The following is a 132,160-nucleotide window of genomic DNA, read 5'->3' on the forward strand; positions in this document are numbered from 1 at the left end:
GACTCTGGGACATGGAGACCTGCCCTGGCTCACTGGTGTGCGGGCATCTTGTGGCTTGTGGAGCCCCAATTTGCTGTGGGGTCAGTGTGAGGGGCTGTGCCTGGCCAGGACCTGGGGATCCCAGGCTCTTGGCCTGGGGCTGGTTTGCTCCATCGTGTCCTGCTCCATGGCTCTGCTCCCTCTCACGGTCGAAGGAGCTGCAGAGCTCACACCAAGCTCTGATTTCTTCCCCGGCTGCTCCCTGGAGACACGGAGCACTGACGTGTGCCAGCAGGTTTCTAGTTTTTCTTCCTGAAAGCTCTCCCTCTCCTGCCTGGCCTGGACAACCCCCCCTGTGCCACATAGGGAGACTTTTTAAGGTCATAAAGACCTCTCTGATGGCAGCGCAGAGGAGAGACGTTTGTGTTGGAGGAGGTCTTGCTGGATGCGATTTTCTGGCTTGCAACGTACTTGGAAAAACACCGAGGTGCTTTTTTTTTTTCCCTTGAGTCTATTTTTGAATGACCGAGAGGAGGAAACTGCTGCGAGTGGGATCCTCTCCAGCCGCTGCGCTGGGCAGGGCGCAGGCAGGGGGCCAGGCACATGCTTGCTCTGCTGCACGGTGCCCACGCCGTGGTCAGGATCCCCCCTGGAGTGGGATGGGGCTCTCTGTGCCTCTGCATTAAACCCTGCCCTGTTTCCCAGGGTTCTCCTCCTTTCTTTCAGCTCTTTCTTCCTCCACCTGCATTTTCCTACTCTCCCTGTTCCCCGTCCCCTGCACGCTGTGCAGCAGGAGGCTCTGGGGCTGCTGGTGCTGTCCTGGGAAGGGCTCAGTGCTGCTTCTCATCTTTCATCACAGTTTCTGAAAAGACCCTCTTGTTCCTTTCCTTGGACAAGTGCTGTGCTGAGCCTGGGGTCCCGGGAAGTGGCTCGAACTCCTCCTGAGCAAATTCCAGATTCTCCCTTTCAGAGATCCTTATTTCCCAAAACTCTCCGTACAAAAGCATCACCTTTGTGCTGGGTGTTGGTGAGGCTCTCACCAGCTCTTGTCCCCCCTCTGGATGTAGCACAGATGGGTGGTTTGGAGCTGCTTTACTACCACCTGTTTGAGGTGGTATCAGCTGATCATATAATCATAGAACGGTTTGGGTGGGAAAGGACCTTCAAAGCTCATCCAGTCCAACCTCTGCTATGAGCAGGGACATCTCAGCCAGCTCAGGTTGCTCAGAGCCCCATCCAGCCTGGCCTTCTATGTTGTTCCCATTGTGAAATGCTGTAGCCGAGGCCCTGGCAGGCTGGTGGGTCTCCTACTGTGGTGCCTGGTGAGGTGTTGCGGGCACTGCTGCTGGGATCCCGCTCTCCCAGCCCTGTGGCTGAGCCACCGCGTCTCCCCGCAGGCGTTCCTGAAACCCGAGCTGCTGGGGAAGGAGTTCACCCACCTCGAGTTCCCCCGCAGGATCCAGCCCAAGGAGCTGGGGAAGAAGATGCTGTACAGAGACCAAAACATGAATGGCTGGTAACAGTCCCTCATCCCCCAGCAGGCTCTGTGCCCAGGGTCCCAGCTCCAGCCTCCTGTGGGACAGGGGCTGTGTCACGCTGGGTGCCCCTGGGATGCTGTGTCCTGAGTGGGCAGGTGCTGGAAGCCTTCACCTGCTGATACCTTGTCTCTGGCTTATTTTTAACCAGGGCTTACAAAAAGATAGAAGAGGATGACCTGAAGTTTCCACTTATCTATGGGGAAGGCAAAAAGGTGAAGTGCTGTGGTGGGAGCTGTGTGGGGGTCGCTTCTCGCCTGTGCTTGCCGAGCTGAGGGTTTCCAGCTTGTTTTTGCTATTTGCTGTTGCTGTTCCAATGCTACAGCTTCTCAACTGGGAATGGAGGTGGAGATGAAGCAGCTTAAAAGCTTTCTTTTGATTTTTGCTGTTCTCCAGGCTCGGGTGATGGCCACGATTGGGGTCACACGGGGCTTGGGAGACCATGACCTCAAGGTGTTCAGCTCCAACATCCACATCAAGCCTTTCCTGTCCTGTTTCCCCGAGGTGAGCCTGGCTGCTCTGTGCCCAGGGGTTCCTGTGACAGCTGGAGCCCGGTCGGGGTGACCAGATCCATGGTGGCATGGACCTCCTCTGCCCCTCACTGTCACATCTTGCCCTATTGCTTGCCAGGTGAGGGTTTACGACCTCACGCAGTACGAGCACTGCCCTGATGATGTTCTGGTCTTGGGGACTGATGGGCTCTGGGATGTCACCAATGACAAGGAGGTGGCTGGTGTGGTGATGGAGGTGCTGACAAGCTACGAGCCCAATGACCCATGCAGGTGAGCTGAAAGCAGGTGGGGGATGAGTGTGTCCTGCTCTATAACATCGTCCTTGCTCCTTGGAGCAGTGTTGTGGCCACATGTCCCTTAAGGCTGGTGCTGGTGTGATGCTCCCCTGGATGTGTCTGAGCTCAGATCTCTCTAAGAGACCCTTCCCTGCACTTCTAGCTCCTCCAGGGACCGCAGCATGCATCAGGGGATCTGGGTGCTCTGGGATCACTGCTGAGCTGCTGCATCTGTCCCCAGGTACACCATGGTGGCCCAGGAGCTGGTGGTGCGGTCCAGGGGGGTGCTGAAGGAGCGGGGCTGGCGACTGGCCAATGACAAGCTGGGCTCTGGCGACGACATTTCCGTCTTTGTGATCCCTCTGGGTGGCCCAGGCAACTACACGTGATGCCCAAAGACCCCAGGGCAGAGGGGCTCACCTTGCCTGGCTGGAGAGGAGCAGGATGCCGCTGCTGCCTTGGGGCCACCTCTCCTGTGAGCACTTGCTTCCTGAACTGACTGTGAGAAGACTAAGAAACCTGGAGCATCCATCTCTACCTGCTGCATCCCAGCCCTGGGTGGAGATGGAAAGGCATCAACCAGAGAGCAGGGACTGGGTTTGAAGGGTGGTTTTTTTTTAATGCTGCCACATTTTTCCTTGCTGTGAAAAGCCCCAAATCTTTCCTGGCTTCTTGGTGTGTCCTTTGCACCTCATCCCAGGCTTGAGTGTGCTGGTTCTAAGGATGTGTGATGGTCGTTGTGCTGGCGGGACACTGGTACCTGGAGAAATGTGACCTTGCTGCTGCAGTCATCTCCCCCTGCTCTGTGACACTTGCACCAGTGACACTGGCCCCTCACACCTTGGTCCCAGCTGTGTACCTTGTTCTAGTCTGTGGTTTGGGGCAGCGCTTGGTCACTGTGCACACTGAGAGCCCCTGGGCAGGAATGAGCTATTACACTGGCTGTGCTACGGGTTCTTCCCCCACCCCTCTTCATGCCTTGGATCACTGCTGTGTTTCTGGAGCCAATTATTTATTATTAAGTGGAGAGCTGAGCTGGAAAAATGTCTAAATCCTTCCTTGGTGTGGGGAGTCTGTATGAATATGTGTCTATATTTTTGAGTGGTTCTAAGTTGGCCACTGCTGAGCAGCAGTTGCACACAGAGCAGCCCTATTCAGCCCAGCTTAACAGCTTAAACGTGCTGCATGGATCTGCTTAGCTGAGGGCTGGAAACTCAGAATAAAAGCAGCTTGGTTGTGACTGGGAGGGGTGGACAACTCTGTCCTTTTTCTTAATACAGCTGGTGCTGAGCAGAGCTGTAGCAGCAGTTGATGTCTGCACAGGATCTTATTTTGCATCACACATACCTCTGACCTGGAGGATGCATTTCCTGGACCTCTGCAGTGTGTTGAACACTCCAAAAACATGTAGGATGGTCCCATCCTGGCAGTGGGGTGATGGGGATTGCTGGGCTGTGGTCACTTGTTTTGGAAAAGCTCAGTGGCACCTGCAGTTTGTGTCCTGTTGTCACTGGGTGCCGCCAGCTCTTGTCAAGTGTCACCTCTGGTGAATGTTGTTTGTCTCTTGTAATCAGTGAGATGTAAATAAACTGGGTATGTTTAATGAGAAGTGAAAGTTATCCAGCAAGATTTTAACCTGTTGACATCTGTGCTGAAGAGAACAGGGAGTGACACTGGGGCCGGGAGCCTGTCCTTGCGTAGCACAGTGTGTTTGAATAAAGGTTTTGCCACTCGCGGTCCTGCTTCAAAGTCTTTCTTGCAGAGCTCCTGCAAAGAAGACTTACCGAAAAGCCAATTAGTTCTGATTAATTGATGTAGGCAGGCTTGGTAGCAAACAGGCCCAGGCAGAGCCATGTGAGCTACTGTCCCTCTGCCCTTGGTGCTGGCTGGACCCCATGGAGCATCCATCCCTCTGGTGTCAATGGTGGATGGGAACCTCAGGTTCTTCACGGTGCTGCCTGGGTTTGCTGGTGGCCAGCACCAGCTGCCTGCTAGAAGCATCTCTGCTGTCCCCTATGCCCCTGACTGCTACCTGGTGCTCCTGATGCTCACATGTGTTTTCCCCCACACTTGTTTGCACAGCCCTGTTCCCCTGGCATGAAGCTCTTTGTGCCAGTGGCTGAGAATTGGCTCTGCTTTTCCAGGTCACTGCCTGGGAGCTGCTGGATAAAGCAAGGAGGCAGAGACTGCATTTAAAGCTTCCTCTGTGGTTCCCTTTTTTTATTAAGGAAACATTTCCTTTGGACCCAGCTCCTGGCTTGGGGCTTGATAAATGAAGAAAAATTGTCTCCGAGCCCTTAAAATAGCAGCAGTTTATGAGCCTGGGTCTGGGCCAGGGCCCTGGGGCTGCCTCTCCCTGGCAGGGACCCAGCCCTGCAGCTGGGGTGTCATGGGGAGGAGCAGCCGGGTCCTCCCTCTCTGACAGCCCAGAGTGGGAAAGGAGACCCCAGGGAGTCACCTCGGTGTGGGGCCCGATGTGTCACAGTCCCACTCTATCAGTGCCCATGCAGAGGGGACTTGAGATCCTGGGACAAGGCACGTCCCTCACACCCCCACTGTTTCTGATGGTCTCCCCTAAGGAGCGAGCAGCCGGCTGGGCGGCACATGGGGGATACAGGAGGGGTGCGATGGGGTTCAGCTGCTTCTGATTTGCTTCTGCTGGTGGTGGCTTTTGGCACTGCCATAAATAAAGCTTATGGGGGGGGAGAGGTGTCTCCTCGAAAAGGGCTCCCATGGTTGTGGTGGTGGAGGATTCCTGGTTAGGGGGCAAAGCACGGGGTGGTCTTTGCTATTGGTCCTACGCGGGAGGGGCTTTTGGGAGCAGCAGCTCAGCCTTTCCTGGCAGCTTTGGATGCTCTGGGAGCTGAGCGCCGGGATCGCCCCTCATCCTGCCTGGCATCAGGAACCTAAAATAAGGACAAAAAACCCCTTTCCGGGAGCCCAGGCTGGCTGCGGCCCCACGGGGGCTGCGCGGGGAAGGGGCACGGCCCCGGCCCCGCCCTTCTGCTCGGCTCGGCTCAGCAAGGCTCGGCTCAGCTGAGCGCGGCTTGAAGCGCTCCCGCCCCGCCTTCCGCGGGCGGCCCCCGGACGGGGCGGCACCGCCCGAGCCGCTGCGGAGCCGGGGCCGGAGCTGGGACCGGGACCGCGACCGCGACCGGGGCAGCGGCGGAGAGAGGTGCGGGCTGGGCTGGGCAGCGCTCGGGGAGCGGGGGCCTGGGGGGCTGAGCGGTGTGGGGGACCCGGGGGTCAGTGCTGGGGTGGGGGGAGGCGGGGTGCGGGGTTACTGATGGGGTCTGGTGGATCTGGTGTGGTCTGGGGTTACTAGTGGGGTTTGGGGAAACTGGGATTTGGGATTACTGGCACTGGTGGGGTGGGGGGTCAGCGCTGGGGTGCCGTGGGGGAGCTGGGCATGGGAGGTGGGTGCTCTGGCTGGGATGGGTGGGGCAGGATGGGTGGGTGGGGTCCCTGGGCGTGGGGTTAGGATGGGTCAGTGGCGGTTTGGCCACCGTGGTTTGTCCCACAAGGGTGGCCTTGGACTGTGGGTCCTGCCCTGTGGGTGCTGCCCAGATGGGGGTCCCTGCTGTTCCCCAGCTAGTGACCGACCTGGGCTGGGCTGAGAGCCTGGGGGCTGCCTCCCTGTCCCACCGTCCCCCCTCACATCCCCTGCTCCAGCAGCGTCCTTGCGTGTGGCCTCGGTCACGGAGTGGCCATTCTGTGTTTTCTTCAGAAAAAGGAAAAAAGTTCCCTTTGCTTACTGCTGAGCTCATTTTTAAACATTTATATTAGGGGGGCTTGCGGGGGGGAGGAGAAATAATTGTGTATGTAATGTCTTAGCAGCAAGGGAGCATTCCAAAACCATGACTGCGCGGCCCTTTCCAGCACTAACAATCAGGCAGCCAAGTCTTCCCAGAAGCAACCAAACCCCCTAAATCCACTCTCAGTCTCTTGGTACCCCCTGGCAAAGCAGCAGTTTGATTTCTGGGGCTGCTTTGCAGGGTTCGTTTGCACGGGGGGTGGGCTGGGGACGGGGACCCAGCTGAGCTGAGCTGTGCTGCATCCCCAGCAAAGTGATCAGGTTGTGAAACCAGAGATGAGGAGGCAGCGGCTTTGGCTGTCTGTATTTCACCGAGACCAGTTGCATTTTATTTTCATTTTTTCAAGTGCTTTTTGGTGTCTGCACAGTTTTAATTTATGTTCAGCTCCTCCTTCTCAGCCACAAGTAGTATAGCTAAAGGCTGTGTGGGATTTTATGGACTTTAAATTGAATCCATGTTCCTGACAGCTACAGCTTCTCTAGGGAAACGTTTTTAAGTGGAAAATAAGCCAAGTCACTGTCTTCCAACAGGTTATCGGGAGCATTTAACCAGGCTCACCTCCTAACTTGCTGTTTACACTGGAGAGGCGTATTGACATGAAAAGTAAGGAATGCATTAGCAAATATTGATTGGCTCTGGGGCAGCGGCAGTCAGGCTTTGCACAAGGACAGGCATCCGCGGAGGTTGTGGCACGTTACTTGGAGCTTTCAGCAAGACACTGGTGTGGCCACGAGTGCGGGAAAGCTGTTGCTTCTGTGGGAGGTAAAATAAGAACGTGGCAAGATGTCTTTTGGAAAAGGAGGTGAAGGGCAGGCGGCGTTTTCCCACAAAGCACAAGCACTTGTGGTTCAAGCCTTGTTTGGGCTTTAAAACTCTGCTGTTCGAAGTCCCTTTCCCTGTGTTTGCTTGTGGATGTTTTTGTGGGATTTAGCAATGAAAACAAGCCGCTCTGCTTTGGTCTGGATCAGGGTAGCTGCCCTTCACTGCTGTGCTGGAGCATGCTATAAATCCAGACTGCCTGAAAAATAGCTCACATCTTTAGAAAAAAAAAAATAAGATCTAAAATCACTGAGTTTGAGCTCCTTTTTTCATTATATTTTGGGTATGGCAGGTCTAGGTCTTAAGCAAAAGCTTCAGGATGCTTTCTCGGGGGTAAATAGCTCCTGTCCTGGGTGTTCGGTGCTGAGTGGTTTTGGCAATGGGGCAGGTGGGATGGGAAGGCTCCAAGCAGTGGGTGCTGGTGTTGCGGGTGGGTGTGGGTCGTGCTGTGGGTGTCAGCGATGGTTGGTGGTGTGAGCTGGATGCTGGTCTCAGCTGAAAGGCGCAGCTTGGCCTGCCCGGGGGGTGCGTGAGCCTGAAATCACAGCTGCTGCTCTGCCAAAACCAGCGGCACTTTGATGGGCTCCGAGCTGCCATCAACCCAGGAGCTTGGAGCCCAGGTTCTACCCTGGCCGGCGCGTTTCCCTTTGGCATCGCTCTTCGCTTCAAGCCCTTTTTGGAACTTGCTTCTATATAAGAGTCCCTCCAATACTAGAGACGCTTGCCAGGACACTTGTCCTGTGCTGCTGTGGCTGTGATTTAGACGTCTCAGCAAATTAAGTTCCCCTCGATGCACATACCTGTCAGATTTTCATCTGGAAGATCGCTTTCATTTTGATTGCACCAGCTATGCCAGCAAGTCCGACCACCTTAAAACTGTTTTTATTGTGAAACAGCACTGCAGGGCTTTCTGCTGGTTAATTCACAAAAATGACCTGTGTGCCTCTGTCATTCTGTCCCCAAACACTTTCAATCTCTTTCCAATTAATTTGGGGGCAGCTGCTGCCTTGACACACACTTTTGGGGGGGTCCCTGCTTGTGCTGATTGCCCTGGTGGTGGAGCAAGAGGGGAGGTCCCCCCCATGCCCTTGCAGCTCGGTTGGTGGCCCAAGTGGCTCTTGTTTGCCCGGTGGATGCTCTGCAGGGTCCTGTCCTGAGGTGCCCTCGCAATGGCAGCAACCCTGTGCACACAGAGCCATGTTTAGAAGCAGAGACAGCTCGTCCCTGGCTGCACTGGTTAGAAAACATCTTCTGTGCTCCCTGCTGGTGTTGTGTGCTCTCTGGATGCTGCGAGCTCCCTTGGGTCTTGTCTGTGATCCATGTTGCACAGCCTGAGGTTTGTGTTTGGAGGGTTTAAAACCCAGTTACATGCCTCGTGACAGTTCTAACCTTGAGCCTGGTCTGTTTTGCGTTAGCCCAGCCCCTTCCCAAAGAGGAGTTAAATCAAAACAGTCCGACCAAAGCACTTGGATGCTTTTGTTTGTTAAACCATTGCAAAGTTTAGCTGAGCTGAAGACACAGCAATGCCAGGAAGGTCTGTCTGTTCAAGGAGGTGTTTTTTCCTACTGTGGTTGTGTTTTGGTGCGGGGGGTTCTGGATGGCTGCCTGGGCTGGGGGGTGATGGGGCTGCACATACTGGTCTGGCCGTTCCCTGAGCTCCAGTCTCGGGGCAGCAACCAGAGAGCTGCTGGGGCAGAGAAATATTTTCTCATCATCTGACAGGCAGCCTGTGAGGAGATGCTTGGTGACAGCTCTGCAAGGCAGGAATCATAGAATCGTGGAACAGTTTGGGTTGGCAGAGACCTTGCCAGTGCCCCCCCTGCCATGAGCAGGGCCATCTGCACCAGCTCAGGTTGCTCAGAGCCCCGTCCAGCCTCAGGTTGCTCAGAGCCCCGTCCAGCCTGGCCTGGGATGTCTCCAGGGATGGTTCATCCACCACCTCTCTGGCCAACCTGGGCCAGGCTCTCAGCACCCTCAGGGCAAACAATTCCTTCCTCATGTCCAGCCTGAATCCCCTTCCTTTAGTTTAAAACCGTCACCCCTTGTCCTGTCAACACCAGCCCCAGCTCTGTTCTCCTATCTCTGGCCAAGATCACCAGGGCAATGCTATCTCTGCGTGAGTGCTGCTGGAGGCTTGACCCTCCTTGCTCTGCTCTTTGCTTTTTGGGGATGAGGAGGTTTTGTTCATAGTGGGACTATGAACCCCTGGGGGCTGTGGGGAGCTGGGGGTGTCCCTGTGACAGGGCTGCTCCCAGCACGGCTCTGTCCTCGCCAGCACTGGCTTCAGGGCTGTGCCTGCGGCCAGGGCTGTGGGCAGGACAGAAATTCATCTGGTGTTGCTGATAGGCAGTGTGACAGGTCCAGCCGGGGTGCGGCCGCCAGCAGCAGCACTTGGGAATTTCTGCTTTAGAACAAAACCCCTCTGTTGGCTCAGGGAGCTCAAGTCTCGTCAAAGAGCTCCGCTGAAAGATTTCTATCCCTTGTTTGAGCCTTTCTTCAAAGTGTTACCGTCCTTCCCTGCTGTTTCCTGAGATCCCGCAGCAGACACTGGCTGACGGCCGCATCCTGCTGCCAGAGGAATTCCCCGTTTCCTGCCCAGCAGGAACTTCACATTTGGAGGCACAAAGCAATAATGCAAGGGCTGTCCTGGAAGCCTGGCTGGTTTTATGATGATGGCTTTAGAATAGCTGCTTGGAAAGCAGAGCAATTTGGCCTCGTTTTACCATTTCTTGGCATGCTGGAGGAGCTCCCTGCTCAGGATTAAGCCGGTGTGGTCACCACAGGCACTGCCGGGACTGAGGCACAGACCAAACCCAGCGCTGCTCTGCAGGAGGTGCCAGCACAGAGTCGCTGCTCCCCTGTGTTATCTCTGGGAACGAGCATCTCCAGTGAAGCACCTAAAGTGCTGCTCATGCCCCCAGTCTGCAGGTGCTGTCTGGGCCAGGTTGAATTGCCATCCTGGCTGGGCAGCCTTTGCTGTAACTTGGATGGTTAATGCTCAGCAGAGTTTAAAATCTGAATTTCCACGTCTGATGTGAGCGACTGTGTCCTTTTAATCATTTGGCCTGCTAGCAGTTGTAGCAAAGCTATCCTCCTCAAATTGTCTCCATGTTTTCCACTCTCTTATCTGCTCACGATCTGGGGACAGTGCAGGGTCCCAGGGACTTGCCTTGTCCTGCTGAGTGACAGAGCATCCCTGGCAGAGGAGCTGATGTCCCCCAAGCAGAGTGCCACCGGCACCAAGTGCTCATGTCACTCTGGCTGGCTCAGGGGACGAGGACACAGCCGGGGCAGCCCACTGCTGAATGCAATGCTCACAGCCTCCTCGTCCTGCTTGCTTTGCATGCCGGCTCTGCATTAGTAATGGGCTATTTCTGGGCCGCTCTCGTGAGTAATGGAATGAATCGTGCTGTGATTTTGGGTGGGGACGGTGCCTCTGCCCTCTGAGTCACTGCTCAGCAAGACGCCGGGCTCAGGAGCCGTCCCGGGGCAGGGTGGACACCGGAGGCCGTGGGAAGGAGCTCTGGGTGCGGGGACTCTGCTCGGTTTGGAGCCGGGACAGCGTGCAGGTGGGGGGGACGGCTGCATCACCGCCCTGGGACACTCCGGTTGTTGTTGTTTAGGTCCGATGTCTGGCAGACTGGGCACAGGCAGATCTCACTGTCTGTCTGGAGCGGGTGTTTATCTCCTCGGGTATCCTCTGTTCTTGGAGCTGCAGATGTGTCTCCTTCTGTGTTCTGGGGATTAGATAGCACTGCAGCCCATACCACCTTTCTTCCTCTGTTTGTCTTTGAGATACGGAGCCACAAAGCAGCAAATCACATTTTGCTGTGGGCAAAGGAACTTTCTGTCTAAGTAAACAGATATTTTTGCCCATGAGCTCTCCTTTTTCTGTGCTGTGGAGGTGATGGCTGGAGAGAGGCCTTTGGTCAGACGAGGAGGATGGTTTGCAAGGGGGATGATGCATTTCTTATGTCCCCAGGGCTATGCTGTCCTCAAGAGTTGAAGGAACCTCTCTTCAGGTGGGCAGGAGGCAACAAACTCCTCCAGCCCTTTTATCTGGCTCCGTCACACATATGTCATGTCTCCTCAGGATGAGTTTACTATTTTTATTAATGACTCCACAGCACTCAGCAGCCACAGACTATTCCTGCTCTGGCTTGTGAGCCAAAGTGCTTGTCACCTGCAAAGATCTGGCCCAAATTTGGGTTAAACGTTGTCTCTCCTGCCGCAGCCACGTGGTGGGTTGGGCATTTGGAATTGTGAGAGCTGTGGTGGTCCCTGAGACTTCCCAGACATTTGTGTGACAGCCCTGGGGACAGGGTTTGTGTGACAGCCCTGGGGACAGGGTTTCCTCCAGGCAGGAGCTTAGCACTGACCTGCTAAGTATGCAGATGAGAGGAGCTCTCCTCAGGCCGCTTTTGAAATGCAAGTCAGCTGTTGAGTCTAATTTCTTAATCCTTCTCTTGCAGCTAATTATGATGCAACCTTGCTTGGGTTTTTCTCTTTTCCTTCTTTTTATTCCAGAGGAGAGTGTGGGTGTGATCACTCTAGGAGAGGATAGGTGCTGGGCTTTTGTTAAGGCTCTGTGTGATGTCCTGGTGAAATGCAAAGTTTGCCATGTCCAAGCCTTCCCAGCATGATCCCAGTGCAAACTGGTCCCAGCACGGTGCATTTGCGTAGGTGTGAGCATCCTTCCCGCACGGTTCTTTCCTCTGCACATCCCTGATGCTTCAAGCACAAACTGTCCCTTCCAACCCTGCTGCCCTGGGTACCGCGGTTTGGAACAGGGCTGGGCTGGCTGGAGGACATGGAGCATCCCTGCCTTTCTGAGCGGTTTTCTGGTCACTTGTTGTTTCCCCCAGCCCTCAGAGCAGCCTGTGCCCTTCCAGGGATTAAACCCTGAGCTGTCAGTGTGCGTCTCACCCAGGGTTTCTACAGGGACAATGAGTGGGTGATGTGCTGTGGGTGCACAGGGAGCGGTTTGGGCTCTTTGGGGTGAAGCATCTAAGGAGCTGGGGATGGGAAAGAGATTCTGAGCCAGGGGTTGGGGAGGGATGTGATCCCACCACCGCCGATTTTCTTGTGCCTTGTTCAGATGCTACGGCAGGCATTTCATGGCATCGTCCCACACAATTCCCAGGCTTGGCTGTCATCTTCTTTTGAAACTCTAGGATGCAAAGGCATAGTTTAACTTGCAGGACTGTATCCCTTTGACTTGGGGCAGAAAGCAGCATGCTTTACTGTGAGGTTTCAGCTCTGTTTGCTGAGTGATGGCTGGCAGCTTCTCCTGTTGCCGGTGCCAGCGTCAGCTCTCGGTCATTATGTGGCAAAGGCTTCTTTGTCAAGTGGGCTGGGACGGGGCCAGCCGGGTGCCAGGCGTGCAGGTTGTGCTTGCCCAGACCTTTGAGAGCTTGGCTTGGTGTGTTCCTGCTGCTGTTTGGATTATTTGGGAGCTGGTGAGTGTGCCCGGGTGAAATCTGGAGTACAGTGTCTGCCCTGAGGAATTTGTAATCAGAAATTTGGGAACAATTTCTTCCCCAAAGGGCTGTTGGGCATTGGAACAGGCTGCCCAGGGCAGTGGTGGAGTCACCATCCCTGGAGGGGTTGAACAGACACAGAGATGAGGTTCTCAGGGACACGGGTCAGTGCCAGGGGTGGGTTGATGGTTGGACTCAATGATCTTGAAGGTCTGTTTCAATCAAAATGTTTCCATGGTTCTCTGCTCTGTCCCACTCCCCCACTCTTGTCCCCACAGCGATGGCGGCCATCAGGAAGAAGCTGGTGATTGTGGGAGATGGTGCCTGTGGAAAGACATGTCTGCTGATTGTGTTTAGCAAGGACCAGTTCCCTGAGGTCTATGTACCAACTGTGTTTGAGAACTACATTGCTGACATAGAGGTAGATGGGAAGCAGGTAAGAACCATCATGGGGTGCTGGAGCTGTTCCTGTCCCCTCAGTCCCGCGCTGGCGGTGCCACCACCTGGTGCTGCCACTTGGGTTGATGTGCACGGCTCAGACGCATCCGTGGTTCCGACCTTTCTGGGTCATCCTGAACTTGCCCCAGTTTGAGGAAAACTGTATCACAAAATCCCAGCCTAGTTGGGGTTGGAAGGGACCTCTGTAGATCCCCAGCCCAGTCCTGCTAACACAGGGTCGCCAGAGCAGATCACACAGGTGGGTCCAGGGGGTTTGAATGTCTCAGAGCAGGAGACTCCACACCCGCTCTGGGCAGCCTGGGCCAGGCTCTGGCACCTCCCAGCAAAGAAGTTTCTGCTCATGTTCAGATGGAGCCTCCTGTGTTTCAGTCTGTGCCCGTTGCCCCTCACCCTGGCGTTGGGCACCACTGAACAGAGTCTGGTCCATCCTCTGACACCCACCCTGAGATATTGATCCTATTGATCAGATCCCTCTCAGCTTCTCTTCTCCAGCTGAGCAGTCCCAGCTCTCTCAGCCTTTTCTCATCAGAAAGATGCTCCAGACCCTTTCTATAGCTATAACTGAGGAAGATAAACCTGCTTGCTGCTGGCCTGTTGAGCTGCATCCCTCTCCCCACCCAGGTGGAGCTGGCCCTGTGGGACACGGCGGGACAGGAGGACTACGACAGACTGCGTCCCCTCTCGTACCCGGACACAGACGTTATCCTCATGTGCTTTTCTATTGACAGCCCAGATAGCCTCGGTAGGGCCCAGGGTGCAAGGAGGGCGGTCTGGGTCTCCTGCAGGTCTGGGTGCTGTTGCTAATCCCCCACCTCGATGTTGGGAATCCCCCATGTGAGCTCCCCCCTTCCCGTGGGAAAAGCCCGGAGCTGATTCCTGCAGATTTGAGGAATCTGGTGGGGGAGCAGCCTCTCAGCTCAGGAGGCTCCACGTGTGCTCATTGCAGAGAACATCCCTGAGAAGTGGACACCAGAGGTGAAGCATTTCTGCCCCAACGTGCCCATCATCCTGGTGGGGAACAAAAAGGACCTGCGGAACGATGAGCACACGCGGAGGGAGCTGGCCAAGATGAAGCAGGTGGGGACAGCCCTGGGGACAGTCCTGGGTCCTGCTGCCTTGGCCAGCATCCACCTCTTCCTATGCCACCTCGCTGGGGCTCCCCTTTCATAGAATCACAGAATACTTTGGGTTGGAAGGGACCTTCCCAGCTCCCCCAGTGCCCCCCCTGCCATGAGCAGGGACATCTGCACCAGCTCAGGTTGCTCAGAGCCCCGTCCAGCCTGGCCTGGGATGTCTCCAGGGATGGTTCATCCACCACCTCTCTGGCCAACCTGGGCCAGGCTCTCACCACCCTCAGGGCCAACAATTTCTTCCTCGTGTCCAGCCTGAATCTCCCTCCTTTAGTCTAAAACCATCACTCCTTGTCCTGTTGCAACACGCCCTGCTCAAAAGTCTGTCCCCATCTTTCTTTTCCATGTGAATCCTGGGCTGGATGCCCCAAGGGCAGTCACTGTGCTTTTCCCAACCATCTTTTTAACACTTTCCAGGAGCCGGTGAAGCCCGAGGAGGGCAGGGACATGGCCAACAGGATCAATGCCTTTGGCTACCTTGAGTGCTCAGCCAAGACGAAGGAGGGTGTGCGGGAGGTCTTTGAGATGGCCACCCGTGCGGGTCTGCAGGTCCGGAAGAACAAGAAGCGCCGGGGCTGCCCGCTGCTGTGAGCAGCCCAACGGGCCAGCAGGCAGCTGCCTGCACCCGCTGCCTGCACCCGCTGCCTGCGCCAGCAGGGAGGGAGCGCTGGCAGACAGCCGACGTGGGACCTTGTGGTGCCAGTATCTGCCCCCAACCCTCCACACGAGAGCTGCCACCTGAGCCCGTGGGTGTCCCTGTGTCACCCCAGGGCTGTGAGAGGCCGGTGCCTTCAGTTCCCGCTGCTCGCTGTGGGCCGGGTGTTTGTGTAGCTCTCCGTGTCGCCCCATTTTGTACCCATCTCCCTGGTTTCACCTCTCCCATGGGGACTGCCATGGTGTTCGCTCTCCCTCTCCAGCTCCGGGCAGGTGCTGCAGAAGCAGGAGGTGCCACTGGCTGCTGCCCACAGCTCATGTGCAGGATCTGCTGCACCCTCGGGTGCTCTGCCCGCTCCCCTTGGCCGTGTGGGCACACACCAGCTTTTTATACAGACTTGCCCAGGGCCGTTTCCAGCCCTGTCTGTGTGCAGAACTGCTCTGCTCCCGGGACCCGCGCTGGGGCAGCACCTCTGCCCAGCTCCGCCAGTAACGCCTTCTTCCAGTCTGTGTTGGTCATGGACTTTGCACCAGTAAACCGAACTGCCTAACTGGGAGAATAAATGCAAACTGAGATTTCAGTAATTGTAACTCTGCTTGCGTGGCATCCTTCTGGCTGTCCTTCGTGCCCCTGCGCTGCTCCAGGCTGCTGCCTGGGGGCTGGATGCATGTGTTGCAAGGTGGGGGGTTTGTTTGGCCTCTCAGCCCCTCTTGCATCAGCTGCTGCTGCAGGATCAGGGCTCATCACCACATGCTCGGGTAAGACCCTGTGAGCAGCTTATGTGAACAGGGCTGGGTGGGAGCTCCCTGGCCATGCCCCATCCGAGTTGGCACAGGAGCAGGCACTGCAGTCACTGCTAGAGCCGTCCCTCCTCTGTCACCATCCTGGAGCAGGACACGGCAGGGCTGCAGCAAGCCTGTCCCTGCTCCAGCAACTCCAGCTGTGCTAGCAGGGCCCAGGAGTTGACTTCAATACATTGTTTTTTCTCTAAACATTTATTTCAGGGGAACAAAGGGTGCCTGCACAACCATGCCAGCTCTCAGCCAGGCAGCTGCCTGCAGGGAACCCCAGCACCCTGCACCTGGTAGGGTCCCTGCCTGCACCCCAGTACCCACTGTGGCAGCACTGAGCTCCTTTGGGCACCCAGCAATATTCTTCAGAGGCCACATGCTCGTGTAAGACATTTATTGAGTGGTAAAACCAGTCACAAAGAATTGGCTCTCCACCGCTGTGCCAAAAACTGATTAAAATGGAGACTGGCCCCAGTCCAACGCTGGCACGGTCCCCTCTGCACAGGAAGGTGTCAGCCACAGGCTGCAGTGAATGCCAGCGGGACCGCCTTGCCTGGGGGGCTCAGCCCCATCTCTGCAGGGTGTTCTGAGCACCGTGGGACCAAGGCGGGGAAAACAGGCAGCTGCTGCAGGTCAGGGCCAGGCCAAGTGATGCTGGAGCTCCGGGGGGCTTCTCCTCCTTTCCCAGATGGGTTTCCTGCAGAGAAACCCCATGGCAGAGTCAGCCCTTAAGTGAGGTCGTGTGCTGAGCCCTGTCGCACTCACTGCATGGGGCAATTGCTACTTGGCTTCCAGGAGACATGTCACTGCGCCCCTCGCACACATGAATCGCAGAATCATTTTGGTTGGAAGAGACCCTCAAGACCATCGAGTCCAACTGCTAACCCAACACTGACACTAAACCATGTTCCCCAAACGAGCCCGTGCCCTGGCTTGACACCAGCACAGCGTGGCCATGGTGCTGCTGCTCCCCCAGGCTCCACCAGCAGCTCCCAGCTCTGCTCACCTGGCTGCTAATTGCCGAGGTGCAGGGCGTGGAGGTTGGCGGCGAGGCCATCCTCATCCTCCGCTGGGCTCTCCTCCTCGTAGGGGTACCCCGTGTAGCCACCCTCCTCCCTGCAGTACCTGAGGAACCTGTGGGTGCAGAACCAGCAGTGAGGGCAGGAGGTGGCATGGCCATGCTGTCTCCATGGGCATGTCCGTGGGCAGCAGGGAAGGACAGGCAGGAGCTCATGAGCACTGTCTGCAGCGGGCAGGGCTCACCTCTGCCAGTGGTGGTCCTTGCTGAGCACGGCCGGGTTCCCCACCACAATCAGCAAAGCCTTGGCCCTGGTGATGGCCACACTGAGCCTCTGCAAAGGGAACAGGAGCGAGGATTTGACTCTGCAGCAGCGCCTTGTCCCCCGCCCCAGCCTCACCCAGGGGGTGCAGGGGATGCCAGGGGAGATGGGGCTGCTCGGAGTGGCAAGGTACCTTGGGGTTCTTGAGGAAGCCCAGCTTGAAGGTCTGGTCAAACTGGAGGTATTCGCTGCAGCTGCGCACAGTGGAGATGAGGATGACGCGGCGCTCCTGGCCCTGGAACTCCTCCACAGAGCCCACCTGCGGGGGACAGCAGGTGAGGCGCTGGCGAGCACCCTCAGGGCTGGCGGGGCTCCCTCTGCCCATGGTGGGGTGGGCTCCTGTCCCCTCTGCACCCAGGACCGTACCTTCAGCAGCTTGATGTCAGGCAGCTTCCGCAGGACGGGGTCCAGGGAGGTGATGGCTTTCCGGATCTTCTCCACCTGAGTGGGGGCACATAGCATGGTCCAGCCACCACCCAGCTGTCCTCGTGTGCCAGCCCCATGGCTGCCCATCCATCCCAGTGCCCCCTGTGCCCTGGGGAGGTCTCTGTCTGTCCCCTGCCTGCAGAGCCCTGTCCCTCACCTGCTTTCTGTAGGGAGAGATGATGCCGATCTCCTTGGGCGAGATGGTGGGGCAGCCCCGCTTGCCCCGGCTCTGCAGCAGCTTCTGGAGGTAGTGGACCAGCACCTCGATCTCAGCCGTGTTGAAGAACGAGGGGCTCTTGTCCTCTCTTCGATCTTCCCCGCAAACCCCATGGAAGATGATGGGGAAGCCCTGGGGATTGGAGAGCATTGGGCTTTGCTCTGCCTGTGGCTTGGTGGTTCCCCGCAAGGTCCCCTCCTTGCTGCCCCCCTCACTTTTTTGGGAAGCTCCTCCCAGGCACAATAGAGATTCCGGACATCGAGCTCGTCGGTCTGGCAGGGCTTCAGCTCGCTGTCGTAGAAGAGCTCGTTGGGGATCCTGAGGATGGCCTCGTGGGACCTGGCAGAGGGAGGACAGTGCCCAGGGTGCGTGTCATGTGCACCCAAGACAGCGGGCGCATTCCCATCTCCTGCACCAGCTGGGATGCTGAGGGCTGCTGGAGCCTGGGGTGCAGGCACAGATCCCGCATCCCTGCCTGTCCCCGTCCCCACCTGTAGTTCCAGAGCAGTTTGGTGACGAACTGTGGGTTGTATCCTCCACTCGACTTCTTGTACAGGGGGTTGTGCAGCATCAGTCTCTCCAGCAGCGAGGTGCCTGTGCCCAGAGAGACCCCATGGCTCCCTGTGAGGCTGCTCAGCCCCTGGGTACCGGCAGTGCTCCCATCCCTCTCCCTGCTCACCCAAGCCATGCTCGATGGCCAGCGGCGACCTCAGGACAGGGCCCAGCTGCTGGGGGTCTCCTGCCAGCACCAGCTGCCCTCCGTTGGGGTTGGTCTCCTGGTCCATGGCAGTCAGGAGCCCTGGGCAGAGGAAGAGCTCAGCAGGGGACAGGAGGGTTGCCAAGTCACAGAGAGATCATAGAATCACAAAATAGTTTGGCTTGGAAACTTCAAAACTCATCCAGTGCCATGAGCAGGGACATCTTCACCAGCTCAGGTTGCTCAGAGCCCCGTCCAACCTGGCCTGGGATGTCTCCAGGGATGGGGCATCCACCACCGCTCCGGGCAACCTGCTGGTCCTCACGACAGCAGCCGGGCACCACTCACCTGCGATGGCGATCACGCTCTCTGGCTCTATCGCCTGGCCACACTCATCGATGAAAACGTGGGAGAAATAGCCTGGGGGAAAGTTGGCTGACACCAGCCTGGGGGAGAAAAGCAGTGAGGCTGCCTCAGCATCCCTGCCCTGGCTGGCCATCCTTCCTCCCCTTGCCTTCATCCTCATCCTCCCACAGAGGAGGGGTCCCCCCTGCTGCCCACCCTCCTCCACAACCCCCAATGCACCCCAGCGGGGCTGCCCACCCAGCTTTATTGCAATCCAACCCCTGGGTCCACCCGCCGTGGGTGGTGGAGACAGTCCCAGGTCCTCCAACCTTCCCGCTGTCACCAGCGTGGTGATGAGGATCCGGTAGCGCCCCAGGTGCTCCTTGCTTGGATAGACATAGCAGCTCTGCTGATCATCCCAGTTGCAGCAGGGCTGAAAGACGGGCGTTCGGTGGGACCCTGCTCTTCCCAGGGGCTGCCAGCCCAGATGTGTTGTGGGATGCAGGCACAGAGGGGCAAGGACCTACCCTGATGTCAGCAGGCACCTCCTGGTAGCTCCTGGAGCTGGCGATGAGCCTGTACATGTACCGGGGGGCGATGTCCTTGATGAGGCGCTGGCACAGCAGGTCTGCGGCACTGTTGGAAGGGGCACAGGCCAAGATCCGGGCGTCCTTGAAGCATGTCCAGACCTGGGTGGGAGGAGAGGATGTTGGCACTGAGCCCCATGGGCCGGGGTGGGCAGTGATGCCCGTGCTGGACCTGGGTACCAGCCACTCACCTGTTTGATGGCCTCCACCATGGTGACCGTCTTGCCAGTCCCAGGGGGGCCAAAGATGAGGTATGGGGCTGGCCTGGACATTCCCGTCACGATGTGCGTAACAGCTCTGCACTGCTCCTCATTCGCCTGCAGCTTGCGGTCGAACCACCTGCGGGAGCAGAGGCTGAGCCTGCCAGGTCCCCATCCCCTCCGGTCCCCCTGTGCCCTCCCATCCTGCAGGCACGGGGACTCACCGGGGCTGGAAGGTGCCTGGGAACAGGGACTTGTGGCAGGAGGCGGTGGGGAAGAGGAGGCTGGACAAGCCGCGCTGCATGGCCAGGACTGCAGCCCGGTGCTGGAGCTGCAGCGGCAGCCGGCTGAAGGTGAACGTCACGTCGAACTTCAGATTGTTCACAAACTTCTTCTGCAGCCTGGAAAGGAGTGGTGTGAGCAGGACATGGGAATGCTCCCCCATTCCGAGCGGTGCTGCTGCGGCTCTGGCAGCCCGGCCGGGGCTGGACACCACTCACTTGGAGGAGAAGCCCAGGCTGACCTTCTCCAGCTCCACGCCGTGCACGTAGCCCTTGTACTGGATGAGTGGGGAGTGGTCCCGCTCGCTGCTCAGGTTGACGAAGAGGTGGTCACCCTTCAGCACGGACGGGCGGTTCTCGGCCACACCGGGCACCTGTGCCGAACAGCCAGCGTGATGGAGGCACCCGGGGAGCCCCAACACCCCTCCCACCTCCCCAGCTCCCCCTACGCACATCAAGGACCATCAGCCCCTTGTCCTGCACCATGGTGACATCCTGCATGTCATAGCGGCGGATGTCCACCTCCATCTGGATCTCCTCCAGGTGCAGCAGCAGCTGGAACTTCTGCTGGTAGTTGTCAACCTGCAGAGGGGCCTCCAGCAGCGACCTGCGGGCAGCAGGATGTCACCGTGGCCCGGGGACACCTCGGCTGAGGGGCAGCAAGGGGGAGGCACAGGGCTGGGTGGTGTTGTCCCCAGCCCTCAGCACTGACCGCATGGCAGCCCAGCTAGAGCTGCCTTTGGCATTGGGTCCAAGCAGGATCGTGTCCTTGAGGCTCTTTGCATACTGGTAGGTGCTCAGAGGGATTTCCTTCTCCAGTTCATTTTTCAGGGAGCTGGGCAGAGGGGACAGCGGTGCCACGGGTACTGCAGGGCTGGGCTGCCCCCAGGCTGCAACCACCCATGGCCCCGGCAAGCAGGGTGTCCCCAACCCTCCTGTCACCAGCCATCACATGGGGATGAAGCACTGTCCTGGGCTGCCGGACAGCCAGGTCCCAAGGAGCTGAGCCTTGTCCCAGCCAGACAATAAGCCTGGGCCCTCCGTGCAGGATGGCAGCAGGTGGCCCTGCCACATACCTGTCAGGAGGGATGCCTTCTTCTGTGATGACGGTGACAGGGCGCTGGAGGCTGGCCTGGTAAGGCTGGAAAGGCGCTGAGGGGCCCAGGTCCTTGGCCAGCTGGCTCTCGGCGACGGCAGCGATGTAGCGCCTGATGCTGAAGGGCTCAGCTGGCTCCTTGGTGAACTCAAAGACCAGCATGGCGTGGAAGTACCCATTACAAGCGGTCAGGCACCGCACCTGGATGGGGTACGTGCCGTCTGCGAGGCAAAGAGGCGACCGCTGGGTCCTGTGTCTCCCCCGGCGCGGCAGGGCGCGGGGCAGGGGACGGGACCCTACCTGGGTGCAGCATCAGGGACTGGCCCTGTGTCACCCCTTGCTCGTCCGTGAAGGAGAGCTCCCGTGCTTGCTGGCATGGCTGGCACCGCCGCAGCATCACAGCCTCTGTCCCACGGTTCTGCACCAGGATGGTGACCGTCCGGGGCTCTCCAGGCACCACCGGGAAGCGGATGTTCCCATTGCCCTGGTCATGCTCTGAGACAATGTCCACCCCATGCTTCGCACGGATGAACTCAGCCCTGTGGGAAGGGAGGGTTCAGGCTTTCCCAGCTGGGGTGGGGGTCCCAGTAGCCATGCCAGGGAGCTGTGGGCAGGCTGCTGCCGGTCATACCACTTCTTGGCACGGCTCAGGGGCACTTGTGGAGCAGAGCTGGGCTGCTGGCTTGAGCCAGGCACAGACACCACCACCTCTGCATTTGTCCTGGGTCTCCAGTACTGGTCTGCCACCACCACACGCTTCTTCTCCTGCAAGGAGCAGCCAGTATCAGCATGGCCCCAGGTTCCTGCTGGGGGTTCCTACAGCGCCAGTCCTGGTGAGTGCAAGAGCCGCTGCCCCAGCCCAGGGCATCCCTCACCTTCTTGAAGTGCACTGACGCCCCGTACACCTGTGCCCGGTGAGTCACCCTCAGCGCGTACAAGACGCAGGAGAAGTTGGGTGTTTTTATATCGATCCTGCGCAGACAAGAGAGGGAGGTTTCTGCATGGGATGGAGCAAGGCTGGGCTCCTGGTGGCTGAGGAAGCTGAGAGGAGGTGAGCAGGACAGGAGAGTGAAAGGGGGCACTTGGTGACTCCCCTCTGCACTGGGGTGGAAGGCAGAGGGAAAAGGACCGAGGCTTTTCACTGGCTCCATGCAAAGCTTACATCCCCGCAGGCCACTCCAGCAACTCCATGCTGTGCTATGGCGGTGCCAGCTGCGCCATGGTCATTCCAGCTGTGCCATGGCCGTGCCAGCTGTGCCAAGTGTGCCACAGCATCACCACCTGGCCCTGACAACCACACTGTCTGTGTCCCTGTCAATGCACAAGCAGCAGCAGGGCAGGAGTGCGTCCCTGTCCCCAGATCCTCGACAGAAGAGGCCATCCAGAGGGGTCAGCCCCTGGCACAGCCCCAGGGGGGTCACCCAAGGCACAGCCACAGCTCTCCCAGCAGCGACACCTCCCCAGGCACCTCCTCCTGCACCCCAGGACATGTCCCACAACCCATCAGCGAGCTGAACCCCCACTTTGCCAATGATTAACAGCGGTGACATTGCACAGGGGCCAGTGTGACCGGTGTCAGCGGAGTGAAGCATAGCTGGCAGCTGGTGCTTGAGGCCATGCCCAGGCGGCTGCTGGGGGGTCCCTGCAGCCAGGGAACATCCCAGCGGGGCTGTGGCAAAATGGAGGGGTCTGGGGAGATGCAGGGCTGGTGTCTGGAGAGGCAACGCCTCTTGCTGCTTTTGCAGCCCAGCGGGACACAGGCTGCCCCAGCAACGCTGCTCTGTTTTCTCCATGCCTGGAGACAGCAGAACCCCTGCATTTAACTAGTCCAGGTGGTGCTTGGAACGCACATGCTACTCCATCCCACCCCACAGGTGATGAAGGAGGGTCCTCGAAGTCCCCAGCTGCTCCCTAGTGCCACCCTCACACCCAGCCCCTGGCCAGAGCTGGCCTGACACCCCATTTGGAACCCCCAGCGATGCCGGCTGGGGTCCAGTGATGCTGGCCAGGGGAAAGGATGATGCTGGCTGGGGGGACCATCCCAGTGACACTGCCCGGCTCTCACCTGGCCCGAAACTCCTGGGTGTAGATGCTCCGCAGCTCGTCCCGCCGGCTTTCCTGCTCCCGGCCCGTGTCCCGCAGGAACTGCACGAACTGATCCCCAAAGCGCCGGCACTGCGCCACGCTGAACTGCGGCATGGCCGAGCCGAGCTGCGCCGTGCCGAGCCGGACTAAGGTGTGCCGGGCTGTACCGGGGTGTGCCAGGCTGTACGGGGCTGGGCTGGCCCGGGGGTGGGTGCGCACGGGGAAACGAAAGCGAAAGGGGCCGTGCGCCCTGCGGGCCCGCCCGTCCGGCGCTGGGGGGGCCGGGGGGCGGCTCCTGCCCGGCACCTCTGGCCCGCAGCCCGTTTCGGGGAGAGCCTCGCCCGGGGGTCCCGCAACCCACCGAGGGTCCCTGCTGCGGGATCCAGGCGGTCGCGGGGGTCACTGTGGCTGCGTGTGGAAGCCGGGACTCCCAGGGGTGCACCCCTCCCCGGACTGGGGTTGCAGGACTCGGGGGGGATGCGCTGTCAGGTGACAAGGGTCTGGGCTGGATGGCATCCCCTGGCACTGATTGCCCTCAGCCGGGGCAGCTGGCAGGGCAGGAGAGGGGCCCAGGTGCACTGCATCACCGTATCCAGCGATGGGGCAGGAGCTCCCAGAGTTCACACAGTTGCTCTATAAATAGGGCAGCAGCTGCACCAAGAGCTGGTTTTTCTGTTTGCCTCTGCTTTTGCTTTTCTGTGCTTTCACCTGCTTGATTCTTGATCCTTCACCTGCTTCTGTAAAAGAGCTCAAGACCCTGGGACTGCTCCTGGTGCTGTTTTTGCCTTGTCTGGGGCCCAGGGATGTTGGGGTAAGTCTGCTGTTATCCCTACCTTGGCTTGGGTGGCTTTTCATCTGACCCAAACACTATGGGTGACTTGCCACTGCCTGGTAGCTGATTGACTGTGATGGTGCAGGACCTCTGGCAGGTTGTGGGAGGGCTCTGAGGCTTGAAGACTGTGTTTGTTGCCTTTGGAATAGTTGCTTGTAAGTCTTTCTGCCATGTACAGTGAACAGAATGTTTTTGATGTTGCAAACAGATAGGAAATCTCTTTCCTTGGTGGGCAGCTGGGTAACCTAACTGTTGTCTGGGCTGGTGGGACCCATCCTGCAGTGCTGGGCTGGCTTTGCCTTCCACTGGCTTAGTTAAGCTGCACTGCCTGCTCACTGAGATTCACCTGGGGCCAGGCTTTGACTTTTGTACACAGCCCAGCCCAGGATGTACGCTGCTCTGGACTGGGCTGCAGTGTCCTCTGAAACCTCTGGTCTCCAGCAGGCGATAGCTGATGGTTTTAAGGATTAGAATGCGTCTGGGTGTGTGTCACTGCTGTGCTGGCAATTGCTGCCCCAGTGGCCGTGAGTCATGCCAAGTGTTGCTTTTCCAAGAGATAGGACATGGAAAGGGGCTGGGACTGGGACAGCCGGCCCTGCTGTAGAGGAGGGTGGTGGAGAGAAGCAGGAGGAGGCAGGCAGGGAATGAGCTGCCCTAAAGGATGATTAGCTACAAATTTGGAGAAGGACAAAAAGATAGAAACGGTCTTAAGGCTGGAACAAGTGGCAGTGAGCTACTCGCAGTTTAACTAACCCGGAGCAGCAGCAGACTAGCCTTGAGGCAGATAAAAGCTCTGTTGTGTGCACAGCCTTATCTCAGCCCGCTTCAGCTTCACATTCTTGGAATTGCTGCAGTGCTTGTCTGGATGGGACCAGGGCCACAGCCCGGAGCACGGTGGGTGCTCGTCCCCCTAACCCTTCATCTCTAGGTGCTGTGGGCAGGGAGGAAACCCCTTCACAAACAAACCCCCGCCGGCAGCAGCTCTGGCCTTGAGTGGCTCTTTGCACAGCGGCGGAAAAATCCCCCAGCACCATCCCACTTTGTCCCGGTGCAGGATGCGTCTGGCAGCGAGTGCCCCGCAAACCAAGTAGAAGAGGTGAGAGCTGTTACAACAAGACTCAGATGATGAGCAGGACAACCTTGTCCGCTATGTGTTCCCCAGAGTAAAGAGCTTCATTAGAGCTGTGTGACTTTTAATTTGTAAGTTCTTAGACCTCTGGTCCCTGGTCTGTGTCACTGGTGGGTTCACCAGCAATGTCACCCCTGCTGTCACCTGCCTTCCTCAGGAGATAACACAAGTGAGGTTACGGAACAACAGACACAAATGGCTTCAAAACAAAGACCTGTGTATTTCTACTAGATTTGATACAGAGGACGCCTGTAGGATGAATGGTCAGTCTCAACAGCAAACGCAAAGATCTTTTATTTAGACAGAACTTCTCACAAAGGATAGACACACTTATTTTGTGGTATCACTGTGCAAAACCTGAAGTGTAATGCACAGGCAGTCCCATCCTTATCTCCCCAACCCCCTTTCTTTGTGTATTTAAAAGCAGGAAGACAGTAGCCAGTTTAAAAACCAGAAGCTGCAAAAGGCCCAGTGATCACCAAGTGCAAACAAAGCAAAGGGAGCTCACCAAAGGGGTTTCATTCTGCAGTGAATCCACGTTCCGAGTTCTGATTGGGAAAGGCACACACGTGCCTCTTCAACCTTAGGACTGCTAGTTTTGATCTTACAGAAAAACAAAGTAATGTAGAGCAAGCACTTAGAGAGCAATGAAGAGATTAATTCCAAAATCACCTTCAAGTATGACAAGAAACTGGCCACAACTGAGACAAAATGGAAAGGTTTCTTCTCTCACTTTGGTGCAAGTTTATTTATTTTGTACGCTATCCATCCATACACCTGTGATACAAATTCTATGAACCTGCCACAAAGCATTAAAGCACAACATACGTATTATTCTGTAGATGTTTGCGTTTTTAATCACCATCCAGCCTAGGTGGATCAGCAGTGATTTAACGAAGGAACTTGCAGTTCCGTAGAAATGCAGATGTCTGATAACCGTACACACACGAGGGAGGGGAGAGCAAAAATGTTCACTTTTGGGGAACATGGCTCAAATCTTCAGATTTAAAAAAAAAAAAAGGTCCCTGGAAGAGCTGTCCGTGTAGGGATTTCTGTAAAGGATCCTGTAAACTCATTTTATATAGCAAAATCTAAGCCTGCAGGCTTTTTGCTTTGTGGAGGTCGGTAATAAGGATACATGAGGGCTTCCTGTCTTTTGCATTTCTGACATCTTGCAGCACAGCGCCTGCAGCTGTTGGCAGATCTGACAACCTAGAGTACCTGGAGTGCTGTAAACGGGTGAGGGGGAAAGCTCTGCACCCCCAGCTGTATTTATCGTAGGGCTTTTCCAGCTAGGAAGTTTTCCAACCAGTACAATCAGTGACTGAAAACAGCGACACTTCCGAACCATGAATGTGACTTAATTAAAATGACCTGTCAGCAAATGCAGTCACAACAGGAAGTTTATGCGGCAGGAAACACAAAACACAAAGACAACGCTATTTGTTCCACAGTTCTCTCTGAGGCTAGAAAACCTGTTAACTTTGAAAGCCCTAGAAAAACGCTGCACTGGCTTAGAAACCATCTACTTGGCATAGGACCACATTTTGTTTTTTGCACACAAACATTTCGTAAATCTCCCCATTTCCGCATTAAGCGTTCTGCATTTCTTTGCCGATCTTGTAGCTGAGGATTTTGTTCCAGTCGATCTTGGTGCGGGTGACAGGGAGCTGCCGGCGTAAGGCTTTGAAAGTGGTGTCTGACATGGTCTGGTAGTTCTCGCTGATCGCTGTCTGCAGGGGCGAGGAGATTGTTAGAGCAGTAGTAAGATACTCTGAGAAAACATGACTCTGTTTAAGCCACAAAGCAATGGCACACTGTTAAGTAAATTAATAATGCAGTCACCAATGTATGTGCAAGTAAAAGTTTCCGTTAAGCTCTGCTGTGAATGTAGCAGCATCTCCTTTGGTGTTTCACTGACTTCTCTGCATCGAGTCTCCTCGCACGCAGGCTGGGACAATGTAAAAAGCCATCACCCATGTTTCCTCTGCAGTGTTTTTAACTGGCACAGAGGAACGCGTTCAGCCTGACCCACTCCCCTTCCATGCTGTTCCAGGCACCATTTGTAACCCTTTAAAATAACTATACAGCCAACTCAATTATTAATTGCACATAGCTTTACAACTCTATTCTTTAAACAAACACTACTGCCCTTTTCTAAGTAATTCTTACAGTCAGTACCAGACTTGGCCAGAAACAGAATTAGAGGTCAAGTTTTCTACGTTTTCATTAGCCGTAAATGGAAACTGATATAATTCCATCATATTTAACAACCATTGATCTTACCTGGTACTCGTTTTCTGCATTTTCTATTATCTTAATAAACTCCTTAGCTGTCTGGACATCACTCTACAAAGGAGAAAAATAATTGTCTTTATGTTTAATTAAGAGCAACTTACAAAAGCTACACTAGAGATTTCTTCTGAAGTGATAGGCTGTGTATAGATGAACCGGGTAACACCATCAGCTTCTGCCTCGTGTGTAGCTGGGCTCCTTTTCGCTCACTATGGATGTCTTAGTGTCTGGGATGGGTTCAGGACAGAGGTGTGTAGGGGATCGAGCTCTAAACACTGCAACTACGCTGACTAGTCACCCAAAAATTACATCACTTTAAAGTCAAGAGAACATAGTCCTAGAAATGTTTGCTTCATTAAATCTTTAATAAAATAGTTGTTTTATTGTAAAAATATCTTTTAGCATACTTACTGAAACCTGTACAGAGTCCTGGATGTCTTTATGACTGACCAGTTGAACATTGCCATCCTCATAATAATGAACCTGAACAAAGAGAGAAGATGCAGGTTATCATTAACACTCATTTCATAATCCCTAGAGCCCCCAAATGCTACCAGAATGGCACAACGGTGTTGTTGTGCCAGTCTTCTCTGCTTACGTGGAGACTAAAAGCAGGATGGATTTTCTAAAAGGTTTCATTCTTTGTCAAGACTGTTCAAGATTATGTTAATGCAGTAAACGCCTAGAGTTGAAATAAGAGCAATTATAAAATAATTCATGGTATAGGTTTTAGCCCTATAAAGTGAAGCAGACTTGGAGGCACATAGGGTAATGCTAATAAACCACAAGCCAGATGGTAGATGACGCCCGAAACACTAGTTTTAAGAATTAATTTATTGAATTGTATATTTTAATTGTATCTTGACTTGAGAAGGGCATCTTGGCTGTATTTCAGTGTCTCATTCCGAGTCAAACGCATTAGTGTAAGAGAAGCACAATGCAGCTTCTCCTGCTATTGCCAGAAAAAGTAACTCACCTGGATCTTGAGCACTGCAGCCACTTGAGCTGTTGGTGGTGTGATGGTAAACTTCCATTCTGATCTCCAACGACCGTTCCTAAAAACAACCAAAGCATTAAAACTGTATTCCAAAAAGCTCCAACAACAAAAAGAACCAAATTAACACGAGCAAGTTGTTTCTGCTGTCATCTTATGACCAATATTACAGTGCTTTACATGGCACTGAATTAAACTTTGGAAGCACAGGTGAATACAGTGCAGTTTCAGTACAAATTTGCTCCAGTGTGCTTGTGCTCTGGAATATGTACGGGGGCATCCATCTAACTCTGCTAATGCCTTCCTCTCTGGATAGGCACGCAGAAGGCTTTAGAAAAGCACCAAGGAAAATGGACAATGGAAGGAGAGGGAGGATTTTTGCAAAGCCCAAGAATACCTGCCCTTCAGACTGTGACAGAAGATATAAAGGACTGGTTTGCTTAGTAAAGGAAGAAAATACACTATGTTGAAATAGTCTTACCAGAAGTTTTTGGGCTGGAACTGGTGGCTCTCAATACAGGCAATAATTGTCTGCTGCCCATCTATAGATTTACCATAAACCTGTATTTAGAAAAAGAGTTAAAAAAGCCCAAGACCTGAGGAAAGCCATTCTTAATTTCTGTTCTTGGCAGCATTGTGCAAGTTTTCTGTTGTGGCATCTCATAGGGTACATTGTCCTGCACCTCCACTTGCACATCTGTGCAAATAATGCCTGTTTTTTTGTTAACAGCAGGTGGTAAGGTGCTTGGCAGTCATGACTATGAGAAATAAGGTTTAATGCATCTTTACCACTATGTGCACCCTCTGTGGAATTTGTTATTCCAAAGTTAGCAAAAACGCTAGTGAAGATGGTGAATTCATGCAGCGCTGCCCAGCACAACGTCCCCTCAAGGTACCGACTGACACGAACAATGAGCTTCAGCAAAACAAGGTGGATACTCAACAGTGCAGAAGCCGTTGGGGTAATGATCTTTCACGTAAGCTCTCAATGCGCTGTCACAGGCATCTCTCCACTGTTTTAAAGCTGATTCCATGTCCTCGGGCTGAGGGTCACTTGCTTCTTTCCTTAAATGATCAAACTTGAAAGAAAGTTTGTTTCTTGGGTCTAAAAATCTGCCGTTGCCCAGATCACCATGTTCTGTGATTAAGACCTGTAAAAGAAGTTGAAATTAGAATACACTTAGGCTGCTGTAAATGTGCTGTTCTGCGTTTTTCCCTGACTATTTGAACAGATTCTCCATGAAACAACACATTTAGTGGGTTTTGCACAGTGTAATAATACAATACTGAAGTGTAAAAAGTTCTTTCTTACCTGATCATCATACCCTTCTATCTTCACCGGAGTGAACTGGTCCATGTTATACTGTGCAAATGCACTGTTAAGAATTAAAATAACATGAATTTTAGCTGTACAGGCATATTTATTTTGACTCCAGAGTAAGTACATGGTGTGATTTATATCATAGAAAAATTCAACTTAATTTGGCAAATAATACACATGAGCACTCTGAAAGGATTTTTTTCAACACCTTTTATTGACGATAGCTATAAGATCCCAGATCTAAAGCCAGGTTTATTTAGAGATGACCAGCAAAGTACAGAGGTCAAAAGCAGAACAGGAAGCAGCCTGAGGGAATATGAGCAAGCCAAGGCAAAGGAGGAACCACCCCAGCTGCAATTTAGACAGCAGCAAGGTAAACAAATGAGGAGACTTATATTGACAACAATTTTTGTACGTAAAGACCTGCTGACGGACATATCACCTAGCTTGAAGTACAATTTTGGCATTAAAAAGCTAGTATGTGTAACCTTTAAGCACATTTTGATGAGCCTATGCAGGTAAACAAGATATTTTGAAAGCGCCTTTATTTTTTAAAGGGCAGTTCTTTTTCTAAGCTTCAGCTAAGGATTACTCAGTATTTCAGGCTTCACTTGCTTCACAAATCATGCTTCAACATGATCAGACATTCCTGCTGCTGCAGAGTTAAACTTTTTGGCAGAGTGCCTTCCTGCCGGTTTTATACGGCCTCTACAGCACAAATTCCAATTTAGGGCTTTTGAATAGAATCATCTGTGCCTTTCATTGTGTATTTTGCTGGAGGGGGTAAAAATTACAGATTATTGCTTGCAATATAACAAATGTCTTGCTGCTTTGCAGAATTACAAATGTAAGAAGATATATGCATCTCTGATGGTAATTTGACTTGTGTTTGCAATATTAGTACTTACTGTGCTGCTCCTTCCCTGAGAAGATTGTCATTGTTAAGCAATAACCGGACATCTGGAGAAGAGAGTGTTCAGGTAGGTTATTGGAATTTTTGATTAAATGTTTCTCTTTATGCATTTCAATTTCAACTGTGAGCTGGCTGAAGGGAAGAAGCCAGAGAGTCGTGGTCAATGGGGCAGAGTCCAGTTGAGGCCTCTATCTAGTGCAGTGCCTCAGGGGTCAGTACTGGGGCCTGTATTATTCAATATATTAATCAATAATTTGGATGAGGGAATAGAGTGTACTATCAGCAAGTTTGCTGATGACACCAAGCTGGGAGGAGTGGTGACACTGGAAGCTGTGCTGCCATCAGAGACCTGGACAGGCTGGAGAGCTGGGTGGGGAAAAATGTAATGAAATAGAACAAGGGCAAGTGTAGAGTCTTGAATCTGGGTAGGAACAACCCCAGGTTCCAGTGTAAGTTGGGAATGACCTATTAGAGAGCAGCGTAGGGGAGAGGGACCTGGGGGTCCTGGAAACACCAGGATGACCACGAGCCAGCACTGGGCCCTTGTGGCCAGGAAGCCAATGGTACCTGGGGTGGGTCAGAAGGGGGTGGTCAGTAGGTCAGAGAGGTTCTCCTGCCCCTCTGCTCTGCCCTGGGGAGACCACACCTGGAATCTTGTGTCCAGTTGTGGCCCCTCAGTTCCAGCAGGACAGGGAACTGCTGCAGAGAGTCCAGCGCAGCCACCAAGATGCTGCAGGGAGTGGAGCATCTCCCGTGTGAGGAAAGGCTGAGGGAGCTGGGGCTCTGGAGCTTGGAGGAGACTGGGGGGTGACCTCATTCATGTTTACAGATATCTAAAGGGTGAGTGTCAGGAGGATGGAGCCAGGCTCTTCTCGGTGACAACCAGTGATAGGACAAGGGGTAATGGGTTCAAACTGGAACACAAGAGGTTCCACTTAAATTTGAGAAGAAACTACTTCTCAGTGAGGGTGACAGAACACTGATGAAAATGCTAACAATCATTTTTCCTTATTTACTTACCATTGAATACTTCATTGAATTCTCCAGGGGGTGCATGAGTGATGAATTTTGCAGCTATACGCACCTACAATAACGCAGAAAAGTAACTAAACTAAAGGCAAAAGATATTTTACTGAATTTGTATGTACTCAAACCTACACAGAAGCAGTTCACCAAAAAAAACCACCAACTCTTGACAGTGAGAAGAAATGCCAGATTTAGGGAAGCAATCTATTGTTGTAGGAAAATAAGGAATTAGGATTTTAGGCCTATATCAGTGTTATAAGCTATGCTGCTAAGGCTGAAAGTCTCAGCTTGTCCTCTGTATAGCCCTTACCCAGAACCACAAGCGTGGTTACCTTATGCTTGCTTTGTACCTTTAGTTGAGACATCAATAGATGCTATTCTTAGGACCGCTGACCTCCGTGCTAGACTGGTGAACTATAGATAACAAATGAGACAGGTAGAACATCAGACAAAGCTAATCCTGTGACCCAATGACCTTTCGTTCGGTGCTTGCCGTAATGGAACAAGAAAGAAGTGGACCCTGTAGACCATTGGAACACAAAGAACCTGAGGACATCATGAATATTTAGAAAATTCCACTGGACAGTGATAAATTTTGCTTAGTTGCATAATACCTGTTAGAACCCTATATAATGACCAGTTGTACTGCTGTATGATTGTCTCTCTCTGAGGAGGTGACCCAACGCTGCTGTTCCTGCGAATCTTCTACAATAAATACTGCTCAGAGTAACCCACAAGAGTTCAAGTCTCTGTCCAGTGCCACCTACAATCTATGCATGTGTTGTCAAAATAGAAACAGTCTCATAAGACCAGATTTTTTTTTCGGTGTAACCAAGCAGAAGAATTCCAAACGTACTTGGGAAGAAATGCAAACTTCACATGGGCACCTGTAAAAATGTGAACTGTTCAACCTGCACAGCACTAACCAGTCTGAAGAACTTTAATGCTGGCAGGTCCTCTTCTGGGTGACATTTCTAAAGACGGTTATTTCCTGATCCTTGCTAGTGATTAGAATCCTAAATGCCAAGGTATATAAAGAACCCACGGCAGTGACCCTGTAACTAGATGTTAACCTGCAGCACAGCCCTGCAGCTCAGGAGTGTTTGACGTGTATTGCAAGACGCTGCGAATCCCTGTGATGCAACTTGCGTGTTGCTGATGAGTGGCTGGGGCAGCAGCCGCTGTTTCGCAGCAACCAGCACTGAAGGACGAGAGGCGGATCCTTCTCAAAATGGAGCAGTAAATCAATCATATCAACTGCCACGGGACTGATTCCAGAGTTAATTATGCCTTATGCACTCTGATAAGCCGGTGATGTGCTCAGAGTGCAGGAGGTGGGATGGAGATACAAAGTAAAAGCTGAGCAGCCTGTGCCACTGTTTAGCACGTTGCTCTTCTCATCTGGAAATAAGATTTTATTGAAAACTGTACTGCAATACAGAAATGAGCTGTCAGAGTAGCGAAAGAATTCAGGGATGTGGAACTGAGTGTGCACTGTGTTCTGAAATCTAATATACATGTCTTGGATTGTTAGAATTTAGGTGGTCTAAGTATTGATTCTGTTGAAATTAGTAAGAGTTTATGGTTTCCATAATCAAATCTTTTATGGTTTTTACAGGGCCAAAGGGAATAGAATCATCTTGGAAGACTTGAAACAGGAAATGTTACAAAATTAAACCTCTCCCTTAGAATAATAAAAATGTCACATTCCTTCCAACAAGCCCAGCTAACAAAGCTGCACAATCGCCTTTCTCGCTCAACTAGACATTTATTGAAGACGACTGCAGAACAGTGCACGTTACAACTCTGATTACTTCTTCTACTTTTCATTTGGAGCAGTAAAAGAAAGCGTGCATGTATCCAACCACTTCAGCTGGATTATTGCCAGAGCTGGAAATAACTTGCTTCTTTCAACAGCCTTTCTTGTTTTAATTAGAAAGTGTTTGTATTGTTTGTCACATAATGATTTAAAGCAAGCCAAGAAAGGAAATAAGCACCTTCCCAAACAAAGGGTATTCAGTATCAAGTAACAACTCTGCCTTAACTGGGTCGAGTTTCACATAAAAATAGATAATTTTCCAAATTAGCATCTATTTTAAAAAAGGTACATTCTTTATGCCTTAAATAATTATGCAATATGAATGAAAAACTGCAGTAATTAAGAGGGACATTGCTGCTTTATGTCCCCTTTGGGCTTTGCTGAGAGCCAGCCCTAAAAGGCTGAAAAAATTGTGAAATGAGCCCATGTGCCCTTCTGAAAAAGTGCAAGTGTCAGTACAAGTACGGGCATGTCAGGCTGTACTGAAGCGCTTACAAATATGTACATGATGCTTCTCAGCGGGAGGGTTTCACTGGAATACATCCTGCAAACCACCTTCTCAGATGAACAGATATATGGAAATAGCATAAGTGGAAAAATAAGGCCCTAAAAAGCCATAAAATTTAGTATCCTATATATTTATACAATGGTTTTGTGGCTGCAGAATTGTACTGTACGTGGAACCCTCATAAAAGGGGCCACAGTTTTAATAGGTTGACTTACAGGTCAATGGGTTCTCATAAACCGATCCATGTGAAAAAAGCCAAGCAAATATTACAGGAGAGATTTTTTTTTACAGTCTTCCACAAATTCTTCCACTTGGAAGGATGAACAAAATTAAATTGACACAAAAAGGCCTCTGCATTCAATCAAACATCACTGCGAAACCAGCCATAAATAAAGCAAACCCTGCAAGTGGAAAGTGTTTAGTTTTATAAAGTATCCCTAATGTTGCCTCTCTTGTTGAGCAATAAAATAATAGCGTTTCAGCCACGCTATTAAAATCAGGAGTGGAGCGCAGCAAACAGGCTGCAGAGTAATGAATTTTAAGTGTCAACCATTTGAGTTGCTGTTTGGTTTCAGAAGCGATTTCTTTCCAGCAGTGTCAGCTCGGTGGCAGGATGCTCGTTTGCAGAAGCACAAAAATAAGACTTTCTGCAAACTGCCCGACTTCCTGCCCATCGCTGCCATTTCAGGTGCCTCTGCAGCTCAAAGGAACTTCCTGCTTCTCAAACGGGGACGTGTCCGAGAGGGAAACTGCTCAACCACTAATTCAAACTGGCAAATGGCAGGAGAATCAGCGTAAGTAGACAAGAGGGTACGTTGCAGTAGACCTTAAATGAAAATGAATCCCTCGGCTTACCTAAAATATGCCTATAGAGAATAAGGAAGTTAGGCTTTAGTGGGAATTCATTCATTTTCTTGCTCTACTGATGTTTTTAGTGGTTCAGTTTATTTCAAAGCACTAGTAAACTCAGATTGAAAAAAGGAAACATATATAAAAGTTCTAGACCTGTCTGAACGGTTATAAAGTAGATCCTACAGTAAATATTTGCATGTTTCTATTTCAGATCCTCACTTAAGATTATCTTTTTCTACCTGTGCCAGGCATGGAGCTACTTTAAATTCTAGCTTGATTGCCTGAGCTGGGACATGAAGTAGAATGCCAGCTCTGATTTCAAGCAAAATCCCCATCTACTCCACCAAATAAAGTAGCTGGGGACATGTAGCTCTGAAAAGTCTTTTCATGAAGGGTAAATCTTCCCTGTAAGTGCTTTGCAAGAACTGGAGGCTTTGCCTCTTTGCTCTCAAACCATAACCCCCAACAAAACAAAGCTGAAGCTTGGAACTGAATAGGTGTCACAGCATCTTTTTAAAGCCGCTGCTAAATTCGTTGACTCGGGGAAAAAAAAAGAAGTCGAGGAACAGAAAAACACACGGTGTGTTTCAAAAAGACGGACCCGATTTCAAAGCGGTAATCGAACCGCTTTGAAATGGGTTTCCCCTTTTTGAAACACCCGATATTTCCACGCACAAAAACGGGCCGAGGCGCCCCGGCTGCACCCCGGCAATGAGGAAACCCGGCCGGTCCTTCAGCCGGGCCGCTCCCGGGGCCCGCCCGCCAAGAAGCAGCGGGAAGCTGGGCCGCAGCCCGACCCGCCGGCACCGGGAGAGCCTCCTCGCCACCCCCCGCCCGCTGCCCTCCCGCGGGTGCCGTTTGTAGCGGTGTCCCCGTCCCCACCTTCTCCTCATCCGACACCCGCTCCTCGAAGTCGGCCATCTTGGCAGCTCTGCGCCCGGCCCCGCGCGAAGCATGCTGGGAGCGGCACCCGGCCGCCGGGATGGACCGGAAGCGCGGCCATGTTGGCTGCGGGCAGACGCCGCGCGGCAGCCATTATAAGAGAGGGCGGGCGCACCGGCATGGGCTGTGCCGGTAGCGGGTGGAGGCGATGCGGGGCTCTTCGTGCCTCCCGGGCTCGGTGTGAGGGGCCGCTCGGTCCGCGCCTTACCGGCGGGGATGGGCTCAGGAAGCCGTGACGCGGCTGGCCAGCGGGATCCCCACACCGGCGGGGCCCGCCGAGCCCCGCCCCACCGCCCGCCCCGCCCCTGTCCCGGCGTTCCCCGGCGGCCATGGCGGACGGTGGCGGCAGCGGCCGGGAGCCGCCGTGCCCCGGGGCGGCCGCGGTGCTGCGGCGCTGGGAGCAGCTGCGGCGACGGGCGGCGGCGGCGGCACCGTGGGCCCGCGGGCTCTTGGCCGTGGCCGCCGGGCTCGGCCTTTTCTACGTGGTGCTGCGGGTGCCGCTGCGGCTCCGGGACAGCCTGGCGGCCGGTGAGACGCGGCGGGGACCCCGGGGGGCTCGCCGGGGGAATGCTGCCTCGGGGCGGGCTGCGGGGACACCGGGGCGGGACCGGTTGGCCTGAGCCCCCGGGCCTCCCGCAGCGACACAGCGGGCCCGTCGCCCCGGCTCCGGGGCTCCTGCCGTGCCGGGCCTGGGGACACCGCGGTGACCGGGGACGCCCCGGAGGGGTCAGCCGGGGGCTCCCGTCGTGCCGCCCGAGCGCTCCCCGCCGGTGTCCCGGGAGTTCCTGACCGTGTCCCACACCCTCTCATTTGTCCCCGCAGACACCCGCTCCAGCCCGGCCGCTCTTTGCCACCAAGGTCCCTCCTTGCCCGGGTTGGTGGTGGGTGACACCGCTGATGTGCAGTTTGGGTCAGAAAACTGCATTCCCTGTAAACCATTCCCTGGGTGACCTCATCTGGGTGTCCCTGCTCGGGTCGGGGATTGGACTGGTTGAGCTTTTAAGGTCCCTTCTAACCCCTGACATTCTGTGAAACGCCGGGAAGGACAGGTCTGTGGAAAATGTGTTATCTTAACGCTGAATATAAACTTGCATTAACGCAGTACGCTTCTGGTTTAGATTAAAATGAAACAATGCATTAAATTAGCTTGTTGTGGTCCACCAGCTCTTGTATGGTTGAAACCATAGGTTGCTTTGTTTAAGAACTTACACTGAACTTTTTACACTGGGTATATAACCTAATTCACTGTCACAGGTGCTGATAAACTAATATATGGGAAGAATTCTCTAACGAAGTAACATCTGTAAAATTACCAACTATTGTATTATATATTTCCATAACATTTAATTGCGCATTATGTAATAAAAAGCTGATCATGTTTTTCAGTTCTCCTTGTTAAGGCTTTTCATTTCTCTTAACAGTGACTGTGTTCTTAAGCACTTTGACTCCGAAATTCTACTTTGCCCTTACAGTGACTTCGTCTTTTATATCTGGACTGATATTTGTAAGTAGTCCCCTATTTTTTAATTAACTTTAGTACTTCTGGGTGTTTTCATTAGGGGTGAATGCAGTCGGCTTTTTTTGATCAGACTCTAGAGGGGGCCTTTGCATTAGGAAGGAACTTCTTTAGTACCTTCTCTGATGTATTGTACATTCTCTTTGGCTGTGTATGTTGGGGTGAGTCCAAGGAAACTAATTTGTGCCTGTTCTAGAAACTCAGGTTTGTTTTAAGGAAGTATGTGTCCCTATGTATGTGTACATATATGTTTGTGTGTACATACATGTATGTATATACATAGGTGCATAAAAAATGCACAGTATACATGCAAACTCTGCAGACCTCTGAGTAAAGAAAACACTGATATTTTAATCTCTTTTAAACTAAGTAGTGAAGAGTTTAGCTTTCCACGTTAATTTTGGAGGGTGCATCTGTGCATGTGTCATCTTGTAACGATCTTAACAACTTTGGTGTGAAAATGAGCCAATAATTCAGCTCACCTGCAGATGACAGTGTGCACAGATGTTGCTGCCTGCCCAGAATTGGTGGGACATGGGACGTCACTTCTGCTGGGGCAGCTGTTTCTGCAGTGATGGGTATCTGATCCTATATACACATTTTTTGAGTTAATCTTCATTTTCAGCATTAGAAGCCAAAGAAAATATCTCGTCTTATCAATGAAACCTATTTCTTAGGTGATTTTTTTTTGTTTTAAAGTAAGTGTCTTGTGTGGCAGAAACAACTTGTTTGCTGTTGGTCATGTTGCTTGGGTTTTGATTGAACGACCTGAGGAAAGCCATGTCAAGTGATGGATTCTGCTCGTGATAGGGGTTTTTATGTAGATTTGCTCTTAAGAAAAAAAAACTGGTGGGTTTTGGCCAGCCAGTATTTGCTATAATGCAGTTCTTGCCTCTGTCTGTGGTCTCACTTCACAGGCACTTTCTGAAAGGGTTTAGAACTTGTCCTAATGATCTGAGGAGGGAGGAACTCATGTTTGACTAAAATCTTACTGGTTTACTTCAGTCCCTTTCATGTTATGTGGGTGATCCTGCATGGCAAGACATGCCAAAACAGATAATTAGTGTTAATTTGTATGTAGATAAGTTCCATCTGTAGTCACTTGCAAGGGCTGTCCTGGCTGTGAACAGCTCTTCATAGCTGATTTTTGTTGCAAGGGCATTGCCTGAGGACATTTCTAATGATTTTTTCCTCCTGTGACAGGTGTTTGAATGGTGGCACTTCCGAAAATACGGCACGTCTTTCATCGAGCAGGTTTCTGTGAGTCATTTGAGGCCCCTCATCGGTGGCGCAGAAAACAGCCCTGCAGCGCCAGCCGCCTTCTCGGCTGGAGAGAATGAGACGAGCAGGCAGAACATGCCAGGTGATGGTTCTCGTGTCCCAACAGCTTCACCTCAACTGGCTTTTAAAGGGCTTTGACTCTGCATTAGTGCTTGTAACTGGAAAAAGGCCTACGGTTTATAAGGTGTTTTTTTTTTTAATAATGGTAAAGTAATAGTGTATCTTTGGCCTAAAACATCTTTTAGAAAACATATTACGCATTTAGCTAAAACTATTTCAGTAGCATTAGGTATTTTAGGTATTTGCTAGTTTAAATATGTGCAAGATAAACACTGCATGATTATAAACAACGGTGTTTAGTCTTTCCACCATGTGCATTTGTACCCCAGTAATGCGGGGGAGCAAAAATATTTAGGGATAGCAGAAGCTTAGGGAGAAGAGGGTTCTTGTGATTGCAGCCAGGTGGTAAAAAAATAACATTAAATGGCTTTTGAAAGTAAAATTTCTTGGCATTACTGGGTTTTAAACTCAATATGGTGTTTCTTGTGCTCTTAACTCAAACAGTGACTTTTTTTTTTCTCTTCAGAGTGCAAAGTGTGGCGAAATCCTCTCAATCTTTTCAGAGGGGCAGAGTATAGCAGGTATGAATTATCTTACTTTCCACCACGCGTTTTTAAAAGGAAGCAGGAACATACATGGCTTCTTTGCAGAGCTTGCTCTAGTAATATCAGAGACAGCTGAGACTTGCAGCGTTATAGGGGTGATTGATGCCCATCCTGTGTTTACAAGGCACCTCCCCAAGCTTTCGCAGTTTCAGTGTTAAGGATGCAAATACTACTGTAACAACATCTTTTTTTGAGAGTAAAGTAGGAGAAAAATACTCCCAGAACCCTTTTCCTCCTCTCTTCAAAAACTCTATCAGAGTGAAGGTTTTACAGCTTTTATCGCTTTATTCAGAGGTTGAGACAGCGATTCTGAATCTAAATTCTCTTATTACAACAATAGGGCTGTGTTGTAAGTCTCCCTGTATTATTTCATAGGAAAAGCTGCTTCCTAGGAAACCAATTCCTGAGTTTTTTAAAACTTTAGGAGCAAAAGGACTTTTCCCCCCTCTGCAGGAAACCTTCTGGCAACCTGTAGAGATTATGTAGTAGTGCTTAGAAACTTCTGCTTAGTAGCTCCCGTCTCTTATTAATAAAACTGTTCTGTGGTGGGTTCAGTCATTAGCCACATCAGATATCCCCCTTGGTATCGGCATTGCTGTTAATTAAGAGTGACTCTTACTGAAATTTCTCCCATTAAAGGTACATGTGGGTGACTGGGAAGGAGCCCCTTACATACTACGACATGAATTTGTCTGCTCAAGATCATCAGAACTTTTTCACGTGCGATACAGATGCTCTCCGGCCTTCAGATACAGGTACAAATGCCCTGTGCATAAGGTATAAAACTGTTGGAGAACGTAAAGTAGGTATTTTTAATATACTTGAAGTTATGCCATTTTTGCAATGATAGCCTTTGTCTACTGCTTAAGAGGTTTAATTGATGTATTTAGTAAAAAAGTGTGGGTTTTACCTTCTACTTTCTCTACTCACTTTAAGCCTGTCAGGATCCTGACATAGTTTAAGATCTTGCCCTTTTCAAGTAATTAACAGCACCCTATTAAAAACCTGGATTGTATTATCAGCAGCCAAAGACGTGGTCTCATTGAAACCTTAGTAATGAATAGTGCAGTCTCCAGAACTTTTTCATTCCACATGTTTAGTGCAGAAAACGTTCCCTACCTGGTTATTGTCAGACGAGGTGCGAACTATTGTCAATTTGTCATGTTCCGGAAGCGTTATTTGTCAGCTGGCTGTGACATGCTTGATATGAACGGTGTGTTTTTCTTTCACAAATGGAGTGTATTGTCTCACTTACTAAGCCAAGACTAATATTTTGTTTCCAAAAGAAAACTCCAACATTTTTCCACGTTATTCTTGCTGGACAGTGGAAGGTTTTGTTCCAAAAGAAACATGTATAGATTCTTCAGTTTTCTTATCGTACTTGAGATAGGCCAGATATGTAATTCCACGGACGGCAGGTTTTGGAGTTCTTTCAGAACTGTTATTTAGTGTGAAAGCTATTAATTCTACATAGAAAATGGTAACTCTGAGTATGTTGTTTTTCTTTTGCTGGAAGTTGGGTTTCAGTTTGGAATTTCTATTTTCCCTAATGGAATCAGAGTCACTGTGCTGAACTTTGCTTGTTTTCGGACCATAATTTTGGATTTAAGTTGTAATTCAAATGACCCTTTTGAAGAGATTTCACTCTTTAAAATTGTTTCCTAGGACACTTTATTAGAAAGTGGTAAGTTGTTATAGTACGTCTTGATTTGGCGTCGCCTCTTATGGCACTCAAATATGCTTTGTACATTTAAAAAAGAGGAGTTTTAACCCTTTTATGATCTGGTAGTTGTCTAAATACCTAAATATGAATCTATACCTGTGCAAGACACATCCTACTTTATCATTGTGTGCTTTGATGTTCTGTTTGAAAGCTTCAATTAAAATTCTGTGCAGGTCCCTGCAAGAACCTGTGTTTAACAGTTGCTCCTGCCAAGCTTTCAACAAGCCTTAGGAACTGTTTCCAAAAATCTGTAGCAATTTAGAAGTTGTACATCTGCCTGGTTATGTAAGCTGCCTTTGCCTCTCGCCCTAGGAGTTCTTAAATGGGCAGTGAATAATCTTCCTGGTGGTGTTGCTTTCTGAACTCAAATTTGGGGCATAACACGAAGTTGCAACATTTTGCTGGTTGAAACTCATGCAGGAATTAAAACACTTGTTTACTTTACCTTTTAGCGATCATATAGCAACCAGGAATGTGTGAAATGGGAGTGAATTAAGGTGTCCCTGTCCCTCACCAGCCTTTCTGTGTTTTTTTGCAATAGTTATGCAGAAAGCCTGGAGAGAGCGAAACCCTCAAGCCCGGATTAAAGCAGCATATCAAGCTTTGGAGTTGAACAATGAGTAAGTTTAGAGTACAAGTTCAATTGCTGTATTTCTAATGAAAAGATCAAGTGAGTGATGTTGAGCACACTATCAGCTTCTTGTTCTAATAATTTAGATTTAGCAAAGTTCTCAATAATTTAAGGGGGATTTCTGTGACATTGAGAATGACACATGTGACAGTGACACCAACATATTGAACTGTTCACTTAAAAATAGATTTGTACTCTTTCTTGATATTTTTTTTTAGTATCTTAGTAGCAATAACAAGTGAGAAATCTTACTCAGACATGGAACAGTCTAAGTTGAATATGAGATCCAGAGGTGGCATTTTGGTAATATTGTATTTGGAGTTCACAGATGCCACTCTGGTGAGGGATTTAAAAATACACAAACCAAAGGATTTCATACACTTCTGTGATCCATTTTGTTATGTAGTCTCATAGTTTTTATGTAAAATGTCTACCTCCTCATTTAAAAAAAACAAGGCAAAGCAAACCAAACACAAAAAAGCCTCTCCAGACAATTACTGGGGCATTTTTAACATTTTTAGGAAACTAATATGACTTGCTGTTGCAATTCTTTCTTTTGTTCTTTCTCCAAATGGTTGGATTTTTTTCTGTAAAATGGACAAAGTTTCTGTTTTCCTGACATTCGCTGTTTGAACTCAAGTCAATATTCATAGAATCCCAGAATGTCCGGGGTCGGAAGGGACCTGGAAAGCTCATCCAGTGCAATCCCCCCATGGAGCAGGAACACCCAGATGAGGTTACACAGGAAGGTGTCCAGGCGGGTTGGAATGTCTGCACAGAAGGAGACTCCACAACCTCCCTGGGCAGCCTGGGCCAGGCTCTGACACCCTCACCAGGGAGAAGTTTCTTCTTATATTTGAGTGGAACCTTTTGCATTCCAGTTTGAACCCATTGCCCCTTGTCCTATCACTGGTTGTCACCGAGAAGAGCCTGGCTCCATCCTCCTGACACTCACCCTTTAGATATCTGTAAACATGAATGAGTCACCTCTCAGTGTCCTCTTGTCCAGCTCCAGAGCCCCAGCTCCCTCAGCCTTTCCTCACATGGGAGATGCTCCACTCCCTTCAGCATCTTGGTGGCTGCGCTGGACTCTCTCCAGCAGTTCCCTGTCCTGCTGGAACTGAGGGGCACTTAATTATTGTCAGTGCTTAGTTATTAAACATAAGTGAAAACTGTCAGTTTCTAAAGCTTTTAACACTTAGTCAAAGAGCACTGAACTCTGTCCCTTGGAATAATTAGCTTTTTCCTTATTGCAGTTGTGCCACTGCATACGTCCTCCTGGCTGAAGAAGAAGCGACGACGATTGTGGATGCCGAGAAGTATTTCAAGCAGGCTCTGAAAGCTGGAGAAATGATTTACAGAAAGTCGCAGAACTGCCATTCCCAAAGTCCCCAGCACGAAGCGCAGCTGAGTAAGCACTTCTGAACTACGATGACTCTTCTTTTTGTGTGATCAGAAATGTAAAATGCATGTTAAATCAGTGATTCTGAGTTTGGCGAGGCTGTTGGAGTGCCTCAGGGGTCAATACTGAGGCCTGTATTATTCAATATATTCATCCTCGATTTGGACGAGGGAATAAAGTGCATTATCAACAAGTTTGCTGATGACACCAAGCTGGGAGGAGTGGCGACACTGGAAGCTGTGCTGCCATCAGAGACTTGGACAGGCTGGAGAGCTGGGCAGGGAAAAATGTAATGAAATAGAACAAGGGCAAGTGTAGAGTCTTAAATCTGGGCAGGAACAACCTCAGGTTCCAGTATAAGTTGGGGAATGACCTGTTAGAGAGCAGCATAGGGGAAAGGGACCTGGGGGTCCTGGGGACAGCAGGGTGACCATGAGCCAGCACTGGTCCCTTGTGGCCAGGAAGCCAATGGTACCTGGGGTGGGTTAGAAGGGGGTGGTCAGTAGGTCAGAGAGGTTCTCCTGCCCCTCTGCTCTGCCCTGGGGAGACCACACCTGGAATATTGTGTCCAGTTGTGGCCCCTCAGTTCCAGAAGGACAGGGAATTGGACTGGATGAGCTTTCCAGGTCCCTTCCCATCCCTGACATTCTGTGATTCTGTGGTTAGGAGAAAGGTTGTGGGTTTTTTTTGGGAGGGAGTGTGAGGTGAGAGTTAAAACTGATTAGTTTTTTTTTCCTTTGTCTTTTTAATCAGGAAGAGACACCAATGTATTGGTCTATGTGAAAAGAAGACTAGCTATGTGTGCAAGAAAACTTGGAAGGATACGAGAAGCCGTAAAAATGATGAGAGATGTAAGTGTAAAAAAAGAAAGAGCAACTCCTGTTATTTTCACTCACCTTGTCCAAATTGATGCTTTAAAGTTCCTTTCTAGGCATCATAATGAATCTGATGAATGATTTTCCAATGAGATTTGCACATCACGATTCATGATTTTATGAGAACTGTTTGTTTTAGTTACTACATCTAGGTTGTAAATTTTTATATTATATAATTTCACATGTTCACAATCCTGTTGTCCCATTTGCTTCACGCTTGACTCAACAACTAACTTGTCAAAATAGCCAACTTCGTACTTTGTCATGATTTTTCTTTTATCCTAAGTTATTTTTACATAGGAAAGAATAACTCACTGCTGGAGATGTGCAAATTTGTGCTGAGAGCGCATTGTATGAACCTCAGCATTCTTATTTCTGGTAGGAGAGAATAGGAAAAAGCGATGCCTTAAAGGTAGAAATATTGCAGTTCTTTTCATGCTGCTTACACACCAGTTTCTAACACCGCGAAAGAACAGAACATTGAGAAAGCTGACACGATTGTACTGGTTTCTGTGAAGCATTTCAGGGATTCCAGAGCAATTCTTATGTGCCCAATTTATTTCTATTTACCGATGTGCAGCTGATGAAAGAGTTTCCACTTCTCAGCATGCTGAATATTCATGAAAACCTCCTGGAGGCCCTGCTGGAGTTACAGGCTTATGCAGATGTCCAGGCAGTTTTAGCGAAGTACGATGGTAAGTGACAGTCGGGAAATCTGGGTGGATTTGTGTAAGAAGGGGTGAAGGGGACACAGTGTGCCCATCCAAAACCAAGTGTCTACCCATCATCTCAGCTACTTAACTCAATCCCCTTCATCAGCAACAAATAGGTGCTTCCAGAATGCCAGCCTGGTTTTATTTTGAATGAAGCAGTCAAGTTTAGGCAAGCTAAACTGCACACAAATTACTTCTTACGTTTTTAAGTTATTTCTAAGCTGTAAAGAAATCTTTGCCCTCACTTTGTTTCAGTTCAAGGTTATGCCTAAATTCATCGGTCTTTTTCAATCAGCACGTAGCCCTTGAAGTAATTGATGTAAATAAGCTGGAAAAGGTCGTTTTCCTTTCTTCCATCTTCCAGGCTTGGCCTCGTGGTTCTGTAATACTGAGGTTGTGCAAGCGTTGGCCCATTAAAGGGCTGTAATCTGCTGTCCCTTTCTGCTTCAACTAATGTGCTTTAGATGTTGTGCGAGTCTAGATAAAGGTTAATTAGATACCTACTTATTTTCTTCCTGCCCTCAGAGTTTTGCCACCTAGATAATGCCCATATTGGTAGCGCACAGTCTTGCTGTCCCTTAAATCATCATGTAAAAGCAGTTTTTTGTGGCCATTGTTCCTTGCCCTTGAGAAGTCGGCGTGTTCTCTCTTGTCTCTGTTCTTTATTGCTTCAGGGAATCAAAAGTGTGCTATTCGTGCCAAATCCTGTGCTCCTCGTGCCACCCAGCAGCCTCCTGTTACTTGACCATCTATGTTCTTTTATGTGGATTCTTGCTAACTCAACAAACCCTTTGCTCTTTTTCCTGGTGCCTCTTTATTTTAACATCAGGAATTGCGACACTTTCTTCAGAAAAGGTTGCTGATGTGTTTCTTTTTTCCTAAGCATCTGGAAAAATGAGTGTGAGCTTCAAACTCTGTGTAGCGCCCCTGTGTTTTGCTTGACACGACAGCCAGACTTCTAGTAAGTGATGGACAAGCCCAGGATGGGATTTACAAAAAAAGCAAGAGCCATCTGACTATACACAACATGGTACTTGGGAATTAGACCCCAGACTTTGTCTGCTTTTAAAGTAAACTTTACAGTGGAGTGCTAACCTTCTAATCTATAATTGTCAGCTCAAACTTGGCCTTAGGTATTGTGCAAAACTTACAACGAATAGAAATTTTCCCTATGGAACTGGAAAAGAATGGAAAGTGCATGTTCATGAAAATTTGTCTACCTGTCTGTAATGTAATTTTTTTGGTCAGCTTCTTGTCAGTCGTTCTTTCAGAATTATGTAAAACTGTGTTAATGTACAGTTGCAGAATTAGGTAAAGATTAGAAGCTTATTTTAAACCTTTGTGGGTTAACACAGGAAACATACACTTCTTAAGTGTGTGTTTTTTGAATTCAGTTTCAGTGTCTTGGTACATTTAGAAGAAAATATTACCCTTTACCACCTAACTACAACTCTGACTTTTTAATCCGAGACTGACTGGTCACCAGAAAGAAGACGGTGCAAAGAAATTCAGAGTTTCTAATCACAGCTGAGATGTTCCAGATGTTACATTCATTGTCTGCCCAAGTGAAAATCTTTAAGCTGGAAGGATGTGGGTTTAAAATGTTTGTCTTGCCGTAGAATCTTACAGCGTAATTATTTTATTTTATCATAGATATCAGTCTCCCAAAATCGGCAGCAATATGTTACACAGCAGCCCTGTTAAAAGCCAGAGCTGTTTCAGAAAGGTGAGCAAGTTGTGAAAACAGCGGTTTGTTGCTAATCTTGGGTTACGTTGCAAAACATGATGACAAAGGTCTAAACCCAATATGTAGCAGTCATATTGCTAAGAGCAAGTTAAAAGGATTCATATATACATATATGTTTGTGTGTAGTTAAATGAAACTTAAAGTTTCTTTTAAACATCCATAAAGTTAATAGAGGTGAAGATGTTTTTCATGTGCGCTTTTGTATCAGTTTTGTTTTCAGTGTCTTATGTTCAACGGTTCTTTGTTATGTGGGTTGGGTGCAGGATGTTTGTGGTAGTTTTTGCTGGCATTTTGCTTCCATTCTGAGCTGTTGGCACAGCTGATTCTGGCTTTAGCTCTGAGTATGGTATGTTGTAAAGACCTTATGAAAGACCAGGCACTCAATTACCTTATGTGATTGACATGAAGCTTCAAAAAGTTAAACAAAACGTTGTCCTATGGGTGTGGATGACAGTCAAGATACTTAAATTAAGTATGTTGTCTCCTAGAAGGGTTTGTTTATCGTTCTTGATAAATCAGTCAAATTTAAATCAAGCTTACAATACAAATAAACACCTGGTTAGCATTTATTACTTTTGTTCAGCATGGAGTTTTCCCTTCAGGTTCTCCCCAGAAACTGCCTCCAAAAGAGGGCTCAGTACAGCAGAAATTAACGCTGTGGAAGCAATTCACAGAGCTGTGGAATTTAACCCTCATGTTCCAAAGGTAAGAGTATTTTATTTCCTTTTGGATGGCTTTTAATTGTCTTCTGAAAAAGCCCTGTTGTTATTGGAGTCTTTCTAGCCCCATGTTTTCTTGAGGTTGGCTATAACTCCAGCCATTGAGTTATTCCTTGAGATCAGCTGATCGGAGGCAGCTCAGCGGGTCCTGATGAAGCAAAATCTTCGAGGTACAGAGAAAAGCCTTTTGTTGGGTATTTTTTTTCTCTCAATTGGGCACTTTCGTTCTCGAGAGACCCAGAAGCTCCCGGCAGCCCTTGCGAGAGCAGCTGACGTGGAGCGGGTGTTACTGTGGCGAGGGTAATCACACCCCTGCCCCTGGTCTTGAAAAGCATTGCTGCCCACCAGGTGCTGGAAGGGGCAATCGGCTTGTGCCGCGGGTGAGTAGCACCCACGCTGTGCTGCAGCAGCGGGTACGGTAACTCGTACACTAAGGTATAGAGGTTGTCACCTTTTGCTAGTTAGACTCTCCCACCTATTGCCATGTTTCATACTGTTGCTGACCATGGTCTCGACCAGAAAGAGAGCTTGTCTGAAGAAGACTGTAGCAACTCAGACTGTCTGCCCCAAACCGTGGCTATTCAGGTTTCTGGCTGCAGGGAGTGCCAGAGCCTGCTGCTGCCGGATGACGATGGCAGCATCCCACCTGTGTGAGGTGTGAGCAGGTACAGGATCTGCTCTACATGGTTGTAAAGCTTAAGGAGGAGATTGACAGAGGGTGACGGAACACTGGAACAGGCTGCCCAGGGGGTTGTGGAGTCTCCTTCTCTGCAGACATTCCAACCCGCCTGGACACCTTCCTGTGTAACCTCATCTGGGTGTTCCTGCTCCATGGGGAGATTGCACTGGATGAGCTTTCCAGGTCCCTTCCAACCCCTGACATTCTGTGATTCTGTGTTAAATGCAATTGTAGTTATATCAGATATTTTTGGTGGCCAGTATTAGTTGTTCACAATAGGTGATGATCAAACAGGGTTTTTTGCAAGAAAGTTTAAACTCTATTTCTAACTTGTTGGAAAAATCCAGTAATGTATTAATGAAGGCCCATTGTTGGGTAAGGGGCAAACATTAATAAATACACACTTAGGTATTTAAAATCCCTGAAGCCAAATGAAGTTCTCCACACAATAACCACTGATAAGATTTCAGCATACTTCTTTTCTGCTGTGCTCCCAAGCACAGCTCCAGAACTCTGGTTAGTGAAAGATCTACAGTCACTTATTTTCTTCATCCACGTGTAAACAAGATCAAGAGTTGGTAATTTCATGTCTGGCCTTACTTGAAGTGGCCAAGATGTGGATTCCGCTGGGCATTGGGTGAAAATAAAATCTTGCGTTGCTTTTTATTGTGTTAGTATTGGGGATGCCTTCAATTGGAAACCTTGAGTGCAGGAGGTTGGCTTAGTCCTGCGCCTAATCCTCTGCAAATGATCATGGAGTCCGAATGACTATTGCTGTGAAGGCTCGAATTATCCCACCGCTCTATTCTGTCTGCCTGTCCAATCTAATAGAATGTGCACTGAGAAAGCTAATTGCTCGGAGAAATTGCTGCTTGTTTGCATGACTGATCAAGAGCGCAGCAAGTTCATTTCAGACAGTCTCAGACAGGTTTTTCTTTAGCTTCTGCCTTGAGGGGAAGAAGATTATAACGCATTATCGTTATCTAAAAGTTCTTTTATTTGGTGTGTCCTCCAGTTGTTTCAGGAGCCTCGTATTTCTTTGTAGAGAAGTTAGATACCATTTCAAACAGGCTGTTTGCAAAGTAAGTTCTGCGGTGCTACAGACAATCACAGAAACTGATTCCAGGTTGCAGTAATTCGATCTAACTGCGTGACTATCCAGTCTTCGTGTTTTGTTTTTTATATTACAGTATTGCCTCGACACACCAATTTATTGGATGGCAGGGCAGAATTTTATTGGTGTTCTAGAGCTCTGAAATGCTGATAGTCAAAGGAAACAAATGAACAAGGGCACAAGGAAGTGATGTAACTTGCCAAGTAGTGAGGAAGAAAATCTGAGTTTTGAATTTGCAGCCAGTTCTGTCCCGTGGACTAAAAATAAATGAGTATGTAAAGCAGAGATCCCTTGTTCGTGCGTCTGATGAGAGTGGGTTTTGCATAAGGAAAATAATGGGTGTTTGCCTTTGTTCTGAGTTATGCTTTTGCAAGGATGGGTTTTGTTTGGGAAGTTAGGAAGGCATTTTAGAGTGCTAGAAAAACGGTATTCAAGCCATTTTGAAATAGACATCTTTAACTCCACTTTTATAAAGCATGAAACAATCTTACCCAGTCATCGTCTGAATATCTCAGAGATTTTTATTGTGTATAAAGACTTCCTTAAATCTCCAAAGCCCCAGATATTTTCAGTGCCTGTTTTATGGTTAAACACCAACACGAAAACCTGCCGGACAGTGGAATTTTTCAGTTTACGTGGTACCATGAGCACAGAGACGGCTGAATCCTGGAACTCGGTGGTGGCCGTAGCGGCGGTGGCGCTTGGTCACCGCGGTTGCATTTGTCCCCTCGCTCCCTGCGACGTGTTTTTGTACAATGGAAAAGTGGCACCGCGGAGAGCATGAGGAGTCAGGTCAGGGGTCAGATATTTGAGACCATTTTCCCACAGCAGCCCTGTGTGAGTGATCCTTTACTGCGTTAAAAAAAGAAGGAGAAAAATTGAAGAGGATTAAGGGGATTAGCAAGAATATTACCCTCTGGAGTGTAGGCCCAAGGCACTAAGAGAAGAACCTAGCCAGGCAGTAAATGTGCTTTATTTGGCCAGGGCACAACCCCTCCTACATTCCTTCAAGAATCTGAATGGGAAAAGTTAAGTCCTCAAACTGGATTAGTAAATAATCTCATAGTTTGTGGCATCTGCTGAAATAAATCGGCGAGTTAGCTGCATTCTTACACTTTGAGAGACAGTCAAAGGGATTGCCAGCTACATTGATTAAAGATGTGGATTAACTTTGGCTGCTATTGAATGGGACACTATATGTTAGGAGAGAGCGACTCGCAGGTAAATACTAGGGCTGAAACTGTCATTGCGTTCTTGTAAAAATTACTCATCTGTTTTTGAAAGCGAAGTTCAAATGAATACCTGCCTGCTTTTAATATACCATGAGAAAACAAAATGGCACGTCCTGTGTTTCAAGGGAAATGGAAAATGATTAATCCTTGTGTTCTTTGACCCTTCTGTGCATCGGATATTCTGCTGATGTAGGGAGAAGGCTGAAGCTGAAAGAATCTGCAATGGGAGATACTTTGTGGTAGTCCAGCAAAGCCACATTAAACTGAGATTTTCCTGGGTTAGGTTTATTCGTCTTCCTTTGGCTGCATACTGACACTTTCTGGTTTGCTGCTCGTACTTGAGAGCTAACAAGTACTTCACTTCCTACGCTGAAACTTTCAGTGATTAAATGATGAACAAAAATATTGTTGTGTGGGTGTTGTTTTTTTAATTATTAAATTAGCCTAAACTTGTAGCTCATAGGTATTGTACCTGCAGCATTATACTTCATGTATATTCCATGAGAATGCATTTTTATTTTCCCTTACTGAAGATTTATTCTTTTCTCAGAAACTCTATTCCCTCGTCCAAATCATTGATGAGTATATTGAATAATACAGGCCCCAGTACTGCCCCCTGAGGCACTGCACTGGATACAGACCTCAACTGGACTCTGCCCCATTGACCACGAGTCTCTGGCTTCTTCCCTTCAGCCAGTTCACAGTCACCTCACTACCCCTAATATTTTGTGTGTGAAACCCCCATTTTAAGAGCCTTACCCCCAGATCCGTGTTCTGCTCATCTTCCCTCCCCATGCAAACACGGGCTGTACGTGCTGTGTCAACATGGGGCTGTGGCTTCGTGCCCATGTGTGATACATTCAGTTATGCCTCAAACCATCATTTTATGTTTTACACTTAAAGATTTTGGAATATTCCATGTAACCAAGTGTGCTTTCCATTTTTTACTTCCAGTATTTACTAGAAATGAAAAGCTTAGTGCTACCCCCAGAGCATATTCTGAAGCGAGGGGACAGCGAGGCAGTAGCATACGCTTTTTTTCACCTCCAGCACTGGAAGAGGATAGAAGGGGCTCTAAATCTGCTACACTGTACATGGGAAGGCAGTAAGTACCTCTCCTTGTTTTATTTTCTGTACAGTATAGACTAATCTCTCTGCCTTTATTCACCCCCGACACGATTGGTTCTCTTTGTGAGAAGCCGGTTGCTTGGTTTAGATACAGATCTAATGTCACTCGCTCTTTTTTTCCAGCATTTAGGATGATCCCGTACCCATTAGAGAAAGGTCATCTCTTCTATCCCTATCCGAGCTGCACAGAAACAGCAGACAGAGAACTGTTGCCAAGTAAGTGGTTTCTAAGCAGTAATGATAATAAAACATGAGCTAAGGACGTGTTCATTTGGTGGTATTCTGTATTTACCTTACCGTGATTTTTTTTAGTTTGAGCTTCCCCGGGAAGGGGATTCAGCTATTTGTTGATGTCCCTCCCAGACGATCCTGAAGCACTTGACGTGTGTGTGTGGTATAATAAATGTTAGCTGGATTCTGTAATAAGTCCTTCGAAGACGGAGTCTGTGTGTGGTACGATCAGACTAAGCTGGGCCAACTTGGAGAACAACAAAATGGATCAGTTCTTTAAATTACCTCTCAAAGATGTCGTGGATTTGATTGCTGTTGTAGAGGGGCTTGTAGGAAGGAATAAATACACCGTTCCAGTCCAGCAGAACCTCTCTGTCATCTTACAGAGCATCCTTGGTTAATCCATAGCTTCTTAGCATATGTATTGCTGGCATTCATTCCTTGGTACATATTTGCCTGCTTCCTGGCACTTTTCATCCATGCCGGTGTTTTTGTGGGTTTATCCTAACACTTGTCACTGTAAAGTCATCTCCAGCAGCCCATTACTTCAAGATTCCTTCATGCAATCATGAGCCTACATGTTTTTTTTCTTTAGCAAAGGCAAATAAACTAAATCATTAGGACCCGTGCTCATCTTATTTAGGAAAACAGCATTAATTTAGATTAGAATCGGACTGTTAATTGCACGTGTTGATAGAATTCCTTTGGGGCTGCGCTTCTGCATTGTGAAGAAATGCAGGTCCCAGGGGACTGGAAAGTGCTACTGCAAAAGCACCAGCAAACCCACCGAGACCACAGCTGTGGAAAGGAAAACTACACATACGTGTTTCTATTTAAAAGCCTGAAGTTATATTTAAAATGTGTAATTTAAATTTGCCCCCAGACTGCTCTAAATTACTCATTTCTCACTTATGCAGGATATTGCACAAGGAATTCCTTGGTTAGCGACTAACCCTAAATTGTAGACTTCCCAGCATAATTAAACCCCAACACATGCAGATATTTCAACACAATCACTCACGCATTCCTGTTATGTTTTAAATATAAAACTACCCATAAATAAAATCATCTTAACACTTTTATTGCAGTACTTCCTTGAGAAATCTTGACACTTAATTTTTTTAAATTTACCTATTTAAAATAATGTTGACCAAATTAATGGTTCAAAAATCCTGTATTGGTCTGAGTTGCAACAGTTTCCAAATGGCTGTGAACGCATAGAATTATCTTTAGTTTTCCTTATCTATTTCAGATTTTATTTTAATTTCCCAGTGTAGGGGAAAACTAGTGCAAGAAGAACCCTTCCTATTTCTTTTTTCCAGCTTACATTGGGACTTTTTCTAAATTATATCACTCCACAGGTGAGTTTCTATGTAGTGTGAGAACATAAGAGTTCCATAGGAGAGAAGTGGTTTCTTTGGTGTGTGTTACTGTTTTACTGTATCATGGCCAAGCAGGGCTGGTTGTGTGTGAAGATGATGAACCAATAATCTCTGGGATAACATTAAATATCTCTGAAGGACGTGGAACTCCAAATGTTCTACTCAGTTGTGCTCCAAAATCATATACTTAAAAGCAAACCAAAACCCCAGTGCTTTGCCGTTGATGGGCTGCAGCAGCACAAGCCGCTTTTGCTGGGCTTGCTCTTAGAATGGGAACTGGGAGGGTAAAGTGTCTTTTCCCTCCTCAGACTTCAGTTTAAAAATGAATACAGTTGTATTTTCGTGTTTTATGAACAGGCTTACATATTGAGACCTTTGTTACGTTTTCAAAACGGCTTGTCAAGGAGCGTGCAGCCCTTTCTTAACGACTTACGCCTGTAGAAACTATTCTACGTTTAAAAGCCATTTAAAATCATTGGATAAAAGTCAGAGCTGCAGGTATTCGGAGCCAGTAATTGCAAATTCACCAGGCAGGTCCTCAGCTAGTAACAGTAGTAGTGTCTTGAGTGCTGAAAGCTCCATCTGCCAGCCCTCCGCCCGTCTAATCGCCTTCTTTTGATTTTGTTACCATAGATTGGAAATTACCAGGAGCTGCTATGTACAGAATTTATAACCTAGTCCTGGTACTGTTTTCTTTGAGGTCTATTCTGTCAGCTGCTCTGAACAAATTTACTGTAGTCTACCAACCCAAAGTCCTTGGAAAGTATTAAGGAGCTACCTTGCATGGGTGTATAACAGTGGTGGTTGTTTTGTACTTGCTCAGGTTCCTACAGGATGGGGTGATGTGCTGTTCTATTCAGGTAACTGCATTAGTGCTTCAGAGTGTTGAAAACACCTGAATTGTTTAAATTGGTCCGACAGCTTGTGAATTTTACAGTCCTTCTGTCTGTCCTGTCAAACAAGGAGGTACCGAAACCTAAGCCTGATGAAATGCTTCAAAAATAAAACCCATGCAAGTGAAAAAGAAGATTGGGAAGAGAAAGATGTGATGACTGTTAATAAGGAAAACACGTATTTAATGGAGGGGAAAAATTTTTGCGAGATTTAAATACTGGATCCTAATGTGCTGCCCAATAGTCTTGAGTCCACGCTTGTTTGAAAGTCTAGAACTGAGTTACAAGAGTTACAAGTTACTGATTTACGAGACAATAATTCGGAAAACTGTCCTCAATTATCGAATGTCAATATTCTTCATTTTCTTTCCTTTCAGCATTTCACGAAGTCTCCGTTTACCCGCAGAAGGAACTCCCCTTTTTCATCCATTTCACAGCGGGCCTGTGCTCCTTTTCGGCGATGCTCGCCCTGCTCACGCACCAGTTCCCCGAGCTGATGGTCATTTTTGCTAAGGCTGTAAGTAATGTCTCCATCGTGGGCTTTGCTTAGGTCACTTGCGGGACCTTTGGGAGGTGTGAGGTCCATGGTGGAGTAGGCCCTACTCAATCTCATGCTTGTGGAGCATGAATTACTTTATCTGCTTTTGTAAGAATCTCGCTAGTGACAAACACTTGTTGAAATTTGGGCAAAATACCTCTTTTGACAAGAAGGTGAACTGTTACTATAAAACACCGTGGCTTTAATTTGCACTCTAACATTGAGAGAGCAGCATTTCAACACCAGAGAAACTTTTGCCACAGAGCACTGCGGTGAGTATGGATTTCATTCTCATGGAAGTGGAAGACTGCAGTGTGAGCGCCTTAAAAATATACTTGTTGAGTGAAGATTTGTTCCTATGGGTGCCCTCTGGGCCCACCTCTTTTGTCCTTTGTCCCCCCCCTGCTCCTTTTAGGGTTTCTTTTCCTTGCTTATCTGTTAACATTGCTGCTGGCTGTAACCTAGTCCCCTTTCCCTGGATGCTGAAAGCTGTCTGACTTGAACAGACGGAGAAACCACATAAGCACCCTCAAACTAAGCCATTCAGGGTATTTGGCTTTATTTTAGAGTTGTGGATCTCATGCAGCAGAGCAGAGTGGCAAATAAAGAGCTCTGAACTCTCAATGAATCATTTATTCTAGTGATCATTACTAGTCAAAATAGAGGGTGAAATACATGCTTTCTTGCTGTTTTAACGCAGGAGGTAATAGCGAGCGGGGAGGTAAGCCTTTTTTTTAACAATAGTTTGTTACTAAAAGCATTGGCTTTGCATGCAATTCTTGTCTCCAGTGTCCAAGTCATGCAGGTCTGAGAGCGGGGCCTCATTTCCACACAGTGCTGTTGATCTTTATGTTGGAAAATGTAGTCGGACATGCCAGTGACAAATTTCAGTGCTGCTCATAATTGGCTGGGTTCATAGTAACTAGGGTCTAACTATCTGCTTGATTAATTCTGTAAGGACTGCATTAGCAAAGTTGTATGATTTCCAAAGAGATACAAGGTCAAATGTTATGCTAACAAAGAATTGCTTGGTGAACTTCTCTCTGCTGGGTTTCTTGAACCAAAAAAAAAAAAGAGACTTTGTATGAGTTAGTTGGCTTTGCATAATGGCATTTTGAACATCAAGTGACATGTCCAAATGTGGGGAAATAACTCCCAGGGTTTGGTCATTTGACAGGGTGTTTCTTTCACTTATTTTCTGTAGGAGAGGGTGGATAGTGTCTATAGTGACCAAGTCACAGGCACAGACAAAGGGGCTCTTGCCACTCGCGCTGCCAGCTTTATACTGGCAAAAGTGGAAACTGTGGAGATGAACACACGAGAAGTGAATTCTCTGTTCATCTCTTGAGATTGACAGCTGAGAAGGAAATGGCATCTTCCAGTATTCTGCTATATTAGATAGAATTAATTTTAACTCTCAATCATACTCTAATGACTAAGGTGCTTCCTTATTTTCATTATTAGATTATTGTACTCTTGATCCCACTCCTGATGTTTTCAGAATCGTTCAGAGAACTTATATTCAATATCAAACTAGGGCTTCCAACTTTATTCCTAGATTGCTTCAGTATTTTTACTATGAATCGACAGCGAATTCTGTGCCGCTAAAGGAGCTTAAGAAGCCGAATACCTTTCTATTAACTTGAAAAGTCAGAGTTTACATATTTTCATTTTGTTAGTGCTTGAGTTTGTTTCCTCCATAATAAATCACAGGGTAAACCTTGGCGAACTGCTGAAAATATTCCAAGTGGCCAAAAATCACAACGAAGCGCTGGCTGGTTCCAGTGTACACAGGGTAATACACGATCCACAGAGACTGGAGCCCTCCTGTGAGCCCCGGGACTGGGTACCAAAGGGATTTTCCTTGTCTTGAACATGTAGAAGGGTTTGCAGACAAAGTGTTTGGTGTTAATTGATCCAGCGAGAGCCAGCTGTGGCTTATTAGCTCTTTGAATTTGGACTTATACTACAGAGACCTTATTGCAGCCTTTATGTACTTAAAACAGGCTGATAAGAAAGATGGGGACAGACTTCTGAGCAGGGTCTGTTGCGATAGGACAAGGGGTGATGGTTTAAACTAAAGGAGGGAGATTCAGGCTGGACATGAAGAAATTGTTGGCCCTGAGGGTGGTGAGAGCCTGGCCCAGGTTGGCCAGAGAGGTGGTGGATGAACCATCCCTGGAGACATCCCAGGCCAGGCTGGACGGGGTCTGAGCAACCTGAGCCGGTGCAGATGTCCCTGCTCATGGCAGGGGGGGCACTGGGGAGCTGGGAAGGTCCCTCCACCCAAACTGTTCAATGATTCTCTTCTTTGACTAAGGGAAGATGTACCGTGTGGGTCGGTGCTGGTGAGGACAGGAACAGCACTGTACAAACAGCACTGCGGGTGCAAGCGCTCTCAGTGGGTGAAAGCTCAGCCTAACTGCTGGTTTCAGCCAGATTTCTTAGAGCATCAGTGCTCTTGATCATCATAGAGAGCTCTGTTGCTTATGTAGCTGCTGTTCAGAATCATCTCAGTAGGTGACGAAAGGGAGGAGGTACACCAGAGGGGTGACAACAATCCATACAGTTCACTGAGCAAACTGAAAAACGCTCTCACATAAAACAGCGTCTGAAACTGCAGATAAAAGGGTCTGATTATTTTTCCATTCAGTATGAGTTTTTATGTTTTAGTAAGTACATGGGTGGAGAACTGGGTAGGTATGTTATCACCTTGCAAGAGTGATGTTGCATGGTTCCTTCTGTAATATAAAGACACCGGGAAGTCTGCCTTCAAGAGAACTGGACGTGCCGAGTGACAGCAGGCACTGTAAATAGTCTTAGAAGTTCATGGAAACAGTTAACATGCCTATCTTTCAAGCAAATCAACCCCTTTTTTTTGACTCCAAACTTTATGCTCATGGAATAGACCAGTATTAGTTAATATCGAAGTATTGAAAAAATACTGCAGCGGTGTTGCTGCTGAATCCTCCTGAAAACAACTTCCTTGTGCAGGACTTGGACAGAATCTGAAGACAGTCCATGTTCCCAAGTGTTTTGATATGGATTGCTCGATATTTTCACAACAAAGAAGTCTTGGGACTTGAGTTAAAAATTGGCTAATTTTTATGACTGCAAGATGAGAAAACATTTCTCATTCTGGTTGTCCCGTAGCTCCCTGTTAGAGGGTTCCTTTGCCATTTTGCTGATAGCAGCCATCTAGAGACAGAAAATAGGACTAAACAGAGCCTCGTCTGGCAAGTCCTGCTTTCTGTGACAACTCTGCTTTACTTTCTGAACAAATCCCCCTACCACTTTCCCCAAAGCTCATTAAATGAGACTGGAGAATTAACTTTTCAGCCAGCTGCTGAACTTTTCATATTTATAAACACTTGAGTCTTTTGCTTATCTAAGAGAAAATGTGTATAGTTTGGAGATGTGCACTTCCCTGCCAATGTGTAATGAGTGGTTCTACACTTCATAGACAAAAAAAAAGCCTGAAGTTTCCTGTCACAGCTGAGTGTCGATGCCAAGGGCAAAGGTTTCTTGCCTTGCTAAGCTACATCTTAACTCATGCACTTAATGTGAAGGTGCCACACGCAAACAGGCAGGAAGAAGCTAGCCGCAATGAAAAGCTCCCGCACCGCTGCGAATGTTATGTTTTAAAAGCCTTTTTAATGTAATATTTGAGGTTATGATAGAAGCCAGGAGAGGCAAAGTAAAACCCTCAAAGTAAATGAGTCCTGTCATTGCTGCCTCATGAAAAGAGGGTTTGTACGAGGATAACACGAGTCCCAGTGGAATACTTGGGGGATGGGTTGAGAAGGTGCAGGGGAGTTTGCACCATTTGTTTTAGCCTAATCTTTATTTCTGGAACTGTTTAGATGGCACCTAGAATATGGATCCTGTCTGGAAGCACAGGCTGGTCTAGGTGGATGATCTGTTCAGTTTTCACACGTTTGAGTCAATGTCCTATAAATAATCTATGTCTGAACATCCCAGGAAACATTTTGCGCTCCTCTCAGGTCTGCCTGGCAGCGCAGGGTCGGTGCTGGGGGCAGCTGGAGGAGTTTGTAGGACGGAAAACCGCGGTGCTCACCACTCTGCCTCCTCCTAGGTGCTGCGGGTGCTGTGGCCGACCAGCGCTCCCAGTGTCCTGGCCTCCAGCTGAGCGCCCATGCTGGAATGCAGGGGGTGAGTGCACAAACCGTGGCTTACAGAGGCTTTTTTTCCTTCATTTGTGTACCTTGGCTAATATTTAATGCTTACAACCCTATTTCATAGCATCGGCATTGAGGGGATTGTAGCTCTGTTGCCTTGAGGGGAAGACACAGGGTGGTTTATTTTGTTCATACCTTGAGCCTGTAAAAGGATGTTGGTTTGGAAACTGAGCTAACTTGTTGTTGTGTTGTTTCTTCCAGTGCTTTGGGAATCTTCTTTCACCCTTCAGCTTCATTACGGGAAACACCGAGATCCTCCTGCTGCCCACTCTGTGGCATCAGCCAATTCCAGTGAGACTGGAGTGTCTTTTCCACCATGGTTTGGTTTTTGTTGTTCTCACGAGCCTCACCAACACTGGTTAGCTCACCCTAGACGTGTGGGGCAAAGGGAAAAAGCTGTGTTCTTCAAACCGGTATCTTTGACAACCTTCCATGTCAGTAATGGTGCTTAACGTATGAATTTCTTCTTTGGCCTCAGTCTGTAATCATCTAAGAAAGTAGTTTTTGTTGAGCAATACCTCTCTTAAGCACTTGTCCAACTGGAAGCTCGTATTTCCTCTGTAAGAAAGGACACAAACTGAGCAGGTGTTTGGAGTGTTGGCGCTTCCTCCTCAGCTGCAGATGCACCAGATAATTGGCTTAGTTTGAATTTTGTAAGCCTTTTTCAAAATATTTGTTAACAGCAAAGTATGGTTCTGCTTTCTTTATTAAAAGGTTGCTTCTTAACACGTTGAATTTGTTGACTTCTTAAGCATCTGTTTAATATAGACTATAGCGTGCAAACAAAGATCTTCTGTATCCTACGAGCTTGCATTACGCAAGGAAATTGTAGTATAAACGCTTCTATTTCATATTGTTACTTTAGATTTAAATCTTTATTTAATCCTTTCAAACTGCTTTGCTTTGAAGAACAGGATAGTTTCTGAAACTGCCCCAAGTGGTTGCGGTATCTGCATGGGAGTCTTTTTGGGGAGACCTGAACTTTCAAGTGTTAGCCCGAAGTACTGTCGTTGCTGATATCCCGACTTGCGGAGAACCAAGACGTGGAGCACTCTGCGAAGAAATTGCTTCGTCTGCGGACCAGCCACAAGGGTTTGTTTACTGCAAAGGTGAAAAGATGGCTGTGGCGGCCAAGTGGTTTGAGGTAATTGGTGTGACCTCCATTTCCACTCTCCCCCATTAGAGAAAATGTCTCCTCTTTCACGTTCGGGTCCGCTGCTCGGCATTGAGGAAGCAGAGCCGTGTTAGCCAAGGCTTCGGAAAAGTGGAAGTGGTAAAAATAGCACAGGCTTGCGGAGAAATGCTAATTCTCTGCTCATAAAAAGTTCTCCGTCATCTTACATTTTACAGAAAACACGTATACTTACCCGTAATAAGTAGGGAGGTTTTACATACTTAATCTTCACTGATCTTTGTGAAGGATTGGTGTAAGCTGTGATGTTGGTGGCTTCTTTCAAAGGCATTGCAGATTATTCTATTTTCTGAATCCTGGATGGAGTAATCTTGCTGTATCCTACTCTGTTCTCTGAAATAATACCTGAATCAATCAATTACAGGTCAATTGGAGTTGACCTATAATCCATCTTGACACAGAAGACTGAGGATGATTTTTTCTTATTTCAAATCCTTCTTTACCTTTTAAACAAAGTATTATGAAGCAGATGGTCACCTATGGATCTCATATGAATGTTGCTTATTTGTAACTTTGGCTGAGAGGAAATTCATGTGTTTAGGTAGAAATGCCATTGTTACTCTCCGCTGTATATTTCTATTGACTGGGCTTTAATCCAAGTTAAATACTTGAATTCATTGAGGAGTCAAGAGGGGAGCCCTACAGAAAGGTACTACCAAATTTTTTTGAGTTGCCTAACTACTACTAGGTCATTTTCTCAACTTTCTTTCCAGTTGAACGTATGCCATCGGGGCTGTTTCTCACCGTGGAATCATCGTGGTGATTAATAGATCTGTTGTGTTCGTGTAATTTCACTTCTCGGTCCGCAGGGGCCCATAAGGTAACCAACCTAATGCTTTTTAAAGTTGAACATTTTCCAGCGTTTGTGTGGGGTTATAAATGAAGCGCTGCCTCCCATGTATCATCCCAAGAGCTGCTTTCTTTCACTGTCCTCCCCTGACATAACAGTAACAGAAAGGGGATGGGCTTGCGCTGAAAGTGGAGCTGGCAACGGGCTGTGTCGTGAGAATCTTCGCGTCTCGAAGTTCTGGAGGAAGGAGGAGCTCCCTGTCTCATTTCCTAGCAGGGTGGTTCATGCTTTATAGGAACATTCCTTTGCCACTTAGGAGCAGGGGCTGACCACCTGATCCATGCCATAGGAATACCAGATCAGTCCACATGCAATTCAGTTGCATGTATGTGTGTGTATATATATATATATTTATATATAAATTGACAACTATGGTTCAGCACAGATAACGGTTGATTGTTGCCATTTCCCTGAACCATGACCTTAGAGCCACTGGAATGGCAAAATTCTTCCCACGGGGCTGTATGTGTCTTAAATTTATATTTCATTCCAAGTAGCCAGTGAAAGTCAGGGAACTTGAAAATCAGCATTTATTTACATACCTGATGCTAATAGGTGTGTTTGTAAAACAGGGTGATTACAGTCTCTGATGCATTTGGGGCAGGTTTGATTTGTTGTTTGTGTGTTTGGTGGTGCTGGTTGCTCACAGTGTCTCACCATGTCATGGCAGGTTGGTTTTTGATCGGAATGTCCAGGCGGAGGAATGCTGCATCGCTTCCTGCCAACCTCTTACTTTTCCAGAAGTTATCTCCAAGAAGGAACGAGTTACTAGATAGTAAAGCTATTGTTTGTGAGATGATTGGGCAACTAAACCCTTGCGTGCATTTGCCCTACATTATCACTGATGTTACTGGAAAGTGTCTAAAAGATGTTTGTGCATCAGGACTTGTGTTGCATATGTATCTGGAGAGATGACGCAAACATGATTTGTTATTTTGTCAAAGCAGAACTTTCTAATGTTGGCTGGCTGGTATTGCAGGGCGGTGTCCTCCAGAGATGGTCACTTCGTACTGAACAGCATTCATGGGGTAGAGTTTCCCACTGGCTTATTGGTGCTTTTATAACAACAAAACTCTTAAAGCAGCAGTGAGGCAGTTTAGACTAATAAATATTTCTGGGTGAAGGCAACTCTAGTTCATGTGGCCTTATAAACCACATCAGAGTTATCCTCTAGGGACTGAGTTGCAGTTATTTACCGTGCTGTGAGCCCTGCGTTGGCACTGGGGATAGATGATGCCTCACAAGCTCATATGCATGTGTATACGTGGCAATGGAGCTTTTCAGGTTATGCTGACAAAGGTGTAGTGGACATGGTCACCTCTTAGCCCCGGCTGCTGCTCTGGGGTGGTTCTTGGCCCAGGTTTATTACAGGCCGGTTCCCTTCCCGCATCTCCGACACTGACCAGGGTTCTTTATTCCTGCTCCTCATCCTGGAATTGTTGTGAGGGTGCCAAGGCTCGTAGATGCATGACTCTGAGCAAGGCAGGGTTTAAAGGTCATAGTCAAGACCATTAATAACAAGGTGCAAACGGCTGGTTTATATGTAACGTGAAGCTTTTTACTTATTTCATTTTTGCACTTTGGGGGCTCTGTTTGCTTATGGAGCACTTGGTGTCTGGTACCTATTTAGGCTGAGAGCAGGCAATTGGGTTCCTTCAGGCCTTCAGAGGAATGCAGAAAATTGTTCTCTGGTGTTGTAATTCTACTGGGATAACTGGAGCTTATTTGTCTCACTGCTTATTAAATGCATACTTGTCTTGAGGTCTCTTTTTTTTTTCGGAGAAACATTGGGTGAATCCCAAGGACCACAAGTGAGAGGAAGATTCCAAGGGGAGGGGGAGAGTGAAGTGCCTGCACCTCTCTACAAACTGCATCATCTGCCTCCGGTGCCAGCAGGCTGAAGAGGTTAAATATGAGAGCAAACTCCCTTGGAGAGAAGGAGATGTACGTACGGGGCTCGTACAGACATAAATTAACTTTGCCCTTCCCCCTGCCCAGAGATGACACAGGGAGGGGAGACGCACCTCCCAGGCTACTAATATATGGGGTGTGTGGTTGGGAGCCACGTGAGGCTGTGCGGAGGGTTCGGAATGGAACCAGCTGTGGAGGTTGGGAGCAGATGTGCAGTGGGGCCGTGTTCTTAGCAGAGGACAGTGCTGGTAGCAAGTGCAGAGAGAGCAGATGGGGTTCATACCCCACCAACCTCTGAGCAGTACCCAGCTTGCCCTGTTTTGCTGTTAAAACGGACAGACTCGCTCCTCCCTTCTGTCTTTAAGGCTGTATAGGTGACGTGTGAGCTATTCTGATCTGCCTGTGTGTTGAAAATCTCTAAACACCAGGTCACATTGACAGTAGTGGTCATAGTGGGCTTCTGTGTACAGTCTTGTGTGGCCTGAATTCACTCAACTTTTAACAGAGGAAAGGCAGCTTCAGTTTCTAGCTCTGTCTCTGGTCTCCTGTCTCCCTCCTCCCTTTCTTGAGCACACCCCACCGCCCTCAGCACTGTAGGAAGAAGACGGTGCTCAGGGATGCTGCTCATGTGCTTGGAATTTTCCTCCTTTCCAACTTCGATTGTTGTGTTGTACTTTTTGCTAAAGGCCCTTCGGTGAGTCTGCTCCTCGGGGAATGCTGGATAACACACCCACACTCGTTACATCAGTGAGGCTGCATCCACGACAACGAGGATGTCTCTCCATCGGGGATCTTCTTGCTTGGGTTCTTTCTGGCCAGTGACATTTTCCTTTTGCTCTGGATGCGTTGAATTTGAGCAATGATACCAGGGCCTCATCAGTTCAGACCCTTCTCATAAGAACCTCTTGATTTCTTTTCTAATTTGGCTGTGGGCTATCATCAGTTATAAAACAGGGTGACACAGTATGTGACTATTGCATTCTCCTGCATTGACTCATCAGCTGCGATTCCAGAGCAGTAACCCCTGCGGCTTGCTGGAGCAGCCCTCCCTGACTCGCCTTCAGTAACACGGGGTGGGAAAGCTCCCACACAGATATTATGCAAATATTAAAATGCCCCATAAATCTGTCCCTGGGAGCTGGACCTGCACAGCAGGTCTGTTGTTGGCACAGGTACGCGAGCAAAGTGTTGTGTGCAGGTAAGACAGCGTAAAACTCTGAGGCCTCTCTGAATGTGGACCAGCTTTCATAGATTCTTTTTCACTACACTATATTCAAAATAACAGAAGAGCATTACAAAAAATAACCTCCCCAGCTTAACCCATGGAAGAAATGCTCAGCTCTTCTGTTGGGTAGACTTGAGCCCCTTGGGCTGTCTCCAGGTAATAGTGGTGCCTCCTCTGTAATGCTGGTACCTGCTCCCAGGTGCTTTTACTCTGATTTACTGCCGTGCTGTGATGAGGAGGCAGATGCAGAGGGTTGTCTTCTCAGCTACGGTTGTTCTACAAAGTGCTGAACGCATCCACTTTTAGTATCTCGGCATCCAGTTTTAGCATCTTAGTGATGATATGGGAACAGATGAAGCCAGTAAACCCAAACCAAACCTGTCCTTGGGAGTTTTCTCCTTTGTTTTAAAACGTTGAGCATCTGCATTCAAATGGAAGAAGTATTTTGGCAGCAGCCGTTGATTAAGGTGTCATTCATCAGGTGGGGCTATAGATCTGCTCCGGAGCAGGATTTCTGCTGGAAGACACTTCCCAAAGTCCTCTGGAGAAGAAGAAATGTTTATTGACGGCTGACCCGGGGCACTGGGTCCCTCCCGGCCTATGGAGCTTGCCCTGCATTGGGAGCAGGAGGGAGGCTCGGATTGATTGCCGAGGGGGCAGCGTTTTCTTAAAGCCTGCCGTAAATTGGTGGTAGGTGGAGCAGTAATGAAGATAAATGAGGGAGCTCTTCCCGGTAGATCAGTGTGCGTGCTGACGGACCAGGTTTGAAATGCCTTTGGCCTGGCTCAGACCTGCGCCTCACCTGCCAGCATTCCTCAGCACAGCCCGGACGGAGCAAATCTTGGGGAAAATTGGAATTCAGAGGACTTGGAATGGCCTGGGGGATTGCTGGGAGCCCCCCAGGAAAACACCAGCTCGGGTGTGTGCTCTGCAAGAGCAGTGAGGGCAAAAGGTGCTGCTCAGTCACTCCAGGGTTCAAAAGAGAGGTGGTTTAATTCTACAAGAAACAGGTTAAGCACTGGGGAGGTAGGATTCCTGTAACTTTTAAGAGCTCTGTTAAAATGCCACTTTTTTCGTTGTCCGTGGCTCTGCTGAAGGTCCTTTTTCTGCATGAGCCATCTCAGCGATGTCTGGCACAGAGTAAGCTGCTCTAATCTGGCCCGTGGCAGACTTCTAAATTCTTTGAGCAGTTCCTATCAAAGCAGTTTTCAAAGTGGTTTTCTCCCAGCACTTAAACTAGTATTTCCTAGGGCCATTGGGTAAAATCCCCGTTCAGAGATGCTCTTTGTGCAGCAGCCCATGGGTGGCTTAGGACCAGAATAATCTTCTTTGCCTTAAGCTGCTTTGACCTTCCTTCAGCTTCCTGCTCAGCTTCTTCTGCCCACACATCTCGACTCCTTAGGGAGCTTCAACAGCCCCTCCAGCAGCACCAGCAGAGCCCAGTTAAAACTATGTACAGGTGAATGTTACCGTTGACTTGCCCTTTCCTGTAATTGAAGGCTTAGAACTCTGAAAATGTGCTTTGAGTGTGTGAAACATCCTTACCTGCATCCATCTGCCCAATGACGATCAACATCAGGAAAATGAACATTATTCCTGTGTCAGGGAGAAAACAGCCCAGCTCTGGGAGGGAATGTGGAAGCACCTGTCAGAATATGCTCAGGAATTGCAATGATTAAGGTGTTTTGGGATCAATTTAGTTTGCAGGTTCAGGTGCCTGTTTGCATGGATTGACACCTTTTGACCAGACTGCATAAAATATCTGTTACATTAAATAAAGCACCTTTGTAATCATTACTTGCCCAGGTTGGGGGGGAAAAAAAGAATTTAGGAAATTTCTAGATGGGTTGATCTCTGTAATGTATCTACCAGCAGCTCTACAGCTTCAATTTTAGTTGGTAGTTTAAGCTTTGGGGGGTTGGTTTGGGGTCTTTTGTTGTTGTTTTTATGGGAAAGGTTTGCAAGCTAACCTGGCACCCAGTGCCATGTCATGAGATGTCCTGGAGCTGCTCATGAAGGATTCCCCAGGGGTTTTACATGATGAATCTGTCTGGAAACACCAGGTAACTCCCAGTTATGCCAGGTAGAAGAAATGTGTGTGGTAATTCAAAAAGCAAAGAACATCATTTTCTGATATAGGTTTATAATGAATTTTGACTTAAAATAATAAGCAGTATACACAACATACAAGTGAGTTTTACAGAGACGCTGTCGTATCTGTCGACTTCAGAACCTACCGGGAAGTTCACAGGTTTGGTTTGCTTTCTCTAGCCCCCTCTGTCTGCCAGCACCTGGGGTGGCCCTTGTCTTTGTGCAGTCACTCCGGTTTCAGTCCCAATTTACAGCTCCGCTTGTCGCCTTGGCTGGGGGGCCGGGGAGAAGCCTCGTGCGGATGTCGCTCTTGCTCAGCGGGGTCGGCGGTGCTGGGTCTGCTCGAGGGAAACGCAGGTATCACAGAGCTGTCTCACAGTCCGTAACACCCTTCCTCTGGCCTTGCAAAAAGGTGAAAAAGCAAGAGTGCTTTCTGCAAGATTATTCTGAACTAATATTTTTTCGCTGGTGAGAGTTTACTGCGACAGAAAAATCTCTGGGGAGGTGCAGGTTTCCTCAGCCATCACATCCCGACAATGGGTCCTCCAAGTCCGTTTCAGTTGCGCCGTCCCTTTGCAAAGAGAACAAGGGGCAACGGCAGTTTCACAGTTTAAGCAAGGACTGCAGACTCCTCCTAAGTACGGGATTAGTTTTGCTGAGCAAACAGAAGGGTCCACAGTACCTCCTGGGAAATTTAGTCCTTTCTTTAGTGCTTCGCAGAATTAATTAAATAAAAGCCATGCAGTTGAACTATAACTCCCAGAATGTCATGGCCCTCAGGGCACAGGGTTTTAAAAGAGTTGCAAGGGAGGGTGGCAGTGGATTCTTCCCTTGGTGTTCCCGTCTCCTCAGGTCTGGTCCAACCACTCGGCCCGTTTCGGCGCTTTACACGTGTGCACGTCCACCGTGTCCTCGCACTCCTTGCAGCGCACAGCGCAGCACCAGTGGAACTTGCACTCGCACTTGGTGACGCGGGTGACGCGGCGGGTGTCGTACCCCCGCCCGCAGCACATCACCTCGCAGCCGTCCGTCCCGCGGGACATCTTGTTGCACACGCGACCGGCCGTGCCCAGGGAGCCTGGAGAAGGAAGCGAGAGTGGGTCAGAGCGTTCAAATGCTTCTTCACCCCACACCCCACAGTTAGAGCAGCGGTAAGATTGTGTTTAGTTTTGGGTTCTTCATGGTAAGAAAGCCCTTGAGGTGCTGGAGCGAGTTGAGAGAATGGAAGGGGCTGGAGCACAAGTGTGATGGGAGCGGCTGAGGGACCTGGGGGTTCAGCTGGAGAACAGGAGCTGAGGGGAGACCTTCTGATCTCTGAACTGCCTGAAAGGAGCTTGGAGCCAGGGGGGTCGGGCTCTGCTCCCCAGGAACAAGCGCCAGGAGCAGAGGAAACGGCCTCAAGTTGCACCAGGGGAGGTTGAGGTTGGATTTAGGAACAATTTCTTCCCCAAAGGGCTGTGGGGCATTGGAACAGGCTGCCCAGGGCAGTGCTGGAGTCACCATGGGTTGGAGGGGAGGAAGAGCTGCTTTTGGGCAATGACTGGAGCTTTAGTTTTTACCTGCTGACTTGTCCATCACGCAGTAATCAGGTGAGTTCTCAAAATACACCAGATCTGTTTTGGTGGGCTTCCTGAAGTTCTTGTTGGCCACGGTGAAGCCCGTGCCGTCCTGGTTCATCGTCACCTGGATGGCCCCGTTGTATTTCTTCCTCAGGTAATCCCCCGTTTTGCGGAAATCTGACATTGCCAGCCAACAAGTCCTTAGTGTGCAGGAGCCGCTGACCCCGTGGCATTTGCACTCCAGCTTCAGGAAACGCTTCACAGCCTGTGGGAAGAGGGATGTTGTGAGGACTGGTTGGGCACCGGCATCGCTCCTGGGTCTGCTCATCCCTTATGCAGCTTATCAGCCCTGCGGGATGGGGCTCCTAACAGGAGGGGGGTGCTGCGTACCATGGACCCATTCCCGCTGTCACTGATGCCAGCAGCAGCGAGGACGCATCCTGGGGGCAAAAGTGGGGTCCTGCCACCCCTGCAGACTGTTCCCCATGCAGGGGGACACTGGGAAGGCAATTGGAGGCAATGGGAAGGCAGAGCAGCGTCCTACCCCATTGTCTGCAGCAGGACCTGCCCTTTGGGGACACCCAGGGTTCCAATCCTACCCCCAAGCTGCCCCCACCATGCATTCCCCTGCCGGGGGGTCCCGATGGGATGCTGGAGGCTACACTCACCATCCTGCCGCAGCGGTTGTTGTGCAGGTTCATCAGCGCCCGGGCGTCCTTCACTTTCTTCTCCTTGGCGTCCACGAAGGCTTTGGCAAAGCGGATCCCATAGTTGATGTTGTCGCTGCAGCCGCCCCAGTCGAACTCCCCGCGCTCGTCTTTGGAGCGGCCCCTCTTGAGCGGGTCGCAGCTGCAGGCCTTGAGGTCCCCCTGGCTGCACCCCCGCGTGATGGCGTACACCACCCCGGCCGATGAGATGGCGTAGACGAAAGCGGCCTCCCTGCTGCCTGCCGCGGGGAGAGAAACGGGCACGGGGAGTGAGCGTGCACCAAGGAGCAGAGCACTGGGTGTGTGCTGGGCACTGGTGAGGACAAACCTTGAATCCTGGGGTCAGTTTTGGGCTCCTCATGATAAGAAAGCCCTTGAGGTGCTGGAGCAAGTTGAGAGAAGGGGAAGGGGCTGGAGCACAAGTGTGATGGGAGCAGCTGAAGGACATGGGGTGTTCAGCTAGAGAACAGGAGCTGAGGGGAGACCTTCTGATCTCTGAACTGCCTGAAAGGAGCTTGGAGCCAGGGGGGTCGGGCTCTGCTCCCCAGGAACAAGCGCCGGGAGCAGAGGAAACGGCCTCAAGTTGCGCCAGGGGAGGTTGAGGTTGGATGTGGGGAACAATTTCATCCCCAAAGGGCTGTGGAGCATTGGAACAGGCTGCCCAGGGCAGTGCTGGAGTCACCATCCCTGGAGGGCTGGACAGACACAGAGATGAGGTTCTCAGGACATGGGGCAGTGCCAGGGCTGGGGAATGGTTGGACTTGTTAATTTTGAGTATCTATTCCCACCAAAATGATTCTGTGGTTCTAGGGTGTCACCTTTGAAGCCGGGGGTAAGACCATCCTGCGCATGGATAAGCCAAGTCGAGCCATCTCTGCTGGTCACCAAGCCCAGCCTCAGCTTCCCTGCCACCTTCCAGATTAAGGGGAATTTCACGCTGCAGTGGGTGCCCATGGGTGCCGAGGCTGCAGGACCAGCTGTCACCCTTCAGCCAGGGCCGCCTCCCTCCCAGGGCGATGCTGAGCGCGGGAGCTGGCGCCAGCTCTGGCCGGGCTCGGCTTTTCCCCGCGTGGCACAGCTTGCCGCCTGCTATTTTATGTCTACGGTTCAAGTTCGCAGCTGTTTTTATAACACTGTAAAAGAAGCTGCAAATCAAAACCATGTTCGTCTTCATTTTGAGAGCCTTTGAAAGCAACTTCAAAGGCAGCAGAGCTCTCTTTGGGCCTCGCAGGATGGGGCTGTGGCGAGGAGCTTTCATCATTCCCCATCCTCTGCGTGGAGAGGATGCCAGCAGGAGGAAAGGTGCTATCGTGGGGATGGAGAGGCTGAGACCGGGCAGGCTGCAACACGGCAGGGTGAGTATTGCGCTTCCAGCCCCTTTCCCTCCAGCCAGCTCCTCCGGGGGGTTTGGATGCAGGATCTGCTGCCCCATCCCCCTATCAGCTGGGAGCAAGCCCCGCTCCCCGGCTCCGTCTCACATGTCCTCCATATGAGCTGCTCCCGGCTCTTCCCAGCCGCCTTTGATTTGGGGCTGGATGCGCCCCGGCACATCACAGGGCATCTGTCCTGCAGTGCTGGGGCTCCCCCTGAGGCTCGTGGGGTCCGCTCGCTGCTGGAGCCCACGATGCTGCTCCTGCTCTGGAACCATCCCCGTCCCTGTCACCATCGCACCTTTTCTCTTTGCTCCTTGGGTACATCCCTGCCTGTGTCACATCTGTCCCTCACCGGGAGTGGGAAGGTCCCTCCTGGGCAGGGTCTGTGCCCAGCTGTTTGTGCCATGGTCCCTCCTGCTCCACCTTGGAGCCCGAGGCGAGGATGGAGCTGTGGCTCTGGTTGCCTCCCTTGCCATGCAAGGGAACAGCCAGTTCCCACGTGAATCGCTGAGTCCTGGCCAACCCTGCTCTCCAAATATTTATATATCCCATTACTGTTTACATACGAGCCTGTTCTCTGGAGGTGTCTCCTCCTTCCCCCTTCTCCCTGAGTGCTCCCCCTTCTCCATCTCATTTGGTGCAGCTATTCCAAACGCAGTTGCTCTGCACCCATTAGCGCTTGATTAATTTACAGGGAAAGGCAAAGCTCTCCTAAAGGAGTAACCCAAGCCACCGGGCACAGCAGCCCAGCCAGAGGACAAGACCCTCCCAGGGAGACAAGGCACACGGTGATGGGAAGGGGATGGGGCAGAACCTACTTCGCAGCATGACCCGGCCGAAGACGGTGTGGTCCCGATCCAGGGTGCTGCAGTTCCAGCGGTGGTGCCGGAATTGGTGCTGGCATTCCCGAATCCACTCCTTGGCTCCCTCCCCAACTGACTGCATGATGTCAGGGTACCTCTGGCACAGCTGCCGCTGCTTGTTCACCAGCCCGGGGATGTTATCGCAGATCACCCTTGCGCCCAGCGCCCCAATGTACCTGCGAGAGAGAACGATGCTGTTACTTTGCTGCCCGCAGAGGCAGGTACAGGGCTCTGGCTCCCCAGGTCGTCACCATGCTTGGAGGGGGGGTCTTATATTGAAGCCCGCCTTTCCCTTTTGTCTTTCTAGCTGTGTCACAGGTGCTTTGGGCTCCACCAAAGGTGTCCCCCCTGCAGGGATGTGCCCTCCTTGCAGCATCTCTTCAGCAAGGGAGGCTGGGGATGGAACACACTGTGTGGTGGGCGCTGTGGGTCAGAGGGGCAGGGCGCAGGGACAGGGCACTGCTGAGCCATCACAGCCGCTGGGCTTTGGCCTTTGTGTTTAACAAAATAATCCCAGGCGGGCAAAGCTCTGCTCTGCGTGCGCGTCGCTGCAGAAGGGGCCCCGTGGAGAACATTGTCTCCCCAGCACCCAGCCAGCTCTGGATGCTGCAAGTCAGGGGGAATCATGTCCCCAAGAGCCTGGGATCTTCGTGAGCTCCTGGGGTGGCAGCAGAGGAACCTGATGATGTGCAAAACCTGCCTCCCAACCCCTTCCCCTCCATCCCAGCTCCACTCTGCAGCCCGGCCCTGCTGAGCACAGCAGGATGGAGCCCAGCTGAGCCTGGTGCAGGATCAGCCTGGAGAACAGGAGCCGAGGAGAGACTTTCTTGCTCTCTGAACTGCCTGAAAGGAGCTTGGAGCCAGGGGGGTCGGGCTCTGCTCCCCAGGAACAAGCACCAGGAGCAGAGGAAACGGCCTCAAGTTGCACCAGGGGAGGTTGAGGTTGGATTTAGGAACAATTTCTTCCCCAAAGGGCTGTGGGGCATTGGAACAGGCTGCCCAGGGCAGTGCTGGAGTCACCATCCCTGGAGGGTTGGACAGACGGACATGAGGTTCTCAGGGACATGGGGCAGTGCCAGGGGTGGGTTATGGTTGGACTCAATCTTGAGGGTCTCTTCTGCCTGAAAGATTCTATCATTCTATGTCTCCTGCCTGCACACTCACTGGGACACACGGTGGGAACACTGGTGGACGGCACAGGCACCCACGCCATGCTCTGGCAGGGGTGAAAGGAGTAGGTTTCACCTCTTGTTGCTGCAGTCCTGGTTCACGCTGTTATTCCCCTGCATCTCCTGCACCGGTGAGTGCTTACGATCATGCCCTGACACTGGATAACTGGGAGAACCACACTGTGTCTCCTGTACCCCCGCCTGCATCCCGATCCCCTCCCTTTGTTGGGAGCTTGGAGCAGAAAGACAATGTGCAAACAACAGTCTGGTGGAGCCTGGCTGAGCCCCACGGGCAGCTTTCCACGCACACGGCGGGGGGGGACCCCGAGCTCTGCCCGCAGCCTCGCACCAGCCCGGACAATGTGGCAACGTGGAATTTTCCATCCCAGTCAGCCCCAGCCAGGCAGTGGCTGCTTGTGCTGGGGGATGATGTTTGCCACAGAGCGTGATTCTGGCTGGAAGGGATGAGGTTTGGGTGGGATTCAGTTTTTCCAACCCCCCCCTAGACTGGAAGAACCTTCCTTTAGTAATAATGAAAAGCAATAAGCTTGGGCAATATTTCATTGTTTCTCTCTAGCCATGTTCTATCACTTCTATCAGCCTCGGAGAGAGCTCGCAGGCTCAGGAAAGCCCTCCAAGCACAGAAAGCAATGGGATCTGTTCTCTTTTCTTAAAAAATATTTTGTTTAAACGTTGGCAGAAGCACAAGGTCATCTCAGGCTGGAGCTGAGGATAATAAACCCGGCTCCCCATGGCTTTGCAAGCCCCGACTCAGGGCCAGTGAGCATTATTTTCAGAGGTTTGCTCGTCAGCCTTTGATCCTGCAGCAGGGGACACGGGAGATGGCGGAAGCCCTTTAGGAAAGGAAAGTCACCAGGAGATTGTCAAGCAATGCTGGCTGTGGATGTTTTAATTGCCACACTTGTGCTGGGCCATGAAAGCGGCCGGTTCCTTCCCTTGGTGAGCAGGACAGGGCACAGGAGCATCTCCCCAGCTGGACAATGGCACAGGGCAGCGGGCTTGAGTGGGGATGCTAAGATCCCATGGGGATGCATGGTAGGGGTATCCTGGCCCTGAATTCATTCTGCCTGGTCCCCACAAGGATGGGGAACAGCTGGCATGTCCCTGCCAAGAGCTGGGACAAGACTGTGGTGCTGCAGGATGGAGGAGAAGCCACAGGTCCCCTTTGCTGGAGGGGAGGGATGGTGGGAAAGCTGGAAAAGGTAAAACGTTCTCTGAAGGGCCAGCTCAGCAGGGGCTTTGTGGTGACCCTGGCCACCTCCAGCACTGCTGAGCTGTGGCACTGGCCTTTGGGCACAGCGGGGGTGGATACAGGGCTGGCTTTGGGGGACACACTGGTGGAGGAGCCAGCAGCTAAAGCACAGACTGACCCCATCCCCTGGGAGACTGAGATCAAGGCAAACCCTCCAGACAAGATAAACACCAGGCACTCCCTTTTTCACACTGTCAGCTAATTACTTCTCGTTAATTCTCCTGCCAAATACCCAGGTCAGAGCAAACATTATCAGCAGGAGAAAGCGGAAGGAGAGCAGGGTGAAGGGCAACGAGCGCCAAGGGACGACCTCGGCGTGCAGGGTCCGAGACCCCCACTGGGGTCGGTGGCTGCGTCTCCCTTTGCTTCTGGCTGCAAACAAGCAGCAGATTTGCTGCGGTACCTACAGGTCTCCATTAGAAATTATGGACTGAAATCCATCCCATGATTGCTGGGGCATTGGCAAGTGGCATGGCACAACACGGAGGAAAATTCCTCATGTGTCTTGGAAAGGCTGCGGTTATCTCGGCGGGACAGAGATCTTCCATTGCGTGAGAAATGCTCCAGTTGGGTTCAGTTACTCGGAAACGGAGCGAGACGAGGAACACCAGGAAAATTGTGCCAAGCAGAACTTTGGGAGGGGAAAAAACCCAAACATTTGTTTTGGATTGATTAAAGCATCCCTTCCCATTTTATTTCTAAAAATCTATGACATTTTAAAAACACTGAAATAGGAAAGACAATGGATGTTCTGAGAAGTCCCCAGCTGCCTTATCAGAACTTCATTTTTAAAAAATGAAGCTGCGCTGGAAGCGGCAGATTTCTGTGAAATGCTGGACTCTTGGGGAATCGGCATTATTCTAGCAGAAAACAAACCAAACCAAACAAGCCCTGAGTTCAGAAAAGTCTGTGAGAGGGAACCGCTCCTGATGCTGGAAGCTGCTCGGGCCGGGACTTCTGCATGGTCAGGAGGGAGGCAGGAGCAGCTTGCAGCGAGGAGCTGGGAGTTAACAACGACGTGCATGTGGGGATAATAACCCTGTCAAATGGGGGTCCATGGATGCTCACCCAGTGTTTGTGAAGCCCCCATGTCACCTCCCTGCTCAGGGCAGAGCTGTTTGCTCTGCTCAGGCTCACACCAACCCTGCTGCAGAGTTTCCTTCTTGCAAATTGGCCTCTAACCACAAACTCGCTGTGTTTCCCGTTTGCTCCTAAAATTCAGCTGCCAGGAGCTGGGTGCGAGCTGCGGTGCTGTGGGAATCGTTGTGCCACCCTGCGTGACACTGGACCTTGGCCAACCCGCAAGGACCAACTTGTGCAGCAGCAACGGAGACCGGGGATTCCACATTACAAAGGTAAGTGCTTTTGGAATCTGCAGGTAAAGCACTCCCCGCTCCCCACCAGCCATCCTTCCCTCTGCGAGGGATCCATTGCATCCAGACACATTCACCGGTGCAGCCAAAACGAGCTCTTCCCAACCGCCCGCCAGCGCCGGGGGAACAGGAGACAACTGTCACATGTTGGCTCCCAGTTGTTGTTCTTGTTCTAAGAGTCTGCTGACTTCGACTCTTGTAAACAAGGCGAAACCTAAATTGCTTCTAAGATAAACATGCAAATCAGAGTCAGACACGTCTATTTACTTGGCAGCGTGCATTTTGTGCTAAACCCCCTTCCACGGCTTGCCTCCGTGCTGGATGTGTCCTGCTCCCGCGCTTCCCACCAGAGCCTGCGCGGCTTCCTGAAGGACTTTCAGACTCCTCGGGGAGCTCTTGCAGAGCCTTGTGGCCCATGTCATGTCTCTGCCCTCAGCTCCAACTGCTCTGGTGAACATCTCAAGAGCTCAGAGCTTTCCTCTCCTCCCTGGACGTGCAGCTCCTGTGGGTTGGGATGGGATCCCCGCAGTTACATGTGGGCTGCGAATTCCTGGGATCTGCTGCATCTTGTCCCAAGGATCAAATCCCAGTACGCCTCACTCCTCCTCCATCTTCAATGTGCTGCAATTCTTTTTTCTGGACCAAAAACTGTCCTTTTGGCCCCAAGACAGCAGATGAAGCTTCCTGGTTGCTGAGCTCTTTAGTAGGAAAGACCAAAAGACTCAGGAGAAGCCATAGCCCAGATGCAGGGGGATCAAGAGCATCAGGAGCTGTTCACAGGGGCTTAGGGGCTGCTCTGCAAAACCAGCGGTCAGAGGGAACCACAGTTCTAAAGACCAAAGCAGGGGGATGCTGCAAAGGGGAATTCAGTTCCCCCTTCATTATAAATCTGCCTGGTGCAGGGCAAACCTCCCAGGCAGGCCCGCTGCTGTGGCATGCTGAGACACAAAGCTTCTTCACCATCACTGCTTAATGCAGAGAGGGTTCGTGGCTGAAAAATGATGGCAGGTTAACAGGTCTCCTTCCTGTGGCTTCTCTCTCCCTGAGGATCCCAAAGACATTTTGCAAACTGTTTGTAGCTCCTTGTTTGGCGGCAGAGCAGGGACAGAAGCACAGAGTGGAATGCAGTAGTGGAATGCAGATGCTTTGGCCAGACATAGCGCCATGAACCTGGTCAGCACGATGGCTTTGAAATCATCAACAGATGCTTCTCCAGCCTGAAGACGGGTCTCAGCACAGGCAACAGGCTCAGCTCTGACATCCCATCTAACATGTTTTCAGCTTGAGAATCTGCCTTTCATGATGCTACCTCTCCCCAGCGAGTGCAGGCTGCTCTCAGCTTGGTTAAGACAGTTTGGACAGCTGAAATCCTTGGACCCCTGGCAATGTCAACTGCTCCTGGGGGTTCCCAATGGGCTCCCCCTTTCGTTACTGGCAGTGGGGAGATGCGGGCAGCCTGTTGCTGTGTGAGGATGGATGGAGGAGCACTTGGGGGCTCTGGACTTGACAAAACCACATATAAAGCAACAACAAAACAAAAAACAGGCAAGAAAAGCACCAAGGTGGTGTTCCTGGCCTCTCAATTCTGTATCTTCTGATGGCCACCGCCTGCCTGGCACACTTATCTCTCCCACCTCATATCACTCAGGCAAATAACCTCAGTGCTGTTTGGAAGAAACGTGGAGCTTTGAGCCACTCCATCGGTATCATCAGGCTCCTGCAAACCAAGCTGGAACTGGGCTCGATCCCAGCTCAGGACATTCCCCTCGGCACTGGTTCCATTGTTCTGTGGTCAACTGCAAACATCTGCTCCCCAAAACAGCTCCAGGATGGGCTGCTTGGTGCTGCTTTAGGCTCCACCATCATTGGTGGTGTTGGGGTTTTCTCCAGGTCCTTGAGCTTGTTTTGCACAGAGCGGCATCGCTGCTGACTTCTGCTGCTGAGGTTGAGATGAGAATGGGGTCTGGATTCTTGGTGGTATCAGAGGCTTTGGAGTCCATCCCCTGGGAAACCTGATTCACCTCCCCATTGCTCTCGTGGTCACTTTGATAGTCCTGAAAGATCAACTTGGGAGCCAAACTATCTTGGCTTCTGTTCTCTTCCCATCTCATGGAGTTTCACTCATCTGTATTTTGGTGAAAGGCTGGAAAGCCTTTGAATAGCCTCTCCAGCTATTGGAGACACCTCGTTCTGATAGGATCAAATCCAACATCCCTGCCTCTTTGCCTGATAAAGAGCAAATTCCAACATGCCTGGCAGCGTTTCACCTCTTCAAGTTCTTTGCATACTTCCCAAGGATGCTGCACTTTCCTTCCTCTGCCCTCCCTGGCTGTGGGCAGACAATTTATAGCCAACTGCAAAGCACTTTGGGTTGCAAGGTGCTATAGACATTTGAGATATTATTTTATTATTATAAACCCTCAGTATTTTATTAAGCGCCACTGGGAATGTGGCCATCCTGGCCTGCTGGAATTGTTAACGCCTTGGAATGATTAATAGTCCTAATTTCCTCACTTAGAGCCACTACTCTGTATGTTGAGAGTGTTAGTCTCACTTGAATAATTTTTAATATCATAATGCTGAGCCACTACCAGTGCCATTCAAGGTACATATTTTTCATTTTCTGCACTGTGATCTTTTTGTTTCTTGTACATCCAGTTATCTGCCTTTGATATCTTGTCGGAGTTCCTTCGGTGGTTCTTCTGCAGCCGGTGGGATGCGGATCCTGTGGGAAGGACTGAAATGTCCAGGAGATGCTGCAGCCGCAGGAGCTGGACCCAAACAAGCTCCCTGCCCTGCACCGGTCAGCGCTGCCGTGCCATCCCCTCGGCTGCCATGGGAGGGTTCAATGTCAGCATCTTGTATCAAGAGTGACGTGGAAATCACAGTCTGTTCTGCCTGTGATGTGCAAAGGTGAGATACGATGTGCACAGAACATGTATCGGGTGAGCAGCAAAGCCCCGGAGCGCTCAGGCTGCTGCGGAGCTGGAGGAGGATGAAGGTGGGAGGTTATAAAAGCACAGGGAGAAAAGAACTCCAGTGCCTTCGGCAATAATGGCCAAAATCTCATTCAGCGCTGAGTGAAAGCTGCTCCTCAGAGGTGTTATTGGTGGTCTTCCAATACCAATTGCGCATCAAAAATATGCTTTATCCTTAAGTATATATATATTTTGTTTCCCCTCCCAAAATCTCAAAGCACTTTGCTAAGAGGTGGGTTGGTAAGACAGTTCTCTGGAGGTAAAGTGGGGTGGATCATTCTTCTCTTGTCTGTGGTGTATCTTGTGTGCTGGTGCCAGCGGCTCAGGGCAGAGCCTGTGTGTTTCTCCAGGACCTGGCCCAGCACCCATGTCCTGCTGGGCTGCAGGCACTGCTGAAATCGGAACTAGTAATAGGAAAAGCTAATGAGCTTGGGAGAACAGAATGATTTTTTGCTTCTGCATTTCTTTGTAAGAAAGATTTCCTATAGGTGAAAGTGACCCTAATGAAAAATGAACTAAGAAACACAATTAGGATTATTATAACGGCGCAGAATGACTGAGAGAACCCATCTGTTCAATACACCCCAACCACGAACACCAGGGCTGCTGCAGAGGCCACAGGGTTCATTCCCCGTCAGTCTGACATTACTTTAAAGCTGATTTTTCAAAGCGCGGCTGCCTGGACAGCCGGAGCTGTGGAGCGCCTTGGGATAAAGACTTCCTGGTCGCTGACCTCCTGCTTTTATTGCCACGCAAAGTGCTCAGCAACAACAGACGTCCAGCCAGTGCGAAGCCCCCGCAGACTCGCTGTGCCCTGAGTGCTGCGCATCATCTCCCTTCGAGGTGGCGAGTCCCCCTGGTACCCAACCTGTGACATCCCTGGGGATGAGACCGGCTGGACAGGGAGCTGCTCTGCAGTGGGAGAACTCATGGAGGAGGGAAGGGCTCGTCCACGGTGCTGGATGGCATTGGGAGCTACTGATGTGTGGTCCTCGGAGATCGTGAGCTGTTTGACCCTCTACTAGAAGAGCTCTCCTGGGTCTGCCCTGCTTAGGCTGGCACGGAGGGAAGGCAGCGACCCCCCCGTGCACCCCCGAGGGTTACACCGCCGGGCTGTGGAGCTCCTCCAGGCAGCTGTCTTTCCCTTGGCTTAATTTCAAACATTCCTATTGATGCTATTTCCCCTCCCACACACCTCGGTGTGATGCCTGTTTAAATGAGCCCCTCTCTCTTATATCCTATATCCACACCTACGTGTGGCTTGATTTTTCCATCACTCTTTGTGCCCATTCACTGCATCTGGACCAGGACCCGGTGCTGGTTTCACGATGAAATGGCAAACCAGGGAGAGGAAGGGCTGCAGGAGGGAGCACTGGGCCACCCTGCCCGTCATGGTGGGAATGTCCCCTTCAGTCCCCTGCAGTGGAGGTGTCCTTGCCAAGCCCTTGGGAAGAGCTCGACACCAGCTCCAGGGGCTGCTCCAGCATGGAGGGCATAATGGGCGCTCCTGCTTCACGGACTTTTGGAACAAATTGTTGGCCCTGAGGGTGGTGAGAGCCTGGCCCAGGTTGGCCAGAGAGGTGGTGGATGAACCATCCCTGGAGACATCCCAGGCCAGGCTGGACGGGGCTCTGAGGAACCTGAGCTGGTGAAGATGTCCCTGCTCATGGCAGGGGTGGGATGGGGGAGCTGGGAAGGTGCCTCCAACCCAAACTATTCTCTTCCATGACCTGCCCTCGGTGTGTTTTCCCTGCCCATGAGCATAGACCTTCCCTGGCCAAATAGGGGAGCTGGAGTGGAGTGGCTGTCTCACTCTGGACCAGAGCATCCTCAAGAGTGTCCATCCAGGGGTGTGGTGGCTCTGCCAGGAGCCCCCAGAACCCACCGATGCCTTGAAGAGCCCCACGTGGCTGCTGGGCTCCTGCACGCTCCCCAAGCCTGTGCTAGCCTTCCTTCCACAGATTTGTTTTATCTCTTTGGGAGCCTGATGCCTCCCATCTGTTCCAATGCCAGATGAAATTAAATATTTGTAGTTTCCAAGGGCTGTGGTTAGCAATAAACAAGTTAGCTAATGAGGATTTGGTGCGCCAGGGGGTTGGAGGGGTTCATGTGGGCTCACAGGCAAGCGGGTATGTGTGAGGGTGGGGTGCAGGGGTGTGTGTGCATACGGCTTTGTGTACATTTTTCTTTAACCAAACCTTCAATTTAAAATGGCTTTCCACACCAGAGCAGCCAGCGGGGCTCTCAATAGCGAGTAAACTCTACTTAGTTATTTACACCAAGTTTGTTTATTGCACAGTTTATGTTTATAAGCAACATTCATCTAATCTTCCAGATCTTTCGGAAGGAATTTCTGAGGCCGCTTTCGGGGCTCTTGAAGCACAGGGCACAGCCCTGCCAGGCGGGCGCCCACCCTGCACAACGCTCTTCTCCCTACCCCGGCGCTCTCAAGTGTAAACGGGATTTAGGGATTTTTCCCGTTGCATTCCTTCTTAATTTTCCGTCTGTGTTTCAGCTGGTATTTTGTTGCTAAGTGATGCTCTCCAGTTCGGGAGCGTTTCTGCATGGATGCTGCTCGCCAGTGCCAGCCCCAGCCCGTCCCCTCTGCCCGTGCGGACGCTGCTCTGAGCACACACACACGTACCCACGACCACTCTTTTTGAGCACCAAAGTTCACCAATTCCTGGCGTTTTTGTGAGGTGGCGCGGCCCGCGCCTGACGTCACCGAAAATTAATAATTTGCAGTTGTTTAGAAGAAACATTTGGTTGATATTTCCTTTCCATGTACTGCGATCAGAACTGACCCATTTTTTTTTCTATGAATCTACTTTAAAAGTCAGCTCTGAAAATGAGAAGCATTTCCTCTATTTCCAAAAGTTTATTGTGTGTGAATCCCTAGAAGAATTTGGCAATAATAATGAAAATAAGGAATGATGATGCACCACCAAATGTATTTACTGCAATATCAGTAGTGCTAAAGATGTGCTTGGAAACCTATGTAAATCACTGAATAACTTTTTCCCAAACCACAGCTGGTTGAAACCATTTTCAGTAAAATACGATTTCAACTAAACGTTTCATTTTATCGGAACTGACAGGTCCAAGCAGAACACAACTTGCTTCAATGAGGGCTTTTCTTAGGAATGCTCTGGTCTACAGAAGAGAAAGTAAGTTTGAAAATGTGGACTTTAGAGTTTAATGTGTCTGGGTTCTAATTTTGTTTTAAGTTACGTACTTAAGGTCCCTGAGACCAATTCTGCTTGCTGAAAATGTTCAGTGTTGTTCCATTTCTCCCTCGGCCGAAAAGCTGCCAGCCAGGGAGTCTGTCTGCAAGCTGAGAACACAAACTGCTGCGGGAGCTAAATCGAGCTCCCTCCAAATAAGCCACAGCTACCGAGGCTTAAAATGTGGCTGGTTTTCCTCCTGCTTGTTGGGAAGAGACGTGCGCTTGGAATTAGTGCAGACACCGCGGTGGAGTCATTGTGGGGAGAAGTGGGGTGCAACGGCAAGGAAAATAGGTGTTTTTCACACTCCTCCTAAAGAAAGAATTTTCACCCCTCAGCCAGCACCCAAGTGTGTCGTCACAACTGCCCAGCTCTGGGCAGAAGATGCTGTGACTACTCTAAAGCTTGTCTTTTTCCAGCTATTTTACCCCACACATCCACTCCTCAGCTCTAACAAACCTCCACTTCTTTTGCCTCCTTGGTAACAAAGTGAAATAATCCAACTTCTCTGCTGCCCAAAGACTCTTCCTTCCTCAGCTTTTAGCATATCAGCAACATCACCACCTGCACAGATGCCGTCCTGTCTTCACCTGCCCTGCTGGGTGGGGAGATCTGGAAGCCAGGCCAGCGCTTGTATCAACCTGATCCACACTGATAGTGATTCATTTTCTTGCCCGGGGATTTCAGTTCCCCGTGGGCTGATCAGGAGATCTCCTCTGGGCATGGCCGGTGATGGCATTGATCTGGCTATCTTCTACCCGTGCCCCCAGAAGCCTGTGCTGCCCTCTGGAAGAAGTTGCTCCCCAAACAATCCACCTTTTTGGTGCCTGGTTCCAACCTGCTGCATCTCCCCTGGGCTCCCCGCTCCCCCCCAGCTTTCCCATTCACCTTCCTCACCCTGGAATCGCTCTCCCAGAGGTGCCAGCGTGGGCACAGCTGCCACACGCCCAGACGTGCTTTCAAACACTAGGAATACCTGTGTTATCGGCATGACTACTAAGTGGTACCGAGCACTCGCAATGTGCTCCACAGTAGCCAAGGAATTCCAGAAACGACTGCTCTCTTTCTGTGGCAGATGCATTGAATTTGATTAAGTTCTGCTCCATCCACTACGATGGATGCTAATGATGATGAGATAGGTGTGAAAAACAGTGATTTGCACAAGATTAGAGAGGAGTTTTATAGGGTGGGGGACACTGAGAACTTTTCTGCAGCAAACTATTTTTTGGAAAACTTCACAGTCCTTGTTTTCCTAATTGCTCTCATTCTGCATACAAAAATTTTAATTGTTATAGGAATCGCGACAGGAGGAGATCAATTTCTAAAAGGCTGGTATTTTCTATGGCATCATTTCTCTCTGTTGCAGATTCTCATCCGAATGAGGGAGACCAGCAACTTCTTAACTTATGAGAAGCTGTAGTACAAGTGCGCGGGACAATATCGCAGCCCATTGGGATCTGGGAGCTCCAGCGTGATCCCGGGATTGCAGCGGGTGGATCAGGGGAGCCGCTCGCTGCTACCGCTTCGCAGGTACGAACCCTACCGAGGGACTAATCCTGCCGCTGCCCGGGCCGGCGTGGCTTTCATGGGGTCACGGTTTGTGGGGCTCTGCTCCCCGACAGATGCGGCGGAAGCCGCGGAGTCTCCCGGCGCCGGGGGCAAGCGGGCGGCGACGGCGCTTTCGGGGCGCGGGGATGCCCGGGGAGCACGGCGGTGCTGTGCCCCGGGGAAAGCACCAGCACCGGCCCCGCGGCAGGTTGGAGCGCCGGCGGTTTTCCCCCTCCGCCCGCCGCGCTTCCCCGGGAACCCGAGCCGCCGCCGGAGCCGCGCAGGTGGAGCCGAGGGCAGCCCCGAGCCGCGGGACTCCCAGCCGGGACCCGCGATGCTCCCGGGGGGAACCGGGGAGCTCGTGCAAGCTCCGGCCAATCCCTGCTGGCTCCGCTGCCCTGTGCGGGGCTCCCACGGCCGCACGTCGGACGCTGGGCTCCGGTTCGGCAGAGCTCGCTGCGCTCCCGGCCGGGCTTCCCCATCCCGCGACCGGGCAGCGCGCAGCTCCCGCCGGCGGCAGCCCGGGGACCGTCGGGACGGCGAACCCGTCGCGGGGACTCACCACCACGAGGAGTCGGCGCGGGGCGTCAGGGCGAGCAGGAGGAGGACGAGGGGCAGGCAAAGCCGCGGGGCCGCACCCGCCGTCCGAGGGAAGGCTCCGCACTCCGCACGCCCGGGGGCCAAGGCAATCCCAGGAGACGCTTCCAGGCGGTTTGGGCTGAGCATATCTCTCCGGGGCGGGGTCCAAACGGAGAAATGACCGGGGAGGGGGGTCCTGCCCGCGCTCTCCTCGGGGGCACTGCCCGTCACGGTCCCGCGGCGCGGCTGCCGGCTCCGCGATGCTGAGCGAGCCCCGGCTGGGCCCCCGCTCCCAGGCACATGCTGCTGAGCGGGGGGCGGCAGGGCAGGGCCGGGCCGGGCCGGGCGGCAGCGGCGGGGCTCCCCGAGGGGTCCCGGGCCGGGGCGCTCAGCGGGGCCGGCGCCCCCCGAGTGGCGCGGGGCGGGCGGCGGGGCCGGGCCGGGCCATAGAGGTCCTTGCGCGGAGGGCGAGGACGCACTGGGGATGGGAGCGCGGGGGCCGTGGCCAAATATTGACAGCGCCCGCCGTGCTCCGGGCTCTCATTGGGCAGAGTCAGAGGCGCGGAGCCGCTGCTCCGGCCGGACCGACCCCCACCTCCGCAAGGGCACGTCGGACAGCCCCCTCTGGGCTCCTGCCCACCGCCGGCGGGGCTGCCCCTACCACCGCCCCGCCGCCGCGCACCGCGGCCTCTCCCACCGCCGCGCCCGCACCCGCGGGGACGCGGCGCGGAGCCGTCGGCCGCGGCCGCCCCGTCGGGCTCCGCCCGGGGAAGGGGCGCAGCGGGATGCTCGGGGCCGGGGCCGCCGCCGCCGGCTCCTCCCGCGCTGGTCCCCGCCAGATGTCACTGCAGGGCGGGAAACAGCCGCCCGCGCTCCGCGGGGCTGCGCAGGGCTCCGCGTCCCGCCGGTCGAGAGGTGCCCGCCTGCCTCCGCGACGTTCCGCGGGTCCTCTGCCACCGCTCCTCGCCGCAGCCGACGGCTGCTTCGGCCCCGGCCCCCGTGCGGGCAGGAGCGGGCAGGAACAGGTGTCACGGGCGGTGCAGACCCCACTGCTGCACAGGTACCTGCAGGCAGCGGCCTGGGACAGGGGACACAGCCACTGTTGTCAGGACATGGGTTCCTTGGGGTGATGATGTCTGCAGCGAGAGGCACTGCCATCCTGTCCTGGGACAGCCGGTATCTGAGCACTAGTCGTACCCCTTTGTACCAGGTTGACAAGAGGTCTCCCACCTCTGCCGTGTCTCTGCCATCTGCAGGACAAGGAGGCCTGGCGGACATACTGCCCTTGGCTCTAAGTTCCCCTTCTGTCATCGCCCTGAAACTGTTGGTTGGCAGCTGGTGAAGACCAACCTGACCTGGGAGCTCCCTTTTCCCCATGCGTCCCTGGCTGGTTGGTCCTTTCACACCCTAAAGGTGAGCAGGCATTAGGCTTCAACAGGTAATCTCTCACTGCTGGCACTTCCCAATATGCCTAATTATTTATTTGGATCGCAAACCTCATTATCCACCGAAGTGCTTTTTGCATTGCTGGAGCCCTCAGCTGTCCCCTGCCCTGCCCCCAGCTCAGCTCATTCTGCTCTTTCCTTCCCATTCCTATTGTCACAGATCAGAGAGTGACTTCCCTGGCCTGAGAGAAACTGGGACTAGAAACTCGCACTTGGTTATAATCCAATTATTCTTCTCAAAACTGCAGTGACAGAGAGCTGGTGCTAGTAGGATGCTGTCCTTTTGTCTGAGAGCCCAAATTGCATTACAGCTTATTCATAAAGTGTTTGCACTGAAAAGGCTGATATTTATAGGCTCGTGTGGAAGGTTGTGCATTTATTTTGAAGACCCATCATAGTGATAGCTTGCTGGGATCTCTGCTGTTGCCATTTCATGGGCTTTTCTCTGTAACCACCTTATTTTAATCCAAAGAGAAGAGACTGAGTTCTCTGTGTCCTGCTCTGATGGGAAAGGAAGGGGAGGAGGTGACAAGGGCCAAATTCATGGTGTTCATCTGGGTCGGGCTGTAACTGGCTCCAGGATGAGGGCAAGAAGCAGTCAGTGCAGGCAGCGGTGTCAGCCCTGGGAGGGCGATGGGTGTCTGTGTGGAGGGTTGCAACTGAATTTAGTTGTTGAAATTGCCTCCTTGGGCCAGGTTTCGCAGAGCTTTGCACCCAGCGTGCCGAATTTCTCTGTTGACCTCATTGCTTATTTGGATGCTCTCCTGAACAGGACCTGACTGACAGCCCTGGGGTTGGGTCAGGCTCTCCTTTGCCTGTCCACGTTCAGCAGTGAGGGAGGCTGGGGCAGCCCTCGCTCCTCCAATTGTGGCTTAACCAGGCAGAGACTCTCATTTGATCTTTCATTCAAATTAGCAGCGTGCTCAGGATGTCTGGGTGCTTCATCCACATGAGCTGCGGTGAGTAAATAAACAAGGCTCTGCTTTCAAAGGCTTTCACGATTCATTAACTTCAAAGGAACAAGCTCTCTATTTTCTTAGCAGGTCGGCCACTCTGGAGACACCCGCTCTGCTCCAGGTGCTGAAGGTGACGGCTGCTCACGCTGGGGCAGCCACTGCAGGGCCCAGTGTCTCCTCTTACACAGCACTGAGGGGCAGAGGGACAGTCCATGGCTGGTGCTAGCCCTGGGAGGAAAGCCGGGTAAGGAAATGCACAGGTGAGGACAGTCATGGCATTCACTGCCTTGAAGAGCTGCCCGGAGGTGGCATCCAACCTGCAACATGTTTGAGGCACCGGCCGGGACAGGGTTTGCAAACCAGGGACATGTCCCAGATCCACACCTGCTCTACAGAAGACTCCCCATCTTTCCACAGCCGTGAAGGCAGCGTGGTCTTGCCTTCCTGTGCTGTCTTGGTGTGGGTGAGGGTGTTCTGCCCCCTGAGCAGGACTTGCTCTGGCAGTGCGAGCAGGGAGGTCGCTCTCCCTCCCCAGCTGTCTCCCCCGCCATGGCGCTGGATTCCTGCTTTGATTGTGTGGGCACAGGTGCTGGGGCTGTGCCAGGAGCGCGCAGAGTGAGCGGAGATTGCAGAGGGATTGCTGCACCTCCAAAATGCCCGTGCTGGTCACAGCGAGGAAGCTAACCTTTCATGTAGCAGCCCCAGGAATAACTCGGAGCCTTGCATAATCACAGCCGCCTGGAACCCCAAGGGGAAAAAATCACTGTCCTGGGATAACCCTCAGTGCCAGACCTGCTGCCCTCATGGGAAACCTGTTTTCTGAGGCAACAAAGCCCCATTATAAACACATTTATTGGGAATTTATTTTGGTATGGACACTACAGCCCAGCCAAGCTCCTGAACTTGTGTAAAAGGGACCACAGAGGGGCCAATGGGATGGCAGGGGCGGCACACTGGGCACAACCTTCACTGTGCTCATCACCTCTCCGGCCACAGTGTAGTAGATCCTGGGTGTCACAGGGACATGGTGGGAGCCCCGTGACCCCCCCTCTGCCTGTACCATGTGTGTCACAACGGTCAAGAGAGCCAAGAGCTCTTGGCAAACTGTGTCTGGCTGGTTCGGTACAGGAGATGATGTGGTTAGTGCTGAGCTGCTGCCTCAGGTGTGCTGAGCCCTCACAACCTCAGTACTTAGCTATGAAAGGAAGGTCTTTTATTCCCCAAAAGAATGGCAGCTCCCAATAGCCGAGCAGTCCCTGGTTAGCCCCTGGCTATCTCTCCGAGGTTGGAGAGGCTAAGAATACCTTTTGGATAGCTACAAATAATGAGAACGATGAATTGACCCTTCATAACAGCCTCCACCACCATAGAAACAGGAGCCAAACAAACAGGCACGAGCCAGCCCTTTAGGAGAGCTGTGACATATGCTTTGTTTGTCTGTCCCCTGGTTTCCTTATTAATTGCTTTGTTCCTTCTCAGATTAATTGATGAATTGCTGTGTGGACATGCAGTGCTTGGCTTTGCAGCTGCATGGTGTTGGTGACCCTTTGGACTCCGTTGCTATCTGGGCACATACAACGTGGGGACAGTCTCTCCTCCCATGTGTGCCCACTGATGCAAAAGGTGAGTAACTCCTGCCTGATAAATGCGGGAAGGTGTTTGGGCAGCAGGTCCAGCTGCAAGCACGGGTAAAGGTTGAATAGTGAAATTAAACCCCTGCCTAATGTCAGACCCAAGTTTCCACCCAGGAGGTTTTGTGCCTTCCTGGAGGCATTTGCCAGATGTGGTGCCCTGGGAAGAGCTGGTTTCCCATTGTGAAACCCATCCTGCACCACAGCACCAGCTTGGACCCAGCTCCATCTTTCCCATCCCCACCCACCAGACTGGTGAACCGTAGCTCAGTGCACACGACCGACCAGCTTCAGATTGATTGCAGCAAATCCAGCTGCGTTAGTCATAAAAGTCACCGAAAGCCAGAAATGGTGCAATAACACCTAAAAATACCTGCGCCGCACCAAGCAGCCCCGGTTTCCATCATCCTTCCGAGGCATCTGTGTATTGTGTGTGCGGCGGGGAGCGCAGGAGTGCGTGCTGGGGAGAAACCGGCCATAAATCCTGCCGGCCTCCGCTCGGCTTCTCCCTCCCACCGACCGCGGCCGTCCCGGTGCTGTCTGGCAGGCGCAAGCTCCGGCTGTCATCGGCAGATCAGACGGGGCTGAAATTTGACAGGCCTGTGGAAAAACACGGGGTGACATCATGCAGAGACACCGGCCCACTGATTAATCTCCGAGGTCAGCAGCTGCTTTATTTAGAACCAGGCAAGGGTTTGAGGTGGGTTTTTACGGGAGTGGAGTGGCGTGGGCTGCCTGTCCTATGTCCCCAGTGTCCTCTGGACACTGCTGGAGAGGCTGAAGCAGGGCTCAGGATTGCAAAGCCAAGCCTAAACCATCTTGGAAGCCAACTGGAGGGACCGGTACCACTGCGGCGCTTCTGCACCGCGTCCTGGTTTCCAGCTGTTTTCTTTGCTCTTGGAGTTTTCCCTCGACCTCCACAGGAGGGACAGCTCGGCTCCCCCCAGAACACAGCACATCAAACTTGAAATGTTTTGTGAAACTCTGTCAAGCCTTGAGGTGGTCCCCAGGGCACGAAAATGTTCCGTTTCCTCATTTTCAAAACAACCCTTTCCATTTCCAATGACTTTTTCTTCTGTGGTTGTTAACATTTTCACTCTACTTTATAATGCAAAACAAAATTAGAGTTAAAATAATATAGAGAGAGTTTATCAGTTGAAGCATTTCAAGCCATCCATTTATCTGAGTTTTCTTTTACAGATAACCTGGAAAGCTTTGGGGTGGGTGACTCTGAATTGGAACAGAAAGAGGTTTCAAAATGTTTTGCAAAGACAGAACTTCATCTCTGTTGCCAAGTGGTAAGTGGCCAAGGGAAAAAAAACCCTATCAGGTATATCTCTAGCATTGTTTCTAAATGGAGAATTTTTCCTGTGATTAATAAAAATGGGGAAATAGGGCCAAATCCTGCACATACTTTGACCATAAAGCTTGTACAAACACACTGGTTGGGCTTTGGCTGCAAAGACCAGGCTTAATTAGTTCCCTTGTATCTAGGGATGTGGGCTGTCGCTGTCAGTGCCAGGAAGGATTTATGTTTCCTTTTCCTCGGGAATATGATCAGTGTCTAAGTATTAAGAATAATAATTTCCCTAATGTAAGGCAAATTTCTTATCCTAGGCAGCTGATAGCAAGGGGGATGCTGCTGAGCTGCGGATGCTGTTCGGACGAGTGCCCGACAGTGATGACGATTTACTGCTGTTGCTGTGAACCCGCGCTCAGTGCTCAACTGCTCCCGGGGCTCTCAGACAAGGAGTTCACCTTCCCCTGGTTCTGCAGCCCAGAGTGATGGGGAATTTGGAAGGAGAAAGAGAAGGTGGAATAAGCACGAAAGTGTAGAGAGCCCATAACTCCAAACTAGGGCAGGAAATGCACCGCACATCGCTCTAACCTTATCATCGGCGATGGATTTTAAGTGCTTCTTCAGTGACTCATAGTCCCTGAATGGGCTCGAAGGACTGTCCGCTTGAGAGGAAAGGCCAGAGAACTCCAGATCAGATATCAGGTTATTACAAAACCCGTACGCTGCCTCGCATGAGGCATCTGCCAGAACCGTGTCTGGGGCGGCTGGGCCCCACGGGGAGGGAAGAAACACAGTTTCTCAGGTGTAGTTTGGGAAGGGCAGGGGGTGGTGGAGGCTCAGGAGAAGGACGGGCAGCATCCCTGCCTGCTCCTGGCAGCATCCCTGCCTGCTCCTGGCAGCCCACACCAGGAGGTGCTGGATGTTCCTGGGAGCTGTACATGGGCAAAGGATGGGACAGGATGAAGCTGCTGTGTAGCCCCAATGGCTCAGCAGGACACAGGCTGAGCTCAGTCCCGCTGTGATGGTGAGGAGCAGTCACGAGCTTTGTTCACTCTGGAGCTGGTAGCAGCCCCAGTGATGCTGTGGTTATCAGTAACCCCCCTCCTGGAGCCTGCTGCACCCGTGCACGGGCTCTCTGCAGCATGAGGCACACGTGTGGGAGCTGATGGGCAAGCAAAGGGCTTGCAAAAGCCTTTCCAAAGGGCTGGGAGGCTCAGCTTGCCTTTTGGATCCAGTTCCCATTTAGTGTGGGCAGCGCTGACCCTCTGCGGAGCAGCGCTGGGAGGGCTGGCACACCCCACTGCAAGGCCAAGTGATGCTTTCTTGAGCCTCCTCCTCTTCCAAGCATCCATCCTGGCTGTTCCAGGCTGTCTCCTGCCGAAGATCTGTCTGGGGTGAACACGACCTACCCAGAGAGCTGCTTCACAAAGGCAGGCAGTGAGTAAGAGAGCAGCCTGTGGCAGGGAGATGTGAAACCACAGCTCCCTGCAGCACCTGACTACCCGCCCCAAAACCCCCACAAGAGATGGAATTGCCCTTTATTCCCTTTCTAAACTGTTGTGATCCCCATTTGATGGACAGTGGAGATGGGTGGTGGGTGCAACGAGAAGCACTAATGATCATTTGGATGCTGCGAGCTGGTGTGCATAGGTGTGCATGCACATGTGTATATTTTTTCAAAATGCCTATAGACTAAAACCTCTTTGGGATGAGAGTTGTCTTAATTAATGAATATCTCTTTGTTGCTGTTGGAGCAAGATTCTTGGGAACAGGGAGAACAGGGGCCTCTTTCTCCTCTTGTTCATGCCCAGTCCTGGCCAGTCTTGTTCCCCAGGTTTCACTGGGACCGCTCTCATTGGCGTGGTGTGACTGCCCTACCCTGGGTGACATGAGTTCAAAGGGACAGAGGTGGCATTTTTCGGTTCTTGCTCCTTCTGGGTGGTTCCCTTGTATCCTGGCTCCCAGGTGAGGATGGGGGCGAACAGAGACAGGCTGAAATACCCACTACTGATCGAAACTCACTGTAAAAAAAGCCCTCTCTGTATTGTGTACATGAAAGATGGTGGTATGGTTCAGAGGTTAACTTTCATCCTAAGCTCAGCTAGAAGCTGAAGAGTTTTAGCATTTAAAAAAAAAATACCAGAAAAGTATGAAAAAAGAGGACAAATTCTGATCTCGGTTACATTGATATTAATGGAGAGAAATTTAATGGAAGTCTGTAGAAGCTTCTGATTTACTCTTGTGTGAGATTGGCTAGAAATAGCCCAAAGAATCTCATTGCTGCTGCCCGGATTCATCTGCACAGCAGAGAGCTATTAATGCTCTGTTTTCTTGCCTTTGGTCAATACATCTTGCGAGGCAGGAGGAAGCTGGATTATGTCTGCAAGTGTCCCCATGTCATGCTATGCCGGATAATGAACTGTGGCTAAATTGGATCAGCTTTTCAGTCGCCAGGCTCTCTGAAATCCAACAAGGAGTCAGGGCAGCAAGCTGTGCTTTCAGCCCCGGTGTGCCAAGAACAGAGCATTTGCTCTGATAACCCTTGTGCTGCTGTGTCGGGAACCAGCGTTAGGCAGCAAGAGCTATTGTGGAGATGGCAGGTTGGAGCAGGTGAAAATCATTGTTAACCTGGAAATTGTGCAGCTCTGTTTTGCTCGGTGCTTCCCTGTGCCTTAAAAATGTCTGGTCTGGTGCAAATCTGCTGTTCAAGGAAATAGAGATATAATGAGAGCAGCATCTCACTGAGCTGCATTTGTCATTTGGTTTTGATCTGATTATTCAGTTAATCCTGGTGGGTGAGGAGTGTGGCTCGGGAAGCATCCAGGCTCCCCGGAGGAATGTGGAGAAGACCCTTATGTTGGACACCTGAAGGTTTTTGTTTCCATGGAAATCGAGAAAATATTGAAAGACCCCACTTGATAGCAGGGGTACAAAACCTAGAAGTGGAGAAGACTTGCCAGCTGCTCTCCTGCCCATGGGCTGCCTGGTTGCGGTGTCTGGCAGGACGGGATGTCCCTTCCCTGCCCCAAGGAATGGCCCCTGTGCCCCTGGGGGGCTCCAACCCGCTCCGGGAGGTGCTGGGCTGGGATCCCAGCTCCATGTGCTGTCTCTTCTGTGACCCTTGGGGTTTAGATTGGGTATTAGGAACAATTTTTACTGGAAAGGGTTGTTGGGCATTGGAACAGGCTGCCCAGGGCAGTGCTGGAGTCACCATCCCTGGAGGGTTGGACAGACGGACATGAGGTTCTCAGGACATGGGGCAGTGCCAGGGGTGGGGGAACGGTTGGACTTGATGATCTTGAGGTTCTCTTCCCACCAAAATCATTCTGTGATTCTATGAAAGCTGAGCCAGCTCCCTGTGCACGCATGAGGAGTTCAGCGCAACGCTTTCTGATGACATTTCAAACAAAACAGGGCTGCATCTCCCCTACCGGGGACCCGCGGGGATGCTGTGTGAGTGGGGACTGCGGGGCGCTGACCCCCCGCACCACAGGCAGGGCGTCTGTATTTTCACTGGAGTTCCCGAGAACATAATCCCATTAAGGGCTGAACGTCTGATTCAGCTGTCCTGCCTGCGGCTAATCCTGCTGGCAGGAGCGGGTGTTAGCCCATCGCCGGGGGAGATTCTGCAGCCCCTCCAGGCACCGGGGTCCCGACTTTAATCCCATCATCCGCTTTTGGGTCTATGGCTTCAATAGTTTCACAGCCAGGGAGTTAATTTTACTCATTACTTATATATTTGCCAGGCTTTAAATGCCATTTTTTGCTCGTGTCCTCCCTTCTCTGCTGTGATTTGCCCCTATTTCAGGGAATTTCACCCTCTGCCGTTGCTGGCTTCTTACAGACAGGACACAGTCTGGTGGGATTTGTTTTGCTGGCAGCTGCCTTGTTCTTTAAATATAAGATATCTACAAAAGAAGCCATTTCAGTTGCAAATCTCTTTGAACAAAATGTGGTTTTGCCCTGCAAAAAGAACAAGAACAAATCCAGTACTGATGAAGAAAGAATATGTTGATAGAGCCAGTAATAAAATATACTGGTGCTTCTAACAGCTGTGAAGTCTGAGAGGTGAGGAGATCCATGGGAAGCCCACAGTGCCAGGGACACAGAGGGTTTTGGTGCACAGCAGCCCTTGTTTTGGGTTCATTTTGGCCATTTAATTATATACATTTTGATCACAACCCGTCCCCTGAGCAGTTGCCAGCATTCAGCCCCAGGAATACCCATTTCATCACTCCCTGCTATAACCTGAGACAGTGAATCTGGGGTTAAAAGCCTGAAGCAAAGCTGATAAATGTGTATAATATAAACTATTGAAGAGTAAAAAATTCTGAAAACACTGGAGAAAGTAAATACAATAAATTTGGGGTGACATTTCTCTCCCTAACTCAGGTTTTCCAGCAGCAGCTGCCCAGCCCTCTAACAGCTCAGAACTCCCTATCACCTCCAAAATGTAATAATGAAGAGAAACTCTTGCAAAACATTTTTATCCTGAACTAACTGAGCATGAGTATCGTTGGCTCTTTTCTTCACCTGGCTTCTCCCGTGGGGTCTGGCAGTGCTGATGATGAGGGACAGATGCAGGTTCCTCCTTGGGAGCTCCTGTTATCGCCCGGATCTGCCCGGGCTGGGTGTCTGCCCTGGGACCCCCCTGGGATCCCCACCTGCCGCTCACCCCCGCCTGTTTATTTCTACTTGTCTCTTCTAGTTTGGAAACCTCTCACTCCGCATCCCCTGTGCCCCGGTCTTGGCTCCTCAGCCAGGCAGGTTGGATTTCCACCTGGAGAGGTGGGAATAGTGGGAACAGCTCTGGCTGCAGTTGCAGGAGGAGCTGAGAGTTCATGGTCTGTTTGCTGATTTTATTTGATTTCTTTTGCTCAAAGACAAGACGTGAGGGCACTCGTGGTCTGCATATGGCTGCGCTTTAGCTTAAACTGGAAGAGTCAATGAAAAATGCTGCGGGCAGGTGATGGGCCAGCGGTGGCCACTGGGTCCTGGCTGGTGGCCACTTGCAGAGCACAGGAAGGCTTGTGAAGATGCTCAGATGCCTGAAGGGCCTCTGCCAAGTCACTGTGTGCGTTCAGCGGGGTCCTGTTTATCTAACAGCGCCAGGGCACTTAAGCCCTTTATGAGAGTGAGAGTTATGCCGTGTTTACTGGCTGGCGTGTGACACTGTCTGCAGGGGTGGCACCCGGCTGGGGACACGGGTGAGTGACCCAGGAGAGCTCAGCCCCTCTCAGGATCCAGCCCTTGGGTGCCCACCCATGCACCCCTGCATCATTTTGCCTAAATGCTTTGCAAATCAGCCAGCATCCAATTTACCCCTGAAGTATTTTGGAGATGTCACTCTGAGAATGTTAATGGCGTGTGATTCACAGGGGTCCCGCGTGCTGGAAAACACGTGGCCATGCAGTGGGCTCCTGTGGGAAGGCAGCTGGGACAGCAGCTCATGTGGTGGGCAGTGATTTATTAATGGGGGGGTCATCCCAGCGTTTTGACCCCGCACCCCTCAGCACAGCACAGCAAACTAGGGGATAGACTGAGCCATTTAGCTGGCGAGGATATCATGCTTAAAAACTTCTTATTTTTGGATTGAGTTTCCAAGCCCCCCCCTGCAGCATTAAACACAGTTGTTTATTGGAGCTGACAGTAAAAACACAAGTGGTTGTCGGTCGCTTCTGCAAGAGTAGCGTCTACCGGCGGTGGAATGAACATGACGGAGCCGATGACTAATACAGCTTTGAATTTTATATGCTTCCAGCTAACGGGTCCCATATGTTCCACCACTGCAGCCTGAGGAGAGAGCGGTCCGAGATGTGGTGCCGGGCCCTGGGGCATGAAGCCTGGCTGGTTACAGAGCCAATTCCTGGCTCTACCCACCCCAGGGCTCCTGGTCCACAGCTGCATCGGGGCTCACACCTGAGCTGAAGCCACTGCGGATGTTTTTTGAGGGTTTGAACCTCGGGAGGTGGTAGCAGGAGCTGTGTACTTGTGGCTCTGGTGCCACTGGCAAGCTTTGCAAGCAGCGCTGAGCTGGATTCAATAGATTTATGAAGAGATCTAAGAGTCTCCAGCCTACCCCAGCTAACCTGGATCTCTTGCTCTGCAAGAGACCGTTGTCATTGAATTGATACCCTTGGCTTGGAGCCCTCTCTTGTAGCCTGTTGGGAGGATGGAGCAGGAGGGGAAGTGGTGTTTCCTCAGCGAGCTGCTGTGTCATTAAAATAACCCATCAGCTCTCACAAATCATGCTTAGTAAAAAATGCATGCAGTTTTATTGCAGGGAGCAGCTAAAACCTGAGTCAAGCATGTGGATATGAGGTTCTCCCTGGGCACCCAGGCTCCTGATTGCACGTTCCCACATTTGCCCATGGGTGCTGCTGGCAGAGCAGCACAGAAGCTCTCTGAAGAAGCAGAAGCACCCTAAGGCAATCGCATAGCTTGAAGAGGTCACTTTCCAGGACCTACAACACAAAGAAATCATTCTGGGGTAATTTCCGCCAGCCTGCACTGAACTGCTACCAGTGCTATGCCAGGGCTGAACTAGGGAAAGGCTTTTGTCTCATTGCTTTTGTTTGCACAGCGCTGGCTGGACTGCTGCCACCTTCCCGTTTGCGTGTTGCTGCTAAGGGTGTGTTTTGGCTGGTTGCAGTTATTCAGCCAAAAATCAGAATCCATCTTGTTCTTCTCCAAATGAAGAGGGAAGTGATGGGAAGGCCATTGCCTCCTGCAAACAGCCATCTGCAGTCGGCGAAGAGTTTCCCACCCTCTTCTTTGTGGTGTCTTGAACAGACTTGGCTCCTTGGGGCAGCACCTGGGGACGCCGGGCACACAGACACGGCTGCGGGCTGATGCTGTTTAAACAAGAACATACCTGAGTGGCCGACTCTGGGAATAATTCCCCAGTTCTCCAGTCCAGGAGGAGTTTGGCATCCCAGCCACTGCAAGACAGAATGCAGCCATGGTGGTAGCTGGTGTCTGTCCCCCCAGTGATGGACACACCAGAGCCCCGTGGCCATGCCTGGGCTGGCCAGCTGCTCCCTGCAGAATTTTACCTTGTGTGTTTTGAAATTCCAAGTGCAATCTGAGTGTGGAGCTGGTAAAACCAGCAGACAGGGAAGCTGAGGGCACTCGGTGCTTGAGGAGGCAGGAGCATGAGACATTTCCTTTAACGATGCCCTCGATATTTGTCATTTCTGTAATGCAGCAGGGCTGCCAGCCTGACCCTGCACTGAAATTCCCCTTGTGGTGTCTCCAGCTAGTTCCCATCTGTTACTTCACTCACTTGATTAATCTGCCAAAGAAATTCCTGGTATAAACACAGCATTATCAGAATTTTACTCCAGACTTGGCCCCTGGATTCCCTGCCAGCTTTTGCTGCTGTTGCACTTTTTGCTACAGCAACTCTTCAGTGAAAACAAACGGCAAGCGGAAAGTTGTGGAGGCTGCGCAGGGAACTAGGCAGTCAGGGGTGCTTTGGGCCAGCCCAAATGGGATTGAAATGCCCAGTTCAGCACTGGGAGGTGATACCTGTTCTCCCAGGGCAGTGTTGGAAAAATTTAGCCTTAAAGCTTTTCTTTAGCAGGGTGAAGCAGGAAGCTGGATGGTCCTCCGTCTCAGATGCACAGTCAGGAGTCGGAGCTGGTCTGGTGAGCTGTCTGTGTGCCAGCGCCAGCAGCGCAGCAAGGGAGCTTGTCCAAATTTGAGGCTTCATTTTCCTCTCACCCCTGCTCCTTTCCTTTGTGACTAATGACAGATCAAGCCCATTCATTAAGAGGAGGAATCTGATCCCGCAATTGAGGAAAGATCGCTTCTGAGCTATTCTTAGCTCACTAAGGAGTTGCGTAAGAGGCGGATTTTGTTTTCCCGACCCACCTGGCAGCCGGGACCTCTGCTCCTGCCCTGCGCTTCGGGTCCAGGCACATGGCAGGGAGTTCGAAGGGAGCCGTCTCCTGACACCCCGGAATCATTTCTGTAATCAGAAGGGAAGAACCAAGCAGTGCAGAAAGGAAGGGTTTACCTTGTGCCACTGATAACACTGTTCTGCAGTTAAACGCAGCCAGCAGCGAGGGATGGGAGCTGTGCTCACAAGAACTGTTTGGCATAGGAGGGAGTGCAGGAACTTGTCCTCAGGTTCATGTCTGGCAGGTGGTGGCACTGGCAAAAAGGAAAATTAACACTGCTCTTGTCTGTCTCAGGCAGCTGGAGCATCCCTGGTGCATCTCCCACTGGGAATCCCGATGGACGGTGGGTCCTGTGCGTGGAGGAGGCGTGAAATGGGAACCTGCCCCGGTGCTTTGCGCTCGATCGTGTCCTGAGCCCGTATCCGAGCATGGGGTCCGACTCCAGTTTGCAACTGGTAAGAAAAGGTTGTCTTGGAAAATCTCAGCAATTCATTGTCACCTGTGGTCCCTGCGGGGGGTGTCCTCGCCTGCAAGGCGAGTGGAGGGACCCGCGGGGGTGCCCGAGGAGGGTGGAAAGACGAATGCCCTGGCGGTGCCGGGGCTCGGGCGCGCCCGGCCGGCGGGTGCCGGGGACACGGAACGGGGACACGGCGGAGCGCAGGGACGGACCCGCAGCGCTACCTGCTGGCTACCGACCCCCTGGCTACCGGCCCCCCTGGCTACCGGCTCCGCGGCTCTGGGAGCCACTGCGGGGGGGGCGGATAGACTTGTCTGCACTTGTGCCCCACGTTACTCTTCTGAGCTCTGGCTTGTCGGCATAACTTGGTGAGGGATGTAATGAGCTGGGGAGGACCTCTCCAAAAAAAAAGCTGCTTTACTGTCAGGATAATTGTGTTCTGAGTTGTCTTTTGGGGCAAATGCCTTTTGAGAAGATTAGAGATGCTGTCAAGAGCCAGTGACATCCTGGCTGATAAAGCAAGTTCCCAGCGAGGCGGTGGAACAAGTGGCACCTGGGATTATCCCTCAGCCGCAGGTAAAGTGGATGGTGGTTTGAGCTGTGGTGTCAGCTATAGCAGGAATTTTCCTCTGTTTAACATCAGGTCTGCCCAGAGTTACTGATGCTCACAGATGTGCACAGTTGTGTGGGAAGAAGGAGCCCCTTGTACCTACCAAAACAGCTGCTAATGCAAATAACCAAAAGTGTCCCAGTGTTTTATTTCCACGTACATCTACTGACCCCTTCCAAGGCAGGGACAAAGTGTTGCAGCTTGTCCCCCTACGGGTTCTGTGTTGAGTGTGCTGGCTTTGTCCCCTAGTTGGGATGAGGATGCTCCAGGGATGGATCAAGTCTCTTGTGCAAGGTACATTTTAAAACAGGCCTTCTTTTCTTTTTACTAAAGCAGCTGTGGGACATTTCAATGTATAAAATATCTTTTTCCAGCTATTTTGGCAAAGAGAAGTTTTTTATGTAGATTCCTTTCAAAACTTTGAAGAGCTTTTATCTTTTCTTTCTTTCTGTGGAAGCAAAAGTCACTTCCCACTCCGGTGCTCTGAGCAGCCGTCCAGCTGGGACAGCTCTCCCACACCCAACCCCATCCCGCTGTCAAGCACTGTCCTCTGCTTGATCTTCTTGGAGCCATAATCTGTGTTTACTCAGTGGTGCACCGGTAACCGTTCCTCACTGGTAGTCTAATGTCTGCAGGAGATAAAAACCCAAGCGAGGGCACATGTGGGTGCATGTGCATCCGGCCAGGTCTCCATCCCCATCTTTTCCAGGATGTAGTTTGGATTTTTACCTTCTGCCCCTCTTGGGGGCTGGGATGGGTTCCCAAGTGGGCACCCAGGACTGGGTGCTGTGGCCAGGACATGTGTCCCCTGTCCTTGCTCCTCCCTCACCTCCTGCCCATGGTGACAGACGGTGACCAACAAGAGGTTGGACTCAATGATCCTTATGAGTCCCTTCCAGCCTGGGATATTCTATGATTAAATATCTAGTTACTAAGTGATAATTAATTAGTAAAATTAATGTATTATTAAGGCAGGAGGTCCTGCTCTTCCCCGCCAACGGTGGGAAGAAGCGGGCACAAGGCAGGATCCCTCCATAGCAGCCAGCACAGCAGTCCGCAGCCATCACTGGCGAGCGTGAGCTCTGTGTTTGTTTTTGTAATCCTCCTTTTTTTTTTTAATTGTGATTTTAGCGGTGGTGAAAGGTGCTGGATTGACAAGCCGTGGAGACGGAAGGGCCTCCGGACTCCACCGAAGTTTACATTTACAAAGGACACAGAGAATAAATAGAAGACAGTGTTTAGAGTCCTCTGTAGACACTTCAGACTTGCTTATAATTCTGCAGCAATTCCATCACCTCTGAAGTGATTGATGCTCTCTATAAAGTCTTGCCTTAAAACATTTTCCTATGTGTCAGGGGAAGAAGTTTATTACACTTTAGTGAAAGGGCAGGATTTGTGTTGTGCTGAGGACTGAGTCCTTCCCGGCCTCATCCTCATGAGAAAAAATAATCCGAGTGCTGGAAAAAAAGAGCCGGACCCAAAGCACACGTGCAGCTTGTGGTCAGCCAGGTCTAAAGCTGGGTGTCGAGATCAAGTTCTCTGTGGGTGCTACAAACAGAGTGGGTTTAACAGGTTTTCATCATTTTAATTTCCCCTAAAAGGTTATATTTGCATTGAGTGGAAACACAGAACACACCTTTCAGCAAAAAAGAAACAATATTTTTCATTAAATGGCCAAATATATTGAACAGACACTGCTTTGGAACGGAGCTGCTTGCGTTCTAATCAAAACACAACAGATCACTGGCTTTAGGTCTATATTTCTATGGAGGAAGTTATGGTGTTTGTTTCTTTTTTATTCTTTTTTAATATCAACCTCACTCCTTGTCCTTAGAAAGCAAACTGGGGGGTTGCTGATGTGAGGCTGATGGTGCAGGAGCTGTGGTCTCTCCCATCCCATCCTGTCCTGTAACACCACTGGGGATCAGGGCTGTACGAGCTCCCTGCCGCCTTCTGCCACGCACACACAGGCACTGATTTATCACCAGCCCCACTGGCAAGGAATTACCTGTGTCTGCCTACATTTAATCTTCATTTTGATGTTTAAGGGAGAACCTGATGTTTGTTCAGCTAGTTGCCTACTAAAGACTCTGCTCCCTCCCTGCTTTCGTGCTGGATTCACCTTTTTTTTCCTTTCCACAATGCCCTCAGGTGAAAGACAAATTGCAACATATAAAAAATGACCCTAGCCACTTAATTTGAACCAGAGAAGATAATAACAGTCTGTATGGAGAGCTGGATTTATGCTTCTCTCTCCGAAGGAGCCCCCTTCTCCAATGATGGCTGTCGAATGGTGCAAGCAGCATCTGAAGCAAATTGTGGAGGAACTCTCGTACCGCGCAGAACTTCCAGCAGCGTTTGCCGGGCCCGGGGACATCTGCAGCCCGCATGTTGGATTTTGGCAGCCGCTGAGCCCATTGTCAGCCTGTTCCATTGCATTAGCTGGTAATGGATAGAAAGACGTCTGCCAAGTTGGCCCCTGCACGAGGAGCCACGCGTGGCTGGGAGCATCCCCACCCTGCCCTGCCCTCAGCAGTGGGGCATGGGGATGGCGCATAGGCAGCACCCTGGGGCTCTTGGGTGCTCAGACAGCATCTCTGAGGCTCTTGGATGCTCAGGCAGCATCCTGGGTGCTGTTGGAGGCTCAGGCAGCATCCCTGAGGCTCTCAGGTGCTCAGACAGCATCCTGGGTGCCCGCGCAGCATCTTGGGTGCTTGGGCAGCATCCCTGAGGCTCTCGAGTGCTGGGTGCTGTTGGAGGCTCAAGTAGCATCCTGGGTGCTCGGGCAGCATCCTGGGTGCTTGGGCAGCATCCCCGAGTCTCTCGGATGTTCAGGTAGCATCCCGGGAGCTCAGGCAGCATCCCTGAGGCTCTCAGGTGCTCAGGCAGCATCCTGGGTGCTGTTGGGTGCTCAGGCAGCACCCCTGGCGATGTCAGGTGCTCAGGCAGCATCTCTGCTGGAGTGCAATGCACTCACATTAGGGCCTTTTCAGCTGCATTTCACAGTCTATTTGTCCACCCTAAGCCTTGTTCTCATCTCACCTTCCAAGCTCCCAGGCTGAGCGTGTGTGTGCGGGTCCCTGGGCAGCCACCCGGACCTGACACGAAACGAGCTGGGAAGGCAATTAGAGTCTCACCCTGCCTGCTAATTCAAAGGGATTTTTGTGTGTGTGTGTGTCCAACAACATGGAAAAATGTGAATGATGCGGATCAAAAAGAGGAACTGGGAAGCTTAACCTCTGGCTCATGAGCTGTTGGTCCAGCAGCTCAGGGATGAGAAGCCAAATGTCAGACACATGATGCACTTCAGGCTTTAGAGAGGGTTGTTAATTAGTTTTCCAAGTTTTTAGAAGTTTGTCTGTGTATCAGTCATGGCTGAATCACTGTGACAAGACCTCTCTTATATATGGTCCTGGGGGAGAAGACACTCTCCCTGCTCCAATGCCCAGTGCCGGGGCTGCAGGTTCCTCTCCAGCAGTGCAGATATTTGGTTTTTAGTTCCAGGGAAGATGAGAGGCAGTGTCCGAGTGCTGGCCATGCTGCTGCCCATTAGGCAGGCCCTGTTCCTCTGTTTCTGAGTGGAAGGATGCGGTTTAGACTGTTGCAATCAGCTCTTGGCCAGCTCTGCAGCGGCTGCGCCGGTCCCTGGTAAACACCGACTGGCGGCTGCTCCTTCCAGGGAGCCTTGCATGCTGCAGCCCTGAATCAGCCCGTAAATCATGCGCTGCAGCACGATTTCATTTGGATTCTTGATGTTCGCTTCTCTTCTCTGGCCAGCATTTCTCCCCGTTGCTCCCTGGGTGCGCTGGCTGGTTTGTCACACCTGGGCACCCAACTGCCACCGTGCTGGTGTCCTGCAGCTGCTGCTGCTGATGGAGCCGCCGGGCTTGGGCCATTCTTGCAGCTCTCTATGCTGCATGGGGTCCCCTCAAATCATAGGGCAGCCCCTGCCCCCGCCCCATCAGTCCCTTCACCTTTGCTGTGCAATCTGCATATAGAATGATAGAACAGTTTGGGTTGGAGGGACCTTCCCAGCTCCCCCAGTGCCCCCCCTGACATGAGCAGGGACATCTCCACCAGCTCAGGTTGCTCAGAGCCCCGTCCAGGCTGGCCTGGGATGTCTCCAGGGATGGTTCATCCACCACCTCTCTGGCCAACCTGGGCCAGGCTCTCACCACCCTCAGGGACAACAATTCCTTCCTCGTGTCAAAACTTCCGTTGCCTATTAAACAAGCAGCATCAGGCAGGGTTGGGGGCTGCTGAGCTGGGGTAAACACCCACACATCCTCTCCCACTCGGGACTGATTGTCTCTGTGATGTTTCCCAAAGCATGAACGTCACGCCTGCAGAACCCCAGGTACAAGCAAGTGCTGAAGAGACTCCCCCCAATATCCGTGTTGCTCTCCTGGCCATCCCCTTCCCTTCAGGTCTCTAGTTCCAGCTCATTTTCTGATTTATGGTCAAAATCATACAGCGACTGAGCAGTGCAATCGGGACACTTTATAAAACATTTAATTGCATTTCATAACCTCTTTCCGTAAACCATCCACAGCATGTTTATAAACTTCCCAGCTCTTATTTCCTGGCTCTCGCAGCAAACGCCCACAGAGCCGTGGTACCTGGGGCAGCATCGCCTGTCACTGTGGCCATGGGACCGGGCTTTCCCGATGGCAGGAGGGGATCTGGAAACGCGGATGGAGAAATAACAAAGCTCTCTAAGTCTAAATCCCTGTTTTCCAAAGACACAGACTGCTGTATGGACAACATTGAGATGATAGTTGAATTCGTCCCAAACGCCTCTCAGAGTGTCTTTGTCCACTGAGGTTAACGCTGCCATGATTCAGTTTTTGAGGTTATCCCGATTAGTCGCTAATGGTGGCACAAAACCATGGTCTTCGATGTATCTCCACAAGAAAAAGTCACAGGGTGTGATGTCTGGGGATCTTGGGGGCCAACGGTGTAGGGCAAGTCTTGGGGTCCTGTGCGACCTATCCAACATTGAGGCAGTGTCTCCAAATTTTTGAAGCACCCTGTATCACCCTGTCAGCTCCTCCAGGACTTTTTCCTCAAGGACATAAGGATACTTACACTTCCAGCCTGATTTCTTACACCGATCAGGGAGTTGGAGGGACAAGTGTTAGCCAAGAGCATCGCTCCTGCCTCCTGCCCTACTGCTGCTGCTACATCACCACGCAGGGACTTGAGCCCTTGCCTCCATCAGTCTGTCTGTCCATCCAGCTGTGATTTCCATGAGCCCTGGTCTCTGCTCTGGGCTGTGAACGTCTCCTTTGTGCTTTGTCTTGATGGAGGGACAGGTCAGTGAAATGTCAGCCCCAACCACGGGAAACAGCCACGTCAGACACCCGAAGGCCCATCGGTCAGCTTGGCGGCCCTGTGGAAGCTGTGTTGTGTCCCATACCAAGACCCTGATAAATTCCTACTCTTTTTTTAGCTTGAAGGATTGCTGCAGCCTTCCGCTGCCTTTCAGGCTTTGTTTGTTTGTTTTTAGCACAATATAAGCAAACTGGAGATTGCAGCATCCTCAGCAAAGCGCCTGACTTGTATGGAGGAGTTTTTCCACACAAAAAGTAATGACAAAGTAATGATTTCATCCCCCGGGATGTGAAATGTGCACAGTTAAGTTTTATCCAGAAGGTCAACAACTTTTAACTTTTGGCTGTTCAAATCCAAGGCGCTTTCCCAGGAAGTTCAGCTGCGGGTGGCTCAGGAGGCTGCTGGGGCTTTGGCCAAGGAGCTGCAAGAGGCTGCACCATGATGCGTGTTCTGTGCTCCCTTCTCAATCATGGAATCATAGAACAGTTTGGGTTAGAAGGGACCTTCCCAGCCACCCCTGCCATGAACAGGGACATCTTCACCAGCTCAGGTTGCTCAGAGCCCCGTCCAGCCTGGCCTGGGATGTCTCCAGGGATGGTTCATCCACCACCTCTCTGGCCAACCTGGGCCAGGCTCTCACCACCCTCAGGGACAACAATTTCTTCCCCATGTCCAGCCTGAATTTCCCCTCCTTTAGTTTAAAACCATCACCCCTTGTCCTGTTGCAACAGGCCCTGCTCTAAAGTCTGTCCCCATCTTTCTTATCGGCACCTTTTATGTATGGAAAGACCACAATAAGGTCTACCCAGAGCGTCTTTTCTTCAGGCTGAACACCACAACTCTCTCAGCAGAGATCCAGCCCTTGAATCATTTCTGTGGCTCCTCTGGCCCCTCTCCAACAGGTCCATGTCTGTCCTGTGCTAAGGACCCCTGAGCTGGACGCAGCACTGTGTGCTCCCTGCTCCATCACTCCCTGCTCCATCACTCCCTGCTCCATCACTCCCTCACCGCCAGCTGCAGGGAGATGACTTGTCCTGTTCAGCCTGAGCTTGTTGCTGTGCTAACGGTGCTGGAATAACCCTGTAACATTATCAGCAGCAAATGGCCCTCAGTGTGTCACTTATAGGAAGCAGAAAAACAAACAAACCCTGCATAATAGCCGAAACATCTTTCGTGGGACTTGCAGCTTAGTAACTTTATTTAAAAAAGAAAGGGAGAAAAAAAAGAAGTAAATTTTCCCTGTCAGAGAATTGCTATCATCACGCAATGGCACTTAGGAATATTATAAACAACTGTGTCAGTTTATAGGGCTGCAGACGTTTTCCTGCGGCTCGCACAGCTTTTCTCTCCTGTGAGCGTGGCAGCATGGCCGGGCTGAGCATCCGCCCCAGCGCCTGGGAAATAGGGGATTAGTGGAGGGTTTGTGCCACTAGTGCCTCAATTCCTCCCAAATCCTTTGTACTTTTGGGGGGTTGAGTTGTCCTCTGCCCGCCTCCTCGGCCATGGGCATCACTCGCCCCAGCTGCAGGTGGGATGGGGGCTGTGGGTGGGATGGGGGCCGTGGTCCCCCTGCATGGCTCTGAAACCTCCCTGGCAAAACCCCCTTTCTCCCCCCAGAGCTGCTCCTCATTTTCTCCCAGATCAGCACTTTCTCTGCTTGTAGCTGTCAGATGGCAGGCTGTAAATCAGAGCCCAGGCTTATCTTTTGGTGAGGTGGGGAAAAATTATCTCGGCAGCAAAGGAAACCACCCCGGTGCGTGTTGCTCTTGTTGGCCCTTACGCACACTCGAGTACAGTTTCCTGCACAGGTACAGTCGCTGCAAGAAGGATTGTTTTCCCTGCAGCAGAGCGTCACTCAGAGCTTTGTATGTAAAGTCTGAAGATGGATGCGTGTGTCCTGCCAGTGTTGCCTGTGTGGGCATCTGCCCCTCTCTGCTACTGTTGTGCTCAGATGGGTCTGCTCCAAACCTGCTACATAATGCAAAATCCAAAAAAAAAGCCCAACATAAATATATATATATATATATACATATATATATATATACACCTACTTTATTCTGCATGTCCAGGGCTGCAAAACATGTGTCTAGCTGGATTGCTGGCGCTTGCTTTCGCCCCTGCGGTCCCTTACCTGGCAGATGGAACGTGTAAGACACGCCCTGTAATGCTCTCCCATGGAGCTGCGGAAGATTTATAAGATCAGTACGTGACTGACAGATAAGGGACTCCCACAGAGCAAAGATGAGAGCGGGGGAACCAGAAAGCTGTGTGCTTGGACTTGGTTCAAGGAATTCGCAGCCCCTCTTGTTCAGGCAGGTTCTAATAGAAAATTTGCCAAATCAACCAAACGCCATAAAAATGTTTCTTGAAGAAAGGTTGGGGCAGAGATGGGTTTATAAAGAATACCCACCAAAAGCCCCATGTCCCACCCTGGTATTTATGAGATGCACACAGAGGGTGTTGATAGCAGAGACATTTTTGTAAGTCAATAAAACGGAAAAAGAGATTCCACTTGGTTAGGAGGGGTGGTGGCTTCGAACACATCGAGGGCAATGAAGGAGATCATTCCATTGTTTTAAGATTTCCATAACTCACTGTGCTTAAGCACATAAAAATGTAGACATTTTGGCAATAAAGTTTGGGTAATTTTTGAGTGCGAATCAAAAATCTCTCCCTCATGTTCCCCTCCCCCTTCTGCCTTTTGTTGTTGCTGCAGGCAGCTGCCCCCCCCCCAGCTCCACCCCATGGCCTCATGTACGGAAAAATGTCTTCAGCAGAAACCTCCCAGCTTTTTAATTTTCTAATGTGCAGCATCTGTGCCCAGCCCATGCGCTCCTGCGGGCTGCCGTGGTGTGTCCGCTCCCGGCAGCTCACGCACGCAGACATGTGCAGGTTGAGCCTCTTTTGCCGGAGGTGACACCGGCACCTGCAGCCTCGCCGTGCTGCTGCGATGCCACCTGGCACCTCTGCACGTGTGGCACAGAACCCCAGGCTGGTTGGGGTTGAAGGGATCTCTGTAGATCCCCAGCCCAGCCCTACTCACACAGGGTCACAGAGCAGATCACACAGGTGGGTCCAGGCGGGTTTGAATGTCCCAGAGGAGGAGACTCCACACCCGCTCTGGGCAGCCTGGGCCGGGCTCTGGCACCTCCCAGCAAACAAGTTTCTGCTCATGTTCAGATGGAGCCTCCTGTGTTTCAGTCTGTGCCCGTTGCCCCTCACCCTGGCGTTGGGCACCACTGAACGGAGTCTGGTCCATCCTCTGACACCCACCCTGAGATATTGATCCCATTGATCAGACCCCTCTCAGCTTCTCCAGCTCAACAGCCCCAGCTCCCTCAGCCTTCCGTCATCAGAAAGATGCTCCAGACCCCTCAGCATCTTTGTACTCTCTCCAGTAATTCCTTGTCCTTAAACCTGGGAGCCCAGAACTGGACCCAGTACTGCAGATGCAGTCTCAGCAGGGCAGAGTAGAGGGTGAGGACAACCTGCTGCTCACACTTTTCCTAATGCACCTGCCACCTAAATCGCTGCCGTCCCTCTGTCTGTACTGCTGCCCTGGGGAGCCCTGGCCCTGGTGCATGTAGTGGTGAAGTTACCACATCACCAGAGCCGGGTTCCTGCTCACACCAAGTCCAGCTTCCCCATGTGAAGGGCACAGGGTCAGCAACCCCAAGCTGGATGGTGGGTGCAGGTCCCTGCGGTACCCGTGGTGCAGGCAGCGAGCATCGTCCCTGTGCACTGGGGTCAGCAGCTCCACTGCACTAACAGCCCTACTGACAACCACTTCACCCCACTGACCTCTTTGGCTTCCAAAATTGAACCGTTTTTGCCAAGAAACTGGATGGACAGGGTGGTGTTTGCACTGCCCTGGGATGGGGAATGGGTCAGCTCCCGGGGGGACCCTCCTGCCCGTGCCGGCAGCTCCGGTGTGGGGCTTCTCCTGCACTGGCTGTTTCCTTCCAGCTGTTTGCATGAAGAGCTGTTTGAGTCCAAATATTTTCCATGAAGAGCAAACTTGTTTGGGTGAAAAAAACACTGTTTTGTCAACATCTAATTTTCTCTGGGAAACCAAGTTTCCTGGGCGGGGGGGGGGGGGGGGTCTGGCCAGTGCTCCCGGTCCCTCCCGGGGAGGCAGCTGGACCCACCACCCCAGTACAGGGGTGATGTGGGATGGAGGGGGCCGCTCTGCATCTCCCCAGTGCCAGTTGCACTGCTGCATCACCCTCACTACTACCCCTCCTGCCCCCACACACCTGCCCTGGCGCTGGATGGGGCTCTGTCCCCATGCTGGGGTGGTGGCAGCTCTGCCGGTCCCACGATGCAGCTGCTCCGGTGCAGTGGTACCGGTGGGCTTCTGTTATGCCAAATAATGAGGTTTAAAACCAGCGTGGCTGAGAACAAACACCACCTCCAGCCCACCTCGCTGCCTCCCGTCGCCGCTGCAAACACTGGTGCATGTTCCTTGGCGCTAATCACGCCTGACGTTACGAGAACCAGATGATGGCAGAGGCAGGAATGCGCTCGCCTATTAGTCACTTCAGATAAATAGAGTCATCTGTTTCAGCACGATGAGGCCTTCGGAGATGAGCCCGGAGGGGCAGCACACACTCCCGGCAGGAAGACTGCGGGAACCCGGGCCGGCTGCGAGGCGGGAGGTTGCAGGGCCACCAGTGGCACACACGCGGTGTGTCCCTGTGACGTTGCCTTGCGCTGTGCATTTAGCCTGCTCCAGGAAATACAAAGTCACCAAGACTCAGCCGTGGTGCAGAGCAGGCGCTGGGGGTAGCACAACCACCTTGCCCGGTGCTGGGCACATCACAGCACCAGCGTGGAGCTCTTATGATGCTCCACATCTAACCACCCAACTCCTGCCTGAGTGTCTGTCCCAGTATCACCCAACTTGGGGGTTTTTGATGTTTTCTTTTTCCTTTTTTCCCCTCGTTTTTTTTCTCCCTCAGTGAACAACTTTATTTCCCACTTTGACATTTTCCAGACCCACCTGGGAGCCTGCCTGCCAGAAGGAGAAATGGCACAAGAGGAAATACATCTTCACAGCCTTGAGAGAGGAGAGGGTTGGAATCCGGGTCCGTAATCAGCGTTGCTGCGCAGTGAGCAAAGGCAGAGCAGGTTGTGCTCTGGAGAGTGTAACCTCACCTCCGCCGCTCCTCTTCTGAGCTAAAAACTCAAGAAGTGAAGCCTGTTTCTCTGGCTTTGAAGAGGGCTGGTTCGAGCAGTGGATGCCCAGGCATGGCAGGGAGGTGTCAAGAAGCTGCTTCCATCAATGCATGTCTTGGGAGCACCGTCTCCTCACCTACCAAATGGCAACGCATTTTTCCACGTCTGAAATTGCCCAGATAACCCCGTGCACTTGTCACAGATGGCACTGAAGTGACAGATGTGACACGGCTGGGGAGGAAACGCTGCTGGGGCTCCTCACAGCCGGACCCGCCGTCCTGCCCCGCCACGACTTTTATCCCTTCCCCTCTTTTTTCCGACTCGGTGAGCAACAACTGTCATGTTTATACTCTCCCCCCCAAGTCCTGCTCTACCTCAAGGATTAAGCTTTCATCCTTCATTATGAGCTTCTCCCCCAGGCAACATTTTCCACGAAGAAAAAGGAATCTCTGGGATTTTGCTTTTAAGAGATTATGTTACTAAGCATGTGTGTGTTTGTGCCGTGGTGAGGAGCTTTCCGCACACACACACACGGGTGATTTGTCACAACCTGGGGCAACGGAGTTTGGGATGACAGGTTCCTGGGCTCATGGCCCTTCCTCCCTTTCCATCCTCTCCCTCCCAGGGCTGTGCTGGCAGTGAGACATCCATGAGGATACCTGTGAGGGTCTGGTCCTGCATCTTGGGAACCGCAGGGGGGTCCTGCTGCCACAATGGCACTTTCACCCCTCTGGGATGGGGGATACAGGGTGAGCATCGCTGGGGATGTGGGGAGGGAGGGGGCTCAGCCTTGCTCACTGTTTTGGGGGTCACTGCTTTGGCTCTGCTGTTTGAGGCAGGATCACCCTCTGAGGCTGAGCTGCCACAGCCTGTCCCTGTCCCCAGCACCATCGTGATAATCTTGGGGAGCTCGTGCCCTAGATCATGATGCTCTTGGGGGTCTCACCCCTCAGCAGAGCTGGGAGCCATCCCCAGCTCCTCCTGTGCTGCCCTCACTGTGCTCTCACCCGTATGTACACAAAACCTCAGCTACTTACAAGCAGCTTACACCACGCCTGGAGGCTTGGCGGTAGAAATATTTGGCCGTACAGTAACGGTTGAACAAGGTTATGCTTTCATTGGCAATAGCTGTTGTTATTAAATCCCTTTTTCGGGAGCTCATCTAAGCCCAACAAATTAACATAAGGGAAATGCGATAGCTAATAACCTACCAAACTATTCCAAATCTGTAGTTACAACAGGGAAGACATAAACACGGCCTGGGAAGAATAACTGACGCATGTTTAGCTTCAGCATCTGGGCTGCTGCTACTTAGAAAGTCATCCTGTTCCACCGGGAAATAATGAGGGGAAGGTCAGGTGCAACCTGTGAAAACTCGGGCACTTGAGGTCCCTCTGGGGACACCTTGGGACACGGGGGGAGAAGAGGCGGAATCCCCCAGAGCTGTGTCCCCCCTGCCCAGGACACACAGCTGGGACCGCAGCTGATGAGCAACAGCTTCAGCTGGTGAGTCATGGTGCTGAATCAGATGCTGTTCATCCTCCGCGCGTTAAATACCGCTTATTTTACGTGTTCTGGGGGACAACACCAAGATATGTTCCTGGAGAGAAAAGAAGCTTTCCCGTTGCTTTGACTGTAGACATTACATGGAATAACTAAGCTGCTGCTGCAATAGCTTGCTCTGGATGCTCAAGCGCGGCCAGCACCCTGCCCTGCTGCTGGGAAATTAAGCAATTACGAGCTCTCCACTGTTTTCTGATTAGTTGTTTCAGCTTTCCTTTACAAGTCAATAAATAAAGAGAGTGGACTGTGCAGAGCTCAAACACAAACGGGAAAGTACATTGAAAAAAAGGTTTCTAAATATGCAGGGCAGCCTAAACACAGGCAGCCTGCAGACCCCCCCAAACAGGCATAACAGTAGGTCTGTATCACACATGCAGACACACACTATTGTGGGTATTAAAGAGCCTAAATCTGATTAAAGCCTTTCTATCCCCACCAGTGGTCAATTCCACAAACCAGCTCACCCAGGAGGCTGAATTCATTTCATCCTCAAAGTCTAATTAAAGCCATTAGTGTATTCCTTGTCTTTCTGATAAGATCAAAGCATTCCAAGAGCCAGTCATTACCTTATTTTCAAGACAATTATACAACATATAGCATCAATTTATTCTGCCTCCAGCTGTACACGTTTATCTCTGTCTATCATCGCGTAATCGGGACCATCAGACGCTCTCTCAGCTGACGAGGCCCCTGTTCACCGCGGGGCTCCTCTTCCACCCTTGCCTGCAAATTCCACGTGTGTGTGTCTGTGTGTGACGCTTTTGCCCCTGCCCAGGTCACAGTGCTTATGGGCACCTGATGTTTTGCCAAGACAGCAGCCATAGGAGCCCGTGATGCCACAGCAAGGGGACAGACACACGTCCTGCAGTGACCACAGTCCCTGCTCTGCCCTCCCTCTTTTAGGGATGCTCTTTGCCATGTGCTCATCCAACACCCAAAGCCAAAAGAGCATCTCTACAACAGTCCTGAAGCACGTTGCCATCAGCCATACTCCCAGCTGGTCCCTGTGGTGCCCTGGGGGACACAGCACGGCCAGCACTGCACCACGGCTTTGGACAAGGGACACAGCACTGCAGAGCCCAGAATGCTGTTCTTGCAATGGGATCTGTTACTGAAACAAGGGCAAACCGAGCGCTGCCACGGCTCACCGGGGGCTTTCCCCTCACATAAACACATCTCTGGCAGCTCACGGCCCCTGCAAGAGCCGAGCTGTGAATTTTCATCTCTCAGCTAATCAACTCGCCTGCTAGTCCAAACTTGTCAGGAGCTTTATCCCTGCCCTGCCAGCCTCCTCCTGGCCCACAAGTGACAGAAGACGTTCCCATTCCTCCACGAGACACATCCAGCTGCTACAAAAACAAACATCCTCCCGATGGCGATTCCTCCTCGTCAAACAGCCCTGACCCCGCTCCCCACGGGCAGCCCCTCCGGTAACATCTGCGCTGCGCCCATGCCCGGCAGTCGGCACATCCCGAGTCACAGGCAGTAAAAGGGTGATGTTTACGGTGGGGATGGCAGAGCCGTGTTACTGCCTAAGCCGGGGGGTTTATTAATTGCTGGTTCTCCCTATTCCTCCATGACAAAAGATTAATCACCCGGCCGAGGCTGCGCTGCCCGTGAGGCTCCTGCAGACGAGAGGCAGCTGTGGCAGAGCCGGGCTCCTGCGCCCGGGGAGGACGGGGCTGCCCCTGGCTGTGGTGGGGACAAGATTTTGGGAGGGTCTCGCAGGTTGCACACCAAGGGGCTCCCAAAAACCCACCTGGGAAGCTGCTGCGCTTGTGGCCAAGTCATGTGTTTGTCTCGCTGCATTCTGTCACCAAGCGACCTTGCATTAAATCATGGAAAAGTTTGGGTTGGAGGGACCTTCCCAGCTCCCCCAGTGCCCCCCCTGACATGACAGGGACATCTTCATCAGCTCAGGTTGCTCAGAGCCCTGTCCAGCCTGGCCTGGGATGTCTCCAGGGATGGTTCATCCACCACCTCTCTGGCCAACCTGGGCCAGGCTCTCACCACCCTCAGGGCCAACAATTCCTTCCTCATGTCCGGCCTGAATCTCCCATCTTTTAGTTTGAAACCATTGCCCCTTGTCCTAAATGCCTTAAGCCCTGTGCTCCTGCTTGGCCTAAAATGTGGCCACAGGCAGCTGTGGCTTCAGGACACTATACAGAGACCCCCCTCTCTGTCCCTGAAGTCACCAGGATTTATTTGGGGTTTTGCAGCCCTGACAGACCCCATGCACTACATAGCATTTCACCATTTCTGGCACCCAGCGGTAGATGCTGGTGGCAGTAGCCCCATCCCCAGCATGGGGGCTCAAGAGGTGTCTCTGCCTGCAGTGTGTGGGCACAAGGTGAGCTTGTTCCTGGGCCCAGCGAACGTGCTGCTCCTCATGCTCTTCACAAGCAGCACATGGAGATGCTTCATTAACATGTAAACAGCTCTTGGACTCCCACGAAACAAATTCCCCTCTTGCTTTCAGAGCAGGATGAAAACCATCAGCATCAGCTCTTCAGCTGGATTCCCTCTTCCGCGCGGCACTCGAGAGCCATTCGCCCCATGGGAGCACAGCAAAGGGGACTGGAGCCTGCGGCGAGATGCTCCACAGCCTGGGGACAGGAGCAGCCAGCCTGGATCCAGCACCAGCTTCAGCTTCCAAAGCATCCCCCGGGCGCATCCAGCACAGCTCTCCATGGGGCTCAGCAATCTGCACAAGCGCTCGGTGCTGAGTGGGGCGCCCACCACCCCTCACAGCCACAGGTGTGTGCAAGAGCAAACTCGAGGCACGTGGTACATGGGAGCAGTGGCCCAGCAGAGCCGAAACCATGCAGCCATTGGGGAATGTGTTTTCAGCTGGACATCCACTGATTCCTAATTAGCTGAACCCAATTTGGTTTGCGTTGCAATTACTTCCGTACAAACACTGCGGTAGCCATGCATGGTGATTTTATGATGGCAGTTTGCAGCCCCACGGCTACGGGGCAGGATCAGCCTGTGAGCACCGAGCAGGTCGAGCTGCACTGGGCCGAGCGGAGGATCCAGCACAGGGCAGCAGTGGGATGCACAAACTGGAAGCAGAGGACTGCAACCCAGGCACGTGCGTTTTGATGTCCAAATCTAGCTCTGCATTTGCTTCTTTCTCTGTCCTCATCCCAAAAGAGATGATTACTCCCAAACTGATTTTCCCGGACCCTTTAACCTGCTCCTCTGAGCACCGCGGTGGGTTGCTGCCCACGGTTGGCAGCTGACGGGTGACGAGGCCGTGGCGGTGACTGCGGCGCCTGGATGGCGCCCAGGGGTTATCAGCACCGGTGGCCGAGGCTGAAATAGCAGGGCAGGGAAGTGGGGTAAGCAGACCTCAGCTTCTTGGCATGTTTGCTTGTGCTAAACCTGTAGCATGAAAACTTTTCACAACAACACTCAGCGCTTGAAGCCTTCCTTGGCTGTGTGCACCCCGGCGGAGGGCGAGAGCCAGGTCTGGCTGGCGGGCTGGATTGTGCAAACAAACCGTGTCCGCAGGCATCGTGGCCAGGGCAGCCCGAAGCTGATGCTACAGGGTGAATGCACACCAAAGCAAAAGTTCTTTTCTCCCGGCAGAATTGCAGGTTACAGTGTCTGGGGGACAGATGTGTTTTGCTCAGCCCTGGGTGTTTCTCTGAGCAGCACAGCCGGGCACCACACGTGCTTGTGCACTGGGGCTGCTGCCTGACCCTGCAGCCTCAGGGAGGGGTGCAAGCTCACAGCTACCCCAAGAATATGTGAGCTGGGCCCAAAGAAACCCATCCCTGGTTTACCACTTCATGGGAGGACTGGATTAGTTTTGCTGAGCTGGTTTGGTTACAGTTTCTCTCGGATGATTATTCAGATAACAACTGTGCTTGTGGCATCAGCTGATCCGCGATCATTTTGCAGGGGGGTTTGCCCTGCCATGGGGTTGCCTTTTGATGAGGGTTCCCTGCAAGGGGGGGTTCCCCTTCGATGAGAGTTTTCTTTCGATGGGGGTTTCCCTGTGGTGGGGGGTTGCCCTGCAATGGGGGTCCCCTGCAATGGGGAGTTGCCTTTTGGTGGGGTTTCCCTGCAATGGCAGTTCCCTGCGATGGGGGTGCCCTGTGATGGGGGGTTGCCTTTTGATGGAGGTTCCCTGCGATGGGGGTTTCCCTGCGATGGGGGTTCCCTGCCATTGGGGGTTTGCTGCAATGGGGGTGCCCTGTGATGTGGGGGTTGCCTTTTGGTGGGGGTTTCCTGCGATGGGGGTTTCCCTGCGATGGGAGTTCCCTGCGATTGGGGGTTCGCTGCGATGGGGGTGCCCTGTGGCAGGGCAGGCGCAGCCCGTTTCCCCTCCCCGGGTACGGTGCTGCCGCTGCCGAGAGCGGACTCGGGACGGAGCGGCCGCACGCAGCCGGGGGACGCCGTGCGGGCAGCGGGAAGCGCGGCCGCCGCCTCTCGGTCCGCTCCCGGTGCCACTCCCGCCGTTCCCGGTGCCTCCCGGGCCGTTCCCGGGCGCAGGGCGCTCTCTAGCGGCCCCGACCGGCCGCGCATCGGCCCGGGACGCTCCGCCCTGGGCGGGCGCTGCCGCACCCCCGTGTCCTACCCCGTGTCGCACCCCGTGTCCGCGGAGCGCCGGGGGATGGCGAGGGGCCGGAGCCACGGGGGCGTTGGTGGAAAATAAACGGCGACTCGAGTTTTCCCGGTTTCACGAAACGTTCGGTCTCGCACCGGGAAACCGAGGTCCGGCCGCGGTTAGTGTTAGGTGGGATAGAATCAGAGAATCGTGTTGTTGGAAGAGACCCTTAGGATCGTGGAGCCGGTGACAAACTCTGCAACAATGTCTGTTTCTAACAGGTGTGAGTTATAGAAGAAACATTTAGTTGATTCCACGCAGAATCTACATCAACAGTTAAATACGAACTCTAAATGTCTTACTGAATTAGTTTGATCCATTTTAATATCTTGTGCTTGGTTTCTCTCAGAAGACAGGCTACTAGCCAAAATACATCCTTTGCATACCCCTTCCCATATTATACTTTAGAAGAAACAGTACAGCGCATGATAACACAAGTTAAAAGGCTTCTAAAAACCTCTCGTTCGAGTCTAAATACCCACAGGAGAGAGCAGCAGGGTCAGCTCTGGTGTCCCGCAAAAGGAGACTCAAAAGCCATTAGGGACCGACCGGGCTGTGTCCGGCAGCGCATCCTCCCTCCTGCCCCCAGGATCCATCCTATGATAGAGCTGGGAGGGTTTTGTCTAACTAAATATTGCAAAATTACGAAGGAGAAAGTGTCTCCGGTACTGGGAAGCTGCAGCTCAGCCCCTGCAGAGGGAACCACTGAACAGCAACTGATGCTGAAGAACAAGTCCAATTCTAAATCTAGGACCAGGTCCTGTAAAACAGCAGAGGTAATTAACTCGGGGCTGGGCTCTCAACTATATCAACTATATTTGATATAGTTTTGTCGGTTTGGGAAAGGAGTTAGGAAATCCTCATGCTGGGTGTATATCCATTTTACTATTAAACAGCTAAATCGTCTGCTTTTCCTGCAGAATAGCCTTGGGAAGTTCATGGTACCCTGTTTCCCCCCAAAATAAGCCCTAGTGTGATTTTTCAGGATTTTTGAGGGCGCTTGAAATATAAGCCCCACTCCAATAACAAGCCCTACTTACAGTTCAGTAAAAATGTCAACTTAAATAGTGCCCAGGCAGCTACGCCTGTAACGAAGTAAAATTATTTGGCAATAGAATGCAGCAGGACAGATGTGATAGGATGTGATGACATGACTGTATCTGAATAAATATTGACTTTTTTTGCTCAAGCATAAATGTAGATTGTTGTTCAAGGAAAAATAAGACACCCCCGAAAATAAGCCCTAATGCATCTTTTGGAGTGAAAATTTATATAAGACTCTGACTTATTTTCCAGGAAACAGGGGCACAAACCATCACCAGATCATCCTCGTTACAGTTTCTAATTCACAGACAGGCTGCTCCCCCAGTTTCTTCACAGGGGTTTTGAGAACTGCAGTGCAAAGTTTATTTGAAAGAACATTAATTTGTTCTTCCACTTAAGAACAAGATGAGCTCTTGAAATGAAACTGCTTGCCATAAGGGCCCAGTTAAGGAGCTCCTTCAGCTTTACCGCTGAAATACATGAATAATTGAAATTCTATTAACAAAAAAGCCAGAATACAAACTTCCCAAGAGACTCTGCTGTATCTCACCACCAAAACTCCAGGCTCTGCCAACACATGCTCACCATTAACTCAGCAGCTACTCAGTCTTTCTGAAATTTAAGCTTCCAAACAATGCCTAAATATTTTCAAATACACAAGGAAACTTTTTACAGAAGGAGACAGGAAGGACAGAAGCTTTTTGACAGGGGAATCTCTACCCAATAAACAGGAATTGCAGCAGTAGAAAAGATGATGCTTCACGTCCAGCTCTCATGATGGACTATCTGACCAACGGCAGCGCAGCCACCTGGTAGGTGCCCTGGTGCTTTGGTGCTTTTGTGTTGCTCGTTCTGCAGAGGTTAATGTGCAGAGGTGACTGTGGAGGTGGCATTTCCCAGGGCTGTGTCCCAGGGCAGACACCGCAAACAGCCGCTGCTGCTGGGGCTGCCATGGCTCTGTGTCCGCAGGCTCTGGACAGGTTTCTCCAGATGGAGGAATGGAGTTTGGCCCCGGTTCTTCCTGCACCTTCACCCGTCCATCTGAGCCAGCCACACCGGGAGATGGATTTTTGGTGAGTCGTTTGGAAGAGGGTTTTATGGACAGCCCAGCTCCCCCGGGACAAGCGGGACTTGCTCATCCTTTGCACCAGTAGCTGCATGAGCCATGGAGCGAGGGCTCTGTGTCCGCAGGGCTGGGTCTGGCTGCGTTAACCCCTTCACCACTGCGCACCCATCACCCTGCTGGGTGCTGTTGCTGTTCAGTGATCGTGGGGTGCTAAGGGGCTGCCTGTGTTCCCAGCAGGATGCAGGAGCTCCTGGAGCAGATGAGGTCGGTAACTTGTGATCTCCAGTTCAACAACTGCATCATTGAGCGGTAAGAGCACCCAGAGATAGAGTTTCCTGCCCCTGACGCCCTGTGCTGCCTTGGGAAGGGGTGGTGGGTCTGGGTGGGCTCCCTGGGAGCTGTGCTGAACACAACCACAGCTTCTCCTGGGCTGGCTCACACGGGGGTTCTAATGGGACCAGGTTTACATCATGATCTGGCAGCAAAAGGGAGTTTATCGTTCTTGGAAGTTTAAGCATGATCTCCTGCAAATGCTATGTCGTGTCTACGCCCTCTTTCCAGCCTTTTTCCTGCTTAGCACTGGCAGCTGCTCGCTGCCATGGAGAAGTGAGTGTTTTCCATTTCTGGATGAAACGCTGTGCAAAACCCAGCATCCTACTGCCGGCAAACCTCCCAGGTTTCTTCTTCTGCAACCTTTTTTTGAAGATCTTAGTGCAAATCAACAGTAGGAATAGGCATATCAAAATGTCAAAGAGATTCAGATCAGATTTTGAAAGAAAAAAAGAAATTGGTGATTGACCCCAGCCCTGCTTTTATAGGACCAAGTGTGTTATTGCAGCATGTGCACTGTGAATAAGGGGATAAGAAAAAGTTTGGTATGCTTTTGATTTGAAGAACTTATCACAAGAGGGACACTGGAACAAGACCAGAGATGGGTGCCCAGCCCAAATTATAGTTTGGGACTGCATGAGCAGGACCCCAGGGCAGGAGGATGTTGTACCAGATCTGGTCCAGGATGTCCCTAATGCTGGGTCCAGGAGGTGACAGCAGGTGCTGCAGCCTCTTCTTCTGCTCCAGAACTTCACACCCAGCTGTGGTTCAAGGAGTTTGGAGCAGGGTCCACAGAAGTGGGACTGCAGCAGCACCGGAACCAGCAAAGCCCAAGAGTGAGAGATTGGGGACGCCTCCCAGGGACTGGTTGTGCATCTGGAAGGAGAGGTTGAGCCATCATCTGGGAAAGCAAAGGTGTCTGACTCAACAGCAGTGGGGATGCTCAGAGCGCCTGCCTGGACCTGTCCCTTGGCACAAAATGAAACACCCGACTCTGCTCTTCACCTTTGCTCCAGTTCGCTTTCCAGCCTCTTTTCTGGAAGGGGCACACATTAGATAAACCGAAAAGTGTCAGCCAAGTCTGGGACTGCTGTGGCTGCTCTGGTTGCACGGAGATTGTCCCCAGCCCCCAGGAGCCAGGACTCTCATTATCTGCAGAACTGCAGCAAGAACAGAGCAAGGAGGTGCCTGGCCTGACCACTCCTTGGATTGATGGTGGCAGCAAATGCTTCTAATCTCTGCCGGGACGTGTATGGGGACATAAGGCATCCCTGGAGCTGAACATCTTGCTGCAGCGCTGCCCTGAGTCTCAGTAAGGGAGCAAAACCAACAAGGAACAGCAGCTCCAGGGCTGAGCCCGGCTTTGTGTTCTTGTAAGAACAGGCCAAGCACACCCAGGATCTCCCCCCGCCCAGGAAACGTTCCTGAGTGGAATTTGGCACCAAATGCTCCCATTAATTTTAATTGCAAAAACCAACATCCTGACTGTCAGACGTAGCTACTTACTGTAGAAGAGGAGGAACTAAGCCATCACTTAAAAGCTTTTCTCCCACAAATTGTTTTCTAGGTTTCTCTTAGTTTTATAATGAACTTTATTTGTAAATCCAGCTCAAATTCACTGCCATCCTCTGCAGGAACAGGGCAGGGAGCCCAGGCAGGGTTCCTCAGATTCAGTGGAGCTGCGCTGATTTGTACCAGCTGAGCGTTTGACCTGGAACATGTTTGGCTTCAAGAAAAAGAGATTTATTTCTTGGCAAAAAGAAAAAAAGAGTCTTTGCTAATAGCCCTTGTCGTGCTTAAACTGCCATAACACAGCAGCTGCAAAGGGGACTCCCGGAATCCAAATGAAATGGGAATTTTCCTGCCAATGGTAATTAGGGTTGGGTTTTTTTTTCCCAAATTTTTTAACCCTTGGCCTAAAAGAGCTTCCTATGCTGTCAGACCCGAATACCTGCAGAGACAACTGAGATAAAATACCAAGGTTTTGGGAACCAATTCACTCAGGAATGAGTCTGCTGCTGTTCTCAGGCAGAGGACACATAGAAGTGAATCAGGATCCTGAATGGGGAAGGAAAAGACCTTTGAAAAATTAATCTTGCTACTTAGCACAGGACAAAACCAGAATTTTTCATGCTGCATTATTGCTCCTTTGGTTTGAAGCTCATATTAGTGACTGCTTAATGGCACTAGTCTTTTGTAGCTCAAAGCCAGCGTTTTAATCCATCCTTCAAATTAAAATCCTTGAAAAGAATGTAGATATCCTTGGCTTATCCTGTCCTCAAGAATTCATGAGAGATGTCAAATTCAGCCTCCTGTGAAGCCAGGATTCTTCACCCGGCTGCTGTCACATAAGCCAAAGAAATTCAGGGGCAATTCTAGGCTACATGTTTCGCACCAGTACAACCAAGGGCAGCAGAGAAGGGATGGCCTGGGTTAGACCGCAGCCTGGGCAACGCCAGACCAGTCACGTCCTGTGTGACTCGGGGTGACCATGTCACCCTCTCTGTGCTGCACCCAACATGGGGGAAAGGGCTATAGCTCATTTCGTGCCTCTTCCAGCCAGTGGAGAAGGTGTTATGGTGATAGAAGGACCTTCACATCGTGTGCAATATCCGTTGTGTTCAGAGGAAGGAGTCGCTTAGTGATCAGACTGTTAGAGTGGCAGAGGGGCACACTGTGCCTGGCCCGCTCCCCCCAATTTGTGCACCCCCAAAGCCTCCTTTGCCCAGCGGAGAGGTTTGCAAGCAGGGTAGCCAGGCATGGGTGTCCACAGAGCTGCACCGCTGGAGCCTGCACGGAACCACTTCAAAATTTAGCCATAATATTTTCCCTTTTGCTTTTCCCACAACCGCAAGAGCCTCATCTGGGAGCGATAATTGCTTCAGCTCACTGGCCGTAGCATCGCTCGGCTGTCATTGCAATGGAGAAGGGTAATTTGTTTCAGCTACCCTTATAGCCAGGTCCACGCACACGTGTTGTGCCAGGAGGGAGTTTGCACCAGTGCAGTGCCCACTTGTGATCTGACAGCTTCCGTGGGGACAAAGCCTGGGACACAGTGGGGGATGTGGGAGAGGCGAAGCAGCAAATGCTAGAGAAAATCCCTGGTTCCGCTTTGTGCCGCAGGACGTGGAGCGGGGGGGTGATCTACGCACCCCCCAAGCACCCCAGGTCCCGTGGGAGGGGGAGAGTCCAGTGGGAAGAAGGCCCACGGGGAGGCGGGGGGATTCCCACGGGGGTGGACGCTGCGGTGACATCACGCGGCTCGGGGAGGGGGAATCCCACGGAGGGGAGAGTTCCCACGAGGAACTCGCGACCAGGGCTGGTGGGTCCCGCGGGGAGGGGACCCGAGGGGATCCGAGGAGAATCCCCCGGAGGGGCCGGTCCCGGTCCCCACCCCCCCGCCGTGTCTCCTCCCCCCGGGCCGGCTCAAGGCGCCTGCGCTGCCCCACGCCCGCCCGGCGCTCTGAGCCCATGGCGTCCTTGGCCGTGGGGCTGCGCCCCCGCCCGCTGCCGCCCTCCGTGCCTGATTCCATGCGCCGGTGCCCGCCCGGCCCGGCCAGCCCCGCCGTCGCCCCGCAGCCGGTGTGCGGCCGGTCCCCCGGGAGCCCCGGCGGGGCCAGGGCAGCGCGGCGGCTGCGGCGGCGCGGCGGAGCCCCGCGGCTGCTCCCCGACGTGCGAAGCATCTTCGCGGCGCCGCGGGAACCGGCGGAGCGCGGTCACGGTCACTGCTTCGCCCTCCGCCCCCCGCGCCACGGCTGGTGCGACCTGTGCGGGGAGGCGGTGCGGGAGTGCGCCCTGCGCTGCGACCGTGAGTGCTGCCCGCGCCCTGCCTGCGCCTCGCTGTCCCGCACCCCTGTCCGCATCTCCGCCCCGGCGCTTCATCCCGCTCTGCTTGCGCCCTGCTCGGACCCTCTCCCATCCCTTTGTCCCCGCTGTGAACCCCCAGACCCCATCTGCCTGTTCTTCGGGGGCTTGCGGGGAGAGCCCCGCACCACGCCGAGCATCCCTGGGGGGTCCCCGGTGCCCCGCGGTGCTGCGCTCCGGGAGCTGGATGGAGAAAGGGACGTGGCTGGGGTCTTCCCAAAAAGGGGCCGCTGTGCCCGGGTACGGGGCCGGGTGTTGGGCAGGGCTGCTGTGAGGCACTGCTGGGTGGATTTGGGAAATGAAAGTTTTTCCAGGAAAGAGATTATCAGTTAATGGGCAGGGTTGTGAAGGGGTGGGCATTAGCGCTGGGCAGCAGGACTCCGTGACTGGGAAGGATTCGTGCTTGTAAAGCTTTATGGTGAGGTGTAAATTCCTCTAGAAATAATAAGTTTGTTAGTTGTTAGACACCTTGCTTTGCCCAGACTCCCCAGGTAAGAGTGTTCCTGCCATCGAGTTTCACTAACGTATATTCCTCACATCAGACACACCCTGTATTCACGCTTGTGTTCTGCAGGAGGGATTAATCTTTCCATCATGTGGAAGATGGCCCTGAGGGTCAAACAAGGTGACCCAGCTGGGGCTGTGCAGTGGCACACACTCTGTGTCCCATATACCTGGGCTGCTGCTCTTGGGCCACGGGGTGTTTGCATGGTCCTTGGAAAGGTGTGACCTGCGTTAGTTTTTGCAGCTGGGGGGTGATGGGCAGAGGAGGTTTGAGCAAACCCATGTCATAGATAACTTGGTAGTGTGTGCTGCTGACAGTGAAACTGCTCCTTTCCAACTCAATTTGTGAGCACACTTCCTGCTGCAGGCTGGGTGGAAACTTCATGCAGCTGTAGAGTTGCGCTTGGGCTTGAGTGACTCCAGGATTTGCTGGTTGAGGGCAGCTGAGCCTTTTGATTTTTGGCAGAAGCTGTTAATGCCGATGCCATTCACCCCAGGCTTGTGCCTACAAGACTAGGGGCCTCTGGGGTGAGAGCATCCTCAGCACTGGGCAGGCAGTTGTTTTTTGGGGTGGGGGAATGTGCTGTGTCTCCCCTGTTCCCAGGCTGGCTGCCCAGCTGGCATTTCCAGGGGAGGCTTCATTGCTCATTTGCTGGTTTGTTTGGGGGGTTATGCCAAGCAGGTGCTTTAATGCCAGCTTCGCTGGGGCAATTAGTCCCTCGCTCAGCCCCGTCTGGTTCTTACGCTTGGCTTTCTTTAGTTTATGAATCAATTAAATGTTTCTAACGGTGATTTGCATGGCGTGGTGTGAGCAGGGCTCTTACACATGCCTCCTGGTGCCGTTTGGAAATGAAGGGCAATTGGGAGAGACAGTCGCGCCATATGGCCCTGCTGCATCACATTAAGGTTTTAGCGCTGACTGCTGTTAATTAAATGTAACCTGGCCGTCACCACATGGCCAGCACAACGTGATGCAGGCATACGCTGGGCTCATGGATTTGCTGTGTGGTGCGTTGTTTGAAAAAAGGTGATGTAAATATGTTTTGCTGGTGCGCACCTTTGCTTTCTGGCTGCCATTCCTGATTAACTCCCTCAAAACATGGTCAGGGCCGGTGTGTTCCATGGGATTGCCAGCTCTGCTGTGCCTGGCACAATGGAGCAAATGTGTCAATGAATGTGCTTAAAGAAATAGTGTGGATTTATTTGAAGCAAAACGAGCTTTGTCAGGGCTCTTGTCTTCACCAGACACCCTGCAAAGCTGTTGCAGGGCTCACCTGTGAGGTACTGGGCTGGGAGTTTTGAAATCCTGATCTAAAGTAATAATTCACGGAATTTTGTGGTGTTGCAAATGCTATAAATAGTTGTTTTGAGGGACTTCTCCCCTGGCAGGTTTTTTCCATAGTTATATTGAAACAAATAACTCTGTTTCCCTTTTCGTTTCTGAGGAGCATTATTCAGACTGTGGAAGTTGTTCTGCCTCTAAAATTCCCCAGACAACCAGGCAGCATTACTGGGGGCAGGAGGGAGATTTCAGTGGAGATGCTTGTAACATCTTCTGCATCCCGATAGTTCATCCTTTTAAAAATGCCCGAGAGCGGCAGACGGGGTGTGCTGTCCTCCCTTGCTGAATATTTGTTTTTCTTCTGGTGTAGAGTCACTGCTTGTTTTTGACTTGCAGCCTGAGGATACTCAGGTTTTAGTTTGTACAGTTGAGGACTATTTCTATTTATATCAGATCTGCTCATCTTTAGTAAAATGGGAAAGTGGTATTTATTCCTCCTCCCTCCCAAAATGGTCCGTTTCGCTTCCTGTCCTGAGCCGGCCCCGTGGCTCTGGAGGCAGCGGACAGGCTCGTATGGAGGCTTTAGCTCAAGTCTTACCTGTGGGTGATGTGTCTGGGGCTGATGCAGATGTTGTCTGAGATGTTGGGAGCCTTTTCACAACCTTTTCACAGCCTCCAGGTCGGTCCTGTGCACAGAAGACGTGCTGCTCCCATGGGCATCAGTGCAAAGGGATGGGGAGGTGGGAGCTCGGGGGTGACTTACCCTGGGTCGTTTGTTAAAAATACTTGTTTTGAGTGCTGAATGCGATTGGGCGTGCGAAGTAGCTATGACATTACATGTTGCATCTTGAATATCTCATATCTAAGGTGTGTGGCTTTGTGCTGCTGGCACCTTTCAAAGCCTGAGTGGATGTCTTAAAATAGTTCTCACCACAGGAACAAAAGTGTGTCCTGCTGCCAGCAGCTTTTCCCGACAGAAGAGCTGCTGTACCTGGGGAGAAGGGGCTGGACGGGCAGGTTGCAGAGGTGCATTTTTGCTGTGGGTTTTTTTGGTGTTTATTCTGGTGGGGCGGAGTGCAGTGATTTGAATGCAATGGTGACTAATGCAGCTTCCAAGCCTTCCATGTGCTTTATTTCACTTTGGAGCTGGGACAGCAGAGGAACCAGGCTGAGCTCTGCGCTGGGAAGGGATTGGGTGGGTGGTGGTGGGGGCAGCGATGGGTCAGGCTTTGGCCAATGGCTCGAGTGCTCCCCTGGCTCTCGGAATCCCTGTTGGTGCAGTTTCAGGATTGCCGTTGCTTTTCTTTATTATTGTTCTTCCTGGCAGCATCATGCTGGTGACTCAGGGTCCCTCTGCACTGCACAGGGTCCTCACTGGTGAGCGGGGCTTGGGGCAGCAAAATAATGTAAGCGCCTAACCTGGGTGTGGATTTTACTTTGCTCCCTTTGCATCCCAGTTCACCCTGAGATGGGCCAGTTCTTCCTGGTGGACTTTCTTATCCTTGCTGTACCCACAATGCCAGTGCTGATACAAAATTCCTGTTTGTATTACTGCAGCTTTTAGCAAAGTCCATGGTAAGATGTGTCCCCACCCTTTACCTGACCCCATCCTCTGGTTTGGCTGGGTTGTCCCCCATCCCCATGTCTGTGCCGGATGGGCTCCCCCATCGTCTCTCATCCTGGCAGTGGGGGGCATCATTTACCACTCACATATTTCCCAGGTTGTGTTGATGAAGTCCCATGGAGTCGTTTCTTTGGCCAGGGTGTGTTAAGCCAGAGGCATCTCTTGCACATGGAGTGACCATAACCAATTTTTGTTCCTTTGCTGGTGGGACATGGTGGGTATTGTTAACACTGTGGCCATCAGAAACAAAATAGGATGTTGTTGGCTGAAGTGCTTTTTCCTAAGCAAATCCCTCCAGCTCTCTGTGTTTCCCTGCTGGGAAGGCTGGTTGTGAAAACCTCAGCACCTGATGATCTGGGTGGCAAATGTGGTTGTACCTGAAGAGTGATTTTGTTCTGTAGATCTTGTGACACAGCCCTGGCTCAGTAAAGTGCTTCGGTGTGAATCTGAGTTTATGCCTCTGGTCTGAAGCCACACTTATCTCTCAGAGCAGTTAATTCTGTGTTCCAGTACTGTGCTGAATCAGGGCCTGTTTCCTTAAGGAGGAAGTTGTTCAAGCACACACAGTTTCTCTTTCTAGTTTGTAGAGCAAACTACATTTCTAATATTACTGGTTCTCCAGTAGATGTTTGCTTAAGATAATGAATTCTTTAGCAGGCGTGGATGCTCTTAAAAAGCACAGCCCAGCCTTGCTGGGATGAGGCTCTGCTCACACCACCAGGACACAGTGGTTTTTCATGTTCTATCCTTCCAACACGTCCTCCCATGCTCTGTCATGTCTCTGGCCTTGCCGCTGTAAATAATAATTGCGAACTGTTTGTAGGACCTGCAGTGCTCTATGTTTGTGCCCTATAGTAGCTGGCCCAGACGGATTCCTGAGGCTTCTCCTGCTGCCAGGCTGGGATGGCGCTTTGCGGGCTGAGGTCGGATGAGGACGGGGTGGGGTGCTGGGGTGCATCCCGCCCGCTGAGGCTCCCCAGGGTGAGGTGTTCCCTTCCCCGGGGGACACGGAGGTGTCGGGAGGGACAGTGACCTGCCCGGAGCAGCTCAGGTCTTCAGGGTCATGTTTCTTGCTTGCAATCCAGTTCAGCGCCTTGGGAAGGATTTATGGAGAGGGATACCAGCCAAGGCTCCAGCTCTGGCTGCGCAGGTTCGTTTTTGGGCTGTCTCTTTTCTTCCTACCACTTTGGTGCGGTGGGTTTAGTTGAGTTTGCTGGGATGTGTATCTGTGGGGATGCTGTTGAGGTGTTGGGACAGCAAGGGGTCGATAAACAAGTCCCCTGTGTTGTTTTAACTCATTGCTTACTTGGTGTGTTTTTTAGAATCAGTTAAATTTCACCTCTGTTTCTCCTTGAAGAACATGTTGTGCAGGGTGCTGGGAGCCTGGTCTGTTTGGAAGAGAGCAGAGGGGGGACAGTCATGATGGAGAGGGTACAAAGTGGCAGATTTCAAGCCTCCTGTTAAACCGATGTTTGTGTCCCAGCCCATCATCCAACACCCGCTATAGCTGTAACTGAGCGATGCTGTGAAAGAATTGTAGTATTGATCTAAAATCCTAGCTGACTACGTGCAGAGTTTAAATCAATATTATAAATATAATTAATCTCAGCATATTCCTTTAATTTAACCTTTCTTAAACTGTAGAAGACTGCAGGGGAAAAGCAGCAAAGTGAAGAGGGGGTATTGGAAGGAGCCCTCCCAGCGTTCAGCTGGGTCCTGCGCTTTCTCTTGCTAATCTCTTCCGTCGGGTTGTTTTATCTTATCAAGCAAAAAGCCCCAGAAATAGAAAGTTTTCCATGGCTAACAGGACAAGCCCAGAGATGCACAAGCTCCGCTGTGTGTTGCCTCATTGCTCAAAAAAAAAAAACACCAAACCATGCCTTAACCTCCATCAAATGGCAGCAGATTGCAAATGGACAATGTCAATGTTTTATCTCCATGGGAGGAAAGGCCTCTCGTGGAAGCAGACGCAACTGGTGCCGGTACACGTTGCATCTCGGCAGCGTTCAGCTGCCCGCCCGGCTCCGCGTGCCCGGGAAAACATCGATCTCCCTTCGCAAGGATGACAGACGGGAAAGTGGGGGCAGCCGCTTGCTTTGGGCTCGTAACAAAGAGAATTCGCAAAATATTCAGGCATTTTCCCAAGTCAAAGTCTTGGTCTGAGAGACTCCGGCTGCTGAGGAGGCCGAGCAGGGAGGTCTTGCTGGTTAGAGGTAGGTGGGGTTGGAAATGGGGGTGTTTGGGTGCATTTGCTGGCTGTTTGGGGTTTTTGCTGCTAACTGGGTGTTAAGGGATTGCTGCGGTGCTGCAGAGCATCACTGGCGATGCACAGATCCGTGGGCTCCTGTCTGGCTGGCATTGTCCCCTGCTACCGTGCTAGTGGCACCGGGTGGCTTTAACTTCTGCCCCTTCTGCAATACTTGTCACACGAATGGAAAATTCGCCTTTTAGTAAATAATGAATTGAGAGCATCCACCCAGCAGCTGGATTTGCAGTCCAGCCCCTGCCATGGCGCAAGGATCTCTCTAAGGGGTCGTTGTCTCTGAGTGGTCCTGTTGCTCTGGACAGAAAACCACCCTCTGGTTTCACCTGTTTGCAAAGGAATTAAACCCAAACTGCCTGATTTGGACCTAAAACTCCTGAGACCTGCAGAGATGGGGCCAGATTGATGCTGGGGGGGTGTCAGAAAGTGCTTGGGTGGGAGCTTTGCATCAAAACTAAGACTGTTCCCTGCGTTTTCTCTGTGAATGCTGGAGCTGGTGACGATGCCGTGGGTCCCCTCCCGGTGGCAGGTGACACCCGCCAGCTCTGGTGATGTCACAGGGCCACATCCTGCATCTGTCCCTGAGGTCACCCTGAGTGACGTCGGGCATATCCCTGTTTTGAGGTGCGTGTGAATCCTCCTTGGCTGAAGGATCCAGAGCTCCAAGGCAAAGGGAAGAAATCTGCATTCTTTGCCATTGTCCCCTTCCCATGCTCAAACACCTGCAGGTCTCCCAACGCTTTCAAACCTCATGTTGTTTTATTTCTCTTTCTTGCCTGGTTCTGAGCTTTCTCATGGCAGCTGGGTCATACATCACAGTTTTTCCTTAGCTTTGCTGATGTTAGGAGCATTTCTGATTTACCCTTTTTTTTTTAAAATGAATGCTAAAATCCTTAATTAACCAGGAACTGGAGCTTTAAGATAACTCCTGCTATTTCATGATTGATTTTAACATCACACAAGGGTTTGTTTGTAGCTTGTTTGAAGTATGTACTCTCAAAACGGTTCCTCTGCAGAGGGACAGTCAGCTCCAGGGCACAACAGTTGCCCAGCACCGCTTATAGGAACCACAAATTTTAACCAGAAATCGGAGGTTATCACAAGGGATGTGTTAGGACACTTTAGATCCTTTCTGACCTTCTCCTTTTGTCTCTGTAACCTGCAACTCTGGAGCTTGCACGGGGCTCAGATCGAAAGATGCTCCACAGCATCCGCATTACTGGGAAGGTGGGAGCAGGCGGCTGGGGGTGAGCAGGATGACTGTAGTCCTATATTTAGGCATCTAGATGGGCATTTCTGTTGGATTGTTTTACTCTGCTCAACTTTATCCTCCTGAGAAACTTTATCTGTGGAGAAAGGGAAATTCCTTTCAGTCACCAAAGTTTTTCACAGTATCATGATCTGACTTTTTTTTTCTAAAGAAACTACATTTCCAAGTGTTACTTTGCTTGACTTGAATGGAAATTATCTTAAAGCGTAAGTGGAGGCATCCTGCTCCTCTTGGCAACCCTGTCACGTGGCTGCATCCTAAAGCCGTGCTGGGTTTCTAAAATTAGTGTTCCCTGCCGGATACCGAGTGATTAGATCTGTTAATAGGTGACGGTGACTAAGGACGTGTCATGCTTTAATCCCGTAAAGAAATGCCTGGCCGTAATGGGCCTGATCCAGAGGTGTGCTTGGGAACTGTAATTTCCGTGGTCCACGTTACGTATTCCAGGTGTTTTGTCATGTGTCTTCTTCACCTGAGATGCTCGAGCCGTATTCTAGGTGTTTTGTCATGTGTCTTCTTCACCTGAGATGCTCGAGCCTTCCCATCCTGGCCGGCTGCGGTGCGGGGAGCACGAGGCAGTTGCCCAAACCTGAAAATTCTGGACCAAATAGGTAGAATTGGACTCTCCGGTGGTGCCAGATGCTCTGGTGAACCTGCAGCTGGAGCATCCTCAAATTGGCACCTCCAGCAAAGACTTGGTGAATGTTCCCCATTAAAAGGCTGTTCCAGTTGCTCAGAAGGTCAGGCATTAAATTACCATGTAACTGTGCAGCTTAGCTCTAATTAAAACCACCAAAAAAAGGCAAGTCTCTCTGCTTTCCGCCAGGCTTACTTGAGACAACTGGCTTGGAATAGGAGAATGATAGACAGCTCATGCCAGATGCATGTTGGATGATAAGTGATTTCCCTGTTTCCCCTGGAGATCGATGATTTTCCCCCTCAGGCATCAGCTCCCAGCGGTGCTTCAGCTCCTCTCATTCATTCCCAGGCATTCCTGTGTGTGTGTTCAGCAGAGCTGAGCAGAAATCCCTGTTTCCAGAGCAAACATGGGATATTCCTTTGCATTTCCTGCAAGCCCCACATATTCAAAACCAATGACCAAAAGGAAAAAAGGAAAAGGATAAAGAGTATTTAAAATACAAGCTTGCTGGCTTGGAGCAGAGTGGCAGGGACTTGGTCCTGTCTCCTCCTGTTGCGTGAACTCTCTTGCCTCAGATTTAGGATGTTTTTTTTCAGGTCGGTGACCGCTCTGGAATTTTGGGTAGTGTAAAAAGTAAATTTAACGCTGTTTGAACAACAGTTAAAAATTAAAAGGATTAAAAGGGCCATTAAAGTGGAAGGAGGTTGTTAGCTGAAGTCAGGAGAAGTCAGGGCTTTGAGGGAAAGGGCTGGAGGAGCGACAGCCAGGAATACGTGAAAATTGTTGTGTCTGGTTGATGGAGCTGGTGGTGCCGAATTCTGCCCCTCAGCAGCCGTGGGTGAGCGGGAGCCTGTGCCTAAAGAGGTTAAACCTGGGCTCTGCAGAGTCGGCTGTGCAATTCCTACCTGGAGCTAGTTAATATGTTACAGGAGGGGTCGGCATCCAAAGAAAACAGGCTGCGTAAATCCCTGACTTTGGTGTGTGTGTTGGGATGGGAGGTCACAGCCTGGGCTGGGGATGTGTCCGTGCCCTCTCCAGGGGCGACTTTTTGGCAATCGGATGGTAGATCCATTCCACAGTCACTGTCACTCGCCTTTGAAGTGTTCATATTTAGTGACCTTAAACAGTGTGGCTTCTGTCTAACACAAAGATGCGTTGGAAGGTGAGGCATCCTTTCCTCGTGAAGCAGCCGAGCTTTTGCAGTGGATGCTGTGTGGGTGACATCTCCAAGGAGCAGAGCTGGGGAGCAAACCTGCGGTTTGGTGGGACTTGAGCGTGTTCTGTACTTTGTGTATTGAGGTGCATCGCAGCAAGAAACACGGCTTTCTCTGGGGAGAGGGTGCGGGAGCAGCTTTTCCTCTGGATGGGGTATTCTGGTCCATCTCCTCATCTGGAGGAGGGTGCTTGAGTGGGATGTGTGCTTGGCTGGCAGCTCTGGCCGTAACGGTGCCCCTGAGCATCGGTCCATCCTCCAGCAGGAATGTGGTCCCTTCTCAGTCTCAGACCCCTCTCTTCTCATTTGTCTCCCATGCAGACTGCAGATACACATGTCACCAGGAGTGCCGCAGCCTCATCCAGCTGGACTGTCCCTGGCCGGAGCCATGCCAAGGCCAGCTCTCTCCTGAGAGCACCCTGCTGCCACCCTGCAGCCAGGTATGCCGGGGAGGGGCTGTCCGGGGAGGGACACTGATTGCATCTTCTTCAGAGACCTGATTTCTTGCTCCTAAAGGGTTTTACAGGAGGCACGTCTAGTCAGAGAAGTCAGTCCGTCTGTGCCGCAGACCTGTGCACACTGATGAGTTGCCTATATACTGGGTGCATCTTGCCTATATGCTTGTTATATTTTGCCTCTGTGCCCTGCCCGGGGGAGGGCGATCTGGTGTGATGGAGGTTGTGTACCTGGGCATCCCCTCACCATAAATGTGCATGTGGAGATTTATGTTGTGTTTAAAATGCTGCCATGGGCCAGAGTGGTGACCTCTGGGAACATCAGCCTTCCCTGCGAGGGAGGTTTGATACTGACATTAAATTGTGTCCCAGCGCTGGGTGCAAAGTGCTCGTAAAGAAACAGCGAAGGTGCATTTCTACTGCAGCTCATCACAGAGTTTGGAAGGAGCTCTGGCTTAATAGCCCTTTTTTTCAGAGTTTCAGTAGTCCTGGGGGATTGAGACTCTTCAATCCGTTTTAGGGATGTGCAGTAATCCCCAGGGCCGCTCCGGAAGGTTTAGCTCTTTGCTTAATCCCCCCGAGGGTCCCGCGGTGTCTGTGACACCAGCAGTGGCCTCTGAGCCGATGTGGGTGTTTGCTGGGACAGGCTGCAGCGTGGGAGACTGACGGATGCTGCGTGAGCTGAGATGTAAAGTACTCAACGCTGGGGAGCTTAAAACATTGCTCAGAAACCCACCTGAAGTGGATCTGACTTGCACAGAGCCTTCTCAATCTCTATATGCTTTTTTAAAACTGTGTTCTTTCCACTATACTAGTTCATTTATATTCCTCTTTATGGAGGACCTTGAGGAGCTTGTGCAAAACTGGAAATGGAAACGTGCACCTTTTTTCGGAGAAGATGTGGGGTTTCTGTTGGTGGGGTTGGGTTGTCGTCTGTGCTTTGCTGTGTAATTTCTGCAGAGCTTGGCCTCGCCAGCACGTGGCTGAGTGATTGCTGCTGCGAACAATATGGTCAGGAGGGAACCTGAAGGTGGATGGGATTTGTCCTGTAGGTTATGAATTACTAAGGGACTCTGGGTGGATTCTCCACTGAGCCTTGAGGTATTTGTATAAGGGCATAAAGCCAGATTTGTGTGTGTTTACGTCTCCTTCAGATGTTGGGTTTCCCCCAGCAGCTTGTTTGTTCTTCAGGGTGATAACAGCAGCCAGGGGGTTATTGATGGTCCTAATCATAAACACGGAGGCTGCGCTTTGTGGCAATTCATCACTCTGGCGCATCTCTGGTGTGATCCCGGGAAGGGGGGAGGCATTTTGTGCCAAGGCAACAAAACTCTTTACAATTACAGCAGCGAACAGAAACCCATAAACCCAGCCTGAGATCAGGGATCGCACCTCTGAACCCTCCGCACAGCAAAGCGCTGTCTGGAGTCTCGTTACCTGTGGCTGTAAGGCTGGGGGTGCGTGGGCTGTTTTGGGGGTGAATGAGGGTAAATCACTGCAATAAAGCTCTGTTCTCGTTTGTGGATAATCAGGGGGGAAAAAAAATCATCTTCAAGTTTACTTGATCTCAGCCCATAAAACTGAGTACAAAGCCACATTCCTGATGTGTTTCTGTTAACCCAAGCAGGTTTTGCTGCTTGAAAGGAGGAGGATGGAGGGAAAACAATGTCAGTATTCCAGAAAGAGACCAATAGAGTGCCTGAATACACTGGCTGGGTGGGAATTGCACACTGAAAACACAAACTTAACTTAATAGCTGGCATAGTTGGAAGCCATTAAATAGTATTATCAAACGTAAGCATCACGTAGTTAAGTACTGTTACTATGTAATACCAGGCATTAACAATTTGGGCTTTGATCCAGCAAAGTACTTAAGCGCGTATTACACTTGGGTCACAGATTAGCCTCCTTAGGTGAAATCCAGCCTCTGCTGGAGCTGACGGAGCCTCGCGTGGTCTCAGCAGCACCAGGAATTTGGTCCTTGGTTTTTGCAGAGCTGGTCATGCCCTTCCCACCTGTGAACTGGTGCAGGTCACCGTTGGGTGGCTTCTCTGGGGGCTGTTGCACAGGTAACCATTGACTGGAGCTGCTGCTGAACCAACAGGCCAAAATTACATGGGATTTTTTGCCTGGTTGGATTTTTATGGAACTGGTCTCCCAAGCAGGGGGACCACAATGGAAAAGTAAGGGCTGGGTGGAGAAGCCCGTGGAGCAATATGGTAGGAGCACATCCAGTTTTGTGTGGGGCACCGCAGAGCTGGCCGGACCCTGTTTGCACTGTGAAACGCTCAGGGCTGAGGCTTCAGCGAAGACTCGACGCCTGTGCTGTTCATCGGCCTGACTCTCGCTTTCTGCTCGCGTTGCACATGCTCAATTTAAGCCTCTTTCTCTTCTAAATATAGCCTTGAGAAGCTGAGGAGGTTTGTGCCACTGCAGAAGCGCGCGTGCTGCAAAGAGGATAGCTTATTTATTTGCACTGTTACGAGCTGCTTTGTAAATGTGCCATTTGGATTCTTGCCTTCTTGTTTGAGATGCAGATGTTGCGTCCTCCCACTTGTCTTCACATTGACATCCTGGTTTGTATTCAGGAGATGCTGCTGGCTGTGGGGTACAGAGCTATCAAAAGCTTGTAGCAATTGAAGTCCTTCAGCTAACAGATACAAAAGGAAGGGTAGGAGACGCCATCTGCAACCTATCAAGAGGGAAGAGGTTTTTGTGCAGGGGTGATAGCTTGTACAAAGGTGTTGGAGCCCTTTTGGGCCAGTCAAAGGAACCTCATGACCTGAAGGAGCAAGCGACAGCTCCAGTTTACAGGAGGGGTTTGCTGGGGTCCTCAGGGACGTGGTTGAGAGGTTGACTTGGCATTGCTGGCTTAATGATTTGACTGGATGATCTAATAGGTTTTTTCCAACCAAACCAATTCTGTGATGGTCCTACTGCAGATGGTCAATGTGGGGAGAAGAGCCAAGGCTGTGCCTGCCAGCTCCCCACGCTCACTGACCTGGTGGAAAAATAGCACTTAGCAATGGTGAGATTCTGCAAATCTGATTGTGCGCAGCCTGGAAAAGCGCTCCGTTCAGTGTTAAACTTGCTGCATCCTGCGTGGAAACACCTCCTACGATTTTGTGGCTCTCCATATGTGCTCTTTCTAGACCTTCCTTTCCAGATCCAGGCTGACCCCAGGCATGGAGACCTCCCTGTACCTCTGTTCTGCCCTGTCCTTTGCGCTAACTCTAGCGATTCTTTATTGGATGGGCTGGCGGGGTCTTGTGTGAAGTACGCAAAGTGTGGGCATAGGATGGATTTATTCAGTGGAACGATACTCTCAGGCTTTGTTCCCTCTTCCTTTTCTGAGATATGGTGGAGAATTGTTAGCGTGTATGCTTGTACATTAATACTGCATTGCCTAAGCAGAGTCCTTTTCAAACTGATGCGTCAGGCTTTGCTTTAGTCCCCTCAGCCTCCTCCTGAACATATGCTGGGTGAAATGCAGAATATTAGTGGGACAGTGGTCGCTCTGGAGGGGCTGGGGGAGAGCAGGATGGAAGACGCAGCTCTGGGGATGGGTCTTCACAGGTCTGCGGGGGCCGAGAGGAGCAGGGATGATGCTGTTGCTCTGAGGCGTTTCCTGAGGCCAACACAGCATTTTAATCAGTCTGGGGCGATTGCTT

At 51.1% G+C, this 132,160-nt stretch overlaps 6 protein-coding genes and 1 long non-coding RNA gene across 10 annotated transcripts in view; 4 read left to right on the plus strand and 3 right to left on the minus strand.

Moving 5' to 3' along the window:
- PPM1J (protein phosphatase, Mg2+/Mn2+ dependent 1J) overlaps window positions 1-2,690 on the plus strand; it is a gene marked incomplete at both ends in the record, with an annotated part of 7,023 nt that extends 4,333 nt beyond the window's left edge. Inside the window, 5 exons of the mRNA XM_080358307.1 lie at window positions 1,377-1,495; window positions 1,666-1,729; window positions 1,911-2,018; window positions 2,145-2,296; window positions 2,543-2,690. Of these exons, the coding sequence (XP_080214433.1) occupies window positions 1,377-1,495; window positions 1,666-1,729; window positions 1,911-2,018; window positions 2,145-2,296; window positions 2,543-2,690 (591 nt within the window). The remainder of the gene's footprint in view (window positions 1-1,376; window positions 1,496-1,665; window positions 1,730-1,910; window positions 2,019-2,144; window positions 2,297-2,542) is intronic.
- A 4,017-nt stretch (window positions 2,691-6,707) lies between these two features.
- Window positions 6,708-14,905, plus strand: RHOC (ras homolog family member C; the record flags this gene model as incomplete). Of its 2 annotated transcripts, none has more annotated exons than XM_080358360.1 (5): window positions 6,708-6,719; window positions 12,694-12,851; window positions 13,496-13,616; window positions 13,821-13,951; window positions 14,422-14,905. In XM_080358360.1, the coding sequence occupies 5 exons, from the start codon at window positions 6,713-6,715 to the stop codon at window positions 14,593-14,595; spliced, it is 591 nt and encodes a 196-aa protein (XP_080214486.1). In that variant the 3' UTR covers window positions 14,596-14,905. The 2 variants fall into 2 exon arrangements, with proteins under 2 accessions (XP_080214486.1, XP_080214487.1); XM_080358361.1 differs by lacking the exon at window positions 6,708-6,719 and adding an exon at window positions 6,900-6,918.
- A 1,558-nt stretch (window positions 14,906-16,463) lies between these two features.
- Window positions 16,464-22,838, minus strand: MOV10 (Mov10 RNA helicase; the record flags this gene model as incomplete). The annotated part of the gene is made up of 18 exons (XM_080358208.1): window positions 16,464-16,584; window positions 16,714-16,802; window positions 16,924-17,049; window positions 17,157-17,231; window positions 17,374-17,565; window positions 17,649-17,772; window positions 17,925-18,027; window positions 18,113-18,232; window positions 18,479-18,908; window positions 19,003-19,164; window positions 19,254-19,401; window positions 19,487-19,663; window positions 19,763-19,917; window positions 19,997-20,150; window positions 20,256-20,378; window positions 20,620-20,860; window positions 20,940-21,178; window positions 22,705-22,838. The coding sequence occupies 18 exons, from the start codon at window positions 22,836-22,838 to the stop codon at window positions 16,464-16,466; spliced, it is 2,913 nt and encodes a 970-aa protein (XP_080214334.1).
- A 2,133-nt stretch (window positions 22,839-24,971) lies between these two features.
- CAPZA1 (capping actin protein of muscle Z-line subunit alpha 1) lies at window positions 24,972-35,352 on the minus strand. Its single transcript, XM_080358473.1, has 10 exons — window positions 35,296-35,352; window positions 31,229-31,292; window positions 30,204-30,255; window positions 29,287-29,350; window positions 28,919-29,125; window positions 28,456-28,535; window positions 27,957-28,035; window positions 27,392-27,463; window positions 26,972-27,034; window positions 24,972-26,418 (listed from the first exon to the last, which is right to left on the minus strand). The coding sequence occupies exons 1-10, from the start codon at window positions 35,332-35,334 to the stop codon at window positions 26,278-26,280; spliced, it is 861 nt and encodes a 286-aa protein (XP_080214599.1). The 5' UTR covers window positions 35,335-35,352; the 3' UTR covers window positions 24,972-26,277.
- A 79-nt stretch (window positions 35,353-35,431) lies between these two features.
- ST7L (suppression of tumorigenicity 7 like) lies at window positions 35,432-58,796 on the plus strand. 2 transcript variants are annotated; one of them, XM_080358111.1, is made up of 16 exons: window positions 35,432-35,883; window positions 36,777-36,859; window positions 38,075-38,234; window positions 38,739-38,793; window positions 39,457-39,572; window positions 41,082-41,160; window positions 42,428-42,582; window positions 43,327-43,424; window positions 44,029-44,143; window positions 45,815-45,887; window positions 46,511-46,613; window positions 50,607-50,757; window positions 50,904-50,996; window positions 53,664-53,803; window positions 57,921-57,997; window positions 58,225-58,796. In XM_080358111.1, the coding sequence occupies exons 1-15, from the start codon at window positions 35,685-35,687 to the stop codon at window positions 57,972-57,974; spliced, it is 1,674 nt and encodes a 557-aa protein (XP_080214237.1). In that variant the 5' UTR covers window positions 35,432-35,684; the 3' UTR covers window positions 57,975-57,997; window positions 58,225-58,796. The 2 variants fall into 2 exon arrangements, 1 of the variants encoding a protein (XP_080214237.1); XR_013923179.1 differs by lacking the exons at window positions 57,921-57,997; window positions 58,225-58,796 and having other exon boundaries at window positions 50,911-50,996; window positions 53,664-53,705.
- A 53-nt stretch (window positions 58,797-58,849) lies between these two features.
- LOC308048940 lies at window positions 58,850-66,449 on the plus strand. Of its 2 annotated transcripts, none has more exons than XR_013923196.1 (3): window positions 58,850-59,167; window positions 59,929-60,035; window positions 66,145-66,449. It is a non-coding gene; the product is annotated as an uncharacterized lncRNA (long non-coding RNA). The 2 variants fall into 2 exon arrangements; XR_013923197.1 differs by lacking the exon at window positions 66,145-66,449 and adding an exon at window positions 60,736-60,812.
- On the minus strand, window positions 66,141-82,085 carry WNT2B (Wnt family member 2B; the record flags this gene model as incomplete). The annotated part of the gene is made up of 5 exons (XM_080358265.1): window positions 66,141-66,370; window positions 66,852-67,116; window positions 67,520-67,797; window positions 69,750-69,970; window positions 81,922-82,085. 5 exons carry the CDS (start codon window positions 82,083-82,085, stop codon window positions 66,141-66,143), a joined length of 1,158 nt encoding a protein of 385 aa, XP_080214391.1.
- Window positions 82,086-132,160: the final 50,075 nt, after the last annotated feature.

Source organism: Nesoenas mayeri, assembly GCF_963082525.1.
Source record: "Nesoenas mayeri genome assembly, chromosome: 23".
NCBI lineage: Eukaryota > Metazoa > Chordata > Aves > Columbiformes > Columbidae > Nesoenas > Nesoenas mayeri.

Bases quoted from the DNA above. Each gene is read 5' to 3' on its own strand.
- CAPZA1 (XM_080358473.1), bottom strand. From the start codon at position 35,334: ATGGCCGACTTCGAGGAGCGGGTGTCGGATGAGGAGAAG. The intron at 27,464-27,956 runs GTGAGTTACTTT...CTCTTTGTTCAG, and splicing joins CTGCAGTGCTCAAGATCCAG to GTTCATTATTATGAGGATGG. The intron at 27,035-27,391 runs GTAAGTATGCTA...TCTCCTTTGTAG, and splicing joins AGGACTCTGTACAGGTTTCA to AGTGATGTCCAGACAGCTAA.
- ST7L (XM_080358111.1), top strand. From the start codon at position 35,685: ATGGCGGACGGTGGCGGCAGCGGCCGGGAGCCGCCGTGCCCCGGGGCG. The intron at 42,583-43,326 runs GTAAGCACTTCT...CTTTTTAATCAG, and splicing joins CCAGCACGAAGCGCAGCTGA to GAAGAGACACCAATGTATTG. The intron at 44,144-45,814 runs GTAAGTGACAGT...ATTTTATCATAG, and splicing joins AGTTTTAGCGAAGTACGATG to ATATCAGTCTCCCAAAATCG.